Below are 144,179 nucleotides of genomic sequence, written 5' to 3'. Positions count from 1 at the left end.
CACCCTTGCTAATATCTTTTAAAATATCTAACTATCTTCTTCCTTAACTTGTCACCGGAGAGTATCTATTAGTGAATTTTTTAGAAACGGACTGAGATTAGAGCGATTTTTTCCGCTTTAAAGGTAATATTATAGATGCTTAAAAACTTGGTTCCATCGTATATCTAAATATACATTTCACACGTAAAGGGAAATAAATAATTTAACAAATATTGTATAAAATATACCTTTTATGTTTATTTAAACATAATACATGATTTCAGTATGTCTACATTTTCTTCGTAAACATCAGCAGTATTCTGTATTAGACAAAAAAGAGAAGTTTAATATTACATTTAATACTAACATACAGTGGTGAAAGGTCTATAATACGCAAATACAATTACCACCGGCTTACCTTTAGGCACAAAGTACAACAGGAAAAAAACCCTAATAATTATCGGCTTCCCTTCCGAAAATGTAGGTACACTTTGCGCTACCATTAACCTGATATGACGTCATGTGTTGACATTGTTTGATACTAACGAACCTTCAGTGTGAAGTTAACGCTAAAAATATCGGCTTAGGTTTAACACAATTGTATAAACGTGTATATAAGTTGCAGGAACTTGTATGAACGCATTATGCATGTGTCCATTGTATACTCCCATAAGTATTAGTCATTAAAATAAAACTATTTTGTGGATATTTTTTGCGGTTTTTATATTAGAACTAGCTTTTGCTTGCGGCTTCGCCCGCGTGAAGGAGTTTTCCGGGATAAAAGTCCCACTAAATTTTCCCGCGATAGTAAGAAGCCTATAACCTTCCCAGGGTCTCAAACTATCTCCATACCAAATTTAATAAAATCCGTTCAGTAGATTTTGAGAAAATCAATAACGTACAAACAGAAAAAGTGACTTGTTTTATAATATGTATAGAATTTCTCTCGACGTTTTGATAACTTTGCAACCTTCGTGGTCACGGGGCCGGCGAATATTAGTCATTGTTAATTCGATGTTCATTTAAAGATTACACGTAGTAAGCACACGTCGAGTCGCAAGCACTAATCAAATAACGTAAATAAACCGGCAGGTAACGGAACGAAACCGGTATATTCGTTTATTATAATTTACTGGGAAATATTCACAAACTTTCGCCATCGGTACAACTGTAGTAGTACTGGTTTTTATCACGCGAGGATTTTTCGCGTCATGATAGATGGACATTTAAGTAGCCTGTAGCCCTAAGCGGAATGCATGACGAAATGTCCCAATACTTTTTACATGGAATTTCTACCAGTTTCAAATTTTTAAAATGTCTGAAATTCTTTCGCTTTCTAGCTATAAAACGAGAGAAACAAAGGGATAAGCAATATTGATGCGACATAGAGCTTCCGCGTTCAATAACAATGAGTGTCGCGCGATAAAAAATCATCCAAATTTGCACTGATTCACTAAGGAAAATTCATACTAACGTAGGGACGAAGCACATCGGAGCGTCGAAATCTTCACAAGTTGCATAAATGCGCGCGTTTGCACGCTTTTGAATGCAACGATGGATTACGACGACCGATTTCAAACGATCCCAATCTTAATCTTAGATCAAATCCCGAGAATAAACCAATTGAAATAAATCATTTCTAAGTATGCCAAATTTCCGATAATAAACCAATTAAATTAGTTATTTCTAAGCATGCAAAAAAAAACTTTATTCTCATTGGTAATGAATCGAAAAATGCGATGGGGATCGTTAATTGAAAACAAGGGAACCACAAAAACCATGCTATTCTATACATCATTTGTGACGCTCTCGATAAATGTCCTGCGTTATTACCCTTAAATATGTGCAAGTTATAAAGCCTATAATAAAAATAAAATGAATGCAAACTAAATGGAGGGTCCGATTCAGGGAATCGATTCCTTATAGGACCCAAGGCTATACTTTAATGTAATATAAAAAAACCTTCGCAGAATCAATAATTGTCATCTTCTATTTAAAAAATGTTAACTCTCAACAATACACTGGTGCAATGAATCATAAAATTTACACAAAATACTATAATAACGTAGATGAGTACAAATTGTTTTTACATTCACACTCATATGGAATTAAATCTCATCGGATATAATTTTATAAGTAGCTAATACTAGTAGACAATATAGGCTCTGGTCTATTACACAAATCACAATTTATACATAGTTATACCACTTATCAAGTAAAAAAACGTCATTTGACTTCAAATTGCAGAAATAATTAAATTTACATACAATTTTCCTTTTTGCTGTTAGAACAATCTCAAACATTCTCAAAAACTGATTTCCGGTTTATATAATAAATTGAAAAACAAAAATACTTCCCGCAAACAGAATAATTAACCGATACCGATCAAGTCATAACTATGTTTTCCACGCAATATATTTCTTATGGACCTTGACAGTCAATCGGTCAACGACATACAAGCTCTCAAATTTTAGATGATGTTTGCCGATAGATGTGTACGTATCTTATTATGTAGGTGTTATTAATTTACAAGGTCGCGAATACTTGAAAATTCTCAGTTGTTCTACTAATTCGAGTCAAATCAGACACGTCGAGCTAACGTCTTAAATCATTTTATTAATAGTGTTATGTTTAACAGTTTTTAATAGAGATATTGCTCTATTTTTTTGGCAAATTTTAGAGCTAATAATATATTTGTGTTTTATCTAAATGTGCTTACGAAGCTATTTTAAAGGTATTGAAAATTATTGCTTAATTGTAGTAATGGTAGTTACGTAATTTCAATATATTTTGTATGGCTGTATATGTGATCAACAAATGATTGCAAAATTTGTTTAATCTTGTATCCGATGTCGGACGAGCATCCGGTGTCATCAGACTACCTTGGCATCAAGTGAAAGTTCTCTATGAATCATTGTTTTGATTTTAGTACTTATTGACCGTCGTTTTATCGTTTAGTGTCACTGTTGTTTTAAGGTTGCTTCTCTGACTCGGATATTTCATTTAACATGTATTTCTATTTTACTATTGCTCTTCGCAAATATGACATCAAATTAACAGGCCACTGTTAAAGGATGTTTTCGCTTCCCGAATTTTCATGAGCGTACAGTCATTACAGTCATTCGTCGTCGAGTTGAGCCATACATACAGTCAGCATCTATTATTAATATGAAATATCAACACACATTTTTTGCGACAAATTTACGCCGCATACCATTTTTGGCTTCTTCATTTGGAACTTCGTCTCTTGTTCACGACCACGCAGAACTGATTAATGAATTTTTGAACAATATCTTGTAAAATTCGAATGCGTTTTTAAGGAAAATAAGACATGTGTAGTATTGGGAAGTGTATTACACAATACTACAATGGTCGGAAAATATCGATAAACTATTGAATTTAAAATTACTTATGAAGTTTTTAATTAGAACAATGGTTTTACGTAAACAGATTGTCTAAATATGGTTATTAATATAATTTACAATGTTAGTCCAGTGCAGTAACTTCAATAGCCATTATTAACTTGGTAGATAACATGATTATTTTACTAGGCATCAACCCAGGCTTACGAGTTCGGCTACATTCTAATACTACTCTTATGTGGTTTATATCCCCAAATGCTCAGTACATAATGTTTTAAACTAGACCACCTTAATAGCTTTAGGAGAGGACTATGTTCATCAGTGGCCTTCATGCGGCTGGTGATGATAATAGTGAATGCTTAGTAAAGCAGCGTATATCCTTGAGATTTTTTTTATTATTTGTTTAAAGGCTTTGAGTCTCTTAGGATGTTATGCCAGTCTCACTGTAAAAAAATTATAGTATATGCGAATGTCTCTGGATGGATAATATAGCTTCAATTCTTCAGCAGCAACCACAGCATTGTATCCTTCATAAGTTCATACTGTTTTCAAGGAGTAAGGATGTTGTAGGTTTCTGCTTATAAGTATGCTAAAATATATTATCTCAGGATTGCAACAAACTAATGAAATGCAAACGTCAGAAAAGTGTTCTACAGCTGTTTGTTTTTCAGATGAGAAGAAATTGCGATGGACCCCCTGTTCAAGAAGTTGTTACAGCAACACCAGCATGACATCATCAACGATTTAGACGTCCGGTATGTCATTGACGAATTGTTCTCGAAGGAGGTTCTCTCTCAGGAAGATTTTGAAGACATCACTAACTTGGTGAGTGCACTCCTTATTCAACTAAATTATGGTAAAAAACAGGATATCCTCCAAAGAAATGCAATCAAATATTCAGTTTAGCATATTCGAGCGTACAAGGAAGATCCGCAAAATCGAATATATATTATTCCGCCTATAATTTTTTATTCAGGAAAATCTATTGGGTAGAGCTTTATTTCAATTATCTGATTCAGTAATAAATTAAAAAAAATCGTTGTATAAATTTAATGATTAGTGTTAATCATCAACCATAATATATTGAATTTTAATCGATTTTGTGAATAATATGATGAGTATGAGTGGTTTTGTTCACGCAAGTTGTAAATACGTATTGTCTAATTGATTATGATGGTGGTGATTTGGCTGGGAAAATAATTATAACGTAATTTTTGTTATCGGGGGCTCAACACAATGACCTCATTGCACCTGATGGTAAAAGAAACAATGCCCAAAAACATATCGACCGCCAAGAGATAAACATCTCCGAACGGTTATCACAGTTATGCCTGCCTGCTTAATTGTTTCTTCATGCTACGCTTGCAGGATCATAAATGTAGGAAGAAGGTAACATGTATGCTGGCAAACTACTCCACAGCTTGCTTGCTAGCTTTCGAGCCGTGATGGAAGAGTCCACAAAGCTGTGGTTTCGAAAACCAGCACGCATGATTCTTGCAAATGTGTGTGACAGAAATGATAATATTACAGAAGAGTCGTACCGATCAAGTGAGATGTCTGATCGACAAGCTGATCAAGTATGGCAACAACAACTCGTACATAGCGTTCGTGGACAGCCTCGCGGAGGACTACAAGTGGTTGTATCAGAAACTGACTGTGGAAAACAATGAGACGATGCTGAATGAGAGCTTCGAGGACAGCCTCAGCTTAGGCGACGTGCCGCGGCTGCCGGCGCATCATGTCAAACGTGTAGCTGTGGTGAGTGTTCAGATTATATTGACCACAATAGATACGATAAAGCATTTGCGTTTTATCCATACGAGTGGGGCACACAGCCCCAATACATTGTTTTACAATAGGAAATTTAATTTAACTGTATTTTTTTAGGATTCCGTACCTCAAAAGAAACCTTTGTAGGATTACTTTGTTGTCAGACTATCAAGACCTTTGGCATCAAGTTAAAATTTGTATAAAATACTCAGGTCTGGTGTCTGTCTAAGCTGTAAAAATCCCACTTGCAAGTGAACGGGATCAAAACATAATATGACCATTTATGTCGCATATTTTCGTATTTTTTACATTTCACGAGGGAATCATAACTGATAGGGTACTTCCCGTTGACCTAGAATCATAAAAGTTTACAAAAATCAAATGTCTTACAACACATGTAAAGGAAGAAAATTTAAAATAACAAAAAAAAAATCTAATTTATAAGGAAACCTCTGTGCGCGAGCCCGTCTCGCACCTCTCCGGTTTTTCGTTTTAAAGATGGTAGAATCCCACTGTTTAAGTAATATGAATATATATAAACACGCAGAAATCCGCTTGATCTGGTTCATTCATACAGATTGCAGTCCTAAATCTAAACTGAGTAAATTTACCTGGACTCGCATTGTTGAAATATTTTTTCATATTTGCAGATCGGAATCTATGTAACCATGAACCACAACCATAACCCATAAACCATGTACGTAATCATCTCAGCTATGCGAGCTAAGCTAAACTAACTTAGCTCAGGTTTTAGTCTGCAACAAGCGTTATCGTCAGGAAAAACACCGACATAATTAATTTTTGAAATGCTTACTAGAAATAAAATTAAAAAGAGTTAGTCATAGCTACATAAAACCAAACTACTGAACCAATTTTATAAATCTTTCTATGGGACCAATATGGACGTATATTGATTTAAATAAAAAAGAATTATCCAAACCGGGTAATAAAGAACTGAGTACAGAGGATCCAAACGTTTTAAAAAAATTGTCGAATTGAGAACTTCCTCCTTTTTGTAAATGTACTAAACTAATGGCATCGACCCAATTCGATCATTACTTCCACAAGACCTTTCAATAATATGAAGGAGAAATGACGATACAAGCACGCTGAGCCAAAATGAGATCATGTTCGTCCTTAATTACTACCGCGAAGTGTTTATAAACGTTTATTACTGTATACCTAAAAAAATCAACCGTTACACAGTGCATTAAATGTTTGTTTTGTCAATAAGTACAATATTATATTTTAGGACTCTTATATGAATCATTAACTTTCCTTGTTTCGATGTAGTTCGGTAAATAATACTCCATCATTTCTCGCAAATCGATGATATATCTGAACGCTATTCCATTTATCATCAGTGACACTGCAGTGTCCAGGTTTCAGTTTAACTGACAAGAAAGGCATCAAGCACATACATCATGCTTAAAGTGTATAAATGGTATTGCCACAGGAACGTGAGATAACGTCCAAGTTGAAGCAGCTAGCGCGACACAAGATCCTCGCGTTGCACGGCATGTCGGGCTGTGGTAAGACATGCTCAGCCATCAGTGTGTTGCGCGACAACCCCGAGCTGATCACCGATTTCGGCGGCGTCGTCATGTGGCTCAACTTCGGCACTTGCAAGACTGAAGACGATATTATTGCTCAACAAAATAAGTGAGTTCTAGTTCATAGGATCAGGTCCTTTTGATACACTGCATTTTAATTGTACCGGATTATATCATCTGGATCTCATATACTCCAAATATTATTTAATGCTTAATTAAAATAATATCTCGTCCTTCGGTGATCGCCAGCATGTCAGTTTCTCTGTCTCGAGGTAAGAAATTTCTAGTGTGTTTCACGGTAACCAAAGCCCTGTTTCAAAGTAGTAATTCGAATAACATTTTTTTTTCTCTTAGAAGATACAGAATTTTTACTGTCCATTTTTTTATATAAAATAAACATTTGTTTTCCATTACAGATTACTTAGAAAAATTAAATCGACATACGTCCACACATCGATAATGACAGCATCGATATCACTATCGAGTATAAGCTCGAACGTCGATAACATTTCGCTATCGAGCTACGACTGGACCTGGGAGATGCTGAGGGACGAGCTGAAGAAACACTTCTCCGAGCCGGCTTTGAAGGAGTCCTTGTTGGTGCTAGACGAGGTCAATGAAGAGAAGATTGTGGTGGCGTTCGATATCGGATGCAAGCTCATGATTACAACTAGGGATGTCGATGTTGTCTCCAAATATCATCCGCAGATTGTTAATGTGAGTATTTTTTTTTAAAACTACAAGGTGTAGCAGGTAATGGTGGTCACGTGATGATAACTGATCACAACTATAACTTTTTTTATATGGCTACGGTAGTGACTCTACTGAACCTGATGGTAAGTGGAGTGAGATCCAGTGTCGGTTAATGAGAGATGATTATCCATCGCCAATTGGCAAAATTTTAACGGCCTATTTGAACCGGATTGAATAGGCTGATCACGGAATATGACACACTTACGTTTGCTACTATGGCAGAGGTTACATGTTGTGTACAGTGGTCGCTATCCGAACGGATACAAGTATTCTACTACCAGCAATATAAAGATCAATAATACTCAAATAATCGTATTATACGATGTAGTCACTAGGTTTTGCCTCAACAAACTTTTAGGTTCCATTGAGATTATTTCAGCGTCCTTCATTAGATCAGGGCGTTTTTAAATCCCGATGATCAGTAACGTATGATAATAGTAAGTCAACGTAACGCACTTGACACAAAGAATATGAGCACTTTATCTTACCCTAATTTATTTATGCATTTATTTATTTATTTATTCGGTTAGCACTACCATATCACAATATCTTTATACTAAAACATTAACTTCAACTCGATCGGCAGGTACAAAAAAGCTTCGAAGAGCGAGAGGCTCTGGAGCTGTTCGCGTCGTGCCTGGAGGAGTCGGTGTCCAACCTGCCGGCGCAGGCGAGGAAACTCGTCGAGATATGCAAGGGCATGCCCTTCAACATCGCGCTCATCGGGGCACAACTCGCCGAGAACAAGGAGCGGCTCAAAGACGACCCCAGCTACTGGAAGAACTACTTGAACAAACTGGAGAAAAAGGATTACTTCTCGTGAGTACAGCGTCTTTTTATCAACAATTCATTTTTTTAGATGGATGATGTGATGAGCCTTTCTAGATTGTAAGCCATTGTGTCCATAAAAGTAAGCAACATCCAGAACTCTTATCACATAATACCCAATTATTGCGCTGTATATAATTTTCTGAAAACTGTAACACAACTGCATGCTGCATGACGATAAAAATAGACGTTTTTAGTCAAAGATGTTGACATTCACGCTATACTTAAGGTGATTTTTTACTGGAGCTTATTGCATACGGGAAGAACTGACATCATATCCTTCTTTACAGACTGTTCAAAGGAAAAGACAATACGATGAAGAAAACCATAGAGGTTTGCATCAATTCGCTTCAAGCCAACATTTTGCCACTATACAAGAGACTGGCAGTACTTCCAGATAACGTCAAAGTGTTCGCACAAGTTCTGAGCAGGTTGTGGAATAAGGACGTCGCAGAAGTCGAATCGATTATGAAGAGTTTGACGCGAAAATCATTGATAATAGAGACCTACGATCGCGAGCGCAAGAACTATATCTACGAAGTACACGACTTGATCATGAACTATCTGAGGACCAACACTAAGGAGGAAGACTTGAAGAAGCTACATAGCGACTTGCTAACAAGCTACAGTTACGACAACGTAGATAATGTGTCGTGCGACATTCCCGACGATGGCTACATAGCGTTCTACATCGGGTATCACATACAGAAGACTGATAACTTGAACAATAAGTGGGGTTTGTTCAACAAATTGTTCTTGGATTTGAAGTTTTTGGGCAACAAAGTGAGGTTGACCGGCCCTGATGATGTCAAAATGGATTTGCAGAAGTACGAGAATTATATAGTTAAAGATGTGAGTTTTTATTTATTTTAAAAATCTATTTTAATGTTCTTGTTTAGTGGCTCTGAATGTGGGGTGTTATCAAATTCCGGTGTTCGTTCAGCAAAATTTTGTGCGGATAATTCTTACACCAATTAGCCGATTTCTTTTCCTAAAAAGAGTTTTTGTCAGGCAGGCAGTCAGATAGAGAAGACCAACTTCATTCAGGTCTGGTAGTGTTAGGTTTAACATAAAACAGCTGGCTACGTGTGGGTGTTCCATGAGATAAATCATTATCGATTTGTAAGTGAACAGTTTGATAAATGACAACTGTAAGAAGATGGTGATTTGTCCACTCAATAAATACAGATTAATTTTTAATTTTCGTTAGCACTAATGAATGACGAAGCGAAAGCCGCTGGCTTGATTGAACCCAACCCAACCAAACCCATTGCTAGTAATGACGCTTGAATCTATACTATTATATAAAGCTGAAGAGTTTGTTTGTTTGTTTGTTTGAACGCGCTAATCTCAGGAACTACCGGTCCAAACTGAAAAATTCTTTTTGCGTTGGATAGCCCTATGTTCGTGGAGTGCTATAGGCTATATATCATCACGCTATACCCAATAGGAGCGGAGCAGTAATGCCTAATCTCAGGAACTACCGGTCCGAACTGAAAAATTCTTTTTGCGTTGGATAGCCCTTTGTTCGTGGAGTGCTATAGGCTATATATCATCACGCTATACCCAATAGGAGCAGAGCAGTAATGGCTAATCTCAGGAACTACCGGTCCGAACTGAAAAATTCTTTTTGCGTTGGATAGCCCTTTGTTCGTGGAGTGCTATAGGCTATATATCATCACGCTATACCCAATAGGAGCAGAGCAGTAATGGCTAATCTCAGGAACTACCGGTTCGAACTAAAAAATAATTTTGTATTGGATAGCCCTTTGTTCGTGAAGTGCTATAGGCTATATATCATCACGCTATGACCAATAGGAGCAGAGCAGTAATGGCTAATCTCAGAAACTAGGAGTTTGAACTGAATAATTCTTTTTGTGTTGGGTAGCCCTTTGTTCCTGGAATGCTATAGGCTATATATATCATCACGCTATGCCCAATAGGAGCGGAGCAGTAATCGCTAATCTCAGGAACTACCGGTTCGAACTGAAAAAATATTTTTGTGTTGGATAGCCCTTTGTCCCTGGAGTGCTATAGGTTATATATCGTCACGCTATGATCAATAGGAGTGGAGCAGTAATGAAACATGATGCAAAAACGGGGACAATTTATTAGTTTTGAGAGCTTCTGTTGCGTGCGCTGCGTAAACGGTTAAAGTTATGCAACAATAATGTATGACGGGATTGTTCCTCTTAAAAAGTTCTACAAAAATATATCATAAAACAAAACTCCCCCGCTGCATCGGTCTGCCCGAACGTGTTAAACTCAAAAACTACCCAACGTATTAGGATAAAATTTGGTATGGAGACAGTTTGAGACCCTGGGAAGAACATAGGCTCCCGGGAAAATATATAGCGTGACTTTTATAACGGAAAACTTTAGCCCGAAAAACTTTGTAACGCGGGCGGAGCCGCGGGCAAAAGCTAGTCTTAAAATATAAAGGACTGTGTACTACACACATAAGTATTTTACGTTCCGGGGTCAGCTTGTGCATATCCATTTCAAACAAGCCGGTATAATCATCTCTCCTCAGTCGACACTAAGGCGTCGGTATAAAGAAATAACACAGCTTAAAAGACTTTCCCGCCCTCACACCCACCACTATAATTCCTGTAAACCAGAATTAGCAGTGGCAAGCATTTTATGACACCGAGCGGTGAAGCTCGGCGAGTCTCAGGGAAAACTAATTCGTCATTATCCCGCAACGAAATTAATCAAACAGAAAGATAGGCAGGAGTTGGAGTTTTTAATCAGCCACTTCCTTCCATAGCAAAGCGGGTGACAAAATAATGAACTACGGAGGTGTTTGAACCTCAAGGATAGGGACGTTTACAATTAAATAAGCTAGTTATAAGGCACCACGGGTAACATTAAAAGAAAGGGTCCTATCACATGAGCTGTTAGATTTGATTACAATACTTGCGCAGGAGATGGACCGGAGCCTGGCGCACAGCCTGCGCACGTTCCTCAGCACGCACGGCACCGACCTCTACCACTACCCCAGCACCGACATCCTGCAGAGCATCCTGCAGCACGAGGCGGCCGGCCTGCTCTACAACAAGGCGGCCAGCGCGGCGCAGGCCGCCGCCGACAACCACGAGCTCTACTTCGACTTCTTGTAAGCTATTGCTATTCATATCATTCCAGTCCAGGCCAGTCCCACTGCTGGGCACTGGCCTCCTCTACTACTGAGAGGGATTAGGCCTTAGTCCACCACGCTGGCCTAATGCGGGTTGGTACACTTTACACACCATCAAAATTCCTATAAAGAAATTCTTAGATATGCAGGTTTCGTCACGATGATTTCCTTCACCGTTAAAGCAAGCGATAATTCACAAAGAATACACGCATATTTTTTTTTGTCTTAGAAACCTCAGATGTGTTTACTCTGCGGTTTTGAACCAGCAGAAATTCGTCTCGGCAGTCCGTTCCACACCCGACTAGGCTACCGCCGCTATTCCTATTTTATTGTCAATAACTCAATAATAGTATTTGATCGTTATATCTATGGTTTTGACTTATCATAATAGCTCTTTCATGGCCCACGTGATTAGTAAATGAATACCATTTTATTATGAGACTTGAGTTATTTAAAATTTTTCGGTTCGACATAATCTAAATAGCTCGAAATAGTAATTTATGGCCGATATGGGGAAATGGAGATACGTGTTGTAAAATAATTAAATGGCGTTACCATGAATCGTTTCTTTTTTAATTATTAATTCGTTTTTTTTTTATTTATGTCCACGCAGGCACGAACATGACGTAGACGAAGTGAAACATTCGACTATCGATGTTAGAGAAGTGATAACGGCTGTATGTTTTCTTGGCAACTATGTAGTAGTCGGTACCAGCAATGGACTGATCAAGGTTAGATTTTTTTCATCTACTCTATTGCATGTTTTAATGGTTCTGTTGTTGTTACCCCTTTTTGTAGTTTATGATATCATTTGCAATTAATTATTATTTTTTTAATTGTAGATACATTATCATAATTATGATATATTTTTTTAATACATTCACACTAGTCAAGTCTGATCCCCAAAAAACATCGATATTACAACTCGTAACCAACTTCAAGGCAGCCATTTGGTATGTTCCTAAGCGTAACAACATCATATCTGACTGTAGGGCGATAATCAATTTTACGTCACCAGTTCTTCCATTCAACAACCCACAAGCTGCAAAAGGAGCTGACCGGCATGACGTCAGCGGTCACGTGGGTGGGCGTGTCATGCCTCAAACACCCGCCAGTAGTTGCCGCTTTGTCGTTAGAGGGCATCATCAAGCTGTGGTACGTCGATGACTTCGATGACGACGACGATGGCGTCATTGAGGAAGGTAAGTGACCTCACAAGGTACCTACACCAAGATCTGTCAGAACTGAACTCATTCGTGCGTAATCGTGGAAATGATACTCATTGGCGGTGTTAATATGCGGACTTGAGATGATGATGATGATGATGTTGACGAAGGTAAATGTAGTTAAGAATAATGATCAAAAACTAGAGATTTTTATGTCGCATGATGCAATCATAAGTATATTGTTTACATTTTAATTCGATACCATTTTTACCGTTTTCTACTAACTGCAGTAACATTAAAGACATCATTTTTATTCTATACACAAAAATCATTAGTTTTTTCACATTATTATACACTACAATGTAGTGCTTCTGCACCCCCATGAAAATGAAAATAACAAACTTTATCTTCCACAGAACCCGAAGAAGCGTACAATAACAACCATCCGGGTCACGTGACAATCAAACAGACATTCGGCGCGTACGTCCACTGCCGATGGTCCGACAACGAGGACTTCCTTGTGGCGCACAACACAAAGATGATATTCCTATACAAGCCTAACGGTGATCTAATATCGACGATCAACAACTTCGACAGGGACCGCGAGTTGCTCTGCTGTGTTACGTGCAACAACGACAAGTTCGTTGCCGTGGCAACCACAAACGGCAAGAGTAGGATGGTCGAGATTATAGATCTCAAGACGAAGGAGCGAGTGATGACCTTCGAGGAGACCGATAGTGTTTTGGATATGGTTACAGTTCCTGGTGAGTTGCTGGTACAAAGTTGTTTTAATAGTCTACTTGGATTAGGTATTAGTGAGACCAAGTAAATATCGATATTTTGTATCGATTTCGGGATTATCAAAAATTTTGGATCTCTGTAAAACTGTGTTACTATCTCTCCCATGCTAGTCTATTCATGACTGCAACCTAAAAAAACTAGGTAATCATTTGACAGAATGAAAAACTGAAGAACTTCGTACATTTTCCTCACAATCATATAAATAATTGAACTATATATTTTATTCAATATAACGTTTCGTCAACAGGTACTAACAAAATAATAACGCTAAAACACAACGAAATAATGGAGCACGAGTTCAAAGTGACATCGATAAGTTCGAACAAATGCAGACAGTGCAAGTGCGGGAGTGTCATCAAGAGCGACTCGCTCAACGACAACCTCTCGTTCAAGGCGATAGCTGTCAATAAAACCGGCACGTTACTGTTCGTGTCCACTGATGACAGTAGAGTCGTGTGCGTTAATTTGAAGACGCATTCTAGAGTGTTCGATCTTGAGAATCGTAGAGGGTGAGTTATTATTTAATATTTTAAGACGAAAGGCATGTCATGGAACACAGTCGACCGTAATCGTATTTTTTCATATTTATAAATGGTTTGAACAGAAACATGCAATATTCTTACTGAAAGCTAAGAGCATGTTGAAGCTTGGCTGACTTGGGAAGCACTTGTAGTCACATCTTTGAGAATGTGTTGTTATAGTCGTTTTCTTTTTGTCACAAAAATACTTTTTACACATAAAATAAATTCTACAAAGTATAAAAACAATGCGTGAAAAAGTACCCAAAGTTTTTTTTAAAATATTTACCATAGTAAATCGTTTCGATTTATATCCACGTAGATTTTTTTTAACAAGCTTATGGCAAACAGAGTTATTCACTGTCCTATTTATGTGCAGCAAGACCGCATATATATACAACACATACTAATACCTATATATTGATTCCAGTAACGTGATCGCAATGGCGGTGAGCGAAGTGATGATGTGGGACGAATTTGAGCCAGGGTCAGACGTTCTGCTTACAGGCACTGACATCACAGAGAATTCCGCTAAAGTTTGGTACTTAGAAGCCTCTTACATATCGCAGATCGCCAAGAGGAACGGGTGAGTTATACCATAGAGTAAAATTCATATATGGCGCAGGCCTATACCGCAACTGATCCGGTGCAAACTGGTTTTCTACGCCGGCAGATGTTGTATAAACCTGCCGGTGAAAGTAAACGCACACATCGTCGCTCTGTGTGTGCGTGTAATAACAACGGGTCGTTTGTAGAAAGCATTTAATTATCTAAAGCGCATACAACACATCCACATGATGCATGTGTGAAGTGTCTATGAATAAACATACGTCAATCTTCGTGACGCAATGCTCATGCTCATACAACAAATAAAAAAAAACAGGATATATTCTTTGCATCCACGTATCTGTCCCCTCTATTATATCGAATAGTTTGAGTATGCGAGTTATAGTTAACCGACCTACACTAATCATTAATTTACCATACAGAAAAGTCCGTCTAACATCGAAATTCGACGTGAGCTTCCTGAACGCGTCATCGCCTAACACACCGAAGACCGCAACACCCGGCAGTATGGTGGACAGTGTCTCCAACACACCGCGACGGCATCAGTCCTTCGCCAACCACAGGGAGATCACCAAGACGCCCGTGAAGAACACCCTGAGCCTCGACAGGCATTCGCTGAAGCCGCTCAACCTGAAGGGCATATGCAATAATAATGATAAGGCTATACAACCGCTCTTGGCTGTTGTTGATGATAAAAATAATATTCAGGTTCGTATTTTGTACAAGTAGCTTGTGCTCGTGACTTATCGTGTTGCATTCGGTTTGTGAAAATAAAAAAAAATTTCTTTATTCTCTCTCAGCATGGCATAAGCCGTACCAAATTTCATCAAATTCGGTTAAGCATTTATCAATACGTCATTAAGCGACCTACTTCAAAGACTGTCTATAAGCATGACATAAACTAAAGTGGTTTTGTCTTCAGGTAATGCGTGGAAGAAAAGTCCTAACAGAGATTCTAGAAAAATCCGACGAGCACATCACATGCGTGAAGATATCTCCATGCAACCACTACATCATATACGGGCTGCAGTCCGGCAGCGTGAAGAAATACACGCTAAGAACCAAAGAGATGGTCACCATCATGGACGTGTACAGTCCTGTGCAATATTTGAATTACGTAAATCCGAATTTATTGATGGCGGCCGGTAAGAACCGAAGTCTTATGGCGTACCGGCTGACTGAGGCAGGAGATTGGACGCTAGAGATGCTGCAGAGAGGTAATACGCATCTCGGATCGCAGGAGCTGCTTGATGATTTGCAAGGTATGTATACTGGGGCGTTAGACAGACGCCGTAATATAGGATTCAACTTCTATTCAAACATTATAGATTTCTTCGTATATTGAGTGTAATGGTCATCGAGAGCGTCGCCTGACGATGACCCAGGGAGGGGGGGTCAAGTTGATTTAGACAATGAGAAAAATACGAATCGTGTGTAAAGTCGAAGGTACGTGTTCTTCTCCTACTCCCCTTCGCCGCTTTAACAATAAACTTTCTTCCTAATATAACAGATCTGTGATACTAATATTTTAACTCAATTATCAATAATAGTGGCCCTTTAGAATACCTGTGTCATTAGAAATAAGGCTGTGTAATCGTTGAAATAGACAATATTTTTAGAATACCATAAAAACCACACATTTACTTGTAGCGTTCTGGCATACGTAAAAAATACCTAAATGACCCAAAATGATATTTCCTGAATTCTTTCTCAGGTTTAAAACTAAAGAACGGTCAAGTAGACAGTCAGTCAACATCAAGCAGCGATACGGGAAGCGTGGACTCGCGCGAGCGAATGTTCCGCAGCGGAGACATCAAGAGTATGTGCAAAGGGAGCGGACTCGTCGAGTGTTTCTGGGTGCCCAACACTGGGCTAGTCACGGTAGAACATAACGCTACCACCAAACTGTGGACGGCAGACATGAAAGTCGCGAACATATTGCACGCGAGACAGACTGATGTCCATATTAGGTGTGCAGCGTTACAGAATAACGTGTTGGTGCTATGTGATAGTGATAATAAACGGTTTCAGGTGAGTGAGTCTCAAAAATATATAAATAGATAATATGAATTGTACATGATAATATTAACTGCACTCAAAACTATAATAATGGATGATAAATTATTCAACAGTTTCAAAATAGTAACGTTTGTAGTCTTATATACGTATGCTATTGTTCATTACTCATAGCTTACATATTTAGTTTAACTATAAATATATAAAAGTATATGGGTTTATAAATCCACTATATGACTGGCAACTTACCAATGATTTTCTCAGCCGCGGATCTAGGGAGGGGCAAGCCAGGGCCCGTGCCCCGGGCGGCAAATTCAAACTTGGCAGACGAATACACATCTCATCATTAACGCAACTTTGACTACTGAGACATCCAGTATATAACACACATAAATTATTTCCCGAGGGGCGCGAAATGATAATGATGATGTTGACAAAAGTAAAAATATAGGTGATTGGGGGCGGCATTATCCAGATTTTGCCCCGCCTTCAAAAAATTCAAGATCCGGGACTGGATTTTCTAAATAGTCCGAACATAGTGTTAATGTTACCCTGCCTTCTAACATACTCATCAGTGGCGAAAGATCCATATAACCCGATTAGTGCCGGCTTCCTTTTCGTCATTTATGTAAAATCTAATTATCATTAGAAGTATTTACAGATTATATTTATACATATTATTAGTACTATTTTGATGTGTCGGATTCTTCACCCTTCACCACTGCTGAAGATACGTTGCAATCACGTTTCAGACGTTTGAACTAATCAACGGTATAGAGTTGAAGATTATACAAGAGTATAAACTGAACAACGTGATCAGTTCGTGTGCCCTCACCGCGGACGGAAACATACTCGCCATAGGACTCGACTCCGGCAACGTTGTGGTAAGGATCATATTGTTTACCAACTGTACGTTCAAATGTATTAAATTCACTAATTGAATTTCGACCAGTGGTCGTTCAAACCACTAGTATTAATAAAAAGTATGTAAATTAATGTAATGGCCATTGATATATATGTACTACGTACTAGATTTGGCGTTCCGAACATTCACTGTGTTCAACTGAATTGAACTGTCATCCATTCAAACTGATTTTAATATGGTATCGATATTGATGCTTGTGATTGTATACAGAGTGGCGCTCATAATACAAAAAAGTGAGTCTAAGTGTAAACCTGGATTTGAATAAAAAATATTAGTCAAATAAGTAAAATGATTTGTTGTTCAAGTGAATAGATAGGTTATAACAGTGACGTTTTGGTTGCCATTTTAGTTCAAATTTTAGAGTTCATTTAGACGTTCGTGTCTATAGAATATACGTCAATGGTAATGACTTGTTTTAAAAAATGTTAGAATTAATATAAATTTACTACATTAAACTTTTTTTCAGATTTTGTCGCGGTTTTTTATATTATAATATTCTCTTTCCTTTCAAAGGCTTTGCAACCTGCATAGTTCACTCTGTGATCGTAGTTTTATGTCGATGTTTAAATGAGTAAACATAAGAATTGATTATATAATATTTATTTATCACTTTACCTCAAGGTGTGGAACGTGAAAGGCAAACGTCTGATCACAATACTGAAGCATCACAAGTCGAAGGTGCAGTCGTGTTGTTTCTCTCCCGTGCCGGACCGTCTATACCGCAGTCCGTCTATGCAACCACACTCGCCGAACCAGTCGCCAGTCAGCGACCAGGGCGACGACCAGCCCCCGCTCGTGCTGGTCACAATGGCTACCGAGATTGTGTGGTGGAACATAACCTATTTTGTCCGAGTCAGGGCGAATCAGAAGACTGTATGGCGGTAAGTGGTCATCAATTGCTTTGAAAATAAAATAAGAAATGGGTGGGTAGCAAGTTGCGAAAGAATGAGTAGATATATCTCCCAATAGTTGATGTTGGTAAGTTCTGCCGAGTTCAATATAGCATCGTAATCGCTGTCTTTGGATTGACATGGAAATGATATAATATATTTGAACCTAATAATATAATATAATTTTTAATTCTGACAATTTTTACTCCAGTACCAGTTTGGAAAACAGTTTCTACTAAAGATTGGGGGAAAGACTCTAATGTTGGTCTTTTGAAAAAGAAAAATAATGTCAAATCTTAATAAAAAGAGTTTGACATGCGTACACATGTATTGTACGAACAAAGGTTTAAATAAGAAACTTGTTTCCAGGACGGGCGTGAACGCAATGACGCCGATCGGCACCCCGCTAGAGAACAGGAATGAACTGCAACCAACCGCACACAACTCGAATAAATCTACGTCTACCTTCTTTTTCGGTGACGGATTATATGACAAGCACTGTTGGCGGGAAATTTGGAATGGAAAAACGTAAGAACCAATATCAATAGATTTTTTTGTATAAATAAAATTGGTCATTGAAAACATTTCTAAACATGGGCAAAAGTGCTTAAAATTGTTAAAAAATGTTCTAATAATTTAATTTACAAAATTGTATACATTATAAAACATTACAGATGCAAAAAGGGATCGAAGAGGCAAGACATATTAGCGTGTATAAAACTGACCGGAGTGAACGCGAGGAAGTTGTGCCACGACGACTGGTTCACGTGTTTCGTAACAGTCGACAACCCGGGCCACGTACACATTATGAACGTCATGAAGTCACAATGTTCGTAGCACTGCGATAATGCATTTCAAACTACCCACTATTTTTAAACAGTGTTTTTAGTATAGTAACCGGTAAACAACTTGAGCACAGTGCTGCATTGTGGTATTTTTTCTATTACACTAAAAATTCTCAACAATTATTGTATCGTGGAAGTTTTTGAGCACATTACTGAGTGTACTCGAGTTGTACGCCTATATTGAGTTTAAAGTGTGCAAGACACTGATTAGTTAAAGCAATATCCATACAAAATCAGATTATAAACTTCGTCTATGAATTTTCAGCCGAATGAATTACGGTGCTATGAAGGACATGAGATGAAAATACTTCGTTTGGTAACACTATTATGTTCTCGTTACGTCGATGCCAAAATATGCGGATAGGTAACTGAATGTGTGAGATAAATCTCTTCTTACAATTGTACTTACTATTCGTAAAAAATCTTATTAAATAGTATTTAAGTCCCATAAAGCATAATAAATTAATTCCAAAGGAACTGTCCTGATATTGTATGGATGTTAGTAGATATATATTAATAAAATGTACATAAATAAGTATAAATAAATATGCATTGACCACCGATTTTACTTCAGTGCATTTGCGTGTAAGAAAATATTAAATACAGTAAAATTATAATTGTAATAGAATATGAACAAGATATTTTGAAGACATGAACAATATGTTAACATTTCTTTAATGATGAAATGGTAAATGTTTCTTACAATACTCAATTTTATTACCTAAATGCTAGAACGAGTTGGTATGTTTGAGTGACTAACTAGTTGAATGTCACAAGAATGCTTTAATCGTTGTTTAGAATAATTATATAATTTTCTAAAATATAACGAGTTCTTTCAAATTTTATATGCAGACAAAGTCTGTGCACAAATATGGCGCGTGTATGTTTTATTATATAATTTAAAGATCAATATTTGTAAGAGCAAGGTTCAATAAGGAATTGATTGTGTTCATTACAAAGAGAACTCGGAAAATTATCGATTTTGTACTGCCATAGAATTTTCAACCTAACAAACATAATTTATTATTCCAGTCATTCACGGAATGTTCATGCTCCGATGTGATTATGGCGCGTTCATCAATTTGTGAATACGTTTTGCGGAGTTTAATATAATATAAATATTTTAAGAGATCGAATAATATGAAAATTCATACCATTGTAATAAAGGTTTCATATACGTTTATTTAAATGAATATTTTGAATAATAACGTGCCATGCGTTGCTTGTTCGTACGTATGCATGTAATATTGTGATGACATAAAAAGATCTCTTAATATGTGATGGATTTTAATCTTTATAAATGTGTAAATTAGACAAATGACTATGTTCACTCCTTATAGTTGTAACTAGGAATATCTGGGAGGAAAAGACTAAGAATAAAATAATAAGAAGATTTACGGACTTTATTCAGAGGTGGTAGATATGCGGGTGTCATTTTAGTATTTTAACCATTTCTATAATGTGAGCCATCCATAATAATTTATAAGCAATTTGAAAAACATGACACTTGCTAATATATTTTCCGTGGCCTCAGCAATAGAGCAGAAGTTAATACTAGTGTAATTAAATGGTGCTATGTCATTTTAAAAGATTAATATGATTTTGTGAATATTAATTAGTGAACATGAAAGTTTTGCGACCACAAATATTTTTCTAATTTGTTTTGGTACGACTCCCAGTGTTTCGGTACCGGGCTAAGGTTGTTTTGAAATGTTGTGTTTTTTACTATTGAGATTACAATAATCAGTTTTCGAATATATTTTAGAGAAAAAGATCACTAGAAAATATTTTTATCATTATGTTTCTTTCTTACAATTGTATATTCTGTAAGGCAAAACACCCTGCTTTACGTCGGAATAGTGTTTAATGAAGTATTCAATGTTTTATGAAATGAATTCCCAGTATGATGGTGAAAAAGAAACGTGACGATATGTACGTAAATTGATTCTCGGATTTTTTATTTACTATTTGTATGTCATCGAAATAGGTTTTTATAAATATTATACAACGAATCAGTGACAAAATTGTTAAATAGTGTTTGATTATTGACGAACTAATATTTTTTTAAACTTTTACACGAAAGAACGTAATGCTCAATTTTGCATTTTACTTTTGTTTTAAATGTCAATGTTTAATTTAGGTTTTCTCAAATTAGTTCGTTTAAACGTATAATTTAATTTTGAATTGAAAGTTATGTAATCTAAAATATGGAAATTATTCAATTAGGATTGTCAAATTTTAAATCATTTTATATAGCTTATAATTTTATAGTACCTATATAAGTAATTCATTATTTTACGAATATTGTTTACATGTATAAATTACGAAATTTTGATCAATTTGTTTTATTTTATATTTAGGTGTTCAGGCAAGTTATTTGCCGCAAGTCGCATTGCAAACAACATTGACTGGCGGCTGCTCGTCGCCTTTTATATCCGGTCGCCTTAATCATTCTCGCAAGATCTGGCATGGTCGAGAATTCTCTCGCAAATTACGGTCCGTCGACATTCTAGAAACATCGAGATGTTTCGAGAACGTTCCATCACCGAACCATCCACATTCGTGTCTTGGCGCTTTTATCGGCAAGTGCCAATGGGTGAATCAGTACCAAATAAAAAAAAAATGTTAGGCACTTTGAAATAATTACTGCGGTAAAGCAGTTGAGACTTCAAAATATGTGCGGAAATGACAGTATCGAGTAGAAAATAATGTCTTACCCAGTGGCGTAGCATGGGTTCTTCTCGCATAAGGCACCCAGCGAAAACATAAAGAAGGCTATTTCAACACAATATAAATCATAACTCGAAGATCATAACGTTTAATTATGCCTACCGTTATGTCTGCAACCGTGTTTTCCTGCTCCATATAAAATATAGAGTTATAATTATTTTTCAATCCTTTCTCAAATACGGTCCGCAAGGTTAAAAGTGAAAATAAATTATATCACGAAAGTGAATGCATATGAAGAAATTTGGCAACAATGCATAATATAATATTTTGAACATTGAGTATTTTCATGATAAAAAAGACGTAACAAAGAGAATTATAATACATATGGAAAGACGTAAACTTTTTTTTATTTTTTAAATAATTTTAACGTAAAACCCCCAAAAAGCGGCCATACAGCAAACGTAATAATACTACAACTGAATCGGAACACAATGATTTTATTCGCTAGAATTATAGTAATTTAAGATCTATACAAATATTTTACTCTGTGAACAATGAAATTTCCATATTGTTCGAAATAAAAAAGTGAAAACTATTCATGCGACCGTCACAACGTGTAAGGCTCATCTATGCACGACATTAAAAACTTGTTTTGTATTTAATTTAATGGTTACTCCTATATGTAATCAATTTTTCTATATGGTTTAGAGCGTGTTTAGCTAACAGCATAATAATAATAAAACACACGTGACAATTCGATTTCTGCCATGACTAGGCCATGATCTATAATATTTTACACTGCTTGCAACACTGATTTCAAATCATAACGAATTTTTTGAATTCGCTGTTACCGTGGGATTTTATTTCTTTGCGAATAAAATAGAAATCGTGTTTACATGAGTGAATATATATTTAAAAATCTGTGACCGCTATCCAAATAATAAGTTAGGATAGTGAAACATGGCGCAGTTTAATTACTTGAATGAACTAAACAGTTTGGCTACGATCGACGGACCTTTAACGCGAGGTCCTTTGCAACGTTGGGCAAAGAAAACTAACAATGAAAACTTAAATCCCAGTCTAAGTGCTTCTTTCAAGAATCATTCGAATGTTAATTTGAGTTCATGCAATCAGTCGATGCAAAAATTATCAATATCTACGAACCAAAGTTGTAACAATAGTGTGTTATCAAGCAACAAGACACCGACACGAAATGAAAATAAAAAGGGAAAGAAAACACCTTCCAAGAATAAATCTCCAGGTAAGTCTAATATGTACACATTCCATTAAGTTCTAACAATGACGGGATACTAGGTTTTTTCATCCCTCTTAGTAATTATATTAAAGGCCCGAGCCCAACAGCGGAACCATTATTACCAACCATTGATAGTTTAGTACTGTTATCTGAAGTCCTAAATATAATATAAAGTTACTTCACCAGAGAATTCAGTAGGTAATAATTACTTACGTATTATCAGCATCTTTGGTTTAATATCCAGGTTTTTTAACTTACAATGACTTGTTATTCAATTGAAGAAACTCAATACTTAGGTGTCCAGGATTAAAATAGCACCCTATTCAGTAATAACTGGCACGGTATCTGCCACATGATTCTAAAATGTTTAGAAATATACAAATCATTAATTTGCTTTCTCAAAATTCATGATTTTTTTTATTAGTGATGATGACAGAGTATTTAACCGCCCACCTGGTGGTAAATGGTAACTGTCAACCAAGGGCGGCTGCCAGGGGCACAGCCATGCTGCTGCCACCTGTAAATATCTTATTACACCTGGTTTTTATTTATTTCAGGCCGATCAACTACTCCAACTCCAAACAAAGCCTCCAAGACCCCGAACAAGGCAGACAGATTTATTCCATCAAGAAGTAACTCAAATTATGACTTGTGCCATTACATGGTGAGAAAAATCAATCCTTATAACACAATTATCTATGACATGTCATACCATATTATAGATAAGTAGCTTTATTTGTGGCTCTGGTCACATGAAAAAGGTTTTCCACTGGTTAGCAATTTGAATGCCAGAGTGGCTTTCAAACCAAAACTAAGTTTCGCTCTCACAGACTTTCATAAAGGAGTAACTTTTAGAAGGGATTCCATTTCTAGAAAAGATGAACTTCATGAAAGGATAGATTGTCAGAAAATGTCTACTAAAAAACAATTAAGTTTCAAAGGATTTGGCTTCATTTTTACCACTGCCACATGCACGATTTATAGCATTTTATAATAAAACTTTATTTTCAGATGAACCGCGAGGAGGACAAAACTGAAGAGGTAGTGGCTCAAAACGCAGCAGGCGAGGCGATTGGCCGGGCTCTAACTGACACGGAGCCCGGCAGGTTGTTGCAGTACACGTGCAAGGCGCCCGCCGCGCCCGAGGGCTACCAGAACAGACTTAGAGTTGTGTATTCTCAGGTATCAAGGGCTTCTGCTTACTCATACTTCGTATTTTTATAATGGATGAGGTGTATTTCTTAGTAACTTCACATTCAAATTTACTAAAACTCCGATTTTATTGATAAGCTATATGCTACAGCTTTAATATATTTGTTTTATTATCTGCAACTTAATTTCAAACTGCCTCATATTTACAAAAATAACAAATACTAATATTCACATATTTTTCCTTTATTCATTATTTTAACTAACAAAAATCATTTATTAAAATACATTTTCAATAACTTTATATATTTTATTAATCAGCACAAGTGTATACAAAACATTATTTTTAACAGGCTAAAGTACCATCATCAGTAAAGAACACCACAAGGTACATACCCCAAGCACCCGACAGGATTCTTGATGCTCCTGACATAGTTGATGACTATTGTAAGTATCCAAAAAAATATTATTAATCCACAAACAATACAATATACAATTTGGTCACCTAGTTAATCTTTAAAAATACAGGATTTTGAACCATATTATTTTATTTGATACAACAATGCCACAAGGTATTCCTTGTAGAATACCTTGTACTGTAGATATTTCTACAAGCAATTCTATTTTGCAGACCTAAATTTAGTGGACTGGAGCGAGTCAAACATCCTGGCAGTTGCTTTGGGCAATGCAGTGTATTTATGGAACGCCGGTACTGGACAAATAGACCAGCTGTTGACGCTAGAAGGCTCAGAGACAGTGTGCTCAGTATCGTGGGTGCAAGGAGGCGGTTCACATCTCGCCGTGGGCACTTCGAACGCGACGGTTGAGCTATGGGATTGTGGAAGGATTAAACGGCTAAGGGTATGTTTAAAATTATAGTACAAAAAGTTATGAATAAATATGTTCATAAGTATTTTTTTGTATCATGTGTGTTATCCATCTGAAACATCTTGACTCAACATGCAAGTTAATTATTATCAAATATCTGCAAACTGAACATCCAAGCCTAGCAGTTTGTACCGTCACTTATGTATTCATCAAGATTCTTGCCAGTGGCGTTGTGTGGGTCCTTGCCACAAACTTGCAAAAAAATACGGTTTTATTTTTCGCACTTCCACGCTCCCCTTAAAAATGCCGCTCGGGGAGGGCCATCTTCAAACTACGCTGATTCTTGCCATTTATATGTCTCTGGATTTCTAAATCAGTTATATAATTGTCTTTCTCGGTATGCTCTGAATTTATGTGAATATTTAATTTTCTTAAGGTAATGGACGGTCACACGGGGCGCGTTGGCTCGCTGGCGTGGAACATGTACATGGTGACGAGCGGCGGCCGCGACGGCAACATCGTGCACCACGACGTGCGCCAGAGAGACCACGCCGTCGCCACTATTAGTGGACACACGCAAGAGGTACATCTTCTACTCTTTATCGAAAACGCCAAAAGAATTTCAAAATAATATAGTTGCAATCTTATACCTCTGTTCAAACTGCAAATGAAATGTTTCTATTTACAGATATGTGGTCTGAAATGGTCACCTGATGGTAGATATCTTGCGTCGGGCGGCAACGATAATCTACTCAACATCTGGCCAGTAACTCAAGGACAACACTACTCACAGCCACAATACTTGTATTCATTCAAGTAAGTTATTTACTAATTATTTTACCGCTAAAAGTAATGTAGCTTTAGCCATTGTGGCGACAGATCATTAATGTCGCGTAAATTTCATTCCAGTGTGCTTGTTCCTACATTATCGACCTAAACGTAACATCTTCACATAAGCCAATTCAGATAACATAATAGGGGACCGGCCTATGCTTGATTTTGTACATTATTCTATATTTTATGATTAGTAATACGAAAAAGAAGCACTCCTGCGAAAACTGCATAAAAATTTATTAAAAAATGAGCGAGTAATTGATATTTAAAATATTGTAATGTGCAGAAGTGGGTGCGATGTGCGGATATCGCTTCATCTCTTTTTCGCACGCGTCGTAATTCCCGATGACGTCACATGTGGGTATTTCGTCTCTTTTCTGTTTCTTGTTATTTACCCCTTCCGCCAAAATTCAAAGACTTGTAACTTGTTGATTTTTTACTGGATTTTAACAATTCCTTCTGTGTTATAATTTATATTATGTAAATATTTGATACTAGTAAAAAACAAAAATGAGTCCGGTACCCTATTATGCATTTCACTTTAACTGCTGGGTCACGACTATAGGCTTTAAATTAGCGGCAAGCGGCATAGCGGCGCGGCCCCGACACCACGCACGCTGAGTAGCGACGCCGCTATCCGCACTGCTCTGTGTCAAGCATCCTTGCTATTCTCTCTTACATTTGTTTCGCTTGCTTAATACTGCCGCTCGCCATTCTGCGTAAAACCCCGTCGAATGGTAACCCGTGACGTGCTCCGTACTGTCTAATATATATTTTGTTCTTGTCGCTTACTGCGCCGCACTAAGACGCCGCTCATATGGGAAAAGCAGTGGTTCATAGTGGAAAAGCCGTGGCTCGGCCCTGAGTGGCTCAGAGTCTATCAGATTGAGCAAATTCAGGCATTCAATAATACACTCTTTCGCTGTAGCACAGCAAGCAATATCCTTTGACACGAAAGTAAGAATGTAGGGTCAGAATTATGTAGTATGCGTGTTTAGAATCATAGGGATATAATGTATGTTCCAGCCAACACCTGGCGGCGGTGAAGGGCCTGGCGTGGTGTCCGTGGAGCGCGGGCATCCTCGCGTCGGGCGGTGGCACGGCAGATCGCACTATCCGCATCTGGAACGTCAGCACCGGCGCCAACCTCAATACCGTTGATACTAAGTCGCAGGTATCTACAATATACTTTTTATGAAGCTTGTTTATATGAAATCCAGCTGGACAGGTACCGTCGTAAAGTCTATTTCTGGGAATTAAATGACACGTAGTACTAGCAATGCTATGCAATTCGTATTGTCATTGAGTATTTGTTTATTAGTGGTGGTGTGGTTCTCTTCGGTAAATATTATTGATTAGTTTGAATCGCAGTATTTGTGTGTGCAGGTGTGTTCGATCGTGTGGAGCACGCACTACAAGGAGCTGGTGTCGGGGCACGGCTACGCGCAGAACCAGCTGGTGATCTGGAAGTACCCGCTGCTGTCGCGCGTGGCGGAGCTGAGCGGCCACGTGGCGCGCGTGCTGCACCTCGCGCTGTCGCCCGACGGCACCACCGTGCTCTCCGCCGGCGCCGACGAGACGCTCCGGTAACCACACTGCTCATTACCGATTAGAATATTATGCTTCGTCTTGTGCAAATCGGCCAGTAATTTTAAGATAGAGTAAGCCCACCCTAAACTACTTGAATTCTCAAATCGGGTAACCCTTTTTTTATTTTGGTTTCCTGTAGGTTTTCAATGTTTAATCAACGTTGGATAATTATCTCATTGCCAACAAAAAATTAAAGTACTCTAATAAATGAAAATACTATAGACCTGAGGCATGAAATATTTCATAAGTTTTTTAAAAATAACTTGATTTTACAAGTATATATAATTACAAAATAAACGAACACACATCACACCTTAGTCCCCAAAAGGATAGACAGAGATGCCATCAGGGCACACACATTTCGCCATATGTGGTGTGTCACGTGATGCGATAGGGCGCGAACCTCTCGTCACATGGAACACAAATTGCAGACGCCAGGGTGATACGAGCCGAACAATCCGATATCACTTTGCCCGATCTACGATTCGAATCCGGGAACTCGAGCGGTGTAGTACCGCGCACTCATTACAACGACGCCACCGCGCCAATCTACATAATTATTTCTTTTATATTTTGCAGACTATGGAAATGCTTCATGTTGGATCCGACCAAAAAGAAGGAGCCAACTGATTCGAAAGCAGCAAAATCTTTGCTGAACATGAATTCCTTGATTAGATAATGCTATCTATAAGTTTTGAGCGCGTGCGTTTGACTGAAACATTGTGATGTACAATTAACTGTAATTATAGCATTAATTATGTTTTGCAACATATTTATACCAATTATGTTGGTTCTCAACGTGTTTATTAATTTTATTTCACTTCGTATTTTATGTGATGACATTCTGAGCATATTGCATGCAAACGGCTGTTTTACTTTGGTAATATTGAATATTTCGTTCGTTGCGAAATTTTTACCCAGTATTTTATCATTGTATTTCTGACGTATTTTCAGTTTTTGACGTGAAAGGGGAAGTTGAGGTCGTAAAATGTGAATTCGCGAATTCGAGTTCTGTCCTATTGCCTTTACTGTTACTTTCTCTTATTCCTTAAATTTCTTCATTTATATTTCATGAACATTTAATTACCTCGGCTTCTTTGTTTTAAGGAATTTGTATATTTGGAGTGGTTTTCTAACCGTTTCATTTATAAGAATGATTTAACATTTAAGACCTTTTGTATTGTTTACAATGAAAATAAATGATATTACCTAAACACATGGTTTTTCTTATTAGGAACAAAACAAAACTTGAGAATACAGTGGAGGACTATACATAGGGCAAATACCTTGCAGCAGGCATGATATAAATGACATAAAAAAGTAACTGCCTAACGATTGCCTAAAAACTGACAAGAGATCGGTAGTAACCGGTAATAGCTAATAGTGAACACGAAACTAGTTAACTAGCATATTCTTAACTTGGTAACAAGTGAACCCAGAAACACAAGAATACTACATCAATCAGCGAGGCGCTCTGTATTTTATACTCTACTGTGTCTCATATACTTAATATAATACTGGAAACTGTGTCTCGCCACCAAGAACACGGAATCTCGAGTATATATGCACATTTATTTCAAAATAACAATTGCATGATACACGACAAATATTTAATCAAATCTTCCGTAAATTATACATAGTGTTACACATAACACAGATCTCACGTATTAATTCCAAAGTTCCAATAAATAACCAATTCAAAAATTCACGTATAACTTAAAGTTTTTGATTTATTCATAGTACTAGTTATGTGGGTGACTTACTGTACAATTTCCTTATCGTGGTTGCCGAATTAACCCACTACGCCTCTGGATCCTCATATGGAAAAAAAATTACCTGGTATGCATTTTAAGCAAGGAAGATATTCGAACCACACGAATAAAACACAAGAATATAGAGTAAAAATGTTTTATTATCTAACTTTGATAATCGCAACAAAGTGGAATGTAAAAAGAAAAAATATTAAATAATAAAAAGAAAAAAAAGTACAAGTGCTATAAAAATATGAAAAAATAATTATATTACAAAATGACACGTAAATTAAAATGTGATGTTTCGTTTCTCCAAAAATAATTCATAGATGGAAGCATGTGACGTGACTAGAACTAAAAATTTTGAAGAACACAATCAATAAATGCTCGAAAGGAACTAACAGAAGCTGCCGATAAAATTAAAATGTTTCTCTTAAATCTAAATTGAACAACCGACTTGCTTACTGATCTAAATTCATTGTACTTGACATCCATATTGAACTGAACAGATCGTGTCGCATTACTCTTGTTAACTGGTACAAATTTAATTACATCACTTATACACTGTACTGTATAATAGCCACCCTTGGGTTATACTATTTACGAAGTATCGACATTTGGCATCCACAAAAGTGAATGGAATGATTCATTCTGTATTACTGACTGCTTAACTTTGAATAAAATACGAGAAAACTCCGATCTTCAAGCCTCCGTTTTTAGGAATAACATACATTAACTTATTATAACGAGAACACATTTCTAGTCTGAATTTTTCACAATAATTCAATAAAAACTTATTGTTACCGACGCCTTCACATTTTCTAAGCTCTGAGTTATTATCATTTCTTTTAAGTATACTGTGTAAGGGTAACCCTAGCCTAATTAAGTCTAATATCATTGTAAAACTAACTTGATGGCTCATACATTGTGCTCACATTCAAAATGAGGAATTACGATAACAATACGTGATAAAAATAGTGGAGTAACTAACTGAGATTCATCTACAAAAATATTACTTCAATTTAATAATCTTATTACAAACTAGCATTAGTAAGTAAAATATAATTTTAACATAAAAATCTAACACGAAACTAGTAACAGAGTTCAAATTACAGTCAAAACAAATAGCTACCTTGAGGGATTTCGTTTAACGCTACATACTCGTACATCTCAACCGTGCAGACGTAAAAAACTTCATCGCCAACGCACCAAATGTACGGCGATACAAACAAATTCGTGATGCTATAAAAATCATATCACAGAGGCAAGGCTGCGCGTGTGCGGCTCGTTGTCCGTGTCCAACATGGCGGACATGGCCACCGTGTTCGAGATGGGCTCTGCATCGCGCACCAAATGTTCATGACTGGTGGTCAACGCGCCACCGTATTTGAAACTCCTGCGCAGACTGGAGCGGATGCTCTTGGCGGAGTCGCTCTTGCGCACGAAAGACCTTCGGAGGTAATCGCGGGTGAGTGAGAGCGAGGTCCTGGAGGTGGAGGAGATGGGCCGGGGCCGGTCGGTCTCGTCGGTGAGCGTGAGCGTGGGCGTGAACACGCCGCTGTAGTCTGGCGGCTGCGCGGCGGCGTCGCGGTCCACAGTTTCGCTCAGCGTGATGGGGATTTGTGATGTGTCGTCGGTGGCCGACGGCTCGGTACGCGCGGACGTAATCCTGAAACGATTATAATAATGTTTTACATTGAAAATATACAGCTATTCTATAAATAATAATGCATCTTTTTTAATTTAAATGCAGAATGCGTTACTACTAAGATTACTTAAATTTAAAAAATCTCCAAAACTTATTCACAATACTTAATAATTTGACGCATTTCACTGCACCTATATGATATATCTGCTAAGCGTTTACCTACACATAATGTGTCACAAGTTTGAAGAGAAGCAAGGAATTCAATTTAAGAAACAGTAGTCTCACACAGTGAGTATACTAAGGTAACTAGTGGGTACCGTCTAAGTGTCCGGAAGCTCCTGCGCAGCGTGTTGAGCAGACGCGCGCCGGTGGCGGTGGAGTAGGAGGGCGGCGGCGTGTACTTGGGCGGCGGGTCGGGCGGCGGCGCGGGCGCGGGCGCGGGGGGGCGCGGCCGCGGCGGCGCCGACTCGCTCGCCGTGCCCATGCGCGGGCGGTACAGGTGCTGGATGCGCTGCGGGACAACACTACACATTACACACGAGTACTCAGCGCAATCCATCTCTCATTCGTTTGGTAGCAGAAATGGTCAGGCGATAAAATACAAGTCTAAATTTAAGAAGCTGCCTAGAGTCTAGAGTCCTAGACAGTCCTTAAATTAATTAAACAAACCCTAGAATCTAGATAGTAGGTGAAAAGGTCCTTCGCCAATTTCCGAATCCTTTCTAAATATGAAACCTCAGGCAAATTGCATTTATTTTATTGTAATATTACCCTGTGTTATTTGTCAACATTTGAATGCAGAATAATTATAAGCATACACAGAAATCTATTTCTATACCTGTAGAAAAACATAAAAGATGCAAGATGAATACTATACTGCTACTCCCCTTTTTATATCGAGTATTTTACATTTAACAGTGTCTTAAAATATCGTTTTGTCACTTAATAAAATAAAAAAAAGAAAAAAAAAATAAACTAGCAAACAACGGCGCATAATATACATCTGTCAACTCATATTAATTATGATTATTATTTTCCAGGCAGACTAGCAAAAAAATAAATGTTTATAAACAAAACACACCTTTACTTACCCATTTGTAGTTCCTATAAAAGCAACCCAGCGAGATTTCAAATAAAGAATAATATCTATATCTCGTCTAAGTAGTTGCGAAACTACAAAGGTTTAAAATATACAGTATGTTTAATTTTTACATAAAAATTTGCAACTGCGAAAATTCTTACCAAATCTTCAACATACTCGCTAGCTCCTAAGTCCTTCGCAGCGTAAGTAAAACGGCCACTGTTACTAATTTATTTTAAATTATAAAATAAATTGCTAAAAGTAGTATTTACATAACGAGCATACTAGCGAGTACGATAATGCAGTTTCAAAAATCGGAAATTATTCGCCATTGTTGATCGTAATTACTGTGACGGCGCGTATAAATACCTCTAGAATGTCAGGCGGTCCTTTGTTCATGTATCTCCACGTCTGTATGAAAGCTACGATCGGTAAAATTAACAGAGCAGTCTGTTGCATGAGCACTGCCACTTGTCGGCACCATATTGGCCAGTATCTGTAATGGACCAATGTTTACTTAGAAATAAAATATTATCTTTTTATAATATATACAGGGTCATGTTGACTTTGCATTAATAATTGAAACCACATACTCGTCTTTAAATCTGCTAACGGTGTGCCGAAAACAATCCATGGATGACGAATGTTTATCAAACATCCTAGATTTCATTTTTCAGATTTTTTGATCATTCTGTAGTTTAATGCGAATATGGCGTGTGCGGGAGTGTATATCTGACTAAAAGTGTGTGCTTGCCGCTGCAATAAATTATCTTTGTGCAAAAGTAGTAGCATTCGGACGTGTAAAATTTAAATTACTTTTTATTTTGATAACTTACGCTTTTTTATTTTACGTCTATGATTCGATTAACTTATTATAAAATATTATTCTCAAGAAGATAAGAATGGAGGTTTCACTCAGCAACGCAATGTTAAAATGAACCTATATTAATAATTTATAATTTAATCCTATTTCTTTTTGGAAACCAAAAATACATGCGATTTAGTTATAGAAAGCAATTTTGATGTATTTTTTGGGTCAATATGTAAAGGAGAATGCCCATTTTTGTATGAGAGTTGGGCTACGCTTGCGTCTGTACAAAACCTTCACAAAACTATAGGGAATATATCCTAATTTTTATACAAATTGAAAACAATTAGATATTCGATGGGAGTTCGGAGTAATCAGAATTTTTATAGCGCGGTTATTTTGAGGTTAAGTATGGACTGCAATAATGTAAGGTAGAAAGTACCTACGTGCCTGATTAAGTTCAATATTGCAGTAACTACTTGTTATTGCTATAAGCGATTAGTGGACGGTCTTTTCACCTAGCTTTAATTGCCCTCATAAGAAACTGATAGGTACATATCTGATAAGACGAAACTTCAATAAAACTTCTAACATAGTGTGGCGGAATATTAGTTTTTTCACGAAGTATACATATGTTACCTGACTTTTTGTGTATATGTTTTTCTGACTTACGACTTATTCTATTACATGAATTACCTAATCTTTATTTCCACCTACCATTATCTCACTCCAATATGGCGTCAACACATATTGTAGAATAGATTCAGCTTAGTTTTTATGATCGGTCGTATGCCTGACGCCAACCCTATTTGGAGGATTCCGATCCCAGGCAATTCATGTTAAAAATACCGAGATAAAATGTTGCTTGGCCTGGAAATCGAACGCAGGAACTCACTTCACAGCCTGATTAGGCTAATAGTTAATTATCACAGGGAAAGAAAAATAAAACCAGAAATACGAAATCCGATGCATATTTTTATATAGATGTATATTTTTAATAAAGGTACACATTATTGGCGTCCCAAAATAAAAACAAGAATTTGATATAGCTGCAGCTCGTTTATGTATAGGTACTCCTGAAGGGAGTGAATGACTTCTTGCAGCGCTGGTCGGGTCATGTCATGATGTTGTCTGTGAACCTCTCTATTAGCTGATCTCCAGCAGGCAGCATAAACTCATTCCAGTCTTAAAACCTAAAATATAATGTAGAAGATGAGTAAACGTGTTCAGATTATTATTATTGTTAAACTATTTTCTTTAACTTTGGCAAAATATTTCCCACATTATGGGTATGTTAATAATAATCTACATAACTTACAAACTGGACAGCTCGTCCAAGAAATATACTTGTCGTTGCTGTGGCGCCGCAATGGTGCAGTCAATACACCGCCGGGATATGCCGTCTCGATTAACTATCCTGGGTCTAGGCTCTAGACGACATTGTGCTGCTAACTAAAAGCCTTCCGTCTCAAAGTTCGAAACGCACACTATTCACGTTGTTTTTTAACAGACGATTTTCCGACTCAACATTAAAATACATAAGAAAAACACTCCGATGTTGAGTAAGATAAAAATATGAAAATATTTTAATGATTTAACATTCAAACAAATCTGAAGTGTCAAAATGTCATTAATTTCAGTTGCCAGAGTAATAAAAATCTGTACCCATATATTCATTAATTAAAAATAAAGTCCAGACATGTTTTAGCTGACTATTGTTTTTCTGTCAATGCAAGTAAAAGTCATTATGTGTTTGATTTATGGAACAATTAATATTTTCTCTTTTTTTACCAGCTATTTGGAGTTTGGTCATAATTATTAAGTAAAATATATTATTTCATAACAATATATTTGAGATGAATAATATATTTAATACATATATTATAGATTCAAGTACGGGCACATTTATTGTACATAAACTTTACTTTTTTATTCCATTTAAAAAGGGAATTTGTTATGAATTGGTATCAATTCGCCATATTGGCAGTAAATTATCCGGTGTTTCATTTGCAACAATTAAACAACTTTTTTTTTCATATCTTTTAAACCCCCATTCGCTTATGACTGAAATAAATACAAATGAAGTAATAATTAAAATGATAATTTTTCGTGGATATTTGTTTAAGACGCATGACTGACGCAAAGATAGCCTGGTTTTGGGCATTGTCCTTTACTGATGCCTAAAAATACAGTAGTACGCACCCAACAGGTTTCCTCCACGTGTAAAGTTGCCGTTGCTGCCCCACTCGGAAATCCATAACACATATAGCCTGAAACAGATTATATGCAACACAATTAAACAATTTTTCGGATTTTATCGCGATTTTTATATTTTAATTTTCCCCTGACGTTTCGAAGGCTATATGCAGTTTAAATCTTCCTGGTACAAAAAAATATCAGCACAAAAAAAATGACAAAATCAGATGACGTTATTAACGACTTCGCTTTCATAATATTCTTATAGATTTAAAAATTCCATAGTATACTTTTGGAAAAAACATTCTTAGCCTATATATAACCATAAATATGATAGTCTAAGAGCCCGTGAACCCCAGACCTTCGTTATTTTTTAAAAGCTGAAAGTTTGTCAGCGCATGCTCCCAACACAGGTAAGGTAAAATAACGAAGCTCTGGGGTTCACGGGCTCTTGCCCTATGATCTTTCCACATGTCAAATCTGTCGAGCGGTTTTTGCGCTTGGTATCTACCAAGCGGTATACTAGTAACAGTGAGGTAGTGCGAGTACTCACACACAGCAGCACGGGCAGCACGACGGTCCAGGTGAAGCTGAGCAGCGCGGCCAGCGCGGCCGACGTGCGCGCGCGCGGCCGGTACAGCGCCGTCACCACCGCGTCCGCCGCGTACGGCCGCCCGCGCACCACGAACACGCCCGCCGCCAGCGACACCTGCACCGCCGCCTGCCACCACGCGCCCACCCACGCGTAGTCCACCAGGTGCACGATGCGGATGCCGGCCTGCGCGGCGCCCGACACACACATAATACCACATCGTCTTCATAAACAATATAATAAATATTCAAACAACTTTACACAATATGTTTCAATGATACTATACATATTCAAATAAAGAAAAATCTTAATTAGCTTTTAGTGTAGCTATAGTAATATATGTGACATTTTTATATGGTACCTATATTCCGAATCACCCTGTAGATTTTTAATACATATTTTCAGAATTTCTTACAGTGAAAAATACCTTGCCATAAACAATATTGTAAATTAAATTAGAGAAGCATGTATATTTCCCCCTACTTTCCACAATGTTCCTAAGGAAATCCTAAAGGACACAACCATAAAATGATCATGATAATATCTTAAACTTATTATGTGCCAGACCAGCGTCTACTCGTAAAGTCTAATACAAACGCTGTAACACAATATTACACCGATTTCACAACGTAGTAGAATAAGGCCAAAACTGCGTGTTAGTTGTGGTTTCCTATGTGGTAATGTAATATAAGAGCTTGTTTTATTCAGTTATAAATGTATCACCTCTAGCGGTACAGTAAAATACTCACATCAGTACTCAAGAGAAGTCCCATAGCCAATCCAAACACGCAGCTAAGGAAGGTGATAGTGGTCTCCCACACGCGCAGCGCCTTCGCGTTGAACGCCATGATGCCTGTGATGACGCAGTGCCATATCGCCAGCTGTTGCGCGATCCCGAACATTATCAGGATGAAGTAGAATATCACCGCCCATGCTGGAGACAGCTGGAAACAGAAAATAGAAGATAGAACAGTGCGTTATATTAGATATGAAATATATTTTTTTCTAATCATGTAAAATTATTTAATTATTTTTTTTGCTACGTGCACGTGCATATTTGAGCCCACTGCACCTGATGGTAAGTGGAGTGGGATCCAATAGAATGTCGACTGACGAGAGATGATTCCCCTCGACCGTCGACACAATTATACTGGCCCGTTAGAACCAGATATACACAGGCTGATCCCGGAATGCGTCACACTTACATGGACAACTTATAGCGGGTTTTAACACTTTGTGTACGGTGGTCGCTATCCGGGCCTATATAAATGGTGGTGTCTCTTTAGAGAAGCCGTCAGAAGATTTAATATACATTTTTGTATTTTTTATGGGTTTACTTAAATTTACGGTAGCATTAAATGAGCCTTTGATGATACCGAATCACAATTAATGTTTCGGCCAAGTGCTTCACTTTCTAAATTTGATTACTCACTTACTTTCCTCAATCATCATCTATCTTATCAAAGAGACGATTCTTATACGCTCAAACACGCTATATCTCCTGTAAGTTGCTAAGCAATTGGGAATCCCGCAGACTACTTGATACTGCATCAGCTCAAAGTTGTTTTGGAAACATCGCTAAATGTACGAATACATTAAATTTCTAATCAATTGCATTAATTAGAGAAACTAGGTATCATTAGCATCAGGGACGGTTCTGAGCAGCTATCTCGGTGCAACAAGATACCCCAGGACCGTCCCGTGTGCGCCGAAGTAGGCCACTGCGGGATTTGGTTGGTATGCCGGCGTAGGGTATACAGGGGCTAACCGCGACCGAATCCCAAAGGATTCGTTCCAATATTCGCTCGGATGATGCTATACTCTCGAGTGTCGAGATTGGGCCATAAGACCGGTGAAACCAACATAACCGTCCCACTCACCATCCGAAGTCATGGTAGCGATACCACGTTATTGACCGCGAAAAAAAAAGGTATCATTAGCATGCTAATGACCTTCAAATACCTGAACAGATCTTCATAAATTATAACTAAAAACTATTTCAATCACAACAGCTTTCAAACAAATTACGCACCAAAATCTGTTATGGAGGTATGAGCACACATACAGACAGACAGGCAGATACACACCATAAACATCTCACCCCTCATTTTTGCGTCAGGAGTTAATAATAACAAAGACCACTTCAACTATAAGGTGATTGATTATTCAATTACATATTAGCAATTTAAAAACACCAATGAATCGCAACAGCACGCGATTTTTAACAGAATGGTTTGTTTTTTATTGCATAAAATTTCCATTTCTTCCGCAATTGATCACGAGGAGTAATTATTTGACGAGGCAGCCAATTTGTCAAACAGGTTTTAAATAGAATACAAACATTGCGCGTAAAGAAAAAATATTGGTTCAGTGTGAGTCTTCAAAATTGTTAGCACTACTTAACGACTGATTTATTGTGTTCGGTGTATTTTAAACTTTAATACAGACGGACGTTGATATTGACCTAATAGATGAACAGAAAATATTTTTATATAGACAAAAAAAATACTGGTGGTGGAACGTCGGGGCCGTCTGGGTAGGTACCACAGCAATGTCTATTTCTACCACCAAGCAGGATAGGCATGCAATGTTGTGTTCCCTTTTTTATATATTGACAGACTAACTGGACATAATAGGGCTTAAAATTTTATGTTTCACGCCTCAGTCCTGCCGTTCAGTAGCACGTAGTACATTTGTAATTCAAAGTCCGGTATAGTGTTTTTACTGTTAATGGGCGATCATATCGATAGCGATTAGCGAGCAACTTCGTCGTCTAAAAAGACAGAAGAAGATTAAATAATAACAGTGAAGGTAAACTCACGACGTTAGCGGGCAGCACGGCGAGTGTAGCGGGCACGAGCTGCGTGGCGAGCTGCAGCGGCTGCCACCCGCTCTGCGCACGCGCCGCCGCGCCCGCGCCCGCGCCCCCGGCCCCGCGCCACACCGTCACGCCCACCAGGCTGCCGTAGTGCCCCATGTACCGCGCCGGCGTCGCGCCGCTCGGCAACGGCTCCGACAGCGGCCACAGGAATTGGGATAATTTCACTGTTTCTACAAAAAAAATATATATATATTGCTCACAGCTTCGTGCACATGAAACACTCTTCCCAGGTTAAATGTACCACTGTGTACTTCTCTGTATACTAATCGGGGACACAGGCAATGCCAAATTTAATCTAACTCCGTTTAGAAGTCTCTACTTTTACTTGTATATTGTAAATAGCAACCAAATTTCACATACTTTCACCTTTATTTAGTAAAATTGAGCACCAGTCGTATAATATATATACTGTCCCATTACTGAACACTAGCCTCTTTTACTGCCGAGACAGTTCAAGCCAAAGTCCACCATACTGACACACACGTCTCATCAAAAAGTTAAATATGTTCCTTGGGTTTTGAACTTGCGGCTTTGTCAGAAATTCATTCCATTCACAATTCAATCTCAATTTAATATTGTTTTAGATTTCATTTTCATAAACCTCGCCGAGCAACAGGTTAATAGCCTGCTCGTAAAATTGGTTTGTACTCCGCGCCGATATAATTGTTAGTCTTTTAACAAATATTAGTTTTAAGATGAAAATTACGGACTCAAGTCTCACAGTTAGTGACAATTACAACACAAAGGAGCACACAAGAGCACGCACCTATGACTTCTAAAGTAATGTGAATATTCTTTGTGAATTATCTCTTGCTTTAACGAAAACATCGTAAAGGTACCCGAAGCTATGTAAAAGTCTACCAATCCGCACTCGGCCAGCGTAGTTGACTAAGGCCTAATTCCTCTCAGTAATAGAGGAGGCCCGTGCCCAGCAGTAGGACAGTATATAATAAAGGGCTTACATTATACAACACAAGACAAAATAATTTTAATACGTGAGACATAAGTTTAAATTAATATCATCACCAATGATTTTTACAAACATTTTAGCATAGTGTTTCAACGTCACTACAATCGTAAATAACGTTGCTCCATGCGTAGGTCGAGCAATTAATTTGTATGATTGTTGGAAGAAGCCTGATTAGTCCGAGACGAATACCAATAACGTCACCCCGATATATTAGGGACAAAAACTGTCAACACCTACTCACTATAAACCGCTGTCGCAAACCCGCTAAGATATCTTACAAAGCAGATGTTACAAAAGAATTTATCAACATACTCGTCCATTCAAACATTTCCATACAAAAATTACATTTGGGGTCTTCACAAAGAATCTTTGAATTATCATTGGCCGCACGTGCTTATTGCAAGTGTGTTGCAAGATTACGCTCCACATAACACCGGCGAGTGTTGGGCAAACATAATCGCGTTACGTTTTATAACGCTCGGATCTTTTGTTCTCATAGATTGTTGGCTATATATTGACGAATCGTCTTAGTATAGTGGGAGCGCATGATCCGTGAGAGTCGAAGTTCAAATTCCAATTTCCAGATTATAGACTTTCCCACCCGCACACCCACCACTACAACTCCTGTAAGCCAGGATCAGCAGTGGCACGCACCGTATGCATGTTTTATGACACCGAGCGGTGAAGCTCGGCGAGTCTCAGGGAAAACTAATTTCTCATTATTCCGCAACTAAATTAATCAAATAAAAAGACAGGAAGGAGTTGGAAACATTAATTGTCCACATCCCTCAATAACAAAGCGGAAGGCAAAATAATTATAAAATTCCAGATTAGCATAAAATATAATTTTGCTTTGCGATTCGAAAAACCAACGTGCATTTTCTGGAATTGTGATATTCCCAATATGGCAACTGGCTAACCGCTATACAGAAAGGGATGTATTAAGATCAGCACTAGATGCACGGCTGTCTACCCGATCGAGGTACCGCCGTGAACATACGTATCGTCACAATTAGAAAGAACGGTTTAATAGCGTTAAAATTTTACGATACTCGTAAAGTCATATGACCGATTGTTTAGACACGCTCTCGCGGCGCTAATTCGATGTTTTACGATGACGGTGACGGTTGGAAACTTGTGACGTTTCAACTACATTACGCTGATATTTCATGGGTATATTTTTTGCGATAAGAGTGTGTGCACGCGTATGCATGTTTATACTTAAATAAGTCCGAATGACGACAAATCATTTACCTTTGAAACGGGTGAAGGCATCTAAAATTAAATACCTACCTGTGTTGAATACAACTTTAAAACAACAAATTTATACAAAAACTAACGATTACCAATATTAGATAGAAGTCCCCTCCCATTGATAAGAACTCCCTGGATAGATATACTAATATTATAAATGCCAAAGTTCATGAGGCTGGATGTATGAATGTATGTTTGTTCCACTTTCACGAAAAAACTACTGAACGGATTTTGATGGAACTTTACATTAATATTGGTTATACATCAGACTAACACATAGGCTACAATTTATAATGGTTTTGTGTAATTTGGTCATAATATAACGATATATATAAAGCAAGTTGGAAAAAATCTATCTTGGCGTACGCTGCCTAAACCGTTGGAGTTAGACAAAGATGATGAACCGTAGGAATGTTTGTCTTAAATAGTTCTAGATAAAAGTCCACGACTGCATATACCTTTTATGTGGAAACCACTATGACCAAAATAGTGAGCCATAAATATAATTAAATCGAATACTTTTTTAGTAGGACTTTGATCCCGGATCCTTCACGCGAGTGAAACCGCAAGCAAAAGCTAGTAAACTATAAAACATTAATTTTATCTAAAGGACTTACCGAAACTTCCCGGTATATACGCGTAACCATAGTTCTTCAGTATCTGTACGCAAGTATTGGCCAGGAAGGAGGCCAGTAAAAGCACTGCGAAGGTAAACGCTACGATACAAGCACTCTCTTTCTGCAACATGACGTTGGTCTTGCTCTGGGCGTTCTTGTGTGAAGTTAGCTGCATTATACACGCTCCAAGGAGGCCCCATGTCAGGAATGTTTCCTGAGCGGCCGCCGCCCAACTCTGAAAGTGATTAACTGATTAATATAACAATATTGATTGCCTTGCTGGCGTTATTGATTGACTCGCTGGCGTTATTGATTAACTCGCTGGCGTTATTGATTGACTCGCTGGCGTTATTGATTGCCTTGCTGGCGTAAATATTGAGGAGTTGGATTCGTATCCCAGGCGAGCAAGCTGTTCCCTATCAGCCTGAAGTCTGGAATTTGTGTCTGATATAGGGGATAGGCTCTCTTGTCACCCCTCCAGCCACTCCATGAAACAAAATATACTTTTCGCGAAAAGTGGATCCATTAATCGCGCTTCTGTCTACCATTTCGGAGATGTTATACGTGTGTTTATTTAATATCATAAATTATCTTTTTAATATTTTAGTTTAGATGCATCCAAGTTAAAACATGTAGATTTTTAGGCAAATATGTAATATTTTTGTTGAAATCTACATATTTTTTTATATCATTCACACCCGATATACCTTAATAAACAAGTTTTCATTTAATTTCTCCGATGGTCGACATAGAATCATTCTAATTTACACAAATCACATAATTAGACAATAAATACGCAATGTGTTAGTCATTGTCACAAGAAAGTGAGCAAAACTATTTTAATAGCAATATTCGTTCAAGGTAGCCTGTTAGCATTCAAATAAATTACTTTTCGGCGTACATTGTTATTAGAGTCGGAACTATCGGAAGTTGATGGGCAGGAAATATTTTTTTATCAATTTATTGTATCCGCTACGAACGCGGCATCTCATTAATACTTTAAATAACGTTTGTACGTGAAGCGAGTTCACCTTTGATAAGTCGATGGAGACATTAATAATTCTGCACGTATTTCATTAAACTTCGGGTAGTAGCCGATAAATCTATACTAATATTATGAAGAGGTAAAGATAGATTGATAATTATTTATTGAACACCACATAAGTACAACAAAAAGAAAACCTATATATAAATTAACTATAGCTAGTTCAATAAAAGACGGTCTTATCGATAAGAGTGATTTCTTTCAGACAACCATAGGGTGAAATTATTTCTACAGAAAAGTTGGAGTGTTGGTTTATTAATAAAGTTTCTACTTTTGTTTGTTTATAAGGGGTAATGTCTGGAAGTACTGAACCGATTTTGAAAATTCTTTCACTAATAGGAAGTTACATTACTCCTGAGTGTTATGGGCTACTTTATAATTCCAGAAAATATTTGACTTGGAAAACTGTAACGCGGGCGAAGCCGTGGGCAGAAGCTAGTTTAAATAAAATGTTACCTTACATACAGGACTTAAAATTCATTTTAATTAAGTCAATGACGATATCGTTATATTCTACCTAATTAACCTTAATGATGAAAACAGTTTACAGCCACTCAATTAAAACAAAAGTGCAACACTGTTTTTCACATGTTCTTGTTTATAAACTATATAATTAGATTTATGTATAAAGGTGACTGCAGTTTGGTGCAGAGAATACGGGCAGGAAAACAACAATAGTAGAAAATGGTAGGGTAACAAATACCCTTTCGAACTGTCAATTACACGAAAACAATAGCAAAAAATATCTAAAATGCGGAATTATATTTATGATCATTTTTCTGAATCTATAATATTACCAAGTACACCAAAATAACATAACATCAAATAAAACTACTTTTCTGATTATGTCGCTTTTTTTTTATTTTATAATTTTCTCCTGACGTTTCGAAGACTTTGCAGTCTTCATGGTCACGGGTAGGACAGAAGTATTGGTCGTCCGAAAAATCAAAGATATAATATCTATCTAATTTAACATTAAAATAACACGAGAAATACTTCTAATATTCGCGTAAACATAAGAAATCATTATGCAAATAAATTGAACAGTAGATAGATATGCGTATACAGCATATTGTTTGATGTTTCGTATTATAGCCTTTCATCTCGAGCTGTCGCCTCCACACGCGACCTAATTTCTATCATCCGCTCTTTAGATCTATTGACTACAATTGGCAATATGATATCAAAGCCAACTCGATAGGATCTCCTTACAAGCAGGCCAAGGCGCTATAAAAATAATCCTGTGGCTTAACGCGACACGAATCATCTCTTGATATGAATGGTTATAAAGATTAAGTACTTGTGTATGATAATGTAGGATTTTTTATTGTTTGTAGCCAGTAGATATCCTCTTCTGGCACGATTGGACAGTATTTGAATTACTTGTAATTTATTTATTTTTTTTCTAAAAATGTAATTTGTAATTGGTATTTCAAATATTGGTATTATATAATATGATAAGCTTGGCTTCAAAATACCTTTTATATTAGTCATATTAATGGGAGCATTTTGCAGGAAATAATTATTCTTTCTTCAACAAGAGATTGTTTGTTTGACAGTAGATTTAAAAATCTAGTTTTTATGAAAGGAAATTCGTCTTTTATTAAATAGGCTGGACTGGATTAGTTCCCTTCTATTTACATTACCTAACAACTAACTGCATTTGGTATTTCCAATATACACTTTAAAAATATGATTTATTTTGTTTTTTAAATGCATGCAAGATAGTATATTTTTATTTGTATTTTAAATAAATTCCCATCTCTGCCTATAGAGATGTAAAGTTCTTTGAAATAAAATAAATTAGATAATAGTGTCGTCATATCGAAATATATTCAAATTAGCTTGCTTTTATAAATAGGACAATTAATCTTCAATCATACTCACGTTACTATTAATGAAAAACTCGCTCCATTCAGTCTCAGAAAATATATTCGTAACAGTGTCATACGGTATGAGTGTCAGCAATTTGGTACACAGCACGAGCGTTCCGCATATCGGCAGAAATATCAGCATGTATACCGCCTGCAACCAAACACGCAATGAGAGCGTAACACGTTACCATTCCGCGTGAAAACAATGTGACCACACGCACCTTGCCGTACGATCTCAGCCCCTTGCTAAGAGCCACGAACACTATCATCCACACCACGGCCAAGTTGAACGCCACTTGGAACTTTATTGTCCCAAAGTATGCGTTCGTCCCCATGCTCCTCTGCAACACTTCCCCGTGGAAGTACTGCGGTATCGTCTCCTGGATCTTGTGAGTGCTGTTTTTACCGACGCCATCTGCTAACAATGTTTTTCATCAACTTCCTCGTTCGTAACAACTAAAAAGCAATTGACTAAATTGCTCGGCCTTCAATCATATTTCCTGATTGATACCGCGCAAAATTCAAACAAACGGATATCGTTCGTAGTTATTACGTAATGTCTTACCTTCGAAACTGAATTCGTGCGGTAGGGTCCATTTGTACCTGTCATTGGATGTTATAAATGCATCTCTGAAGTACACGAATATCCAGGAGAGGCCTATTATGCTGTACATGCCGATCACGGCTTGCGTGAGGAGCAAGGACACTCCGACGCCTTGGAAGATAGGCGATATTCGCCACATGTCCACGGGGCCTGCTTCCAATACATGGCCCAAACATAGATGCAGAGTGAACAGCGGTATTCCAATCAAAAACGATAATATAAAAAACTGTATTATGAAGCTCGCTGCAACAAAAATAAATTCAAAGTCATCAGGATATTAAAACAAACAAATAAATCATTCTACGTATTTATTTAATGTCTCACCTCCAAAATCGACACTGAATATGGCAAATCTTGAAATATTAAATATCCCCACAGTGCAGCTGAGACACGCTAACATAGCGCTCATACGGTGTGGCCACACTCCAAAAGGAGGTTCCTCAGTCTCATCGTTTCTGAAAACATCATCATTTCCTTATCGGATCCGATATGTTCACACATCAGATTTACATTATGATTCATCAAAATCACATCCTATGACCTCATTTTTGGGAACGAGTGAATTGCAAAATTACGAAATCAAGGTTAGTACATAAAATTTCGTTCATATCAGAAGGTCTTGATGCAATTGAAAACATGACATTTATTTAACGTAACTAACCAAAACAGTTATTTTTTACCTCTCATCAATAGTGCTGGCGGCTACTTGATTAACAGGGGCGATGTTAAGTGATTCGTTAGAGGAGCTCGCCGTGCTCGAACTCCTGGCAGTGCTTCGGGCTGTGTTCTGGCTCGCCCACTCCGCTGGGGTGATATCGCTGTCCCCGGGGGAGGGAAGGGACAGCGTGCGATTCATCAACAATGCTCTACGTCCTACGATCAATGGCCCGGACGTCCCATCCGTACTAAGATTGGCAGCAGTCACTTGTAACTGAATAGGCGCACTCGTTGGACGCATATTCACGTTATGCTCCAAGAATAATATGACTGGTAAAGTGAGTGGCTCACAGGACTGTTGCGCCGTGATCGCTGGGAGAACGATAGGATCCAATCGCCTCATTGAGTTCCGTAAATTATCATGCGTTGTGCTAGCTCTCTCCAACGTCACCATTGCTTGCCGGTCGTTTTCAGATAGATCTGAAAAACTTTTCGACCGTCCAAGAGTCGTGACCTGCGGTCTCTCGGATGTACTCTGTGACATATCTAGATCCTCTAAAGAGGGTGCGGAGGGCTGAATGTTTGTGCACGTTACTACTTGAGTATTGTCATCCATGGAACTATGTGCCTCGGACTGATCCGATTGCTCGTAACCTTCACCAATACATTCCTTAATCTTGCAAATGAGATCTTCCTCATCGCTGTCGAAGCTCTTCGTGCCATCGTCCAAACACGCCAATAAAGACTTATCTAAAACTTCGTCTAAATCGTTCAATATGTCCATAAACTGACAGAGTGCGGTCGCTTGAAATTCTTCGTCGTTTGTGATGTCGCTTGATGCTTGTGATGAAAAGTTTGAGTCTGATTTGTAACATTCTGGAATTGTTTTTTGTAGGTCTTCCCTGAGATCGCCGTCATCGGAAAACTTATCTAAGTCTTCACTATATTGATCGCTGTCGTTGCTTTCGAAAACGCTGCTAGAGGCGTCACTCTCCGCATGGCTTCCTTGTAAGTTTTCAGTTTGTTCGTACCGACCTTCGCCCGAGTTAACAACTTCCATTTTTATCGCATGGCCTAAGTCATAGCCGGCGCGGTTCGATGTTGACCCTGTAACAAGCACCTCACTTATAATAACATTGGATGCATCACAAACATCAATACTGATATATAACAAATTCAAACAGCACATTTTGAGATGACAATTCTCCACAGCTTGTACATGGTGTCTGAGGCTTGTGCAGGCGTCGTTTATGATGTTTATTTACATATGAATTACGGTGCTAATTAGCTTAATAACTGCTCTGAGCACAGGATCAAATACGACTAAATGTTAACACACTTACGCCAAATGACTTTACGACACAGCTTGTAAACGAAATGAATCATAGGGGATTAGCATGTGCAGATAGGTATGGTAAACTAAAAACAAACGGACACCTCCTATTTAACAAGTTTCACGGTATATCTAGGGTTCATTTTGAACAAGAATGTTCTCACCAAAAGTAGGGTACTCATTATGATGACTCAGAGCTACAGTCACCCAATAACAATTAGTGAAAGTTTGTGACTTAGGACAACTAGAAATTACATTACCTTTTGGACAAAATTATATTTATTGCTTGAACTCAAAACACTTATCACAATAACACTATAAAATGTTTTCTCTAATTAGTGGTAACAGTAGCTCTCCAATTAACTGCACAACTATGAATTCACCACAAAACACTATGCAGTGCAATCCCTTATCACATCTGTGATTAACTGTTCAAGATAAGACACTCATAAGTGGAAAATACATAATAATATTCTGTATAAATACTAAGAAATACTTTCGCAACACATGCACCTTAATCAGCTGTTATTACAATTATGAAATCTCACATATTTTAGTTGATAATTGATAACATAACCACCTTGCGTATAAAATAAGTTTCAGTGTACTGAATGTTTTAGGACCTTGATAATTTTAGACCTGAACCCTTTTAAAATAACTACAGTGCCATTTGCACTTGTCTAAACATCACTACATAGTATAAAACAAAGTCGCTTTCTCTGTCCCTATGTGTGCTTAAATCTTTAAAACTACGCAACGGATTTTGATGCGGTTTTTTTACTAGATAGAGTGATTCAAGAGGAAGGTTTATATGTATAATAATAATAATGTATAAAATAGAATTTGAAGTGTTTGTTTTCAACAGTACATAAGTTGACTCGAGATAGGAACAAAGACTGAAACAAACTGCTACACTATAGTTTTCACTGTGTTTATAATGTATTTTGACTGCCTTAGTGGCACAGTAATTGTGAGTGGGGGAACTACTACTACTCTCAGGATCCAGGTTATAATCCTGGGTCAGGCAGTGATATTGTTTTTTTTCTGCTCAGTATCAGCCTGAAGCCTGGAATTTATGTTCGATATGGTGAAGGACTCACCCCCTATTACATCATAGGACACACATTGGCGAATAGTAGATACCCTAGTTATACCCCTACTAACTCCTTCGGCAATAAAGGTGTGATATGATGATTTCTTATATTAACTGATATCTGATTGAAAACAAATAATACATTTTCTGTCATCACCTAATGGGAATAAGATTAAAACAAAACAATGGTATATAAAAAAAGGTGTGACCATCTCATGATAATTAAATTTAGGAATCTGACAAACAACCTCAGACATTAACATGGTAGTCATATCAGAAAGGCGATACAACAATGTTACAGAGGCAATATAAATACCTAACTGCCAAGGGATAATCATCTCTCATCAACATTCTATTGGATCCCACTACTTACCATTAGGTGTAGTGGGCTCAATTTTCCATACCTATAATATAAAAATATATAATAAAATGATATTATAACATTACAGTATATTCATTAATACTGTACCTATATCCCAAAGTGAACAATGTGTTATAGATAATTCTACTTATGTGATATATGCATTGTTTACGATACTGAAGGATTGTATCAAGAAACTACAAGGTTACCACAAATCAATAACAGATGATTTTATATTGAACATACATATACTATATTTGTTTTTTCGACACTTCAAGTATATAATAATTTTAATAGAAAAAAGTTTTCATGAATAAGCCTACAACTATTAAATATTATTAATAGTTATCAAAGTTCTCAGACGCCCTAAGAAAAGTACAATGTATAAATGTTATAGTTATGGATAAATTGAAACTTAAAAACTTAATTGAAGGATTATTTAAAGTTTTCTATGCAGAGTTGTACCAAGTACTAATTAGCACATATTCAAGGGAAGGGCACACACAATTTAGTGTATATATCCTAAAATACTCAAAGAAATGTTATTACTATTATAATAACTAGACAAAATGAACCATCCAGATATAAACAACTAAGATATATTTACCACTCATTAAATAGCTTCAGATCTGTTATTACTTCTTGTTTTATATGTAATAAAATAATATTTTCATCAACACATGGTTCAAATTAGGTCTTAGAAATGTCTAGTTAGTGGACTAGTTATATCTAAATAATAATGTAATTTAAAATGACTAAATTTTCTTATTTATTGACTAAATATTTTCTTAATTTATTGGCGCGGTTAAAGCTATTGGTAACAATATTATAAAATATTCCATTGTTATTATCGTACATATTTCTTATAGAGGCAAAATACAGTACAACTGCATAAAACAAAAGATAAAATAAAACAAGTGCACTAACCTGATTTCCTAACTTTGTGGATACCTTCCCATCGATAGTTGTCTGCCTGCTTGTCACTATGTAGAATATGAAATTTTAGCACTCATTTGTTTTAACATTTCGCACTTGTCATAAAATTATTTATTATTTTGTTTCGAACACTACATAGTCATTAACACGATTTTTAATAAGTATCAAATAAAACTAAAAAATCACAGTTTATTACAGACGAAGCTTTAGAGTGGTACTTGGAAGCTTTTTTATTGTACTACCAAACGAAAGGCAAAGGTAAGCCTATCGTAAGTTGTTACAACAATTTTGGAAAAAGTGAGAATTTCATAAACACAATATTATTTGAGATAAAGGCCTACGTAATAAATATAAAATTAACGTTCATCTTGAATAAAGCATCTTTTGTCCACCTGTGAAATTTTAAAATATTGCATCAACACACTATAATGTTTCACTTACACTGTCGTCGAATGCAGACGAATGTCTCCGAACATAGTAAGATGAGTAAGTATTGGTACTCATCAATATATTGGATGTTTCACTCATAAGTTATAGCCGCATGGAATAATTTGATCAAGTAATTATAATCTATAATTTACTTGGAATTCGCCCGAGCCTTTAAAGTATAATATTGTATTATAGCAATATCGGCGCACAAATATTGTATCTCGTATTTGCCGTGATCCTCTACCAATATAAAAATAACATTGTGTATTGCACATAAAGACATTTTTCGCGAGAAAGTATGATCTAAATTTAATTAAAGTCCGTTCATTGATTTGAGCGTTTTCTTTCATAAATATCTTAATATGTAAACTTCCAAATATCTTTATAGTCCATTGAAAAGTTACATTTGGTGTTGCGTTTTTTAGAGGACGCAATTTTATTTTTTTGAAGTGTAGGGGGTCAGTCTAAAGCTAAAACCAAGTTTGTGGGGTCGCCACCCTTGTCCTACGGCCGCTATCTTGAAAATAGGGGTTGAAATGGTTTTTACGATGTATCTCAAACTATTTATCTGACAACAAAAATGTATAAATATTTTTTGTTGCAAATTAAATTCTCTACAACTTTGGTCTAGTAACTTTTGTCGTAGAACTATAAATAAAAAAGTTGTAAGCGAAAATGTTAAGAAATTCAATGTTAAGCAATGTCCATTGCAACGTCATCAGAACGTGTGTTTATAAGGTTCATAATACTTTTTTTTGTACTCTTATTAATACCCAAATACCCTAGGGACCATTAGGGAACAAAAGAACATCTGCCTGCTATTATTATTATTTTTTCTAACCTCTCTTATTGTAAGAATAGCTGATAATATTGTGTTGAAGTTGTCGTAAGTAAGTTAAAAAGTAGTTTTCACTAAAGTTAAAATCGTGTCTAAAATCATTCGAAATCGTCTTCACAATTAGAAACAGAATAAAATACATCCGCACGTACAGAAATATGTAGTACAACTAAAAGATATAAGTTGAACAACAACTTCAACACAATATTATCAGCTATTCTTACAATAAGAGAGGTTAGAAATAATAATAATAATAGCAGGCAGATGTTCTTTTGTTCCCTAATGGTCCCTTAGGTATTTGGGTATTAATGAGAGTACAAAAAAGTATTATGAACCTTATAAACACACGTTCTGATGACGTTGCAATGGACATTGCTTAACATTGAATTTCTTAACATTTTCGCTTATAACTTTTTATTTATAGTTCTACGACAAAAGTCACTAGACCAAAGTTGTAGAGAATTTAATTTGCAACAAAAATATTTATAAATTTTTGTCAGATAAATAGTTTAAGAGATACATCGTAAAACCATTTCAATCCCTATTTTCAAGATGGCGGCCGTGGGACAAGGGTGGCGACCCCACAAACTTGGTTTTAGCTTTAGACTGACCCCCCCTACACTTCAAAAAAATAAAATTGCGTCCTCTAAAAAACGCAAGGTAAGGCCTAAAAAATGTAACATTTCAATGGACTATTACAACCTTTCGGTTAGGTAAGTATATGATACATACATGCAAAACATATTTTCAGACAGCTTCAAAAACTTCAGACACTTTTCGCAAAGAGTCAAAACTCTAATTGATAAAGGTGACAACAATTACATTATTACTAAGCTTAATGTATACATTTCCCATTTGTTGTAGATAGAAAGGTTAATAAAAAAAAATGCGATAAAAACCTAGACAAATTGTACTTTATATTATGAAGCATCCTCTTATCACCTAACCCAAAATAAAATAAAAATGTTTAATGATCTAGAGCTATAAAAAATACTACTCATAAGTAGATGAGCAGCTTTAACTTCGTATTTAGGTATGCTAACTATATAAGTACCATTCTTAGCAAAATTCTTACCAAAAGTCTAGCAATATATCTGTAATAAGGTATTTGAATTTTCTCAACATAATCAGTTTATTTTCCGGAAATACCTTAAGTGCTGGAAATCGAATCGACTGTGTGCACTATACATAAATGACTCTTTTACATTTTGTAAACGTTTTTCTCTCTAGTAAATATGTATACTGTATAAACGGTACCTACCGGGACTACTGAGTGTGGCGAATAACACAGTTTCTAAATATTTTTTAGCGTATACGTATTATATAGGTAATACAATAGTTATGTAACTTAATAAAACCCTATATTACCGACATGAAATATATTAATGGTATCTTGATAATTATAACAGTTACAATATTTGAAATAAAGGTGTGTCGTTGCTTAGATTTTGGATCACGTGAAACGAAACGAATACGGCCGCCCGCAGGTCAAAGTTTCTTTTCATTGAGCAACAACTTTTGTAAATTTTTGGTTTTGTACTTTACGTCTATAATCATAAAGCATATAACTAAATGGCAATATGAAATATCTGAATAGATAAGTTTTATGTAAATGTTTTTTTATAATTTCTTAGCGATAAGTATTATCACTTGCAGTCAGTTTCATCTTTTGGTTTTGTCAGACAATAATCATAAAAGGTTTTTTTAATAATACATCATGATTTTTCTAAAAGGAAATAGAATAATTAGCATAAGAATGCTGCCAGTAAGTACAGTTCTGTTGGTTTTTCAACCAAACTTATGTTTTTTGTCAGTCGTTCTGCGTTCATCAACCCTCTCGGTAGTCGCTAAGGCCTGATAAATAAATTAAGACATATCGGTTCCTCCAGGTTGTTCATTTATCGAGTATAAATATTTTATAAAGCATTTTTCATTCTATTAGATTTTTAAAACCATGGCTGCGTATTCGACGAAAGTTTCGCTCAACGAAGTAGTGATTGCCTCTGCAGTCAGGACTCCCATGGGATCTTTCAGAGGAAGCCTGGCGAGTTTGTCTGCCACCGAGTTGGGTGCTGTCGCCGTCAAGGCCGCGGTGGAGAGAGCCGGTATTCCTAAGGAGGAAATTAAAGAGGTTAGTAGAGTTTATTTACTTTCACTCATGTGTGCCATTGATTTACAGTTAAACCTTGAAATCATGCATGTGGAAGAACTGTTAGTTGTGTGGCATAATAACCTGTTTTATCGCATTAACTGTGATTTGTCATGATTTTTGACAAGATTGCTTTTATCAATATCTGCCAATGTACCCAGTGATAAGTGAAAAATTTAACTTCTATTTTTAATGACATAATATCATTATAAAGTATCATTATCTAATGGTGATTGCCTATACTCATAATCATTATAATGATTGTATTCTCCAGTTTAACAATCAAGTTGATTTAATTGATGTTTTTTATTGAATGTCGATGATAAAAATAATTGAATCTTCAACATACATAGATGTTATTATATTAGACTTTTTTTTGTTTTAGGTATATATCGGAAATGTGTGCTCAGCTAATCTAGGTCAAGCCCCAGCCAGGCAGTCTGTTATATTTGCAGGTCTTCCTAAAAGCACAATATGCACTACAGTGAACAAAGTCTGTGCCTCTGGCATGAAATCTATTATGTTGGCAGCCCAAGGCCTCCAAACCGGAGCCCAAGATGTTATCTTAGCAGGAGGTATGGAATCTATGTCTAATGTGCCTTACTTCTTAAAGAGAGGAGAAACTCCTTATGGTGGTATACAATTAGTAGATGGAATAGTGTTTGATGGCTTGACTGATGTCTACAATAAATTCCATATGGGCAACTGTGCTGAGAACACAGCAAAGAAATTAGAGATCAGCAGACAGCAGCAAGATGAATATGCTATGGCTAGTTACAAGAGAAGTGCTGCGGCTTATGAAGCCAAGGCTTTTGCCGACGAGATTGTCCCGGTGCCAGTCCCACAGAAGAGAGGTGCCCCACCAGTCATGTTTGAAGCCGATGAAGAATATAAAAGGGTCAATTTTGAGAAGTTTAACAAATTGGCCACTGTTTTCCAAAAGGAGAATGGCACCGTCACTGCCGGTAATGCTTCAACATTGAATGATGGAGCTGCTGCATTGGTGCTGATGACTGCTGAAGCTGCGCAAAGACTGAATGTGACCCCTATTGCAAGAGTGGTTGGATTTGCTGATGGTGAATGTGATCCAATTGACTTCCCCATAGCTCCAGCGATTGCTATTCCCAAATTATTGGAAAAAACTGGTGTTAAAAAAGAGGATGTGGCTCTGTGGGAGATCAATGAGGCCTTCAGTGTTGTAGCTGTTGCCAACCAAAAACTGCTAGATCTGGACCCAGCTAAGATTAATGTGCATGGTGGAGCTGTTAGTTTGGGTCACCCTATCGGTATGTCTGGTGCCCGTATTGTTGTCCACTTGTGCCATGCTCTTAAGAAGGGAGAGAAGGGTGTAGCCTCCATCTGCAATGGTGGAGGTGGTGCTTCATCCATCATGATCGAAAAGTTGTAAGTTCATAAATACCATGACAATTTTATTTCCCTTATAACTTTACCACTGAGCCTTTTATGTTTGCTGTTAAAAACAGAATGTGTTTGAATGTTGAAGCTTTAAAAACGACAAAATATAATATTGTTAAAAAATTTATAATATGTAAATATTAAAAACAAAATGTTTATATTGCAATAATTGGTTAATAAATCAAATATTTTTTTTAACATTGCAATTTTAATTCCACCTATTTTACATTTCCAGAGCTCAAGCTCAAGAAGGAAAACCAGTTTTGACTTTTTACACTAAAGACCCTTGTAGTCTGTGTGATATTGTGATGGAGGAGTTAGAACCTTATAAAAATCTGATTACAATACAGAAAGTTTATATTGATGAAAAAGAAAACTTGAGATGGCTAAGGTTGTACAGACATGAAATCCCTGTATTATTTTTAAATGGCCAGTACTTGTGCAAGCATTCATTAAATAAAAATGCACTTGAAAGGAGGTTAAGGTTGATTGAGGAGGAAAAATTGTTTTCATAAATATTTCAACAAAAAGTTTTATGGATACTGTAATTGTATCACATTTCTATAAATCACAGATAAGCAATGCTTTGGTATATGTAGAGACCTTTATTATGTGTACTGTAGATACATTTGCTTCTAAATGCCTCACAATGTGGCTTATTTCTTTATTTGTTTGTAATATCGTATCGAAAATAAACATTGTTGGGTTAGATTGAATAAATAAAGTGTGATTAAATTACTACAAATTGCTATTTAATCACTATAAACAAATTACGGTTTGTGTGGTTACTAAGTACTTATGTTATTAATTCCATATTGTGGTGATCATACAACAAACAAGTTTACCATTCATAATATTATACTATCTATACTAATATATAAAGCTGAAGAGTTTGTTTTTGTTTGTTTGAACACACTAATTTCAGGAACTACTAAACTGTTTTGATTTGTTTATTATACTAATAGGAAGCTTACTCCTGAGTGCTTAAGGCTTACTTTTATACGGAAAATCTTTCTGCGGCCGGAGCCAAGAGCAAAAGCTAGACGCTAGTGCGTAAAATATAGGTACCTACTTAGGAGTTGGTATTAAAAATATTTAAAACATTTTACTGTTATACTTCTATATTTCGTTCTTTTGTTGACTATAATTTTAGTCAGATCTTTTATAAAATCGAGGTTTGTAAACAGCAAATGTAAGTACATAATATCTGTTGAAATAATGGTTGAAATTAAATCATTAGGTACACATTTATCTAATCAGTTACTATTGAGTTGGTTAAAATAAAGTTGCAGAAATTGGGTACATGAGATAGAATGTCTTCAGTGGCTGTGAAGAGCGTGTAAAAAGTACCTACTTCACGTATCAACAAAATTTAATTAAATATAATAAACTTGTGGCGGCAAAAAACTTCCACTGACGTCTAATTACAAGTACAATGGTTTAGCGGAGAGCGAAACCTAGAATGTAACACGTGCGAACTTCAAATAAGTACTTGACATCAAAACTTATAAATTTCAGGGATAGATTCTCCCTAAGGTGTAAGTACATATGCTTTAGGCCAGCGTTTTGAAACAATGATCTAAATCCTCTGTTATAAAATATGATAACAGAGGATTTACAATACTATTCTTAGATACTTGTTTCTTGCAAAACCCGACGGTATTCGTTTTTATTCTGTTGTGTACGATTTTATAAGTAGTTACGTAGGTCAAAAACCATTTTATGGAGATATTAGCAACATGTATAAGTACCTAATAGATTATGTTTAATATTCCTAGATCATAATATACCTACCAAAAGTAAAGTTCGGTCTAAGGTTGATCGCATTTTTTAGTTTATCATATCTAAGTATTATTTTTCTTTACTTAAGTATATAATATGATATGATTATATATCTACATATATATAGATATATAATCATAATATTGAATCCCGAGGCCGTATCATAGACTGGTCGTCAGATTCACATCAGTTATTCGATGTTATATTTGTGGCATTTGATTAGAATACCTGTAAGTTTTTAATGGAATAAAATATAAATCTAGGTATGCGTGTAAACAAGATAAACTGGTTTTGACTTTGCCAACAATCTACCTGTTTCGATTAAAAATAAAGATAGGTATAATATACCCGTTTAAGCTATGGCAGATGTGTTTAAAATTAATTGTTTTAAATACTTACGTTAGTAGGCAAAAAGTTTTTGCCTTATTCAATTTATACATATCAATAAGCGGGATATAAAATCTAATCTTATTTCATCTTGCTTAAAGAAACATGCTTATATCATTAGGTAACAATGATGATTATCACTCGCATAGATGTTGCGCGGGCGGTATGTGTCGTTTATACCTAATGAGGGGTCGTCGATTCAAGTTCCGCGTCGGAATAATTACTTAATATTTCATTGATAGAGACATAATTCTTTCCACAGTACTGGCTTTAACAGAGAATATTTTGTCCAAGCATTTCGTTTTTTGTCACCTATCTACCCATTCTGATTTTTACTTATCAATATATGGGCAAAATCTTTGAAGATCTCTACTGCGCTTGTCAAATGTGCATCTGGCTGGCCTAGGTGTGGGCCTCAGCAATAGTGGTTCACCGAGGTACTTGGATAATAATACCTACCTAAATGCTGCAGTGTTGCTACCGGAGGACCCAAACAAACTAGTTATTGATTACGAGGGCACCTAATGGTAGATACCTTAATAATTATTTACTTAAGTACTTATACAAAAATTTTGCATAATATATTCTTTCTTGCTTTAAGTATTTTATTTACTTACCTACCTAAATCCGAAACTTTGTGAAGATGTTTGTTAGAAAAACCCAAACCGTGTTCAACCGCTGTATCTTATTTATCTCGTTCTAGATCAATATAGACCTGATGTGCTACAGTTTATGCCGTAAAAATATGCCGCACTTCGTCTACTGCCTCAGGGTTACTAAACATTCACTGGTCTGTCTGAGAAATGTCTTTTACGCGGACTGTTCGGCGCGTAGTGACTATTTGATACAAATAAACATAGATATACCTATATAACCGCAAAAAAGAGCAAAAAGAAATTCATGGTAAACTTATTTTTTTAGATCAAGTATAGATACTTTTACCAGTACAATGTAAGTACTTAATACCTAATTTTAAAAACTACAAGTAGCAGACGCGTGTCCCCTTTTAATGAGTATTGACCAAGTATCACGCCGCGTTCTTAGTACAAGTTCGTCATTAGAATTCATCGCACAATTAGAAGTAGGTAATTTAGTGCTACCGCGCGAATCTATCTTTGGCAAAAATGAAACGCACCAAGACAGTAATCATAATATTCGACCCTACGATAGACAAATAGCTAAACTTCACGGATAAGTAATTATTCTTTTCTATTGTAGTTTATAATACACAGATAACTCTGAGCAGATAACCACCAAAAGTAAGAATTTTAACTGTTTGTAATGAGACCGGCTGTTATGAATGTATAAATTGGGCACTGGTGGTCACTGATTACATTATCTTTTAGTGCGCTTCTAAGCTGCGCGCAATGATAGGTGTTTCAAAAAGTAGACGCGGGATGTATAACTTGCCGTATTTCCTTCTCTGATTTGGTTATCAGATGTATATAACTTAGCTACATTTCAATCAGTATAGATATAGCTAATTTATTCAATAATTTCTAAATATAAGTACCTATAGCAACTCTCCATTTAACAATTTTATAGAAATGGGAAGTGGTGCTGTAAACATCGCAAACTATTAAGTATTCACGAGGTTTTGGTTTTGTACATACTTTTTTACCCGACTTGAATAATTGTGTATGATCTTATCTGTGGTTTGCTGTCATTCTGTCAATGTCGCCTCCATTCATCGAAATTTGGAATGGTCGACTGACATGTAGAATTTGTTGAGAAAGTGCAAATCGGAAGTAAATTTGCAATATTTTCGACAATTATGTGACTATTTAAAATATACATTTATGATCCTGTTTGTGAATGTTACATACCATTCATAGTTTAGTGTATTTTCGATTGGTATTGTAAGCTAATCATAATGGATAATACGGCCATGTTTGGGACACTGGAGGCAGCCGCTCAAATGCTTTTGGTAAGGAATAAATCTCGCATGTAATAGTTTGTTTATTTTAAAGTGCCAAGAACAATAATATGATGAATAAAATATTTTAGATTTTAAAATCCACCATGCTAATAGTTATTTATTGACCTTCTTTTACATAACTCTGAAATAGGGAGTGTGATACGACGAAAAGTAAATAACAATGTTTACATTTTATGTAAAATTAAAAGAAGGTTTTCTTGGTGACACCTTAACAAATGTTCGTTTTGTCTAGCTGTTTGCATGATTAAATACCATTCATTTTAAATTTTCATAATAAGAGTTGTTAAAAGATGAAACTTTTATTGGTTTTGGAACAGTCTTTGTTTCTTGTGTTATTTTAGAACAATAATCTTTGTATCATGACATTTGAAGTATGTTTAATTTTTTGTGGTAGTAATATCATTTAAAGACAATTTCAATGTTGGACACAAGACAAGTTGAAGATTTAAGTATAGTTTATTATCAGCATTTACATGTTGTGAACATGGCACATAGACATTTTATTGGACAAAGTAACCATTTACATTATTTTTCAATAATTTTGCCGAAATTCACATGTTATTTATTTGTGTTAATTTTAAGATATACCTGCAATTAAAATGTAGCGAATTGAACCTCATGTTAATTTAATTGTTAAATCTATAGCACTTAGTATGGAACATGCAGCTGTTTTTGTATATTCACTCAACAGTACATTATAAACAAAACATGTTCTTCCATTTCAATGAAATGCAAGTATAATGGAACAATATTAAATTATAACCTTTTAAAAAATGTATGCTGATTTTTATTCATAAATTATAATGTTAAACACACGCTCTTGCTTGCGGCTTTGCCAGAATGAAGAAGTTTTCTGGGATACATTATTTTTCTAACTTACTTGATATGGATTATAGTATTATGACTAAATTACACAAAATCATTATAAATTGTAGCCTATGTGTTATTCTGATGTAAAACCAATATTACTGTAAAGTTTCATCCAAATCTATTCAGTAATTTTTACATGAAAAAGGAACAAACATACATCCAGAAATCCATCCTCACAAACATTCGCATTTTTAATATTAGTAGGTTTATTTCTATAAACCATTAGAAAATACATGAATCTATATCTTTTCTTAGGCAAGAAGTTACAAAAAGAACTTATTGGTTCTTTATCCTTCTCGTAACAGCATGTAAAGCCGTTGGTCCTGCACCTGATCTCTCTCTATTATTGTCGGATTGCAGTCTCATTAGATTATGAGAGTAAAGCAACAGAGAATGCACCTGAGTATTACGCACACACTTGAGCACTATAATATCTCTTGTGTACTTGGCTAATCTCTGTTGAGATTGGCTGCCGCACTGTGTCCGTAATTTAGTTAGCAAGGAATCATAAAATTCATTTATAAGATATAAACACAATAATATTTCATTTCTTGCGAAATTGAGAAAGACGAGACTGTTTTTATCCCCAATGCAATATATATTATTTATAATTATAAAATTTTCGTTTTCAATATTTTATGGGTAAGGTAATTTTATATGTTAACATATAACTTTATTAACATAGCTATTGTTTAAATAGGCTCCACCTAATCTGGTGACATCAGAGCAGCGGCAGCAAGCCCAGAATGTTTTCCTCGAGTTTAGGAGCACTAAAAACCCTTATCAGTTATGCAGAGAGATATTAGAAAAGTCCTCATCAGATTACGTCCTATTTGAAGCAGCGGGTTTATTGAAATCAGCACTGATTAGAGAATGGACACTTTTATCTGAAAGTGATATCTCTTCATTGAGAGAGTATTTACTCAACTATTTATTGAGGAAAGATACACCACCCTTTCTGCGGGAAAAGTTATTGCAAGTGAGTTATTTACTATGTTTTAATTTAGGTAATTTTTTTGCTATGCCAGTGGAATGAGTTAATTTGGGTTATCAAATATAAGTCCAAATACTTGAATCAATTAATTTTAAATATATTGTTTTATAGCTGTATCAAACTTCTTTTACATTTTTAGACAATTGCTATTATAATAAAGAGAGGAAGTATTGACGATGGGGGACGAGAAAGAAAGGCACTGCTAGGGGAACTCGAGAAGATTATTCTGAGTTCAACAATTAATCAACAGAGGTTGGCATGTTCATTGATATTGGCAATAATGCAAGAATACGCCATCACGGTCAAGTCCGCTGACGTCGGACTCATATGGGAAGTGCATTTTCGGCTAAAAAAATCGTTTGAGGCATTGGATCTGAAGAGAATATTCAGATTTACCGTTGGAGTGTTGGAACAAATCATAAGATCGGGTCATCGGCCTGAAGGGGAGCAGGCGTTGCTAACAAAGCAGCTGTTGACCATCGTCGAAACAGTATTATGTTGGAGTCACGTGTCGCCCCTGTTATCTAAACGTCTGATCGGCGCTTTCGAGGCCATATACGAGAGCGATACGGTGCCCGCTTTACGGCTGAGCATGAATTGGCGCGATACAATAATGCAGCCGGAGCTTATTGCTTTGTTCTTCGAAATTCACATGTACGTGAGATCGAATCCAGAATTAGCCGGGCCGTCGCTCACATGCCTGGTACAGTTGGCGAGCCTGAGCGGCGTCGTTGTGTCTGCCAGTAATCTAAAACAGCAATATTTGGAGAATTATGTGGCGAGTTTTCTGAATATGATGGCGTACATACAGCCCGTTGAGAAGGAAATGCTCGGCATATCTGATATTTACCGGAGGTTGATTCAGTTCTTTTCGCCGCCCATGATAGCCGCAACGCCCCCGGCGTTCTTGCAAAATTTGACAACTTTGACGTGTCATTGTATAAGAGGATCGGTCCTTGAAGAAGTAGTAAGTATGATATCTTGAAACGATGTAATCTATCTTAATCTAAAGCATTCTTGATTAACATAGGTATAAGCATTCCAGGAATATTAAATATTGTTATATCAGTTATTCCAGTAATTCCAGCATCATATGCTAAAAATAAAACAAATGGTACATAAACTTCCTTAAAACATTACTTAATTTTGTTTTATGGAAATGTGACCTTAATGACATTAAATTTTGCAGTCAAATGAGGACACAGTATGGAGAGAATCGCTAAACAAGTTTCTGCACACATGGAGCTCAGTGGTTCACGATTCTGATGGTTTCTCTAACGAAACACTACTCAATCCTTGCATAGAAATTTTCAATACGTACTTGCAATGCAGACTTGCGCCGCCAGACGGTACAAGGTAGCCTTTTTTTATTTACTTTAATAAAATATTAGTATTAAAAAAAAACAGTTTACTAGTTGATGTTCTTTTTGACCTATTTCCAAAAAAAAACATTTTATATATTGTATTATATTGATTGGGATCAAGTGTTATTCATTTTAATGTACTATTTTACATGCTAATGATTGATTTGGGTAGGCCTACGTTCAGCAAAAGATTGCGATAGGCTGACTGAATATGAGTTTCAATTAAAGCTTTTAAAATTATGCAACTTTTAATTTTAACTCCAATATTTTTTACAATAAGGATAAAGAAACAAAAAAATCGAATTTAGTTAAATTGCCCTAATGTGTCGCAGGAGTGCGGAAAACCTAGAAGAGGATATAAAGGGCGAGTTAGAAGAAGACGAGCGTAAACTCCACAGTAACGCATTGCTTACAATCGGCGCGATTGCCAGGAAAGCGCCGGCGCATTGCTCCCACGTACTGTTCACTCTACTACAAGACAGGAGTAAAAGGTACATACAACATATATACATCTAAGTTTAGACTAAAAAGTTTTCACAGCAATATATTGCGAGAGAACTTCCAAATGCGTTTACACTAACGGAATCATTTCTATACTGATTTACTTTGTATCATAAATATCAAGAATTGCCAGGAAACTTTAGGTCATCAATACATAGAACCCATACATATATTTTACAAATGATCAGAAATTACTATGAATTTTTGTTTACAAAGCACAAAGAACTGATACAATTTTTTCATTAATAATTTTGTTTCTATGAGAATAGAACACGCATCTTACTATTTCAGTTGTCTGCAAACTCGCTACTTCACAAAAGGTGTCGAAAGAAAGCTAACAAAATAAATATTTATGCAACTAATAACAGTTTGCGTTAACGGCTTTAGATGAAGTTTCACATATGGATAAACAAAGATTGTGCCATATATTATATTAGGATTTTTATAGAAAATCAAGTAAATAGTCTGTCTAATAGAAAAATAGATTGGTCTTTATTGGATAACTGTAAAAGTTCTCTAATTTTTGTGATTACGGTACATCATTGTCAGGGCTATCCGCCATTTTCAATAATCGATCCTAATCGCTTTTTTCGATCTATCTCAATAATCGACCAATTAGAACAAAGTATTTTTGACATGCTTACAATGAGTTATTTTGATTGGTTCGTTCTCGGAATCGGATTAAGATTGAGATTTGGATTGTTTATTGAAAACGGCTGTTAGATGGTAAAATAATGATTCTAGCAAATGACCCAGTAAAATATATTTCTATTTAGCAATTATATAATGAAACGAGCAAGTCATTTACCACACTAAGCGTCGCAACTCCGCATTCAGTGTAGCAACAACACAAAAGTATAAATAATAAAGTAATAATTAGAAATACACTGATCCACACATAAAAGTTTGGATCATAATACTCAACAATCAGTCAGCTATTTTCACTTTTCAACTCTTATTTTAATTGGTCATATTATTTTATCAAAATTACAAGCAAGATTACTGCTAGAGCATTAACAACTTTTTGATTATATGAGAGAGTTGAGAATGCTTCGGTAACTAGTGATATTATATGTATATTTTCCGTTACAGACTGGAGAGCCAACTGCAATTGATGCACATGGGAAAGTTGCCAGTAAGCGGCGGCGAACAACTAGTCAATCTGTTTGAGGATTTACATTGGATATTAATGATAACCGGTAACAATATTATAAACTGACTATTTATAAAGGAACACCACGACTTTGGGTTACAAGGGAGAACTATGTCTTGCCAAAATTAACAAAAAAATTGTTTGACTAAGAACTAGGAAGGTGACTTTTCGTCAGTCATCGGTGATAATGGTGTATATTGGAAATTGGTAGTGTACAAAGTGAATTCTAACTGTGTATTTCCTTATGTAAATTGGGTTTTGGTTCTAGTGATAATTAATTAAATAATACCGCACCTAGATTATATTTATCATTTATAAGCTTTCAGGTTTTGACAAAGTATATATTTATTTATTATGTTTTCCAGCAGACTTAACACTACAATTACAATAATTTAAATATTATAACTTATAGCTATAATGTAAGCCCAAGTTAGGAAAACTAAAACATGTATATGATTTACATCTTATTAATATGTACCATAATGTATAATTTCAGGTCATTTCTTAGCGGTGGACTGCACAGAGGGAGAGACGGTGATGATACCCCCCGAGATAGTCCAGTTCAGTATTATGGAGAATGCTAATATTGAGGCGTCTCTGCGATATCTAGTGGGCGAGAGCACCAGCACTGAAAATGTAGATCCCGTGCTCAAGTAAGATTCACACTATATTTTATAATTTTACATCCATTTTCAATAAACGATCCCTATCTTCAATCCGATTAATCCTCATTGTAAATAAATTAATCCAATCGCTATTTTCAATATATCACAAAATTGGATCACTCAAAACAAAGTTTTTTTTTATATGCTTAAAGTTATTTTGATTGGTTCTTTCTCGGATTGAAGATCGAGATTGGGATCTTTATTGAAAATGGCTGTAAGAGAATTAAGTAATATATATAACTAATTTATAAGTATGTCAAAAAGAACTGTTCTGTTTGGTCTATTTTTGAAATACATCGAAAATCGCGATTGGGATAATAGGGTACCGGACTCATTTTTGTTCTTTACTATTAATAAATATTTACATAATATAAATTATAACACAGAAGGAATTATTGAAGTCCGATAAAAAATCAACAACTTATAAGTTGTTGAATTTCGGTGGAAGGGGTAATTAACAAGAAACATAAGAGAGACGAAATACCCACATGTGACGTCATCGGGAATTACGACGCGTGCAAAAAAAAGAGATGAAACGATATCCCCACATCGCGCCCACTTCTGCACATTACAATATTTTAAATATGAATTACTCGCTCTTTTTTTAACCAATATTTATGCAGTTTTCGCAGGAGTGCTTTTTTTCGTATTATTAACCATTACATATAGAATAATGTACAAAATCCAGCATAGGCCGGTCCCCTATTTAATGAAAATGGTGGTTAATAAGTTTAAACCTTCTAGAATAATTAGGTAGGCTGCTGTGAAACACGGGTTGGCCCATACTTATAGAATGAGTTGGGATGATCAATAAATATTTTATTTTGGGTTTTTTGGCCCAATGCCTTTTTGGTATATTTATATTACAGTACGACAGCCACTATGAGGTTTGAGATTTGATCCCTGGATCGGTAAAGTGATATTGGGATCAATCTGAAATTGTTCCCAGTATATGACAAAAGACTAGTTTCCATATAGTGGTCATATGGTACAACCTACAATCCATTCTGTAACATACAGAAAAACACTTTATTATTATGTAAATACAGTTGCTGCTAACGGATGTAGGGTTAAATCATTCTATAGTATATATTTTCTATTTTCAATGAGGGATGTAATGTCATTCAGAAAGAATTGTTTGTATCTCATTGTTATGCCTTTGTAATGGATTCATGTATTGTGTTAATTTCTTGTTATGTAAAGTGTAGTTAAAGTATAACAGGAAAACACGGGCATTATATTCTGTTTTAGGTATGAATTTTATCTTCGTATTTTAGGTATTAATGTCTCGGGTATTGTGACCCGATTTTCTTATCAATAAAATATTTTGAGAATTTTCTATTATTAACCTCTATATTACAATATGACCATTTATCGTAATTTTTAATACTTTTTAATGCACTAATATTTTATTTTGCATAAACTTGTTACAACTGGTGATGACGCCAGAACTCGTAATACCTAAGGCGAATGTTTGCCGCGGCAAATCATTATTTGTAATTTCTAAAAGTAAAACAGTCCTGTAATAGCAGCCTTATCCTGATTATTTCAAATTGTCAGACTAGTGGGAGAGATTCTGCGCATCAGCGCATGGGAGTGCGCAGCGCTTGAAGCGGGCCTCGGCTCTGTGTTCAGTCCAGAGCTTTCGGCCACCATATCCTGGCTGCTGAAGATATGGGCCAATTCGTACTTGATGCCGAATTATTTCGTCTATTCTGAGGTGAGTTCTTAATTTAGATGAAATTAATTTGAGTGTATCTATGTATAGTTAAAAGAAGAATGCGGCGATAGCCTAGTTGGGTGTGGAACGGACTGCCAGGACGAATGTCCGCAGGTTCAAATCCCGAGGGCACACACCTCTGACTTTTCTAAAAAAAAATCATGTGTGTATTCTTTGTGAATTTATCGTTCGCTTTAACGGTGGAGGAAAACATCGTGACGAAACCTGCACATCTGAGAAGTTCTCTATAGGAATTTCGAAGGTGTGTGAAGTCTACTAATCCGCACTAGGCCAGCGTGGTGGACTAAGGCCTAATCCCTCTCAGTAGAGGAGGCCCGTGCTCAGCAGTGGGCAAGTATATAATACAGGGCTGATATTATTATAAAAGAAGAATAATGTAAAGTATTGTATTGAAAGGTTTGGTTTGATGTGTTACATAGTAGCAAAGTTTTTTTTTTATATGGTCACAGCAAAATGACCTCACTGCGCCTAATGGTAATCGGATGTGAAATCAGATAAAGATAATTATGCTAGCCTGTTTGAAAGAGTGAGAATGGATCAATATCATGAGGGTGCAAAGTCCTCAGTCAGCAGTGGATGAGTGTAGTGTGTCAGTGCAGATGTCGGTGGTGCTGGAGGCGGCGTTCGGGCGCGCGTCGGGCGGCGGCGGCGCGGGCGTGTCGCGCTGGGTGGTGGGGCGGCTGGCGGCGCGCGCGGCGGCCGTGCTGCGCCACGCGGCCGCGCAGCCGCAGCCCGCCGCGCAGGCGCTGCACCTGCTCACCACGCTCGCGCACTCGCAGCACAAGTACGCACACTACATGCCACCAAATAAATCCATACGCGCATCCACATGTGTGAATTACAAACCAATCATTATCGAATGTCTACCTGACAATGTATACATACATTTGGGACTGACCGTGGATAATCCTGTTAGAACGTACAAGACCCTCAAACCACAAAAATGGGTTTTTGTGGAACTTATGACTCTTCACAATAATAATATTTTTAAACCTTCTGTGATAACTGATTGCGAACGCCGTTCGACATTGTTCTGGAATTCCGGGCCACCCAAATGATTTTGATATTGATAAATCGAGTTTTTGTGATGACTGATATGGCGATAGGCTCCTCCCTTTCACATTATGGGAGGGAACACACTTGGCGGAAATTGGATACCCTGGTTGCAAGTCTATCTGCTGCCCTTCAGGGATATATTGATTACAATAGAAGAAAAGATTATGGTTCTGTCATTTCAGAGCCCGCCCAATTTGGGAACATTAAAACTGTGCCCCATATGCTCTTAGACTGTCTTCCGGACTTACACACACCTTGATTAAATATTATAAATTCTCCTGTTCATCTGTCCATCAACTTAGATGGAGGGAATGAGAATAAATTTGATATTAGCCGATATACATTCCGTATAAAGCATGTAATACAGTTAGTTAACATCATAGGTCACCAAGATCAAATGGAGTAAGTGCATAAGCGTTTGATTTTGGATTTCAAGTAAAAAAAATATAATTTTTACAGACAAAACCCTTTAGCTAGCTGTGAAGAGTTCCTGGCGCTAGTGGCGTGGGAAGCTTCGGGAAGTAATTTACCGGGAGAACTCAGGAAAGAGTTACACAGAGCCTTTGCTATAGCCGCTACTTATGCCGAAGGTAGATTTAAAATTAATATATTTTCTGCATACTATATTTTTAAAACATATTATTATAATTAAATAACATACATTCGGCTCAAAAAATTACTGCAAAAATTCAAAACTGTATCTTGAAATAAAAAAAAATAGAATATAGAAGTATATAAGCGATTAAAGTTTGGTCAACTATTCTTCTTGCCAACTATACATATTGTTTCTCTGACATATCTTAAGTATGGATTGTATCTTTATGTTAGTGTAGTATGAATATTATATTCATATTTCATCTCCCAACGGTCAGCAACATTATGTATAGGGTGATCGCTGTAGTTGTCTATAAAGTTCCTTCCTACCAGTATTTTATTTAGTAAAATGTACATTACGTAAAATTATTCCAAAACGAATACTTATTTTGTGACTCAATGTCGCATCTTTCTATATAGGTGAAGTGAGGAATCGATTACTAGCGAGCACAGGAGCACTACAAGAGAAGCTGATGAACATAATAAACATGGAGTCGGACACCGAGCCCGTGCGCAACATGCTCGCCAACACGCTCGACTGCTTCATAGGCGTCACCGAGGGGGTCCTAGAGGTACACTTATACGCAAAATATAATTAATTCATATGTTTACGGAAATTTAAGACATCAATATAAAAGTAGTTTTCGGATTTTGTCGCGGTATTTTATATTATAATTTTCTTCCGATGTTAGAACCCAAAGGACCGGCTGCCAGACTTGAAGACATTGTAATCTCATTCTGCGTAGATCGGAACATCATCATTTTTTTTAATAAGTGCAAAGAACAGGTAGATATTGTAATGTGTCCGCCCCATGACGAAAGAAAATATAGTATAAAAAACCGCGATAAAATCCGAAAATTATATTTATTTCTATTATAACTAACTTCAATAACTTACAAACTATCTCAATATTATAAAAAATAAAATATTTTACCACAAATACCATACCAATGAGGCTGAAATTGAAAAACAAAATTTAACAAGTTTGTATTGATGCGATTGAGGCGATGAAAATATATTCTATGTGAAATTAAACAGACTATGTTTTTTGTCATGGCAAATGCACAATGACTATATTTGGTTTTTTTAGGTCGGTACAATGGACGAACAATTCTTAATGTTAATTGGTGCCTTAGACAAAATACCTGGGATCATATACAGGTATCACAACTACCCAGGCGTGGTGTTACCAGCGTTAAATTTACTCGCTAAAAGCGCAAAGAGGATGCTGCATTCAGTTCAACCGCAAAATGTTACCAAGTAAGTTGGAAATATTTAGGATTATTCTTTATACCCTCAATCTGTAACTTGCTGTATATTATGTAAAATAAATTAAATATTTCTTACACTATAATATAGAAAAAAAAAAACTTAAAGCCCAATAAATAAAAGGGAATGAGACATTTGCATTGCATAATTAGAAAAAAAAATGTGTTCTTTGTAATGTAATTTTTGTTTTTTTTTTAGATTTTTGGAAGTTTGCAATACCACCTTTGAAGTGTATATGCGTTGGAACTCCGGAAAGATATCCAGTATACCACAAGATGCTGAAGAGGAGGCGTATGAGGTAATGTATAATTATATTTAGTAATTTTGTATGGGCAAATGCATTTTTATAGTATTATTATTTTTATAGTAGTATTACTATATTGTATTATATAGTATAGTTGGCATTTGATTATTAATCATTCGTACTTAGTATTAGTTAGTATCAAAGTATTTCAATATATCAATTTTCTATCAAAAAGGACGCTCTCTAATTCGCTTACACAGTAATATAAGATACTTTACGTATCATAAAACAATTATGATAGTGCTAACTGCAGCTGGGTAATAAATGCCTTTTAATTTTTTTGCAAATTGTGTGATAAAAAATATATAACTGATGCGGTTTAGAGTCACTTATATAGTAATTAAACAAAAATATGGTAGACAGGCTGTATGGTTTATGGTACCTTTGCTCATACATTGTGGTGTTGTGGCGCAGGACATCTGCGCGCTGATGGAGGTGATCTGCAGCATCGCGCGGTCGGGCGCGGAGCGCGGCGTGGGCGACACGTGCGCGCGCGGCCTGCGCGTGCTGCTGCCGCTCGTCACGCACGCGCTGCTGGCGCTGCCCGCGCTCGCGCACCACGCCTACCGCATGCTGCGCGACCTCGACGCCTCCGACCAGGTCCCTACCGACCTGCACTCTCTACTGCCGCAAGGCCTGGACGTCTAGCCATATAATGAAACGTTTTCTAATTTACATTCTATGTACTAAAAGTTTAAAAAAACACGTGCATTGCAAGCGAATTTACGACGAGACGCGCTCGTCCAGCGTTTTAATTGACGTCCCTAGCTATCAATATTATTTACCGCAGATTTCAAATAATGAAACCAAACACTTTAGGATTCATTGCGATAATAAAATAAAAATCAGAATATTTTTTTACATGCTTACAATTAATGACTTATTTTAATTGTTTTGTCATGGGGATCGAATTGATTAAGATCGGAATGGTTTATTGAAATTAACTGTAAATGAAACATGATAATCTTAGTTTTCTGCATATGTATAATTGAAGTCACAATCATCTTTAACACGTCTATTTTATCTTTCTACAGTTGACAAATCTACCAATCGAAGACTTCAACATGGTAGTATCCGCGTTACGGGTGGGCCTCACTGCGGTATCATGTGACGTATCCACTTTGTGCTGCGACACCATCGTCGGTCTGTCCAACAAGGCGCGGACATTAGGCGACGACAACCCGTACGCACTCTCCTTACTGACGCTTGCCGAACTACTATTAATGCTGATTATTAAAATGGAAATACCGCCGGACTCGATACCCGCGGCCGGAGCAGCGATTTACGCGCTGACGTGTGTCAAACCCGCGTTACTGGAGGGACTCGCAAGACAGCTCATCGAGGCGTTTGCGATCAACGATCCCGCGAACGTGCCGCGATTGGAGGAGGCGTTTGGTGTTCTCACTAATGGAGTACTGTTCGACGGTCTTCGGCCACACAAACTGCGTTTCCAGGACAACTTTGACAAGTTCTTGGCGAGCGTCCACGGTTTCCTCATCGTAAAGTAGATCATTCTCACTTGAATGATTGACTTGACACATCGGTGCGTCCGATTTGGTTTTCCTATGAAACGGATTTGAAATCATGGTGATGCATAAGTGATATGACTTTCTTTGTATTACAATGAAAGTATCGAATGTATTGTTCCTAAGTTGAAAGATGAGCCGACTTTATACTTGACGATCGAGTTGAAAGTTTACGTAAAATTAGATCCTATTTATGTATTACATTTTTATGTATATGTTCCCTATAGTTTTTACCTCTCTAGGTGTTATGATGACTTTCGAGCTTATGAATGCAGAGTGCAATTTAAATTTGAATTAGATTATCTAATATATCATATTTTACTGGAAATTTTCTAGTATTGACTTGTTGCTTATAAGTTGACAGTTTAATTTTCTTTTATGTTCTGTATGGCCTATAATGTATAGTATCTGTTTTATACGTCTGACTTTTAATGTATTAATCCAACTCACGTTTTTAAAAGCACTTGGTGTTTTAATCAACCTCAATGACCCAAATGCGATTAGCAAGTTTTCAATATTATAGCCGTTTTGACTCTTTAGTTTCACAACGAAAGCATATACGGAATCTATATTGTGGTTGTGAGAGTATAAATGCGGAATGCATGCTAATACATAACGTATAGATGTATAAATGAAGAGTACATTTTAAGTACTTATTAAAACTGAGTATTGAATTGCTAGTTAGTTAAAATGTGATTTTTACTCTAAGCACGCGTAAACTGTTTTCTGTTTACGTTACTATAAAAGTGTTTAGCACTTTTGATAATATTGTATTGCAGGATTATTCCGTCTTATTGTATAAATCGGCAGATTAAAGAATGGAATTGAAGATGACAGCTAATTAAATACTTTCAACAACACACACTCGCCTATTGTTACGTTTTGCGTAGGAGTCGAGAATTCAACGTCGACGCCTTTTGACGCTCGTAGGTGGTACATTAGCGAGACGCGAGAAGTCATTTTCAATTCTAGTCTTTAAAAGCACGAGTTGTAAGGTATTTAGTGTAAAATATCGTTATTTCGTCAAAACACATTCGTATTTAGATGTCTTGAACATTTCTAATGTAATAAAATTTTGCTTGTAACGCATTGAGAGTAAAAGTTTCTTCATCATTACATTTTGAATCACGGTTGACATATCAGTTTTTTATTACTTGAAATATTGTATTTAGCCATGCACAGGTTAATGTGCGAATTGTGCCACTACTTTTTAACATTTCTCTGAAAATGTTGATAATAATTTTATTACTTCAAGGCTGAAGTAGACTTGGCATTTCCGTTCGTGGAAATAATCTCAAATATGATGCTATTATTTTTGGTTTGACATAACAAATCATATATTTAAGTATATTGTCAATGGAATTGTCTCGTTTTGTACAATCGCGAACAATTAGATGACAAGTTGTTATATCTAAGTCATAATATCATATTTATGTTAATATTTAATACATTTATCAACGGGCTAAGATGCACACTTGAGCTATTTTTTGTAATAAAAATCTATAGTATGCAGATTTCAATTGTATCATTAAGTGTACAGTTTTCGACATCTTAGGGACTTTTTGAGTTTCTTTATTATTATTTTTTACAGAAATGTGTTCTGTTTACTAACGAAGAATTAATTCAGATATTGGGCCAGCGAAAACCTATTGTTATAGCTAAATATTGTATTAAAGAATTATTTTCAAGTAATAAACATCATTTTTGATACAGACTTAGTGCTCTTGGAACGTTGATATTGATTTTGTTGCATGTTATCTTTTGATTATGTTGTCTAAAGTATTATGTTAAGGTATTCCGGGTTTCCTATCTCCACTTTGAAATTGACTTGAAGAATGTATGGAGACTGAATTTATTTGTAAGTTTTGCTAACAGTTATAAGGAAGCCTGGGTAAGTTTGTTTATAAGGAGTTCTTAAATGTTTACTTCATACTTTATAGAGAAGTATTGTCTAAATGTTGAATTGCTAGTTTCCAAGTTTTTAATTGTACACCAATAAATTGAACAAAAATAAACATATAGTCAGAATGAATGTAATTGTAGATTATTTGAAAAGGTATGGAAAATATTATTTTATGAAATAAAAACTCTGCAAGTTTCCAATGTCCAGAAGTGAATGTTCTCTATTTCCAAAGCTATATTTTTAATCAAAGAGGCTTATGACCTTTATAAGCATCTAAGTATAGCTAGGAAACGATTTGTAAATACTCAAAAAATATTTTAATACCTAAATGGTACATTATTCTTTCAATTATTGTCAGTATCTTAAAATAAATTGTACAAATTTTATAAACTGATTCTTGGTTTTATTATAGCCATAAAATAGTCTCTTAATCCTACCCTAAAGGTATTTCCCGGTTGGTCCCGAAACACATACAGGTTATCGTGGCGCGTATTTATACCATGCGTAATATGATACTGTCGCTAGGGTTTTTTGTAAGAAGGCAAGGCATAAAGAGATGCTAAAAGAACTGGAATGATTGACAGGAATAGCAAGTCCTTTACTGGATGTTTATCACTCATACAATCAAATGGAGATGATCCCCTATAAACCGCTATTAGCTCAGTGAATAATTCGATGTTAGACTTACCAGGATCTTAACACCGGGTAACTGTATAATTCATGTTATGTGTACAATAATCGATTATTCACATAATTAGAACGTCAAATATTTCTATTTGGGACACTGATCTATGAATTTGTGCTAAAATTATATTTTCTTTACTAACATAATAGTAGGCAGTATGGTTAAAAGTCTATAGCCTGCCCTCTGTACTGAATAATAATAAAAAAAATATAATCTTTGTGTTTGACAGTACCGAGTTCATGACATGAGTCAGTCAACAAAAATTCGCGTTCCAGTCACAATTTAAAAATTTTATAACTTTAGCATATAGATAAGTTCTACTTGTATTTCCTATATAGTTTAGGATATAAAAGACAGAGTAAATGATAGTTTCCAATAATATGTCTATGCACAATGTTCAATAGGTATCAATGGACTTCAACTTCATCTGACAACAGTGAACAGTCAACAGTGCTAAGGTAAAAGGTTTTGTGTGCAAATATCTTTCAATTCTCTACAAAAATGAGCCGAAGTCCAGCAGCTAATTTATCAATAGCTTCATTAGAACATGATGTGAGTGGCGACGTGGAAACGGTGAAAGAGAAAAAATACTGCAAAGAATTATTGAAGTCGCGAATATTCTTGGGCCGTTATTTAGAAAGGAGATTAATTGACCAGCGCATCGGTTATCGTGATATCGTGCTTGTTAGTGCGGCAGAGGTCGAATTAAAGAGAGACTTATTAGAAGCGCAACACAAGCTGCGACTTGCCTGCCCCAAAATACATTGGATAGGAATAACAGATTCGGATGCGGCCGGCTGCGGGGCTTCCGGTGTTTGTATTTGGACCGAAATTGAAAACCAACCATTTGGACCGTTCTGGTTTCAAATTAAAAGTCTTAAGTTCCGAGAGGATGAAATTATTGTCACTCTGAAGTGTCTCAGGCATATATCAGATGCATTCATAGAACTAGAACCCATATTGACTGGATCAACCAAGAAAATCAAGGACACGGCGAATACTAATCTTGATAATAGCATTGTGTCATTAAATGAAACCTACACTGAAATAGTTGGAAGCCTCAAAGGTGTTTTGTCTGTAACCAATGTGAAAGAATTCATAACATTCTTTTTTGCTTTTGTTATAGCTATATTCACAGGCAGTACCTCCTTTGTTAACTTTTTGGGGAGTTTTATATTGGCTCTGATAAGGGAAATTTCAATATTTGTAAAAAATTCAACACCTATGTTTTTGGGATTGTTGGACTTTTTCAGTAAAATAATTGGAGGGTTTTATATCCTGCTAGCAATGTTCTTCAAACAAAATGCTCCACCAACAAGCAAAAGAGCTATCACATACCATGATAGACAAAGGAGAAGCAACAATTACGATGATAGGTATTTTGACTGAGTTTATATTGATAGCTGGATAAGGTTTCATTATTTAGATCTCATTGAGAGTATTGAAAGATATTTAATTTTATAGGAAACGGCAAGTAATTCTTCAGAATATTGCATTTTACAGACAATTTTAATGTTGAAAACATTCCGTTTTACATTTTCCATATACATATTTTATTCTGAAGTTGAATCTCTGAAGTTTTATTTTTATTTGTTTTTTAAATGAGAAACGATAATGTGTTAAACATGTATTTAATAACATTTACACATAAGCTTTGTGATGGTGATAATAATTTAGCCTTGTGATGTATTCATGCATTTTTACTGACAATATATTGCTTTTATTAGACTTCATTGTATTTTATTTATCTACTGGTACAAATATTATAGGGTTTTTGGAATTCACTGAAAACAAAGAGACTGTTAGTAAAAATATAATTGTAAAAATAAAAGATAATTAGGGACTCTATAAGTCCCTAAACACTATTACAATTCATAATGCCACCTCTATGATAGCAACACCATCTTTTTGAAAAATCAGATATAAAACTATTGAGCAGATTACCAGACTAACAGTAACTTATGTTAATCAAAGACTTGGTCTGCCCGTGTGTCGAATTTCATCCAAAACTGTTCAGCTGTGTCTGAGTTGGTTTTTAACAAATATACTAGACTAGCTTTTGCCCGCAGCTCCGCCCGCGTTATAAAGTTTTTCAGGCTAAAGTTTTCCGTTATAAAAGTAGTAGTTTCCCGGGATCCTATGTTCTTCCCAGGGTCTCAAACTGTCTCCATACCAAATTTCATCTTAATACGTTGGGTAGTTTTTGAGTTTAACACGTTCAGGCAGACAGATGCAGCGGGGACTTTGTTTTATAATATATTTTTAGAACTTTTTAAGAGGAACAATCCCGTCATACATCATTGTTGCATAACTTTAACCGTTTACGCAGCGCACGCAACGGAAGATCTCAAAACTAATAATTTTTCCCCGTTTTTGCAACATGTTTCATTACTGCTCCGCTCCTATTGGTCATAGCGTGATGATATATAACTTTGAGCACTCCACAAACAAAGGACTATTCAACATAAAAATATTTTTTCAGTTTGGACCGGTAGTTCCTGAGATTAGCCATTACTGCTCCGCTCCTATTGAGTATAGCGTGATGATATATAGCCTATAGCAATCCACGAATAAAGGGCTATCCAACGCAAAAAGATTTTTTCAGTTTGGATCGGTAGTTCCTGAGATTAGCCATTACTGCTCCGCTCCTATTGGGTATAGCGTGATGATATATAGCCTATACTACTCCACGAACAAAGGGCTATCCAACGCAAAAGATTTTTTCAGTTTAGACCGGTAGTTCCTGAGATTAGCCATTACTGCTCCACTCCTATTGGGTATAGCGTGATGATATATAGCCTATAGCACTCCACAAACAAAGGGCTATCCAACGCAAAAAGAATTTTTCAGTTTGGACCGGTAGTTCTTGTGATTAGCGCGTTCAAACAAACAAACTCTTCAGCTTTATATAATAGTATAGAAGTATAGATAACAAACATACTATTTTACAAAGCTTTTGCACTAACAATATTTCTGTAAATTAACAGGTATGTTTGGAAAATATTCTCAATAACTAAAAATATGTAAATTACCATATTGTGGTGCTCTATACAGTACTATTTACCTTTAGTAAATTTCTTTGATCTATTAAGTAAGCTGGGTGTCTCCCAATCTGAAACTACAATACAAATTGCTTTAAAAGGGTTTGACATTTATTTTATTAAGTATTTATCAAATGTTTATTACTTTATTAAACACTCATCAACATACGAATTTTATAAAAATCTAGGAGTTGAACAATTATTTATTTAATATTTATCACCAATCAAAAGACATATAGATACCTTTTCTCTTAGATGTTTGCCGCAATTTCGTTGGTGTCAGCACTAATTTAGATTTTTCAAATTTTTTATGTTTATTCTTCTTTGGGTTTGGAACTTGGTTTATTTCATTTTTCATTGATATAGGCTGAAATCGTTAATAACATTACATTGGAATATATTTTTTTTACTTTTTGGTACATACGTACATAGAAGTAAATTAGTTCATTGTTTTATTATATGGGATTAACAAGACCCACTTAGCCCGTAAGGATCAAATGCTAAACATTCCTTCCAAAACCAAATAATGTCAATAAAAAAAAAATCTACCTCCGTAGCGGTATCGGCGATGATCATAGTTTTCGGTAACTCAGGTTGTTCCTCATAGATATTCCTCGCCACAATATTGTTCAGTATATTCGTTATTATTATATTAATTTCACTGTTATCATACTCTAACAGCATATTTTTAAATAAAGAGAGTAGGGCTGGTAAAAACAGGGTTAGCTCTTTCCTCCCCATATCTTTATTACTCAAGGTGTGCAGTAAATCCAAGTGAGTGAAAATTTCCTCCAAAGTCATGTACTGTCGGTACTGAACCAACGCTTTGATAGTTTTATTTCCAAAACCTATGAATAATTTAACGAGATTAAAAAAAAAGCTGTAAAATGTATACGCTATGACGATAATAAGTATCAAGTACTACGGATATTTATAAATTTGAACGTGCAGGGCCGAACTTGACACTTGGAATATTCAAATATTTTTGGCCTTTTGAGATATATTCAAAAGAAATAAGCAATTGCCGCTTTGGCGCAGTATTTGAAAACCGTCAGCCGCAATTAGTTTGACGTGACAATGTCTGTCTAATCCTATAAAAAAGGGTGTATCGGGCATGTATATTGATATCTTGTTGATTTTATTTTAGATATTATATAAAGCAACTTTTATTTATATAAGGGAGATATCGAAACGGTTACAGATTATGGTACCTACCTAGATTTAATTGCTTCGTAACACATTCAAATGATGCATTGATATAAATTTGTATACTATGTTACAGTTTCTGGTTTTCGTGTAAATTCTATTTGGTCAGTTTGGGATGTTACACATTTGTACAGTTTTATTGGGATATAATTAACGGGCCTCGTAGTAAACTTCGCATTACCTTCTTCAACAGGCTTGCAGTAGTATGTCACGTTAAGATGTTGTGTCATCGGTGGATGTAACAGGTTCAATGTGGAGTTTAAGGATTCCACAGTATCAAATTCTAATTTAGTAGATTTCTTTCTCAAAAGTCTCTTTATGTCGTTTGTTATTTTGGAGCTAAACTTTAAGTATCGACGTCCTTCTTCTAGTTGTGCCAATCTGAACAGAAATCCAGACGCTAGTGCCTGTAATCAACACGATATCCTGTTTATTCTTGTAAGGTCTTCGTAATACGAAATTTATATTGAACCGACGACAGTGCCTAGATCCATATAAGTTCAATACCCAATCAACCTAGAAAATTTGAAAATATCTTCATGTGCATAATGTAGCGTGTTATTTAACGCTCATGTTTTAAATAACACGACACGACGTTACTATAAAAATAACTTTTACCACGAAATTATCATCCGCAAGAGAAAATAAAACGTGATTTACGGACAGTCCGAGCGAATCATATTTATTGCGGCAAATGCCGTCTGGATAAGACACGATATAAAAATATATATTATACCTGCGTCACAGAATCGCCGTAGTTTTCGTATTTACATGGCCACGATATGCAAATGGTAACTATTGATTGCTCCTCGAACACATTGCATACATCGGCGTGTGATATTCCTTGTATTATCTCCACTTTTTCACTATGAGATGACTCTGATAATCCCTAAGAACAAAAATACAAATTAATCGGTTTGTTCGTGGACTTAAATTATAAATTAAACTGCGCATTTTCTATTGCGGGAAGAACAGAATGTTCAACTTTTTAAATTATATCTCTGAAATACTATATTTTTTAGCAAGAATTGATTGTACTTACTGTTATTTGTATGAAAGTTTGACAACGAGATTTATCACATGGACTTTAGAACCTTACAATCGTTTATTGGCCTAATTATAGATTTAGATGTTTGTTCTATGTACAGAGGGGTCTTGGTTGTCATGCATCTTTGTAAATGACCGTGTAGAGTTGAGGTTGATAAGTAAGTAAAAGCGTAAAAACATATTTTACGTGTGTGTGATAACACCGTTGCCCGATTACACTGATAATTTATGGGAACCCCCGACGACTAACCTACGTCAATCGATACGATGTTGTACTGTCTTGATTGCCGTTCCCTTAGTAAAAAGAAAGGGTAAGTAAAAGTTGTAATGAAATTAATCTAAAATTGCCAACGTTGCTAACGTACTTCATTCAAAAACATCAAAGCGTTTTTGGTAAATCCGCCACTCATGTATAGGAACTTTTTTAGTATCCGCATATTTTTTATAATTTCTCCAACATTGCTCGTGTAATACTTAGTGTCTTCGTTAAAATGTATTATAAAATCATTATATTCCTGTTGATTCAAACAGTTGCATTTTCTTGTTAATCTCTTGTAAACAGAGCAATCATCTTCATCCTGAAAAAATATGTATCTAATATCTATTATTAAAATTTTCTCTTAAACCATGTTACAATTAATTTATTGTTACCTACTTTACTTCTTTGTTCTTACCATAACATGTATGAAGACCTTGCAGGTCAACTAAACTTACGTAAGCCAATTTTATTGTAATAAATAACTACAGTGTACAATAATTACTCATTAGGACACATAATACCTTTACCTCTATGTATATCGCGTCCAAATCTTTTGTCTGAGTTTCTAACTTCTTTATTGCACTTGCGCCAATCACATCTGTTACAGTCTTAGTCTGCAAGTATTAAAACATAGATATATTATTTCATTTATTAAACTAAAACACAAATAACGTGCTCATTCAAAATGAATACCTTTTGCTTGTCAAATTATAAGTCATGTTTATGTGTCATAAAAAAAAATAACAAAAACCATACATTATCCGGCACTTGGCCGTTTTCAGGCAATGACTTAACGACATCGTAGATGCGAGGCTCATTCGGGAAAGGTGCTTTAGTGTGAGTCTTAGCTTGAATCTCTTCCAGTAGACTTAGCAATTTCTTGGTGCTGTCTTTTAACTTCAGTATAGAATCCTTAAATTATTAAGTTTGTCATAATTTTTTGTATGTACGTATAGATTTATTATTTAGTGACGACTGTTTTAGAGGAATTATCATAGCGCTCTTGAACGTTGAAGGAAATATCATGAAGATACGTAGATATGCATAACTTAAAATTCGGTAGATTTACATTCAAGTATGTGAAATCGTTAAAAAAGTGAATCGTTGCAATTAGTAACTACCAATAAGTCTTTAAATAGGGATAAGTACTAGGTATCCCTTGATGTTGCAAATGCAACGGCTTTGAAGGAAACGAAGGAGAGAATCAACGTAGTAAGGAAAGATGATAATATCAAACTGTGTAGGGCCCGAAACAAAGTTTGGATTGCTATTAAGGATACACTTCATGCAGTGCACTGTCCGCCATTTCCAATAAACGATCCCAATTGGTTATTTCCATCTATCCCAAAAATTCGGAACCAATCAGAACAAAGTTTTTTATATTCTTAGGTACATGAGATCTGAATCTGGCCCTTTGCATAGGTCCTGCCACCTAACGATAAAGTTTGGATAAGCAGTGAGGTTGTTGTAACCGATAATTGGTAAATATAAAATATAGACTAAAATACCTCATATTGTAGTATGTTGAATATTTAAAGTAAATAAAATAGGTAGGTAGTCTTACTAATTTGACATGACAGAATGGTTCTTCAAGGTCCGTACATTCCAAATTTCTAATTTCCACATCGATTCCTTGTGGTGTGAATTCGTTTGATTTTCGCAATATCGAAGCAGGTCTTGATACTTGTGTACCAAATGTTTCACACTCAGGCTTTTTAGTTTGACTTGCAAATGTGAAAGGATTCTTATCGAAATAATCGCCCAGATCAATCTCTTTGTTCACCCCATCGGATATTTTCCCCCGAAATAAACTAAAGCTAATAACGGAAGAATTTTCAGAATCATTATTCTCATCACCACTATCGTTATCCATTGGTTACTGTTAATTGATTGCTATGTATGAATATTATTATTAATTGAAATTTGTGTTACATGGTAAATAAGATTTTGTAGTAAATACAAACGGTGAATGATAATTTTACATAATATTTTATTACTTTTTACAGAAAACAAATTATGTATAACATTTTGTATCTTGCCATTTTTGAATTTTCCTGCCAAATTTACAAAGAATCTGACATTTTATTTTATTTGTCAAATGTGTATCATTGGATAATTTTTTACAATAATAAATATTATTATACTTATTAAATCATTATCAATAAAAATAATCTATCTTCTTGTCTCATAGAGTTTTCAGTCTTTACTATGAAGTCAAAGTAAAAGAATAGTACCTCGAGCTTGCTAGAAATTCTGGATTCAACAAAAAAGAGTTGGCAACACTGGTCTTTGACATATGTCATAAATGTCAAATCAACAAAGTATCTATTTGGAATTTTTAACTATATAGGAACTTTTAAAATTGCTCCAAAACTAAACGTTTTATTAACTGAAACTATAAATATAATGAACCAGTATAAAAGAAAAATTACTGAGGAGAGTCCCTGTGATTCCGATAATGATTGGACCAATTCATCTGATGATTCCAAATATTCCGATTCAGAAAGGTAAATACAGGCGATTTCACTGTAAAGCTTTTTATATATTTATATAGCTATTTATTTGTATCTTGTACTTGCAGTTCCGTTCCAGAATGGGATTCGGACGTTGGTGAAGATGGGGAATTAGTTTATATAAAGCTTAAACCCGTTGAAGTACACGAAGAAAATAAAACACCATTGTTAGAAAATTGCGAAACATTTAGGCCGAGAAGTAACTTTAAAAGGTCTTCAACAAGGAGATCTACTAAGGGTATGTTTCGAACAAGGTGTTTAAACTAAAAGTTAAACAACTTGAAATATATTGTTATGTGAAAACTGGCCCATAAGATCAGTATGTGCATATCTTTTTTGTTTTAGGAAGAATATTTAAAGTGTTAAAGGTAAACAAAACAAAAAACACTGATGATACCTCCAAAAAACATTTAGATCAAGGGACAAGTTCTCACAACACACCAAGTACAAGCAAGAATTATTATGAGGATAACTATAAATTTATTGTTGTTCAGGTATTTATGTAATTGTAATTTAAATTATTATAATTGTAAGGCTGCATAGATAAAAGTAATATTTTTTATTTATTCTCAATATTTCACCATATTTTTTTAAGATATGTAATTCAAGATAATTTTAATTCTTTTCATCTAGACCAGAACATGAATGTTTTTAAGTTCATAATTTCTAGTTTGTAAGTTTGACTAAAACACCTTATATTACACAAATTAAAAAGTATTATCAATGCTTGGATAAAATATGTAATTTTATTATATCATGATTTAGTTTCTTTATAATTAATTTGTTTTAGTTATAACTATGTTTGGTAATTCCAGGTTAGCAAAAACATGATATTTAGCAGTGAAAAGAATTGTCAAATTGAAAAGTTATTTGGCATAAGTCTGGAAACACATTCCGATAACAAAACCTTGGTTGTAGTTGATTTTTTAACTGAAGCCAGGGCTATCTACATGTCAAAAGTTAAGAAAGGATACTTTTTATACAAAATAAATGGAATTGAAGTAAATTCTTATAACATAAACAGTGTTTTACAAAGAATTGTGGAAGATCCTAGCAGTCCCAAACTGACCTTCCAAATGCCTACTGAGGAACAGAATATATTCAGTATAGAAAGTTTGCTTGTTATAAAAGGTGCACCTGACAATACCCTAACTCATGTATTGAATGAATCAATGTGTTCTGTACTATACATTTGTTGTAATGATATAGAATACAACAGTAATGATGATAAAGGTGTGCTGTATTGCTATCCAAGACCCTTCAATCAGAATTTTCTATATAATACCAGAGGCGCATACGTAACAATGAATCATCTAGCCCCAAAGTCCCTTGGAACAAGTGAACCGATTAGTTCTACAATATTATACAATAACATACTTATAAATGTTACATACACATCACATTATAGTGATTTGTTACTTATAGCTTTTCCGAATAATGATATTGATTTGTTTTGTGCCAAGAAACTGATTATAGAAATTGTGAAGTTGTTAGAGTTTTTGTACGGATCTCTCAAGGCATGTTTTACTAAACCGAACAATGTTGATAAGCTTGACGGTCTGTTTAGCCGGATATTTGTTACATTGCTCTATGGTAACAACAGTAAATCAAATAAGAACATACTTGTTGAAGATGTTTTAGCCGCTCATTCAATCACATTACCACTGGATGTTAGGGTGCAAGTTGATGATGCTATAACAGAGCTAGAGGCTGCAGATTACCGTGAATGGGTTCGTACATAATACACATTTGGCCTCTTCTGTACTCTGCTCATTTAATACTTTTCCTCCTTGCATGCTTGCCTTCAAGCCTCTTGGTATGGAAAATGTAGAGGGTAAGTTATTTACTGGAGCCTGATTACTTTGTAGTGTACTAAACATAATTGTATTAAGAATATTATTTTGTGCGGTGGTGGTAGCATATGATGGATGTTTTGTTTTGTAGTAGTATCATTAATTAAATAAATATTCAAGTTAAATATTTAATCCGGGTCACAGTAAACTTTAACTTTAGTAAATATTTTATGTTATATTTTGTTTTAATATTATGCATTTTCGTTTTTTTCAGACTGATGACATAGATAACTTTCAAAGGCTCTATACAGTAATAGGTTCCTGTTTGTATTATTCTGGACATTTGCTAAGTTCACATTTACAAGATGAAGATTTAAAGGAAATCAATGCATTTTTAAAATTAAATGGAGTCCTAAACATGAGCACCGTAAAAGAAATGGAAAAGCTTGTGATGTGGAAAGAAGTATTTATACATGAACATAGAAAACAGAGCAAGAATGATAATCATGAATATAGGTAGTCATTTTTTTATTATTTTATATTTGAAAAAATGTACTTAGGTGTGTATAAATCGGTAAAAGCAGAATCAATATTGGTCTACTAATTTGTCTTCAAAAGACCAATAAATGGTCAGCAAATATATTTTTGATTATTTTTTTAATTCCATAATGATAAAAGTATGTTGTAGAAATTTCGTAATACAATGTCTTTTTTTTTAATACATATTTCCCTGTCTTTGTAGAATTCCCGATGGTCGATGGTTTCTTTTGGTTGTTGGCAAAGGCCACTTTATTCTATCCACATTAATGGAAGCCGGTGGATGTACTGAAGATGTAAGTAAGTTTTTAATATGCTGTTAACAAAATTATTCATCAGTAACAATACAAAATATACACATATTTTTTTTAAAAAAAGAGTGAACTATTAATGCATTTATTAAAATGTATGGTTGAAGTATTATTTTTAATATATTATATTTAAAACCAGACATTTCACAAAATTATATGGTGTAATATAATATTAGTAACTGCTTTCACCATATTTTCTTAGTCAGATTTTGACGATTTTTATGTTTGTTTCCAGGCTATTGGAGTGACACCACCATCGCCATTTTACGTAGAAGAGTGTGAGAGTTGCTTAGAACTGTTATATGAGATCGGTTTAGACAAGTATATGAGTTCGTGGGCGCGTTCCAACACGCACCCGCAGCTGGAAATAGTACCAGAATATCTAACAAAGTATGGGAAGAAAATTAAGGAGATTAATTGTATGTACTGATTGTTGCTCATATAATAGATTTTATCAACTGGTTCTAGAATATCGATAGTTTCATTAACGTCTCTATTTTATAGCCAAAAGTTAAGCTAAAGTTTTGCACCTATTTATAATTGTTGAAAATTATTGTATAATTTTCAGCATTAAAGCCAGAATCATCACAAAAATCGACCCTTAAAATATCAAAATCCCCATTAGAAGTGAAGAAGCGTCACAGTTCTTCAGAACATGTCAATACTGCATCAAATACGAGTGACAACTCTATAAGTACATATGGCAGTCATCATAATCTGTATTCACAGTGGTACAATGGACAGAAATATCGACATTCCAACTTAGATGTCAGTTATTCTGAAGATTCTAATAGTTTAAAGAGTACCAGGTGATCAAAATTATTTCTATTTTCTTAATTTTACGCTTGAAGGTAGAATTTTGTATTATGAAAAACTCGGACGCAGTGTGTCGATATTTTTTGCTTCGTAATGTTTTTTGTAGCTCTGTATTTTAATCGATGTACCAATAACAACTGTATTGAATATCAAAAATACGATAGTTATTTGTACTTTAATAATGTTACAGTGAAAAAAGTGAAGAGCGTGTCCAAGGCAGACGAGCAGATAGAGAATTGAGAAACCGTCGCGAATCTTCCGGATCCGACTCAGACTGGGATGGGCAGGTGTGTGACATTGTATCCAAATTATTTTTGGGAAATACATTGCGTTGGAATAGTTTTCGGGTTATTACTTTAAATAATGATGTCTAAATTATTACAACCCTACAGTCAGAGTGACGTCACCGCCATCACTGTACGGAGGTGCGAATGAGATAGCAATATGCTCCTCAAAGACATTAATACATAGAGTTCTGTCAATATGTTTAAATAATAGAAGCATTTATGATTTACAGGAGGGTAGCAGAGCGAGTAGCAGCATAGACATGTCGGATATAAGGAAATCATTGCTGAATGAGATAAATCACGTTACCATACACAGGTATAGCTTTGAGTGAATAATATTTAATTATCTTAAGAAAGTAGTTCTTACATAATTTATTAAGTAGGCAGCTTCGAGAAACAATATTTATATATAACATAATATGAAATTATCTACGTTAAATAAACGTATTGAAAATCCCGATTTTAAAACAATTGTTTTTTTTTTTCAGAATAACAGCAGGTGAAGAGAATGTGTTATTCCACTTTATACAACTGGAATCAGAGAAAGGCATACTCATTGCACCAGTAAAGAACATTGAGGCTCAAAGTAACAACATCCTCTATAGCTTCATCATTAAAACATTCCGATCAGCATGTAAAAGATACATGAGTTGTTACAGCATAGTATTAGGTAATATTATGATAATTTTATAATTTTACATTATTATGTTTGAATGTCTCTTGTAATAACTATGTCTAAAGAGCTGTTATTTACTTGCAAACATAATTAATTATTTATCTCAAAATTCATAAGAATAGGCATATTTTTAACGTATCTAATATACTCATAAAATTATTTAGGGTCTTCTAGTGGCGTAACATTAGGAGGGCTTGACGAGCAAAATGCCACACACCCTCGGCTTCAAGAGGCTCCAAAGTTTTAAGTGTACTATATAAATAAACTACTTTATTTATGAACAAAATTGCACTTATAATACGTCAAAATAATTTATGAGCATGTTGTTATTACTAAATTATACTTAATAAAATCACTTATATAAACTACAGTAATTTTAAATTAGGAATGTAATTAATAAAGCAACATAAGGTAATCCAAATTAGCAAGTTCAGGATGGCAGATAATGGGACATAAAAAGATAACGCGTTGTAACCATGATAGGTGAGGACTATATTAGCCCTATATTAGCATATATGAGCCCTAGCCTAGCTAACCTAAGCCTTTCATTAGCTACCTAAGTGACGACTACCCGAAATAGATAAAACTGCTTAGTTTTTTGTCGTCAATTGTCCATTACATTATTTTTATTTAGTCATTTGTATACAAAGTCACATTAATTACATAAGCATTTGCACGCACACCACTAATGAAAAAAAGGTCGCCCGAAAAAGCTATAGAGGTACAGACAGACATTTCATGTTAGAAAAGACCCCATTTTATTAACTTCCTATAAAGCTTTAATGTCCTGTTACGTCACTAGGCTATTTGATGATAATTACCAGTGACATGGTAATTTTGTTTTAAAAGATAGAAACAGGCAAGAAAGACGGGAAAATGTTAATTACATAAACTCTAAACATAAAATATTTCAATGTTTTTACAGGTTTAAGAGAAATCATGCACCGGCAAACCCATTGAATAAAATCCTTGTTGCTGTGAAAGAATATGGGATCTTATTTCAAGCACCCATGGAAATTTTAAATCAGTGCGGAATCAACAAGAAGAATCAAGAGACATTTCAGTTTTGGGTTGTCGGGTATGTAGTGGAAGTATATATATTTCGTGTAGTCTTTTTGGCTATAAAAAAACATTTTTTTTATTTAATAGAAACAAATATTTTTGTGTGAAAAAAAAAATTAATATTCAAAATTTTTTTTACCTTCCACATTTTAAAACAGTAGTTTTTTTTTAATTATTGTTTTTTTGTTACAGACGCGTGTTTAGTGAACCAGAACCAAGAGAGTTGTATATATGCTATCATGAATCGATTCCACAAGATCTCACTGAAGTGGCATATCTTCTTTCGTATTTAGAATAAATCAATTTTTCAGCATGAAGTATAAAAGTGTTTTGCAATGAATACATAGTATAAACGATACTGTTTTTATATCCGTCCATATTTTGTGATAATTAAAAGTTATGTTATTATAATTATGATTATTTGTTCTGACCCTGACAATGGAAACTAAAAGATCCTATGTCCCAAAAAGGTGAAATATATGTATAACTGCTCACGTTTGCGTCCTGGGAGAATGTCACTACGTAAGCAACGCAAGTTTAGTTAGATGCCGTTAATTTTACCCTAATAATAATATATGGATATAGATTAGAACTGTCATATATGGACTAATATGCGGACCTGTAAAATATGAGTGTATAAGTTCCAACATTAACTCTTAGAAGAATTAGGTAAAGTGTTTTACAAAATGAGAAAAAAATTGTTTAAACCCAGTACTACACGGACTGTACGGACTGATACTGGACTGGACGGAAAAGTATAGCAAACAGAATAGATATAGTTATATATTTGCTAATTATATGACTACAGAAAAAAAACTATAATTTAAATTGCCGCCAAAATAAACGGATATGGGTAAAAAAAGGAAAGAGTCAGTAGCATTATTTGAAGCTAATATTTTTATATGATTAATAAAAACTGATAGCCGTGAATTTATGTTTCAATTAAACCGTAATATTTTTAAGTATTTTTAATGAAATTTTATGAAGTTACATTGCTGTTAAAATAATAAGTAATGAAACATCAGCAACCATAGAGAAATATTTCCTTCATTCTTACCAACTGAATATCCGTTCAAACATTTATGCGATTTCATTCATAATCCAAGAGCAATAAAGGCTATAGTACCGTGCATAAAAGAAATTGACATTATATTGACAATAGTACAATAAAAATACTACAAGATGTTTCCGTTATCCGCCGCGTCGTGGGATTTGTGATGTGATGTGTTGATCTGGGAGATTTTCTTTTCTTATGGATAACAGGGAACAGTGATTTGATTTGTTTTGTATTCTACGTTTTCGCTTTGTATCGTGTGTAATTTGTATTGAACAATGATAACGAAAATGCAACCGCAAGCGAACGTAGCTGTGCCACAATCTGTCACGACGCAACCCCAGCCTCAGCAAATTGTCGGAGTTCCTGCAAATGCAGTGATTTTAAAAATGTCTGATATACAACAGATTTCAACAGTGGGTATGTGTCCATGAATGTTTTTATTTTATTAAGACATAAATCCACATTTTAGCCTGTAAAATTGTGATTTTTCCAAATTTGGTATTAGGTATATTTCGCTATGTAAACTTGGTACACCCGTGTTATTTAATTCTACAAGATTGTTGCGGTGAAGCGTATATTGAAATGGAATGATTTTAAAGTTGTCATATGTATGGATTGAACGAATTTTACATTTTAAAACATTTTAGGTTATGTTGTAGGAAAAATTTACTTATGGTATTTTCCTATGCCATGCCATTATTACTAATGTTTATGAAAAAAAGGATAAGGTAAACTTATTGTGTAAGGATGTCTTCATTTACTATTCGATTATTTGAGAATTATTTTAGTTTATTCTCAGAGTAAATATTTTGTAAACATTTTTTTATGGATTATTTTAATATAATAAATCATCAGCTATCGACATGGCGCTATTCTGCCTTTAACAATTGTGTTATTATATATTGTATTATTATTATATGTTAATATTGCAAATTGTTGCAATAATAGTAAAAAATGGGATTAAATAAAACAGCTTTATTTTATATAATGACTAGCTTTTGCCCGCGGCTCCGCCCGCGTTATAAAGTTTTCCGTTATAAAAGTAGTAGTTTCCCGGGAGCCTATGTTCTTCCCAGGGTCTCAAACTGTTCCATACCAAATTTCATCTTAATACGTTGGGTAGTTTTTGAGTTTAACACGTTCAGGCAACATTTTTTTTTACAAAAAATAGGGGTTGGTGATAGAAGGGTATAAATTTAGGGTTGAATGTATTTTTTAATGCGACATAATAAAAAAAATAAAAATTTGTATAGAATTATAAAAAAAATGTTAAGGGTGGACAACCCTTAACACTTAGGGGTATGAAAAATAGATGTTAGCCGATTCTCAGACCTACTGAATATGCATGCAAAATTTGGTTAAAATCGGTAAAGCCGTTTCGGAGGAGTACGGAGACAAACATTGTGACACGAGAATTTTATATATTAGATAATGAAAAATTAGAATCATACAAATTCGTATTTGTAAACCTATAAAAACATAATTCTATAGATATAATGGTGTAGTAACATTATAGATTTCTTGTAATTCTAATAAAATTATAAGTTAATTTTGGTACCCCATATTTAAATAAAGAAAAACATTGTTGCAAAAACCTTACTTAATAATGCTTCCTATAAGTTTGTAACATCCAATACAATAGTGATTACACTTAAAACCTTACAAACAGGCCGGCATTATTGCATCAACTGGTAAAGGATAATGATCTTTCATCAGTCTATCTGGACTACTCCACTTACCATCAAGAGCAGAATGGTTGCTATGTATGCTTTAGTCTCATACCAGTCTAGTTTATAGTATTCCTTTCAACAATTTTTGTAAATCATCATATTGGTGCAGGTCTTCTAGAACTGGCCCATCGGGAGTACCAGGCTGGCGATTACGAGAGCGCCGAGTTGCACTGCATGCAGTTGTGGAGGCAGGACGGCACCAACACTGGCGTGCTGCTCCTCCTGTCCTCCATACACTTCCAGTGCAGAAGGCTGGATAAATCAGCACACTTCTCAACTCTTGCTATCAAACAAAACCCTTTGCTGGCCGAGGCTTACAGGTGAGATGAGGATATTCATTCATAATTTTTTGTTTATCGGCTTATGATATAAGATTATAAGATGTGGTCTCGGTGTGGTATGCTTTTTTATCCATTCATCATAATTTAAGAAGTGAGTGGAGGTGTAACTAGTGCAATCACACAGCACTAGTCTTTTATTCATCCCACAATATGATAGGTCAACTATTAAATACAATATTATCTGTATAGTAATTTTTAGTTGCAAAGTTTGCATACATGTGCTGTGAAAAATATATTATATTTCTTGCTTATGGTTCATTAAAAATGCTTAGTGACCAATAACCGTGACATCTAGAAAACAATAATAATAAAAATACTATAACAAAATTCTTTTCAAATTGTTATTTCCACTCGAAAACAAATTAACTAGTATTACCACATCACCTAGTAGTACAAAAACAAGTTTTCTTATTCATTCTGATTCCAATTAGCACAAATGTATATCATAAACAAGTGGCTGACACTTGTTTATGATATATATTTGAAGTATTTAAAACATTAAAATGAAGTATTTAAAACACTTATTTATTATACATTCACACCTGCAATTAGAGGTAAGACAATTAATGAACCTATGCTTTGCTGAGATTAGTGGCGGGCTTAGGAGTGGAGAGGCGGTGGCGGGGAATGGTGAACGGGCCTTCCTTTCGGAGCTTCGTGATTTATAAGGGGCCTCGCTTCATGCCTTCCGAGGATTTTATTATGAAATTGCGGTCGTTTTTTTTGTCCAGTTCAGAGCCTTGCTATATATAGTTAAGACTGCCTGCTGAAGATTATATCTATCATGAGACGGCAATCCTTTAAAATTTTTGCCACACTTGGTGTAAGTCCGATCACAGGAGGTTTATTTTTTTTTATTTTGCTTTAATTCAATTAGAAATACACAATTTATTTTTGCACAACTTGGAACTCGAATGTAGATAAATGAGTCCTGGTTTACAAGCTAGGCGCATTTTGCATTGTTTAGGAGAATGAAGTATGTAAGTCATTGATTTGTAATAAAATGATTATATAACATTTTTTTTTTATCGATTGTAGTTATAATATACGACGCACATCGTTAATTTAAAAAAAATATATTGACGTTTTTGCACTGACCTATAGATGCAGAAACTATGATTGGTTGATTCATTTTTAATGAAACTCTACTTGAACTTTTGTAAATCAATAACGCCGCAGTAATTATATCTTTTTCACATTGTATATGACCGTGTGGGGATGCTTGTATCGTTTGTCGGTCGGCGCCTTCTTTGATCTTTGCATAACATCAGGTGCAGTGAAGCGCCTTTGCCGTAATACGAAAAAATTATGTTTTTATTACCATCCTAATACCTTATGGCGTGTTTATATATGTTCTTAAAAACCTCTACGTATTCCTGATTTTTTTTAATTCAATTTAATATAGTTCTAGTGCAAACTTCCTTTACTAACCTACCTTACGTGATGTTATTCACTTTTGTTTATAAATCGTTTCAATGTCGAATAGCGGATTCATCAGATACCTTTTGATAAGATACAACATGATTTTAATGAAAAATAAATATTTATACATAAAACTCTGCTTACATTTTGAGATTACAATTTTATGGTTTCGTTTGTAGATAAAATTCGGCGCACCATTAGCGATCAACTGATACGTAATTAAAAATGATTATTTAATGATTGCATTTTTTTCACTCAAAAACTAACATTTACATTACTGGTAGAACCTGGCAGGAATCAAACTAATGGGAAAATCGCATTGTCTAATTTAAGAATGCTCTCATTGAGAGCTTGTGAGTCAAAATTAATTTTATTTTGTAACTGTAAGGAATTTCAGGTCCAAACAATTGACTCATAATCCTATCAAATTTAAGTGTAGTATGCTTGATAGTAGAGAATCAGTTTGTTATTGGACAATGACCATCATTCTCGCGGTATGGTTACTCATTCCCACGTGTCCATATCTATTGGAGATCAATCAGTATTTCATATACATGGTGTTAAATTTGTCGATATAAGGAATCCTTAGTTTTTTTTGCTTCTAGAGCCATCGATTAAGGGTGTGCGTTTATCTATCGGTCAGTGTTTGAATTTTATTCAATAGACAGAGGTCTTCTCGAGCGGCTAATTTATAGTTAGGACTTCTGTATCTATACTCCATCTATACTAATATAGAAAGATGAAGGGCTTGCTTATTTGTTTGTACGCGCTAATCTCAGGAACAACAAAACAGATTTTGAATTTTTTTTCACTAATCGGAAGCTACATTACTCCAGAGTGCTATAAGCACTTATCCCGGATTTTTTTTTATCACGCAGGTGGGGCCTCTGGCTAAAGCTTGTAATCTTATATTTGTAGATGACTCTTCAATGTCCCACTGAAATGCGATACATAGCACTCGCATATTAGTACTACACGCATGCATTATCTGAACCTAATCAATAACAAAAATGAAACGTATTGTTTACCAAAATTGACTGAATACAACATCGACTCAAGAGTAAAGTTCTTTTTAGTTCATTCTTCATAGTTCGTCGACTGTAGTAACTGCAAACATGATCTTCCATAAGCATGACGACTTGCTCCACCTTTTTCCACTATTTTTTTATACTGCTCACTGTTCTACATCGTTAACAATTGTTCTAATGTATCCATATTCATCAGTTTAACAAACGTCTGTGCAAAAACAATGATAAACTCAGTCATGGACAAAGCTTTATGGTTTCATATCAATAACTGTTAAACTAAGCGGCGGATTAGATAAGCGCTTGTTTATGAATCATCTTGAATAACTTAATTGATCATATGTTGCTAGTTGCAAGTGTGTATGGAATTTTTTTTTACGAGTGACATTTTTTTATACGCCCACGGTAAAGTGACTTCCACAGCACCTGATGGTAAGTGGAGTGTATTCCAATAGAATGTCGACTGACGAGAGATGATTACCCCTCGACAGTCGACACAATTATGCCGGCCTGTTAGAACCGGATATGCATAGGCTGATTCCGCAACGTGACACACTTACGTCGGTCACTATGGCGGGTTTTAACACCTTGTGGACGGTGATCGCCATCCGGGCGGATATAACATACATCCTATCACCAGTAAAATACAGAAAATACAGACATAATCACCCTTCGCTTATACAAAGATTAGGGTCGGGCGACCTCTTACAGAAAAACTTGTTTCCAAGGCCCGCACCCTCAGTGCAATATTAGGGGAACATAGCGAGCTTCGGTCTATGCAAGTAGGAGTATCTGACGTGGCCTTGTAGCATGTCATTTGAATCATTATGGAATTGATAAAGTTTATATATTAGGTAATATATATTTATATAACGATTATAATAGTTCGGGCATGGAGATAGTGTCGTGGTGTCATTGAATTTCATAATTCAACCTTGAACTCGGCGAGCAAAATAAATCTTTAGTAATTTGTGATAAACATGTTTAAGACCTTGAACATTTTGATATGACAATAGCTGTTTTAGTTACAATTCCTATTTTAAATTTACAATTTAGATCATACCTTTTACACGTTGAGATCTTACACGAGTAATTCCTACTCTAAGCAATTAGTGATTAAGTATATGTAGCATGCATTTTTAAAACTCTTGTTTTAATAATTGCATTTTAGTAGTTATGACTGAATGACAAGCAATAATATTCTACACGATTATATGCAAAATTTTAACAAAAGATGATACAAGGTGTAAAAATACGCAACTGGATTCCATTATACGTGTTGTTATTGTTCTAAGTTCTGTTGACAATGACGAGGCTTGTAATGACGTCATAAAACGTGTTGCCTTTCAGTTATGAGGCAATAGAATAATATCAATTTCTTGCATAATTTGTAATGATCATGGTGTTGGCACGTGTTTTAAGTCTGTGGTTTGCAGTCATCAATCGGTATGTACAGCTCATCTTGGATTATATAATGCCATATTGAAAGGTGGATTTACCGCAGGAATACCGCATATATTGTTGGAATACCTAGGATTATTTGAACTGTGAGTTGTGACTGTGGGTTGCAACTTTTGACCACACTTTCTTTGTATTAGATCTAAAACTGATCACAATCTTTTCATATTTAAGATATTTGTTACTGGTTAATCCAATATTAACATTATAGGTATATAAAGTACACATATTCCATATTGCTTTGACCAAAAGGCGTGACTATTTTGACAAATACACTAAATGTACCGACGGCACAGTAAAATATTAAGCAGTCAGCGTAGAATTTTTGAGTTCATGTCCGGCTTTACTGGACTTTATTTTCGTCAAGCCGGTATGTATTTTTGTAATTAAGACTAAGACGCTGTCCTCGACGAAATATTTTGGCAACAGATGCAGACGGCCAAAAATTAGGTCTCACTAGTATGCAACACAAGTTAATATTTAAAGTTTTGTATAAAGTTTTTAGTTATAAATATTTGTTGGTATGTTTTGGACATAACTATAAAACAGCGACATTAACATTGGTCTGGTTTTTTCTATGAATATTATATAAAACACATTAAACATCACGCCATCAGCAAAATAAATATAAAATCGTGTTGTTAATTGCCTATGATCGACGGTGTTATAATCGTTTTAAAATAATATCGCGCAGTAGGCGTTTGATTGACAGTCACCTTGAAGTGTTTCCTGGTCGATCTTCTATTTTAGTATACACATTACATGAGACATTGTTACAGCGAATATATAATTTGAGATTAATTATGTTGTTACTAATTTGTCATCTATACATGCATAAATTGATACACATGGACTTTTGTCATAATAGGCTTATATAATTGAGAACAATGTGACAATTTTTGCTTAGCAATGTGACAATTGGGTTTATTAGTCAATTGTACCTCAGACATGCAGTTTCGAAAAGGGCATATCTCATAAATTTATAATATCTAGAAATGTATATATAGTAATAAATAACAACAAAACTTCTCTAATTTTTGATTACCAATCGTATCCAAATTGTAACCCAACGATATATGTATTTTTTTACACTACTTTAGAAAAAATAAGATTTTTCCATTTCCTGAACATTGAACATTTTCAAACATTTGCCATTTTCGAAATTGCATATTCAGTTATGTTGAAACTTAAAACAGCCGTAATTATGTTGACTGACCATTTATCTCTTGTCTGTGCAGTACACGTTCCTAAGCCTGTATTAAAAAAAAAATCCATATTCATAATAATTAAATCTATAATTTTTCCCTATAGCAACCTGGGTAACGTGTACAAAGAGCGCGGACAGCTGCAAGAGGCGCTCGAGAACTACCGCCACGCGGTGCGACTGAAGCCGGACTTCATCGATGGCTACATCAACCTGGCCGCGGCGCTCGTCGCGGCCGGCGACATGGAGCAGGCCGTGCAGGCGTACGTCACAGCGTTACAGTACAATCCTGTGAGTATTCGATGCTATTAGACTAGTGTCCAGTAGCAATATATATATACATTTACATACTTTTTTATATATACATAACCTCGCGAATGAGATACTGGAATCCCCCGGCTTACCTACTGCAGGGTCCTGGAGGAAAGTTGGGAAGGGATAGCTGGGAAGGAAGTGTGGGGGGAAGATAAGGAAACTTCTTAGGATGGGAGAAGGCTAAGAACAGTTCGCGAGCCCTTATAGACCTCAATGTGAATTGGCAACCATGAGGTATACATACTTAACTGTATGCCTAGGGTCGCGACAAATGCCCCCCGTGCATGGGCGTGCATTCGGTGTGGAGACCGAGCGCACAAGAATTGCCTCGGTTGGGGCGTAGAAATATATTGCGCAAGAACTTCCAGGTGCGCTTATACTAACGGCTATCCATACTTATATATGCAAAAGTAACATTGTCTGTCTTTCACGGAAAATCCTGTGAACAGATTCTCTTGAAGTTGAGTGTGGAGTTAACTTATTCCATAATGAACATGGAACTGGACATAGACTATTTTTATTCCGAAAAGTACATAGCGGGATTTTTAACAAATGAGAAGTTCTTCACTCGAGCGGAGCTGCGGTAAAAGATAGTGTTTGAATAAATCTATACACATGCGAGTAGCCGCAAGCATCAAAATTTGCAAGTCGGCTTGTTGTTATTGTTCACATGGTACACATCACTTGCGGAAGTCACTTTCTGCAGGTTTCTTGCTACATTGAGGTTCGCTTTGCAACCTGGTGTAAAGGATGTTAAAAGACCGTTGGAAGGTAGTCAGTATTAGCCTTTACCCAGGATGTCGAGCAAGACTTTTGCTGATTCGCTTAGTAGGGTAACTAAAAGCTTGAGGCCTAATAAGTGGCCTACATCACTTCTCAAACACCGGCAATACATCTGGCAGACTCGGAACTGAGTCTTCATGAGTGTTCCTAATAACTAATTATCACGTGATGAACATTAAACTGAACTTCCTCCTAATATAAAATTCGATGTAAATATATTTTTCAATAATGGCCTTCTAGAAATATTATTTACATCATTATGGCCACCCATAATGAGTTGTTATTCAATTGCAGCCAGTAGGTATATAAATGTTATCACCTCTTATCAATTGGTAAAAAATGACGATTGTTTTTTATTTAACGTTGAACGTCTAGCCACAGTTAACTGTACAGTGACATAAAGAAATTAATGAATAATTCATATTGAATAAACAGATTTCGTAACGTTTGAACTAAATAATTCTGGGGCCTCATTCTCTATCCCGCACGTTACTTTAACAGTGCGTAACAAGCACGTAACACAACACATAATTTTTAGGACTATAGAAATTTGGCTTACAGAATACCATTTCACGCACATTTCTCGAAGATAACATGACACGGCCGCGTTACGCGTTTACACTACCATACAGAATAAGGGCCCTGTTTCAATAAGAAACAACGTCTATTGTAATTTGGTACAAGGGAATTACAAGAAAATCATTGAATTTTAACACTTATTGCTCACTTGCGACAGAGATGTTTTTGCTTTGGTAATTAGCTTTACAGTCTATACAGTATACTCATGGAACTATATTAAGTTCAAATAAAATGCAAGTACGTAATCTAAGCTTGCTTTGTATTTTCAGGTTTTAAGTTATAGTGAAAATAAGAATTTGGCACGGTGTCCCCAATGTCATAGATCGGGTAGACTTAGGCCCTGATTAATAATCTTGTTGAACTGTAGCAAACAGATAAGCAATTCGAAAGGTCTATGAACTTTCAATTAGTCACAAAGGAACTCAATAAAAATATCATTAGAATGTACGTACGTCCGCTACGCGCTCTAGTTTCGTCACGGCCGCTCCGCGGTTAGGATATCGAGTAGGAAATCGCAGCGGAAGGTTCCAATAAAGGTTACACACTATAAACGAGTGATATGGTTGAATCCAGTTCGCATTGAAGATGTTAAAAGAAAATTTTTATGTACAGTCAGCCTTGAAGGGAGGAGGGTCTGTGTCCTAGGCTAAAAAAAATATCTTCCGTTTAATCCCAAATTTGATAACGTTGTTTTAAATAAATAGTAGTAGGCTATCTCAACATCCTGTGTGTGCGCGCCATGCAGTTCTGGGGTTGGCACGGTACATCCGGCCCTTTCTTTCTGTACACGTCTATGCAGTCAAATCTATGTATATGCGAATAAAGGTCAAATGTATTTATAGTCTGATCAGAAATAATAAAATTTGATTTGGATGCATCCCTTCGCTTGTTCGTTTTAAAGTTACAAATATCAGGACAAGAAATTGGTTTTATATTTAACTATAGCACGGCGAGGTTTTATATTTTCCCGGTCGGGCTATAATTCATTGTCGTCCTGTCAACGTATATATTTGGCGGTTACCGCGACTCTCTTATATTCAAAACAATATAACAAAGTGTAAATGTGTTTTAGTCGAGACAATTTGAGTTGTCTCACAAAATAGCGCCGCATTTGAATAATGCTTTTTATTATGTATGCATGGTGGTATTCCGTAGCCATTGACATTTGGTCAATAAATAAAACTACTACATCGGGAACAATCTAGAATGTTACACGATAGTAGCCTTGTTGACAACATTTGTTGGTAATATGAATCCTCCGCTGATTATTTAAGGTAGAAATATACAGTATAGCTTTTGCCCGCGGCTCCGCCCGCGTTATAAAGTTTTTCGGGCTAAAGTTTTCCGTTATAAAAGTCACGCTATATATTTTCCCGGGTGCCTATGTTCTTCCCAGGGTCTCAAACTGTCTCCATACCAAATTTTATCCTAATACGTTGGGTAGTTTTTGAGTTTAACACGTTCGGGCAGACCGATGCAGCGGGGGACTTTGTTTTATTATATATTTTTGTAGAACTATTTAAGAGGAACAATCCCGTCATACATTATTGTTGCATAACTTTAACCGTTTACGCAGCGCACGCAACAGAAGCTCTCAAAACTAATAAATTGTCCCCGTTTTTGCATTATGTTTCATTACTGCTCCGCTCCTATTGGTCATAGCGTGACGATATATAACCTATAGCACTCCAGGAACAAAGGGCTATCCAACACAAAAATATTTTTTCAGTTCGAACCGGTAGTTCCTGAGATTAGCCATTACTGCTCTGCTCCTATTGGGTATAGCGTGATGATATATAGCCTATAGCACTTCACGAACAAAGGGCTATCCAATACAAAATGATTTTTTAGTTCGAACCGGTAGTTCCTGAGATTAACCATTACTGCTCTGCTCCTATTGGGTATAGCGTGATGATATATAGCCTATAGCACTCCACGAACAAAAGGCTATCCAACGCAAAAATAATTTTTCAGTTTGGACCGGTAGTTCCTGAGATTAGCCATTACTGCTCCGCTCCTATTGGGTATAGCGTGATGATATATAGCCTATAGCACTTCACGAACAAAGGGCTATCCAATACAAAATGATTTTTTAGTTCGAACCGGTAGTTCCTGAGATTAGCCATTACTGCTCTGCTCCTATTGGGTATAGCGTGATGATATATAGCCTATAGCACTCCACGAACAAAAGGCTATCCAACGCAAAAAGAATTTTTCAGTTTGGACCGGTAGTTCCTGAGATTAGCCATTACTGCTTCGCTCCTATTGGGTATAGCGTGATGATATATAGCCTATAGCACTCCACGAACAAAGGGCTATCCAACGCAAAAAGAATTTTTCAGTTCGGACCGGTAGTTCCTGAGATAAGCATTACTGCTCCGCTCCTATCGGGTATAGCGTGATGATATATAGCCTATAGCACTCCACGAACATAGGGCTATCCAACGCAAAAAGAATTTTTCAGTTTGGACCGGTAGTTCCTGAGATTAGCGCGTTCAAACAAACAAACAAACAAACAAACAAACAAACAAACAAACAAACAAACAAACAAACTCTTCAGCTTTATATAATAGTATAGATTAAATTATGATTTTTGATCCAAATTGGCATTTTGTAGATAGGATTTTTATTGTATTTGGGATTGCAATTACTTTTGTTGGCTTTCTCTTTTATTGTTTTAGCATGTTTTAAAAAATAACTTTAACTAATAGGACTGTAACATATTGTTATGTAAAAACAAGACATATATAAGTGGGACAAGATGCAGTCCTTCCGGTTGCAATAGCCCGTCTCTTATGGTTTGCCAAAGGAAGGTCACGGGTTTCAGTCTACTCGTCACGCTAGCATAATAAATTGGACAGCAATACCTACATATCCTCTTCAGCGGGTGTAATCATAAAGCGATTTACCTTTTAAAACGTGTTATGAGCATATACTAAATATGATGCATTTGAATGTGTTTTTAATAAACTAAGCACATCATCTTTGTTTATCAATAACACCCATAAATCCATAGGGTATTAGACTCGGACAGCTCGTCCTGAAAGCCATAATACATTTCCACAGCAATGTGTATCGTACAGCGGGATATACTTATAACATTAAATTATGCAACAAGAACAGAGCAATGCAAATCTATGTTTGCCTCGGGCTAATCCCTGGTTAACCTGGCTTCGTTACTAACAAACCAGATCGAGGCATTAAGGTTAGAATTCAATAATATATTTAATATTTTAACATCATTTTAATGGGAGCGAATCCCGGGTCGGGAAGAGTGATATTTGAGTTTTTCTGCTCATCAGTCCGGAGTCTGGAATTTGTGCCTGATATGGCGATAGGCCTCTATCTCATCATGGGACGGAACACACTTGGCGAAAAGTGGACACTGGTTGCGCATAGGTATGCCCCTTCGAGGATAAATGCTCGATGTGTGTTTAAATATGCCAGCAGTAGCGTAGGCTCTATATAACCCGATTCGTGTCAGCTTCCGTTTCATAATTTAAAAAAAAAACATGTAAAATCTAATTATCATACGAAAGATTTGCAGACGAAATTTATACACATACGTAGTGTATATTAGTATTTATATGTTGTGTCAGGTTCCGTTTCGGAAAATTTCACCCTACGCCACTGATAGCCAGATATGCTATTAATAAAAAAGTAAATATTGAATCATTTGAATGCAAACTTTGACGAATATAGATCGCGAAATGTTAAAACCACTGCATTTTATCAGTTGCATGCTCGCTCAATTCGCACACGTGCTATTTGTCAGGAATTAGTTTTGTACGCCATACAAGATTAGACTGGTATATTGTCTAGATACAGCTCAGTGAATATTCAAAAGCAGAGACAAGACTGTTGGTTGTTTACTAAATATTTTTAGTTTCGAAAGGAATTTATAATGCGCCGTTGGTTTATTTTGATGAAGCGATCAACAGAAGTGGGCTGGTATTAGCAATTTAAAAGCGGCTAATGGGTTAACGTTGCGGATATTCGCTCTATATTTACTGTTTAATGAATATGATAATTTGTTATCAAGATACTTGGAATAGAGCCTATTCTTGAATCCACGTGGATTAAAACTTGAAACATAACTCCTTTCAACTATAATTATTGATATTGCCTACGAAGGCAAGTTTTATGAATATATTTGTTTTGTTTATATAGTGAGTTGGTTTGTTATTTTGAGTATTTTAAACTACTGAACAGATTTCCTTACGCCGTACTAAGATTTCCCCTGAACCGAAATTGAAGTATAGCTTCACAGTTCAGAGGGACTTCATTGCATTGCTTGCGTTAAATAAGTAAGTGCATGTAAACTTAGTTCTTTCGGCACCATCGCATACATAAATTATGTACAGTCAGCCAAAGCTGAACAAATTCAAAACTTTATAAAGCTTCTCGACCGTTTCTATATCTCTCCGGTTCCAACAGGCCGACATAATTGTGTTCATTGCCGAGGGGTAATCATTTCTCGTCAGTCGTTATTATATTTTTTATTTGTGTAAAATAAAGTAAACCATCTGAAACTTATTTAGTCCATTGAGAAGTTACATTTGGGGTTGCGTTTTTTAGAGCACGCAATTTTATTCTTTTGAAGTGTAGGGGGGGGGGTCAGTGTAAAGCTAAAACCAAGTTTGTGTGGTCGCCACCTTTGTCCCACGGCCGCCATCTTGAAAATAGGGGTGAAATGGTTTTTACGATGTATCATAATTTCTTCACATTTTCGCTTATAACTTTTTTATTTATAGTTCTACGACAAAAAGTTACTGGACCAAAGTTGTAGAGAATTTAATTTGCAACAAAAAATGTCTATAATTTTTTTTTGTCATATAAATAGTTTAAGAGTTATATCGTAAAAACCATTTCAACCCCTATTTCCAAGATAGCGGCCGTGGGACAAGGGTGGCGACCCCACAAACTTGGTTTTAGCTTTACACTGACCCCCCCTACACTTCAAAAAAATAAAATTGCGTCCTCTAAAAAACGCAAGGTAAAGCCGAAAAAATGTAACATTTCAATTGACTAATTGTAGTAAAGGCAAAACGATTGTTGATACGCAAAACAAAAGTTTAAAAGAGTTTTGAAATTTCGCATTTGTGGAGCGACTTTTGTGTCTGACTGTACAATATTTACCCTTATTTCGTTCCTAGTCCTATTGTAGCATAAAGTCTTTCCTTCAAACAACTTTTGGGAATCCAAACGTAACAGTTTGACAACTTTTCTTTATTTGAACATTTGATATTGTACAAAGAATAAGGTTTCTTATTGTTGTATGCAACTATAATGGAGCTTGTTCCATTTGAAGTTTGCATTTGTTTATTTCTACGTCAAGATTATGAAACATAGCATCATACGGCGCGATATAAGGAGACTGTGGAGGAAATCTTAGATATTTAGCTTCAATATAATACTAGCACTAAGAATAAAACAACTAACAATTTATTAGTACTTACTCTACTGAAAATTACTGACTATATTAGCCTCTTTACTAATGCTACAGACATAGACAAATAATAGAAGTTGAAAATTTTTGAGACAGCGTGCCTAAAAATATGTGGCTGCCGCCATTTTAAATAAATCAGATTCTTTTTTGACATGCTTACAAATGAATTATTTATATTGGTTCTACTCGGATTCGGATTGAAGACTTGAAATTAGGATCGTTTATTGAAATTACCTAGTGAATGCAGACTTTGTTCCATCTATGATAGGTTTATTTCACTATGGCATCCAATTGTTTTTATTCCCGTTCTAGTTTCCCGTCTTCTAACGTGTGTTGTATGTGTAGAATCAATGTTTCATGATGTTTAAGCTATGAGTCGCGTGGGCGGTGCCGCATTTCGCCCACGCGTTACGCCGCTTTTGAAAGCAAGTTTAGTCATTGAGCTGTATTATTCTCGGAATAGTGTATTCAGTAGCATAGAAGGGTGAAATTTGCGGAAAGGGAATCGGACACAACATAGTTACTAATATGAATGCAGTCTGCAAATCGTACTAATGATAATGAGATTTTACATAAATTCTACGTAAAGGAAAGCCAGCAGGAATCGGCTTATAAAGACCCTTTGTCACTGATATGTATTTCATCGAATTCCTCTTCCTCCTTGCGTCGATGTCCTCAATGCTGAGGGTTGTGACTCCGTACACGGATCACTTTATTCCTATATTGCGCCAATGGTGCTGGTTTTCTGCAACGTGGATTGCTTCGTACATATTGCTGTCGAGAACGGAGCGGACTTGGTCGGACCAGCGCCTCGGATTTCGCCCTCGAGACCTTTTACCCTGGACTTTGCCGGTAATAACGATCTTCTCAAGATTGTCACCACTCTTCGGGCAATATGGCGGAAATATTCAAGGACTCGTTTCAGGCAGATGGTCGAAAGCCTAGTTGAGATCCTTAGCTCCTATTGACACGTTAGTACGTTTGGCTATCCAGGAGATGCGCAACATTCTTCTCCAGCACGTGGTCACATCAAATTAACCTTTACTAAAATTTCTATTTTCTATAAGGCGTTGCGGTCATTTAACCTGTAACTGTATTATATATATTACCCTGTTCATGTATCCGCGGTATTAACTTCCTCTACGCTTTCTCTTCCCTGTGGTCAGAAAATTAATACTGTTTAGTAAGATGTTTGGTGGGTTTAGACTACCGTCAGTTATATCGCGTAACATCACAAATACTTAGATATCGTCAATATAATGTAATACCGCCTAATTAGCAATTGATATAGTATCACACACATCATGAAGGACATTATAGTCAGCATAATTACTGGGCATTATGAGACCATCTTATACCTCAGGGTGACGAACGCAGTGGAGTGCCACGCTGTTCTTTGTAATTAAAAGTTCTGTATGGTATTGCTACGGTTTATGAGCGGTCATATCGCTTACAACCAGGCGAGCTGAATGCTGGTCTCATCATCCAGACGTAAGAAAAAATACTAAATTTTGATTGATAATCTTAAACTTGTTTATATGCGGTTTATACCTACTTATGCTAGTTACGTGATATTGCCCTATCCCCTACTAAAATAATGTTACTTTACGGAGATGTTTGTTAAAGCGTAAAACATAAAAAACTGACCGAAATTTGATGAAATTTGGCACATAGACATTGGTCTATCACTAAATATCCCCTGCACGGAAATAAAATAGTTTCGGGTAGCCGCGCGTACTCTAGTATTCTATAACAAAATCGATCGTTGTAACGTGCATTGTGTATGGACACTACAGTATAAGTAATTGACAACAGATCGGAGATCAAGGTTGCGTAACGTGCACTGTATCCAAACAATATCTCATTGCGAGATTCGTTCCGCGTCTTCCGTAATTGACCGTGACGGTTTGTGCTAGTCCACATCATTTTTTTTTCCTTTATGGTTATGGTTACGTTTTCAGTTTTGTTTCTAGACTAGTGATTGCAGTCACTGATACTAATATTTTTCTTTTAGGCACTTATGTAATAAAGCCTGTTGAGAAATGGGTTTTTCGTTTACTAATCCTCTGCCACAAAACAAAAGTATATATGTTTTGTGTTTCGGTTCTAATAAAACTATTTATTTAACTACACATAAAAACAACAACAATTTTAAAAAAGCACATAGTTAACGAATTGGTCAATATATTAATGTTCTAGTTTTGAGTATAAATTAGGTTAATATCTGACTTGAGAGGCAGACGTACATAAAGATTGTATCGTGATAAAGGTGCTATTAGAATTATTTATGTTCTCCTGATATCAATTCGCTGTTCAGATAATATTAGACAGTGGCGAGTCTGAATTTCTGAAGAAGTTTTTCCGGCGATACATTCGCGATATGATGAATAGTCCATTGAAATGTTACATTTTTTAGGCCTTACCTTGCGTTTTTTAGAGGACGCAATTTTATTTTTTTGAAGTGTAGGGGGGGTCAGTCTAAAGCTAAAACCAAGTTTGTGGGGTCGCCACCCTTGTCCCACGGCCGCCATCTTGAAAATAGGGGTTGAAATGGTTTTTACGATGTATCTCTTAAACTATTTATCTCACAAAATAAATGTATGAACATTTTTTGTTGCAAATTAAATTCTCTACAACTTTGGTCTAGTAACTTTTGACGTAGAACTATAAATAAAAAAGTTATAAGCGAAAATGTTAAAAATTCAATGTTAAGCAATGTCCATTGCAACGTCATCAGAACGTGTGTTTATAAGGTTCATAATACTTTTTTGTACTCTCATTAATACCCAAATACCCAAGGGACCATTAGGGAACAAAAGAACATCTGCCTGCTATCATTATTATTATTTCTAACCTCTCTTTTGTAAGAATAGCTGATAATATTGTGTTGAAGTTGTCGTTCAACTTATATCTTTTAGTTGTGCTACATATTTCTGTACGTGCGGATGTATTTTATTCTGTTTTTAATTGTGAAGACGATTTCGAATGATTTTAGACACGATTTTAACTTTAGTGAAAACTACTTTTTTTTATTAGCATTTTGACTTTTAAAAGTCTTTTAAAAGTCAAAATGCTAATAAAAAACTTACTTACGACAACTTTAACACAATATTATCAGCTATTCTTACAATAAGAGAGGTTAGAAATAATAATAATAATAGCAGGCAGATGTTCTTTTGTTCCCTAATGGTCCCTTGGGTATTTGGGTATTAATGAGAGTACAAAAAAGTATTATGAACCTTATAAACACACGTTCTGATGACGTTGCAATGGACATTGCTTAACATTGAATTTCTTGACATTTTCGCTTATAACTTTTTTATTTATAGTTCTACGACAAAAATTACTAGGCCAAAGTTGTAGAGAATTTAATTTGCAACAAAAAATGTTTTTATATTTTTTTTTTGAGATAAATAGTTTAAGAGATACATCGTAAAAACCATTTCAACCCCTATTTTCAAGATGGCGGCCGTGGGACAAGGGTGGCGATCCCACAAACTTGGTTTTAGCTTTAGACTGACCCCCCCTACACTTCAAAAAAATAAAATTGCGTCCTCTAAAAAACGCAACCCCAAATGTAACTTTTCAATGGACTAGAATACATTCATGATTCTGAAGATTTTGACTCATTACGTGACGGTTATCATTACTGTCAACTTTATTGAAACATGACATGATGCTCGCTTCATGATTCTGAAGATTTTGAATCATTATACGAGGTTTATCATTACTGTCAAGGTTATTAAAACATGACATGCTGCTCGCAAATGTTGCTTAACTCTGTCAGCTACATTTTGCGCAACATACAGCGCGTCAATTGTTACCTATTACATAGATTTAATCTAATCTATACTAATGTATAAAGTTGAAGAATTTGTTTGAACGCGCAAATTTTAAGAAATACTAAACCGATTTTGTTTTTGTCACTAACAGGAAGGTACTTCACTCCTGAGTGCTATAAGCTTTTTGTTCCGGGAATATTTTTTCACGCGGCCCGCAGGCAATAGTATTTTCTATGCATTCGTAGTGTTCAATAATAGTGTGACCGTTTCACCTCTGTATACAATTTTTACAGTCAAATAAACACAGATGTTTGTATCTAGATAACGATAACACATTTACGACCTTCGCTGAATTATCGTATGCCGAGACTAATTTCCTTGTTCGCGGCAATTATCCATTGTTATGTTTTGTGTATGTCAATGGGATGTGATAATGCTGAAAGTAACCAATTTACAACTTGAGAGCCTTTTCTAGACGAGTAAATAGTCTTCGCCCTTGTATGACCACTATTCTTAAATAGGATATCACGTCACGTGATATACAAGCTTGAATGGTGGCATATATATATTTAAAATAGAGTGTTCCAAATCGCGTTTTTTAGTGTTTTCTAATGACGAGACGAGCTTGCCGTTCACCTACCTGGTGGTAAGCGATACGAACGTCCATAAACAGTAGAAACTCCATCCAACACCTTGAATTACAAAGTATTGTTTGGTATTCCACTGAACACCACTTAAGTCTTAGTATGTCTAGTAGGTACATTCCTACAATGTTCATCAAACCGGAACACAACAGTGACTACACACTGCTGCTAGGCGGCAGAAATAGGCATTGCGGTGATACCTACCAACGCGGACACTCACATATAAGAAACCTACCACCATTGCGTATTCATTTAACCCAAAATCTTAAGCAGCTAAGCTATGTTGTGTGAATTATCAAGTTAGTTCCCTCGGAAATTTTATATTATAGCTATTTATTAATATGCTAATACATTCAAACTGTCCTATGTTTTAGTTACTTTTACATAATCACGTCCAATGTGTCACTGTGTCTTTAGTGTCGCGTAATATTCCATGCTGTATGTTTCCAACGAATGTCGATCTCGGATCGTTCGTGTTGAACAAACAACTCCGATATTTGTACATATTCACTGTACAACGTGTTTTGACGATTCTTTTGTTTGAATTGTGATCGTATTGAAATGGAAAACGTTTGGAGTTTGGATGATGCAATGTTTTCACAAGTGTTTTCTAATTATACATGGCTTTTATTAGCTGATTTAACGTTTAGTCCAAAGGGAGGAAGGGGAAAACTTACGAGTAATGTAGAATAACGACTTCAACCTATTCCTAAATACCTCTCCACCTACTAGGGGTTTTGGTTTCTGACGTCAGAAGATGAGCAGTCCCTAATAATTATTATAATATTGTTGTGTCTTAAGTAAGCCTAGGCCTCCGCACCTCCGCGGGATATACAATCTCATTACTGACGATCTCGGGTGATGCACACCATGTTCAGTCAATAGGTTCCGGATCTTTATGTATAAGGCGTCCAATTCGGTCTGAGTCCATCCGAGTATACCAAAAGATTATAATATAATCTCTCCATGGGCGTCGGGAGCAGGGTGCAACCGGGTGCACGTGGGCTGTCCTGAACAAATCACAATAAAAATAACTGCATGATAATAGAAATCATCGACCACAGGTTTTATTATGGTTTAGCATATACAAATACTCGTGCGATTTTTATTTTAAAAAAAATATGATGTTATGTAGTACCTACTATAGTGTGTAGATGCAGATGCATCTCCCTAAAATTAATCTTGGCGGCGCCCATGGTCCTCTCATTCCAATTTCTATTCCTTGTATTTTTTTTTTGTTATTTGGTGTTATTTATTGAGTCAATTATAATATACATTTGTATCTTTCTTTGTACTAAATTGTCACAATACTTATGGGTGTGTAGGTATACGTAGGTAATAAATGAATATTCATGAGGTTATATATTTTTTTACCTGTTGCTTCACCTAACGATAATAAAAGAGGTACAAATATATGCTTGACATTTTCCTACATATATTAAACGTGCAATATAATGTACCAGTTATTTATTAATGCATATACGGGTACTATTAATGTACCTATTGTGGTTTTATTACAAATGGATATATATAACGTTTGCAAGCTCTGTTCGCCTATTTATACACGAGATATATTAGGGGCCATCCGTAAATTACGTCATACGTTAAGTCGGTGGCGGAGAGGAGGGGTTAACGAAGTGTGAAATTATGTGACAAGAGGAAGGGACATAAGTTTCGTGATGTCACATGGCGAAATCATCAGTATAAAAACATAAAAACATATTCTCTATCTTCATAATATACATATAAGGTATGTGGATAGTGCAAAGCATGTGACGTCACACCAAGGGGGGTCTCACAATTGTGGCAAGGATGGGGGAGGGGTCAAAAATAATGAAATTAGCGTGCCGTAATTTATGCATGGCTTTATCATTGGTGCCGAGTGCCGATAATGATAAAAACATAGGTACATAATATTAAAATTTAATGATGTCATATATTGAAATTGTAGTCATATTACGCAAATTTTCTTGTATAATTTTTACCAATAAAATACACAAAACCGCTACTAGAACAGTCTAGGTAACCTAATCATATAAACTTTAACGCATCAAACAGTCATTTCGGCCCTATTATGTTTCCACAAAGCGAATAACAAGTTCGTCAGTGTCGCATCAAACAATAACATAACCGTCCCTTTGTTGCAGGATCTTTACTGCGTCAGGAGCGACTTGGGCAATTTGCTCAAGGCCCTGGGACGTCTCGATGAGGCAAAGGTAAATACAATTTCCCACTCGGCTGTCTGGTTCGCTCCGAAGCTAACAGGATTCAATGAAACTTTCCTTTGTTCTAACATTTATTAGCGTACACTCCGCTCTGTGAGCGTAGACTGCGATTGCGTAAATATTACGAAGTGTATTGCATTATGCGTAAATAGGACCCTAGTGTTTATGGTTTTAACAATATTCTGCCATTTTGAATCGTATAAAGTTGTGTGAAATTGTACTAAACGATTGTATTGTATGGCGGCGCTTGTTGAAACCATTAACACGGCTGTGAGAACAAGATAGAAATTATATTGATTGTTTGATTTTTCCATGTCGTAATACAATTTTTTTTCAATCTCGTTCCGCCACGTCACTAGTCGCAAGATATTATAATGTGTGTGCCGAGCATATTTTGCGACTACGTTATGCGCAATGCCTCCCTTTTTCCGGACAACATTTCTGCTAATGAATTTTTTTTTCAGGCTGATGAAGATTTATCATTATTGTTTAAAGGGTGCGATGACTTCTCGAATTGCGATACCGAACTAGAAATATTGTCTGGAATGTTTATGTAAAAGGGAGTGTACGCTAATTGTAACCGTAACATAATACACGAACGAACACTTTGCTATATCCTGTTGGCTTCACGCACTCCGTATACATTATTGACCTTGTGCTTGTATTTTGTACTTGGAGGAGGATCAAAGACAGTAGCGTTTATCATGTAGTGAGATGAGTTGTGCGTTATGTTTATTTATTATGATTTAGTCATCGACATGGCGCGTGCCACAAACACTCTGCTCGAAGACAGCGTGAGTTTGCAATGATCCTCTCGTGTCATGAACATATTTATTTGCACAAATAATATTTTTATTATGTCGAGACGATCGGGTGAAATGGTTTGACTCAAAATCAACTAATTTCTATTATATTTTCACAAGGTGTTGTCTGGTAAGACAAGTGTAGGTGTGAGCGCTGCTGTATCTAGCTGGGTTATGGTTGGTACGACACTCGCTGTCCCGCCCGGATGACACCAGCCCGGCCGCAGGTAAAGTGGAAAAGGTTTGCAAGAAATAAACGATACGAACAGGTTATTGTACTATGTCTTTCGTGTACCTTTTGACGTTTATCATTGTCGTGTTCATCCCCCCATCGGTTAGGAAGTGGAAGCGTTAGGTGTTGCACGAGGATTGTTTAAAGTCATCAGCACAGTGACCGCTGGCACCGGATCTTCGTTTGCATTTCCTACTGATGTGTGGCAGTCGGCGTAGCGTCATGTGTAGGGCGCAGTTGGCGTAATGTGTGTTCGTGAATGCGGAGCGGTGGGACGCGACGGCGCACCGCCGCCCGCATTCCAAGCGTTGGTGTAACTATTGCAATGGCGTAATAAACATTTCAGAACTTCATCATGAACTACACGCATTATGTATTTCCATTTATTAAAATGTCCTTTTTCCGTGTGTGTAGGCATGTTACTTGAAGGCCATAGAGACGAGGCCTGACTTTGCAGTGGCATGGAGTAACTTGGGATGCGTTTTCAACGCACAGAGTGAAATCTGGTTAGCAATCCACCACTTTGAGAAGGCTGTCGCCTTGGACCCGAATTTTTTGGACGCGTACATCAATTTGGGAAATGTACTCAAAGAAGCGAGGATATTTGACAGGTGAACGATACTAAACCATACGAAATAATTAATACTATTGTCATCATTTACTAATGAAAGTGGACTAATATTTTTTTTTTTACAACAGAGCTGTCGCGGCTTACCTACGAGCATTAAATCTCTCACCCAACAACGCCGTGGTGCATGGCAACCTGGCATGCGTGTACTACGAGCAGGGGCTAATTGACCTGGCTATCGACACATACAGACGGGCTATAGAACTACAGCCCAACTTCCCAGACGCGTATTGTAACTTAGCTAATGCCCTCAAAGAGAAAGGACAAGTCGCCGACGCCGAGGAATGTTACAATACGGCACTTCGGCTGTGCCCCTCTCACGCAGATTCGCTCAATAATCTCGCTAATATCAAGCGCGAGCAAGGATACATTGAAGAAGCCACGCGCTTGTATCTCAAAGCTTTGGAAGTGTTCCCTGAATTCGCGGCGGCGCATAGTAATTTGGCGTCAGTGTTACAACAACAGGGGAAACTCAATGAAGCCCTCATGCATTACAAGGAGGCTATACGCATTCAGCCGACGTTTGCTGATGCGTACAGCAATATGGGGAATACGTTGAAGGAGATGCAAGATGTGGCGGGCGCTCTGCAGTGTTACACGCGAGCTATACAGATAAACCCTGCCTTTGCCGACGCGCACAGCAATCTCGCCAGCATTCACAAGGATTCGGGCAACATTCCCGAGGCCATCCAGTCGTACAGGACCGCTCTCAAGTTGAAGCCAGACTTCCCTGATGCGTACTGCAACTTGGCGCATTGCTTGCAAATTGTCTGCGATTGGACCGATTACGAAGCGCGCATGAAGAAACTGGTCAGCATCGTGGCCGAACAGCTAGAGAAGAACAGGCTTCCGTCCGTACATCCACATCACTCGATGCTTTACCCACTTACGCACGACTTCAGAAAGGCCATCGCAGCGCGTCATGCGAACTTGTGTTTGGAGAAAGTCCAGGTTCTCCACAAGCCTTCGTACAAATTCCCTCGTGATTTACAAGGACGGCTTCGTATAGGATACGTTAGCAGCGATTTCGGTAACCACCCGACGTCACATCTGATGCAGTCGGTGCCAGGACTCCATGACCGCGCGAAGGTTGAAATATTCTGCTACGCTCTGAGCCCAGATGACGGCACCACCTTCCGTTCCAAGATCGCCAGGGAGGCGGAACATTTCATTGACTTGTCGCTGATACCTTGCAACGGCAAGGCGGCAGATAAAATTTACGGTGATGGTATCCATATTCTTGTTAACATGAATGGTTACACGAAGGGAGCTAGAAACGAGATATTCGCGCTGAGACCGGCCCCCATACAAGTCATGTGGCTCGGATACCCCGGTACCAGTGGAGCGAGTTACATGGACTACTTGGTCACCGACGCCGTGACGTCACCAGTGGAACTGGCCAGTCAGTATAGCGAGAAGCTGGCGTACATGCCACACACATACTTCGTAGGAGACCACAAACAAATGTTCCCGCATTTGCAAGAGCGTCTGATTCTGAGCGATAAAGTGAAGTCGCACAACAGTATAGGCGTGGCGGATAATGTGGCGGTAATTAACGCGACAGACCTGTCTCCGCTGGTGGAGAACACCGACATTAAAGAGATTAAGGAGGTGGTGAGAGCGGCGCGACCAGTCGAGATCTCGCTGAAGGTGGCGGAGTTACCCACGACCACGCCCATCGAGACGATGATTGCGTCCGGGCAGGTTCAGGTGAGATTTTTTTTTAAACATGTGATTAACAGTAGTCACATTACCTAACATTTTAAATTATAATGCTATATGCTTGTTATCTTGTATGAGATCTTATCGGATATTATATAAGTTTTAGTATGTATTTAAAAAGATTTAACCATGTGTGAGGTAGTTTTTGTGTAAATATATTACAAGTATAACAAGTTTTCTAATGTGAAAATAAGTTATTAACCTTTGGTGATTAGTGCATGAGTTATTTTCCATAATATTTAGCAGCGCAAAATACATATTTATGTCGATATTTAATCTGCAATCTCGTTTCCCTTACGCTTTGCATTTTGTTGTAAATTGGTACTTATGACTAACACTTTCGACTACAGACGTCGGTGAACGGAGTGATACTACAAAACGGCCTGGCGACGACGCAGACCAACAACAAAGCGGCGACCGGCGAGGAAGTGCCGCAGTCCATCGTGATCACGACGCGGCAGCAGTACGGGCTGCCCGACGAGGCCGTGGTGTACTGCAACTTCAACCAGCTGTACAAGATCGACCCGCTGACGCTGCACATGTGGGTGTACATCCTGAAGCACGTGCCCAACAGCGTGCTGTGGCTGCTGCGCTTCCCCGCCGTCGGCGAGCCCAACCTGCAGGCCACGGCGCAGCAACTGGGTGTGTATTCCAACTGTTTTTAGGGTTCTGTAACCAAAACCGATATCATTCATTTTTTTTTAGTATTTTTTCAAGTTTTTTTAATTCTTGTAGAAGGTTTGTACGGATGAAAAATTAAGAAAAACTCTCAGAAAATAAAAAAAGTCTGATAACGTTTTATGAAAGTAAAAAAAATAGCTAGCTAAAGTGATTACCAGACAGCAATATTTTTTATTTTTGGATTTTTTTTTATTATTTATGGATAAATATAAAGAATATAATTCTTCTGTACATGTATTTGAATATCGCTGATATCTTCCTAGACCGTTGACCGAATTGTATAATAGTAGAAAAATTGTGTATTTCGGTGGATCCCTAGATGGTTTAGATTCCTAATTGGATTCTGTAGGTGGCGCTGTACTCGTATTTATAGGATTTTATTCCCTTCTTAGACTAGGACAAACTCTGTCGAGGCCGCTAGTTTGTTGTACAAAGAAAAAAATCCATTATATTTTCTCATACCGTACGTTAATGCTCACGTATCAGTGTTACATCAATGTCACAATCAGCAATGAGATTTGTGTAACGAAATTATACCCTACGCGACGTATTCAGCCACATAAATAGAACGCGGAGAATTATGTTGCGCACTCCATCACACGCGCGCCGCGACACATTCCCGCGCCGTTCACAATAGTTATTTCTCGACGTTATGGCTCACTTACTCACACGAGTTATTTTGCGAATTTACGCTAATGTAAACAGATGGAGTAATTTCTAGGTGATGTTTGTGAATTTTTTGTCGATGTTTGTGAACTATTAAATCGATTTAAAATATTATCTATATACTATTATATAAAGCTGAAGAGTTTGTTTGTTTGTTTGTTTGAACGCGCTAATCTCAGGAACTACTGGTCCAAACCGAAAAATTCTTTTTGCGTTGGATAGCCCTTTGTTCGTGGAGTGCTATAGGCTATATATCATCACGCTATACCCAATAGGAGCGGAGCAGTAACGGCTAATCTCAGGAACTACCGGTCCAAACTGAAAAAATCTTTTTGCGTTGGATAGCCCTTTGTTCGTGGAGTGCTATAGGCTATATATCATCACGCTATATTCAATAGGAGCGGAGCAGTAATGGCTAATCTCAGAAACTACCGATTCGAAGTGAAAAAATATTTTTGTGTTGAATACTCCTTTGTTTGTGGAGTGCTCAAAGTCGTATATCATCACGCTATGACCAATAGGAGCGGAGCAGTAATGGCTAATCTCAGGAACTACCGGTTTGAACTGAAAAAATCTTTTTGTGTTGGATAGCCCTTTGTTCCTGGAGTGCTATAGACTATATATCATCACGCTATGACCAATAGGAGCACAGCAGTAATGAAACATGTTGCAAAAACGGAGAAAATTATTAGTTTTGAGAGCTTCCGTTGCCTGCGCTGCGTAAACGGTTAAAGTTTTGCAACAATCATGTATGACGGGATTGTTCCTCTTAAAAAGTTCTAAAAAATATATTATAAAACAAAGTCCCCAGCTGCATCTGTCTGCCTGAACGTGTTAAACTCAAAAACTACCCAACGTATTAAGATGAAATTTGGTATGGAGACAGTTTGAGACCCTGGGAAGAACATAGGCTCCCGGGAAACTACTACTTTTATAACGGAAAACTTTAGCCTGAAAAACCTTATAATGCGGGCGGAGCCGCGGGCAAAAGCTAGTAGTTTAATAAAATTGTAAAAGGCTGATGTTCATTATTGATATTGAAGTAAAATTAATGTGGGGGATTTATTGGAATAACAGAAGTTAAAAACAATAGTTTTTAGATTTTTTGTTTGTCTGTCTGTATGTTTGTACACTCATCATGCAGATTACTGCATTTAATTGAATGCAGTTTTCACCAATGTATTTCTAGAAGATTAACTTAAGCTATAGGATTCATTTTATCCCGGCAAAACGGTGTAGCCGCGTGCAAAAACTAGTATGAAATGAAATAATATATTCGAACCCATAAAATGATAAATATGTTTAGATTCCGTCAATATTAACTTTACCACCAGTTCGAAAATCAGTTTCTAATAAAGAATGGGCAAGAAACTAATTGCTCCTGTCAAATCACTTCAAGGTAAGTAAATACATCCCCCACATTAACTACGTACAGTGCGTAATGCAAAAAGATAAATTACAATAGGAAGTCAATGTCCGCGGGTCAATGGTTTTGAAGGAAAAAAGGATGTAAGACCACTGAGCGTGAGGTTCTAGATCCGTGTATGTGCTACTATTTTTTAATGAGGAGATTAAAAATTACAATATTATTAAAAAATATTTTATATTAACTTACCATCATAAGTTTAGGTTTAACATTATCTATCTTAGTAGATAAAATAATGTTGTCGCATCTATCAAGTTCCTTGACGTGCTTCCGCGACAGATATACTTAACATTTTATGACTTTCCAGGTTATAAAACGTTTTTAAATTAGATAATAAATTAAACATAATATTACAGTATATGTATACAAGATGTTTACGTTATTATTCCATTAGTTTCGAGGTTACTACAATTATTGATATCGAATATTCATTTAATTAAACTCAATACACACATGCCACGCCTTTATCCTCGAAGGGGTAGGCAGAGAACTAGGGGACCCAGTTTTTGCCTAGTAACGAAATATTGTCGATGTATAAGTCAAAGTAAAATATCGATATATTACGAAGAAAGACTTTTTTATACTGTAGAAGCTCGCAATATTTTGGGTTATTTTTTTAACACGCTTTTATTAGCTTGGGTTGTATCTATGTATGTATGTATGTATGTAACGGAATCTTTGAGCTCAATTTTTACCAATTTCCAGAAATCTGATTAATTTGAAACTTTACACACGTATCAAGGACCGATGACAATGCAATAATTTGATAAGAGTTTCCCATTATCCTTATTAGGACCGCCAGGATCAATAAATTCTTTTATAGATCCGCTGTGAAAGAGTAAACGAGATAGAGCTAGCGCGCGATCTGCGCATGCCTGCGGTTTCGGACTTACTCTGTCGGACTTGCTCGGGCACTAGGCACAGCACAACGGAGGCCGAAACGTTTTCAGTATAGTTGCGTTCTCACCTTCTTCATTCCTTATACATGCGTAGGTACTGATGAGCTTAATACTCGCAAATTACTCTATCTAATCTATCTATACTATTATATAAAGCTGAAGAGTTTGTTTGTTTGTTTGAAATGGCTAATCTCAGGAACTACCGGTCCAAACTGAAAAATTCTTTTTGCGTTGGATAGCCCTTTGTTCGTGGAGTGCTATAGGCTATATATCATCACGCTATACCCAATAGGAGCGGAGCAGTAATGGCTAATCTCAGGAACTACCAGTCCAAACTGAAAAATTCTTTTCGCGTTGGATAGCCCTTTGTTCGTGGAGTACTAAAGGCTATATATCATCACGCTATACCCAATAGGAGCGGAGCAGTAATGGCTAATCTCAGGAATTACCGGTCCAAACTGAAAAATTCTTTTTGCGTTGGATAGCCCTTTGTTCGTGGAGTACTATAGGCTATATATCATCACGCTATGGCCAATAGGAGCGGAGCAGTAATGGCTAATCTCAGAACCTACCGGTTTGAACTGAAAAAATATTTTTGTGTTGGATAGCCCTTTGAACCTGGAGTGCTATAGACTATATATCATCACGCTATGACCAATAGGAGCGGAGCAGTAATGTAACATGTTGCAAAAACGGGGAAAAATTATTAGTTTTGAGAGCTTTCGTTGCGTGCGCTGCGTAAACAGTTAAAGTTATGCAAGAATGATGTATGACGGGATTGTTCCTCTTAAAAAGTTCTAAAAAATATATTATAAAACAAAGTCCCCCGCTGCAACTGTCTGCCTGAACGTGTTAAACTCAAAAACTACCCAACGTATTAAGATGAAATTTGGTATGGAGACAGTTTGAGACCCTGGGAAGAACATAGGCTCCCGGGAAACTACTACTTTTATAACGGAAAACTTTAGCAGAAAAACTTTATAACGCGGGCGGAGCCGCGGGCAAAAGCTAGTACTATTATATAAAGCTGAAGAGTTTGTTTGTTTGTTTGTTTGTTTGAACGCGCTAATCTCAGGAACTACCGGTCCAAATTGAAAAATTCTTTTTGCGTTGGATAGCCCTTTGTTCGTGGAGTGCTATAGGCTATATATCATCACGCTATACCCAATAGGAGCGGAGCAGTAATGGCTAACCTCAGAAACTACCGGGCCAAACTGAAAAATTCTTTTTGCGTTGGATAGACCTTTGTTCGTGGAGTGCTATAGGCTATATATCATCACGCTATACCCAATAGGAGCGGAGCAATAATGGCTAATCTCAAGAACTACCGATTCGAACTGAAAAAATCTTTTTTGTGTTGAATAGCCCTTTGTTTGTGGAGTGCTCTAAGTTATATATCATCACGCTATGACCAATAGGAGCGGAGCAGTAATGGCTAATCTCAGGAACTACCAGTTTGAACTGAAAAATTCGTTTTGTGTTGGATAGCCCTTTATTTGTGGAGTGATATAGACTATATATCATCACGCTATGACCAATAGGAGCGGAGCAGTAATGAAACATGTTGCAAAAACGGGGACAATTTATTAGTTTTGAGAGCTTCCGTTGCGTGTGCTGCGTAAAAGTTATGCAACAATGATGTATGACGAGATTGTTCCTCTTAAAAAGTTCTAAAAAATATATTATAAAACAAAGGCCCCCGCTGCATCTGTCTGCCTGAACGTGTTAAACTCAAAAACTACCCAACGTATTAAGATGAAATTTGGTATGGAGACAGTTTGAGATCCTGGGAAGAACATAGGCTCCCGGGAAACTACTACTTTTATAACGGAAATCTTTACCCTGAAAAACTATATAACGTGGGCGGAGCCGCGGGCAAAAGCTAGTATTCATATAATATACTTATAATATGATAACCTCGACTTACAAAAGGGTTCTTAATCACAACAAAATAATCAGAACATAAATTTTAATCTATTTATTTTACGGAACAAAATTTGGTAAGCAGTAAAGCTTTGAAATTACCGTCGGTAAAGAAGTAATTTAATACGATCAAAAAATTTGTAATTAGAAAGTCTTATTGATTAAAATACAAATAACTAATATGGATTAAAAAAATCAAACTAAAAAATGAAAAATAAATAATAGTTTAAAAAAACTAAAAAAACACGCTTTTATTGCTAATCGAACTAAAAAGGAGAAAATAATTTCTAAGTACAAAGAATTTATATTACAGTAGTAGAAGGTTGAAGGATCAATCATAGTTAAGTACCTCAAAATAAAATTATAATAAACTTGAAGTTATTAACAGAATAATTTAACTCAGAGTAAAACAGTGATCGAGAGGCCTCCGCGACGCGACGTCCTCTTAGCACTCGCCCCTGAGGATGACCTACTTAATAGGTCGAAACTGGTCGGCGATTCCGACTACTTTTATACGTGAGTAAAACCGTGTTGTTTTGACTAATTCTCCTTTTAAGTTCGATTAGCAATAAAAGCGTGTTATTTTATTTATGTAACTATTAATTACTGATACGGTACAAAAATTATCTTGGAATTATCAGGGTTGCGTTGGGTTCAGGGACGGTTCCGAGCAGCTAAGTGCAACAAGATATTCCGGGGCCGTCCCGTAAGCGCCGAAGAAGGCCACCCCGGGTTTTTATTGGTACGAAGGTGTGGAATATATAGGGATTAGGGACTCGGTCCAATGCTCGCTCGGATGGCATTGGCCCGTAAGACCGGTGAAACCAACATAACCATTCCACTTACCATCCAAGTGGTGGCAGCGATAACGCGTTTTTTCACCGCGGAAAAAAATTACATCTAACTATTGCTCGATCCTTACTTACTCGGTTGGTATATTATGAATGTTTCTATAAACATATTGTATCCTTCTCCCTCAGGACTCCCGCCGGGTCGCATAATCTTCTCGAACGTGGCGGCAAAGGAGGAGCATGTGCGTCGTGGACAGCTGGCGGACGTGTGCCTCGACACGCCGCTGTGCAACGGACACACCACCAGCATGGACATACTGTGGACCGGCACGCCCGTCGTCACGCTGCCCGGAGAAACGCTCGCCTCCAGGTAATCTTAAAAGATAAAAAGAAAAAGAATAACGTATCACTTTTTATCCCCGAAAGTGAAAGCATTCTGTAGTTAGGGCGCCCACGTTTCTCCAAGTGTGTCCCGTCTCATGGTGTGATAGGGGGCGAGACTATCACCACATTGCGCACAAATTGCAGACTCTGGGCTGATACTGAGTAGAAAAAGTCAACATTACTATGCTCGACTCGGGATTCGAACCTGTGACCACAAAGCGGTGACGTACTGCGCACGTGATAGGTACAACTACACTACCGGCAGTCCACGAGACTAAACCGCACTCACAGCCACCACTGCAACTCCTGTAAGCATTTTATAACACTTAGCGGTGAAACTAGGCGAGTCGGGGAACATTAATCTGTCTATATATCTATTATCTGTGTGTGAAACGAAAAAACCGCTGAACTGATTTGAATGAAGTTTGTCGTACAGATCTTACCTTGGAATATTATCACATAGACTATTTCTTGTCCGGGAAGAGATACAGTAGGAGATGGGACTTTAAATCCCAGGAAAGATCTTTCGGAGTCGTGAGCAACACGTACTATATTATGATACAAATACTAGGATGTTCTTTGTTCCTTTGAAGTCCCTTAGGAAAAATACAAGGAGCAATTTAGGGACGTATTTAATAAACAAATCTCAATTTTAAACAAAATATCAAATAGATATTTAATGTATTGAACTATTTAATAAATCAAGCTTAAGCTGTCGTTTATTAAATAGCGACTATTTTAAGATGCCGACCTTGGTTTGACAGTGTCTTATCTGATATACTTGAGAGCGGAATCGAGTTGCATATATAAATACGGCTCTTAGTTCTAAAATATTCCATAACTTTTATATTTATAGCCGTACATAATGTACAAGCTTGCGCACTATTTAATCCGTGGCCCGGTTTGTTAAACGACACTAACTCCGCTGCAATTAGAGCCGCGATGCCGTAGTCAATCTCCGATGTACGTTATGAATTAATTAGAAACACTCGTACAAGTAAACTGGGTCAGCCGAGTTGGAAGAAATTGAATTTCAGCCGCTGACTAACTTTTCACAAACCAAAGCGTGTTTTAGTTTTGTAATGCAAACTTTATTTTTATTGAATCGAAGAGTTCTTCGTCTGATAGTGAGCGCTACCTCTGCCCGTTATAAATATTAGAAACATCACTTAGAGTTCTGAATAAGTGATGCATGTCAATGTTGAAAGTCACATTGATTCAAATCATGAAATCTGGTAATTACATTGGCAGCAATACTCTCCAAAATGAGAAGTAATAGTTTACAACTGTTTGCCGGCAGAAATAAACTAATCACCCATTGACATCTCTTAATATGGTTGAACGTGATGAAAATGTACTAAACTTCAAACTTTATGAAAGCACTTATAAATTCTTCGTGCTAACAAATTTGATAAAGCGTGTATTATATTTTTTTGTTGTAGTTATATACATACAATAATGTAATGTTTTCTATTGCAGAGTCGCCGCATCTCAACTGAACACTCTTGGATGTCCCGAGTTGATCGCGAGGACGAGGCAGGAGTACCAAGACATAGCTGTAAGACTAGGAACTGATAGGGAATAGTAAGTAGTTTTTGTATTAATGAAATATTACTAGCAAGTTCCCCGTCTGGTTATAAATGCTATTACTGCTTAGAAACAATAGTAACACCGCCTTCAAAGTTATTGTTTAACTACAAACAATTCATGTGAATATTTAAAATATGAATGAGATATGAGAGGTTCAAAAATTAACAATAAAAGAAATCGTTTGTGAAAAAAATTACTATAGGATCTAATGTAGCGTCAATCTTAAAATTGGTGCTCATTTTACCTAGAACCAAACAGATCAAGCTCCAAAGTTGCCTAAACTATATTGGATGGATAATATGTTTATTTAAATTAACTCCCATTTTTTATTTTTAGCTTAAAAGCAATCCGCGCGAAAGTGTGGACGGCGCGCACGGAGAGTCCGCTGTTCGACTGCAAGGCGTACGCCAGCGGACTCGAGATGCTCTACGGCAGGATGTGGGCGCGATACACGCGCGGCGACCGCCCCGACCACATACAGGCGCGCGACAAGTAAACAGCGACGCTGCAACAACTTCAAATACATACAAGTCTCGAAATAATCTACAGTTTCATTTAATAACTGTCAGGTTCCAATTATACAGTTTTGTAAGTTGGAGAATAACTCTCGTGATGTGCGATAGTGACTGTGTTGTCGATCAACGATCGCTGTGTTTAGATTTAGCCGTTCGGAGGTTACGGACTATGTACGTGCAGAGTATGGACTGCGAGTGATATTATTATAAGAAACGTGGTTTACGAATATTTTACAAATGTATTGGAGTATGTAATGTCTGACAATGTTGACGATTTTAACGTTTCTCGATTTGTGCATTATCGTGGTTTGAACCAGGACATGTGAATATTTTGCTGATTTGTGACGAAATTTAACATGATGTATTCTGCATGATGATTGTCATATTATTCTGTCTACATTCATGTCTTGTACCCTATCTTAATTGACGTAATAAAATTATAATTACTGTATATTCCTTGCATGTTCTGATATACATTTTGTGCGTTCGCTCGTGTACAAACTCGAACAATGTGTTTGAGCATATCACGCTAGTTCTCGTAACTATTATGAGCAATAATGTACGTAATGAATACATTTAGATAGAAACGTGGCCTTTATAGTATTATTACAATTTTCTTCTATGCCAACATTGATGTATTAGTTTCATTTTAGTCAAACGGTCTCTATACAAAACTATTTTTGTAGCTTACGCCGGACTATGGTTAATATTTCGCATTGATGCGCATTGTTAATGTAAACTTCGCTAGGACGTTTTCGTCGTTGTCCCAATTTAGAATATAATGTTGTGATAATAGTCGGTAGCTTGGTTTAAAATGCTCCTGCGAGACATCTCGCGTCAACGAAATTGTAACGTTAAGATATATTTTTAATATTTGTGTTTCAATTGAGAAGCAATATTGGTTGAAGTTCATCCACGATTATAACCCTTTTTTGTTGTTGTATGTATTGGTATTGCCAAAGTTACGCGTAGTGTAATCTATGACTAAAGTATCAAGGTTGTGGAATTTCAACCTTGCGCGAACGTAAGAGGGTTTCAACTGAAAATATTATATTACTCCATCAACAAATAAATGAGACGACATTCAAGCGACAACCGTTCAGCTTCCAGTCAGAGCTCCTGCGCTGTCCACTGAAATATATAAGCTCATGTTCGGCCCCTATCGAATGCTCCCAGGATGGCTTCATCTTCCTTTCATCTAGAAGTCGTGGCCGAAAGTTGGGTCAACTATGTGCGACATAGATTATAGAATTAGTGGTTATGGAGGGAGCCGGGCAAGACTGAGTTTTCAAAACATGGACGCCAGAGACACATAGGTAAATATAGTTATTAAGTAGGGCACAATGATTATGTTCAACTGTTTTTATGCCTTTCAATAAGGCCAGCTGTTTCTCGCCTACGCGACGCGCTCTGTTACTTTAGTTATTAATTTTTATGACCGAATATGAATGACTGTTTTAGTGTTAAAGTTTTAGATAATTATTTGTGATAGTATTGAATGGCTATGCTCCTTAGATAGTTTCGTTTACATATCGATACCCAGCGATATTAGAGCCATAAACTCAATTTAGCATCGAATTTATAGTCAGAGATAAACAACTGTTAAATATTGAAATTGTTTCTTGATGTTGTATTTTGTTTTCATGGCTTTTACTACTTAATATTATCAAATTTTTCAGTGAAGGTTTAAATCAGCTTACCGTATATAAATTTTAAATGTATTAATTAAAACGTCGGACAAATTGTTAACATGCATTTTTAGAGTAGCGATGTCACTTACGATAGTATTTATTTATTTATTAACGGTGATTACTTTACAGCCAATTTACATGGTAATGATTTATAGACAAATTAATCGGTAGGTAAAACTGTTTAGTGGACTTTATCGAAAGACGGATATAGTTTGCCTTCATCGACTCATTGTAAATATCTCGTATGTTAAGACGTTAATTGTAAAATTAAATATTGAGAATGGAAATATTGTTTTATTTGGATTTGCATTTGCTTGGTGCTGAACTCTCTTCTTATCCTGACCAATTACTGCTTAACAGAAGTGGCAGTCTTTACCAATGCGAGGCACCAGGCTTGAAACAAAAAAAAAACATCCAGTTTGTAATTTTTTTTATTTTCTTTTATTACTGCGCGAGGCCCGTTAAGGCTATACTATACCAGTCAGCATTTGTTTCAGTTAAGGCGAGACTTGTCCTCAATTAATCGTGTTTACATTGCGGCTTGTTTTGTGTTGTGTGTCTACTATGTGTGTTGTGTGTATACTATTCATGCCTAGGGACTTCGCTCAATTAACTTACGCTTATAGCATGTCGTGTACTTATTATCTATGCTACACGTTATTTAGCCTATAAAAAGTACGTAACGCATCGCATCGTGTTTGAATATAGAAATTTCGCGTTAATTTCACGAAGATAACGTAGCACGGGCGCGTTACGGAATACAGTGTTATATAAAATAAGGTCCATTGCTTATTTTTTAACGTCACTAACTTGTGTATACTCGTTTTTATAAGTAGCTGAATAAATTTAAAACTAAATAGTCTGTATACTTTTGTGTATATTACGAAAAAAAATTACTACAAGCATTTACTTCACACAAAAAAAAAAACAAAACAATATGTATTATTCGATGAAGTAATTATTCGTGTCATTTCTTAATGCACAGGTTTGGTACAGCTGACATTAATTCTACTAAACACTTGTAATTTATTCTGCAACTAGACATTTATTTTTCGTAAACTCCTGTGTTTTTCATTCTAAAAACACTGAATCATTATACCAGTTTTTTTTAAAAGCTGTTACCTTTACTCCCCTCGTAGTTATCATATTCACCCTTAAGGGTGAATTAGTGATAGTCCTATGGACACCCTTATTTGTGCTAACCCCAGTCTGTACCTGCGTAAATATTATTTTACATAACAAGTACATACCCTACACGTAGCTTAATTCGGCTAGGCAATACATACTTGAATGTTTTTAAGCCATTAAAGTTTTGGATACTGAAGCCAAATCGTGTAATATCTTTTTACATATTATAAAATTGTAACAGGCCGATGTCTGTACATTATAGATATTGAAGGAAAACTAATATAGGATGGGGGAAGGGGATTTTGATTGCTGAAGAGAAGGCAAACCACAGTTTTTAGAATTTTTGTCTGATTGTACATCAATCACGCAAAAACTTCTGCATGAAAAATGCAGTTTTGATCGATGTATAGAAGTCTACCTTATGAAATATAGGTTCCATTTGATACCGGGAAAATATAAAGCGGGACTTTTGTCTTTTGTTATAGTTAAACATGTAATTGGTATGTTTCTATGACCATTAAATTGTACATAAAACGATTTTTTTTCCACTATTATACAAAAAATGTTAAATTGTCGATTGATAAACGTTCGCCCACACAAATTATTTTTATTAGTTAAAAAAATCGGTAGAAACCAAATGTTTTACGAGCGAGGTAATTGTACTGATCGTAATAAAATGCAATTGATTTTTACGATAACTAACACGTGGTGGCCGTTTTTGGCCTCAGCCCCAATAATTGTGCGCGAAATTGCCTAACCTAATCGTTTAAATCTATGATTTATGTTCCAGTATAATCTATCTTTGCAATTCAATTATCTTTTCAATGTTTTGGACGTTTTGCGGTTCTCCATCATAAATTACGTGATCCTTTTATCCTATCCTTCTGGCCTGTATATGGAATTAGGTCGGACGTATTAATAACAATTTTTTTTAAAATTTTTCTTTTTATGCCTTAAGAGTCACGTCTCTTGGTGCTATAAAGACAAAAATCCACAGTAATAGTCCCATATTTTTATACAATTTATTAGCCTGCATCTGTTTCTATCGCTGCATTGTTAGTGTTACCAGATGTCCTTTTGTTAATCCTTTAGATGCGTTCCACCAGCTGGTTGCACAGGCCGCATAAAATTCCTTTCCTTCATAGGACGGTAATAGCGTTGTAATTTAAAACGAGGAAAAAAGCTGCCTCGGTAAAACTTTGTAATGTAGTTGTATTGAGCACACGGTGCGATTACGGTAGAGATTCATCGGCCCTCACACCCACCACTACAACTGTAAGCCAGGATCTGCAGTGGCACGCGTTTTATGACACCGAGCGGTGAAGCTCGGCGAGTCTTAGGGAAAACTTATTTATCCCGCCACGAAATTAATCAAATGGAAAGATAGGGAGGAGTTGGAAATGCGACTACGGTAGTAAGGTCTTAAGTTCGCATCCCGTGACGGGCAAAGTATCAGACCGGAGTATATATTGTGTCCGGTATATGGCAACAGGCTCGCGCTCTTTAACATGTGACTTAATATGGCTGGCGATATGTTAGTATGTTATATCTTTGCCTACCCTTTTTCTGACAAGGGAAATATGCGTGGCATATGTATGTAATAAAACTGAAATCTGTTACAACGCAGCACATGCCAAGCAAAGCCAGCCATGTAGCCACGTGTTAAGCCAAGCCAAAGCCAAGCCAAAGCCAAAGCCAAAGCCAAAGCCAAAGCCAAAGCCAAAGCCAAAGCCAAAGCCAAAGCCAAAGCCAAAGCCAAAGCCACAGCCACAGCCAAAGCCACAGCCACAGCCACAGCCACAGCCACAGCCACAGCCACAGCCACAGCCACAGCCAAAGCTAAAGCTAAAGCCATGCCACGGAGGTTGAATGCCGCAACTTCCACTCGAGCCAGCCAGCAGTATCAATATTGCCTATGGTTCGCCGTTGATTGTTCGTGACATGACATCCAATTGTTAAATGACGGGTATAAAAACCCAAGGCATTAATTTCAATGGACATTCAATTGTGTGCACTAGTATAAGGCGAAACGCTGTCCGACTAATAAAATATAATCCCTGAAGTAATTTGTATTTATATTTCTCCCTTCTGTTTTACTCAGAAGTGGGATATGAACAGTAATCGCCCTAAGGAAACTGGCAATGGCGTTCGTCCGCCTGGCTAGAGGGAGCAAGAACAATACAATACCAGCGAAAATGAAGATTATCCGCAACCAAAAGCAAAAGAATTGGTCAAATATTTGTTAGAAAATGAAGTCAAAAAGGCGCTATACGAACTCGATCAAGAGACCTTACCACTCAATCTGACTCATTCATTTCAAAGGCCACCGTGCGGCGTCACTTATTTCTGAATTTGATTCTAATGAGGAAGATTGCACGGTATCTACGTGGTTAAAAAAAATTACCAATTAAGGGGACGTACACGGTTAGAATGACAAAATAAAAGCCTTTTATCCGCAAGACAAACTCCGCGGCCAAACCCTTATGATGGCAAGTAAAGAAACCTAACCAACCGGTACCTCGATGATAAAAGTCCAGTCCATGTGGTCGGAAACAACAAAAAAAATTTTTGCACAACGCCGCGTCTCTACGAACTGCGAGGTATTTCCTACTCGTTACCTGCTACTTTACTCCGGGGAAGTGAGGGCTACATGAAGATTGTCAACACTGGGGATAAGATCAAGTTTGAAGTCAGCGAAATTATGATGCGAGCTGAAAAGTGTGACGAGTCATTAGCCAAGCCAGGTATGTCAAGCCAAGCCATTGTCTAACGTTTAACCACTAGTGTTTTTAATTTGCGTGTCTGAATCAACTCAGTCTAAGCACGATAAGGCTAGTGCGCGTATTGATAAGGGTAGTGCTAAAATTAAATTATTATGAAACGTCGCAAAAGCTATCGTATTCATTGAAATCGTGATCTTGTATTAGGTAAGCGCCTTCAAGTAGTAGTGCCAAAATTAATATAAAGCTATGACTTGTAATCGAGCCCCTATTTTATAACTAAAGTTGTCGGCAAAGACAGATACAAGATCGGAGGCATAAAAGGTTTAGACGGTATAAAATATTTACAGGTCTAGTTTCTGCAAACTCTGCAACCATATTACGCGCAGCTCTTGTATCTGACAGTGCCAACAGCTCTGACGACCTACAAGACACTGAAAATTTGATTGATTTCTAGAAAGCTAATCGTGTTCTTGTGTCCCATTGCGGGAGCAATTGTTACAGGATGGCCGACTGTTACAACGCAGCACATGCCAAGCAAAGCCAGCCATGCAGCCACGTGTTAAGCCAAGCCAAAGCCAAGCCAAAGCCAAAGCCAAAGCCAAAGCCAAAGCCAAAGCCAAAGCCAAAGCCAAAGCCACAGCCACAGCCACAGCCAAAGCCACAGCCACAGCCACAGCCACAGCCACAGCCACAGCCACAGCCACAGCCACAGCCACAGCCAAAGCTAAAGCTAAAGCCATGCCACGGAGGTTGAATGCCGCAACTTCCACTCGAGCCAGCCAGCAGTATCAATATTGCCTATGGTTCGCCGTTGATTGTTCGTGACATGACATCCAATTGTTAAATGACGGGTATAAAAACCCAAGGCATTAATTTCAATGGACATTCAATTGTGTGCACTAGTATAAGGCGAAACGCTGTCCGACTAATAAAATATAATCCCTGAAGTAATTTGTATTTATATTTCTCCCTTCTGTTTTAAATCGAATGAATCGAAGCGCAGTATTACCCTGCTATCTTTATGCTATAGTCACCTACCTATCTTTGGTTGAATATTTTACGGAAGTATTTGATACAAGTAATATCTTCATGAAACTTATTGCCTCGTCGAACCAATTTCGCTCGGCTGGTTAGCGAAACGATTAAACTGACTTAATATCTAGGTGAAACATTTGGCTTTATTTTATTCTTGTCGCAGTCAGACTCATAGTTAGGCTAAACATAATGACATGAAACAGACAAAAAATATTAAGAATTTGCAGTTTATTTGTTTTAGTTATTCCAAAGATAATTTTGTGTTAATGCGCCTATGACATGCTCTAGCAACTATAATGCAAAAAAAAAAAAATATTGCCACGCACCTTAATTCTCTCTCTAACGAAGTAACAACACGACTCTGTAATCCTGGATAGAAGTCCCAATTTATCCTTCCAATCCCTCTTCGTTCCATTTATTTAAATGTTTATATTAGAATAGTTATGATAGTATGCATGAATGATTTTTGATGCTTAACTGATGGGATAAGAAAGGAGATTAGGAAACGATTCAACATTTTCAGTAGAATAACACTAACGTGCGGACTCGCAATTTAGAGTACCGAGGTTGCCGTTACCATTAAACTAACTTCGGCCCATATTCTGTTATGGAAGAGATCCTTATAGATGGATGGCTTAAGGCTAACTCCATTTGCTGCGAAACCAACGGTATTTGGAGCTGTTTTTATACACGATAGCAGTAAAGTTTTATTAGTGTGGAAAGTTTCTTGCTTCCTGTGTAAAAATGCGCCACAATTTACGGTCAATGACGAGATTCTCGCATCGTCTTGTTTTCTTCAGAAAGTTGAAGGTTATCGCTTAGGAAATTAGGTATAATATTACTCAATTTTATAAATGCAAAAATGTATAAAAATTTGTAAGAAATCTATACAGAAACTGTCGAACGGGTTCTTTGATTCTTACGTTATTTTTTGTCTTAAAATATACAAAGTAGGAGTTTTACACCGAGAAGTGTTTTTTCACGCAGGCGGACATGCAAGCAATACCAAATATTGATAACATCTTTTATAAAGACTAAACTCAAAACTGAGACTATGTCTCTAGTTTCATAGTTGCTTGTAATAGGTATACAACTTAGCATCATTACCGCAAACGGAGAGGTGCCTAAGCGGATGTCCCGTGGTGGCGGATGCCTCCAGGTGCCCGCGGGGCCCTTAGGGTCATTAGGGAGGAGTGGGTTGGGCGGTTGCACGGAACGCGAGGTTAGTGAAGGTGTCAAAGGCTCTAGGGGCGCTCTTCGGGCCTACTTATAATCGGCCTTAAAAAAGGAACGCCACAAAAAAAAGACGCTGTAAATTATTTCGCTCGAGCGCCCGAATATCTAAAGCTGACCCTAGCATTTTGTAACAAAACTTGCTTTTTTTCAACAGAATATTGAGTTAATTCATTATGTGGTTGCGGCACAATGGTGAACTTGAAAAATGGATTACATAAGCGAATTTTACGAGCAATGGACCCTCATTGTCCTGGGAGTTGCATGTTATGAGTAAGTTAGTCTAGACTGTGACATCCGTTTACTATCGGGTCGATGTTCTTTCACTTTCGATATTTTATCATACAAGTTTTATGACAAAATATTTAGTTACCTAATAGAGTGCACTTTTGAAATTGTTGAAACGGCAATACACATGAATAATAATGATTAGCATGGTATGTCGAAGAATACATCATAAAACGGGTCTATTATGGTTAATAAGGCCATTTTATTATGAGAAACGCACCAGACAGTCTAGTTTTAAGTAAAAACAGTTATTAAATTCATAAAGACGTAGCACGCCAGTCACATCTAATTACCCGTTTTAAAATTTTACGGCCTTTCTTTTAACACAATGCCGCTTGCGTTCCCGGTGACTGTTAATTATGACAACGATTAGGTACCAACGCCATTTATAACGCGTTTGACGCAAGATGTGACGAGCAACATGTTTATAGACATTATTTGAGCTAGAGAAGTTCCTGGTCTAAGGACTTATATTTCAAACCCTCGATAAAAGTTATCGAATAAATTATAACTTTACCAAATACAAAATAGAAATAATTAAATTTATTAGAGGGATATTCCATATACTTACTTGAAATTATAGTGTTGTTCAGGTTATATTTTATACTATTAATATTGTTTTTCAGGTGATTACAAAGTTAGCTCTATAATGTGGAATGAATATGTAGGTAGGTACCTACTAACACACGAGTTACAACACTAAACAAAACGTGACGCGCGACGTTTTTGCACTCAAATTGCTAAACAGAAGTTGCGCGTCGTTGTTCAACATGTTTTCAATTTGCAAATAATTTTGCCTTATTTTGGGTCCATTGGTTCTTTTAGTACTTATATAACGTTAATCGGCTTACTGTTTTTGCTATCTGTTCCTTTTAGCCTATTTGATTTTTTAAGCTTTTAGTTCATATGCGCATTCGGATCTTTTAATGTTCTCTATAAGTAGTTAATTTGTATAAAGAATTGATCGTCTGGACAGCACATTAGTCTGATGTAAATTAAACCTCATATTATACCTACAAAGGAACGACGTACTTGCATAAAATGAAGTAAAAAATATCTTTTGGCAAATAGAGCTACGCTAAAGCGAAATAAAGTGGATATTCACATAATTTTAACATATTTTTCTGTCATAATCCCATCGCTTCACTTTAAGTACATGCTATAAAATTAATGTAAAGTGCAGGACACGAATGTAAAATATGCAAATCGCTTTTGTTAAATTATTACGAAAGTATTTTATTGTGTCATTTAATGTCATTAATGTAAACAGAGTCACGTAACGGTTTCCGTTTGGTAAAACAGTCAAAACTACGGGGGTTTAGTTATTATGCGGCAACAGAGCGGCGGTGCGGCCCGTTCCCTCCGAGCGGTCGCGCATTCATGGCATTTCATTGTACGCGGCAGTCAGTGCCCTGCCGCCGCGGGGGGATCGCGCGCTTTCGCTGCCATGCCGCGCGCCGCACACTGCTCTATTTACTATACCGTTTATAATCGACGCTATCGAAACGTTTCCGCATAGTACACGCGCTCCGAACAGCTGAACATGAACGCGCGCAACATAAACACGCCGCTTTCATTCACCGGGAGCCTGTGCTGACGAGTGACAAACATGACATGGACACAGTGCCGTTTATAATGATAATTAACGTGATATTGTTTTGTTTGGTGATGGGCGCGGCGCTGACGGAGGCGCCCGCCGATGTGGATGCTTGTTTCCGTGTGTCCGGTGAGAACAGTGCGGTGGAGTGCAATGTACGGACGCTGTCGGCGGACGGCGACGTTGGCGGTTCGATGCACCCGGACGGTGCGGAGCGGCTCGCGATCCGTTGCAGCGCGCTCCTGCTCGAGAGCACGCTCAGGGACCACCACTTCGGCAGGATGCAAGGTTTGGCGGAGATCTCTATACACAACTGCAAAATACTAAGGCTGCCGGGGAACGTGTTCGAGGGCCTGCGCGGACTCAAGACGCTAAGGATACGCACCATGAACAACGAATGGAGCAACAACAAAGAACTGGAGCTCTCACTCGGAGCTTTCAACGGTTTGAGGGAACTGCACACTCTAGATCTGGCTTATAACAATATAAGAAAAATACCTTCAGATCTATTTTGCGCTTTGGAAAACATAATTTCGCTGAATTTAACGAACAACAAAATAAAGTTTGTTGACGAGTTGGGTTTTGGGCACAAGTGCGGCTCCACTCTGCAGACGATAGACTTGAGCAATAACGACATCATGTCACTGCCAGCTGATTCCGAGATATTGCACTTGAGGAGACTGACGCAGCTTTTTCTACAAAATAATAAAATAAGCGAGTTGCCGCATGAAGTTTTTAGCGATTTGCTATCGTTAAAGGTTGTGAATTTATCTGATAATGGTATCAATTACTTGCCAGAAGGATTATTTCACAATACCAGAGAAATCAGAGAAATTTATATGCAAAATAACGAGTTGGAAATTTTGCCCAAGAAAATATTTAATCGGCTGGAACAATTACTCGTTTTAGATCTTTCGGCGAACAAATTGAGAAGCGACCACATAGAAGATGAAACGTTCGGCGGTCTAATAAGATTAATCGTGCTCGACCTGTCGCGTAACGCACTCGCACGGATCACACGCAATATGTTCAAAGACTTGTTCTTTTTACAAATACTCAACTTGAACAATAACTCTTTAGGTTTTATCGAGGACAATGCATTTTCGCCACTGTTCAATTTGCATACTCTAAACTTGGGCGTGAATAAATTGCACGCCGTAGAAGACCACATGTTCAACGGGTTGTTTATATTGAATAAGCTAAACATAAACGGTAATTTGTTGTCGTTTGTAAGTGAAAATGCTTTTAAAAATTGTTCTGATTTGAAAGAATTAGACTTAAGTTCTAATAAGTTAACTAAAATACCTGAAGCAATATTGCAGTTGCCGTTTTTGAAATCGCTCGACTTGGGAGAGAATTTATTGACGGAAATAACCAATAATTCATTTCAAAATCTATCGCAGTTGACCGGGTTACGTTTAATCGACAATCAAATTGGAAACCTTACCGCGGGCATGTTCTGGGGTTTGCCCAGCCTGCAAGTGCTCAATTTGGCGAAAAATAAAATACAGTCGATCGAGACCGAAACCTTTCAAAGGAACACGCAATTGGAAGCCGTTCGTTTGGACGGCAACTTCATTTCTGATATTAATGGTGTGTTTGTGGCTTTAACGAAACTGTTATGGTTAAATTTATCGGAGAATCATTTGGTTTGGTTTGATTACGCTTTCATTCCGGGCAGTTTGGTGTGGCTTGATATCCATGCTAACTTTATTGAAATACTAGCGAATTACTATAAAATACAAAAAGAGTTGCACGTGAAAACATTAGACGCGAGTCATAACCGTTTGATGACATTGTCCGCATTATCAATACCGCCCAGCGTGGAACTTTTGTTTATAAACAATAATCTAATATCAAGTATCGAGACGGACACGTTTTTAGAAAAAAGAAATCTAACTCGTGTCGATATGTATGCCAATGAGATCGAAAGTTTAGATATAAATAGTTTACGCATTTCTAAAGTGCCAGAGGATCGAGTGCTGCCCGAGTTTTATATCAGCGGTAATCCATTTCACTGCGATTGCACAATGAAATGGCTTTTGCTCATAAACTCCATCGTATCCCGACAATATCCGAGAGTGATGGATTTAGAGAACGTTATATGCAAAGAGTCTTACGTGCGCGGCGTTAAGTACCTCCCGGTCAGCTCTTTACATCTAAAAGACTTTTTATGTAAATATGACACTTATTGTCCTGAAGATTGTCACTGTTGCGATTTCAACAACTGTAACTGCAAAACGATATGTCCTATAAATTGTTCTTGTTATCACGACTCGACGAAAAGTACCAGTGTTATCGACTGCTCTGTAAAACAATTAAAACTAGTACCGCAAAGCTTTCCTGTAGACGCGACGCACATTTATTTAGATGGGAATGTCTACAGCGAACTAAATGAAACTGTGTTTATGTCGATGCGAAATGCTTTTGTTATTTATTTGAATTCGAGCAACGTCGTCACAATCAGTAACAACACATTCAGCACCCTCCACGATCTGAGGATATTACATTTAGATAATAACAAACTGAGACAATTACGAGGGCTCGAATTCTCAAAGCTAAGCAACTTGAAAGAACTGTATCTGCAAAGTAATTTAATAGAGTATATATCAAATGAAACTTTTTCTCTTTTGGGAGCGTTGGAAGTTTTACGCTTGGATGGCAACAGACTCGTGAATTACGGTCTGTGGCACTTGGACAATAACAATAAGTTACAAACGCTATTCATCGGCACCAATCATTGGTCTTGTGACTGTAAATATTTGCAAAGTTTTTTGACCTACGTGTCCCAAAACGTGGAAAAGGTCATAGACATAAACAACTTGTGGTGTTATAACGAGAACGTCAAACCAGCTAAGAAGCCGTTAAATTTGAACGTGACCGTTTGCAGCGAAATAAGTGAAACGTCGGTGATAAGCGCTTTCTTCGTATCCCACAACCTGCCGCTCCTCGCGTCCGCTGTCACCGGGTTCATGCTTATTTTATTAATATTAGCGTTAGTGTTTACATTTAGGTATGCTTGTAGGATGTGGTTGTATTCGAATTGTGGAATTAAGTTATCACCTTTAGCGGATGACTTTGAAGACACTGAAAAGCTTTATGACGCTTATGTATGTTATAGCCCTAAGGATGAGGAGTTTGTCGTGGAGACGCTAGCAAGAGAATTAGAGAATGGTTATCCGTCATACCATCTGTGTCTTCATTACCGTGACGTGCCGCAATTCGAGGCGACGTACGCACAGTTTCCTGACTTGGTGGTCGAAGCGACGGAAGCTTCAAGGCGTATCATAGTAGTGTTGACAACCAATTTTATCTTAACTGAATGGTCACAGATAGAGTTTCGACAAGCCCTACAGAAAGCGCTTAGAAAGAATCCAAATAAATTAATAATAGTCGCCGCGGGGCACATCCCACGAGATCCGGAGTTGAAGTCGTATTTCAAAACGGGTTTGGAGATAACGTGGAAAGAGAAACGTTTTTGGGAAAGGTTACGTTATGCGATGCCGTCGTCGAAGCGACGCGGTCACAAGTTAAAAAGACATAATTACGGGAGAAATTCTAATACGTACACGATGGATGCGTCGGTGTTGAACAGTACGTGCCAGACGCTTTGCGGCAAGTCGGCGAATTCCGTGGAGCGCTCGCCGTGCGACCGGCCGCTCTCCGAACATATCTATTCTACAATAGACTCGGATTACTCGTCGGCCGATTTCCAGGGGCGGCACAATCAGCCGCAATCTGTCGTTTTCCAACACACAGTCCAAACGTACCTGGTATAGAGGTCCTCAGTAAACATTACGCGGTAACCCAAACGATCTCTCGATAATTGATTTGTAAGCCTTAGTCTTAGCCTTAGGCGATTGCTAAATTCGTTTTGTTATGAAGCGAAAATCGTCCGATGTTGTATATATCACAAAACTTTATGATCTATTCCTAAAATGTAGCTAATATAACTTTTGTACAATAACGATACCAAATTTTCGCATTTGAAAAAGTTTTGCTTCTTATTTATTACTTTTTTTAAATGAAAGAAAAAATGTTTTAATGAGTATTAATTGGAAAGACTGTAAATTATTGTGTAGTTGTATTTCGATCGGCTGATGTTTGTATAGATATGTGATTAAAAGTTTATGAATGATGAATTTGATTTTAATACTTCCACTTCCTATTCCCCACGGAAACATTATGTCAATGGGGTTATAAAAATGTTGCGAAAGTAGCAACATTAAATATATGTTTTATTCTGTTTCCAATTGAGTTTTTACGAGTGTAGCCGGAGATGGAGCAGCTGTTCGTATAAACAGAATAAAATGAAAGGAAACACGGCTGCTATCTATGTTTTCAATACCCAGCTATATAATAAGCCCCACTCGCTTGCACTCGCTTTGAAATGTTCATTTCCATTAGGAATTTTCCTCAATTTTCATTCTGTGTAGACGACAGTGCAGGAATGTTATGACAATCAAGCTTAAATTAATCATTCTCTGTACCTTTATACCAGCTTTAGCCTTGAGGGAAGCAATCATCGGTTCTCTGCCATTATCGTTAAACATATTTTGACATAGTTACTAGTTACGTTATTGTGTTTGAAAATTATATACCTATTTTATTTCCAACTTAAATTCGTAGAATTATTTACGATCGTGTGCGTGGGTTACCAGTACTCATACATATCTCTTGAATATAAAATTTAGTAGAAAGGACATACATAGGATATATATATACCTTGCACAAAGATAACATAGATTTCGATTATTGGATATCAAATAAATCTTGTTCACAAATCCCATTCCTCTTCCTTAAATATTGCCAATGCATCCCCTATTTTTCTGTCAGTGGATATTTATGGGCGATGGTGTTCAGGTGATTAGGGATCCATGCATGATTATTCTTCTTCTGACTTCTGTTATAAAATAAGTGCGGATTGAATTTAAATGAGTAAGATAAAGAACCCTCGAAGAGCCGACTAATTTTAAAATCTTAATAAAATCTTTTTATGAAAAAAAAACCTTTAATTAAATTGCAACATATCACGACACATTACCAAATGTAATAAAAACACGTTGAATTGAGAACCTCCTTCTTTTTTGATGGGTTAAAAACAACCAACAAAAACTCATAGTATGTTTTTTCACTACAACACAAAAAGACAACAACGGATAGTCGGCCTTGTTAAAAACCGGGCTGTCCTCGATCATACTACCTTATAATAATTTACATTACAGTTGTTATTCTACCTATAAGTTTGAACAGTAAATATATAAGTTGTTCTTGTATAACTGCCCTACTATTATTGTACTCTACAGTACTCTATACGTAGGAATGGCATTACGCAAGTGCCACAAACAACATTCACACACGACTATAATAAATGGGAACTAGTAGACAATACAATCACACCAACAAGAAATTATTACTTTACATAATTACATGATTTCAAAAGATAATAATCTATTACTGTTTCCAAGAAGTCGTGCAAATTGAAATTGTAGTTTTTGCATGATCGCTAGTCATATTAGATCATTTTTTTCTGTTTTTATCTATGCCAACAATGTCTGGCTAATGCACGTACAAAAGTCTTGACGTGGCTGTCTGTAATAGATGTCTTGGTCTCCGTTCGCATAAAAAGTTATTGATTTTTTGCGAATACAGTTGAGATGTAATATTACAGTGAACAAAAAGAACCATTCCATTGTCGATGGCATTTATTCTGCGGATTTCATGAAATTTATAAGAAAAGCAGATTATTGGAGATATTTTTATAGAATGTTTAATATCGTATTACATGGAATGCCTCGGTGGGGTAGTTGTATTAAGAGACGACTGGAGTGCTGAGGTCGCGGGATCGACCTCCGGGCCGGGTAGTCATATTGGGCTTTTCTGCTCCGTACCTCTCGTTGCTATTTGTGTCTGATATGGTGACAGGTTCGTCCTCATCATATCATAGGACGGAAGACACTGCGAAAAAAGGGTTCACTACTTGCGCCACTGCCTACACCTTCGGACATAGAAGCGGAGGGTGACTGTTTAGCACGGTAGACAGAATTAAATTCAATAAATTTAACTTAAGTAATAGGGCAAGCTGCGTAGCCTGGGTGTGTAGAAATTTTATTATTTTGTCGTGATGCAGCGTTGGTTCTATGTTTAGTATTAAGGTTTGGGTGTGGCGCCCTTCTTTTCAAACCTTTATGTTGACAAGAAACATGATATTATCTTTGGTCTTTATTAATACCATCATTTTTAGGCACCACGTGGTTGTAAAAATTTTACCGGAATAAAAATCCCTCTATATATTTTCTCGGGATAAAAGTAATATATTCCTTTCCAAGGTCTCAACGTAACATTATACCAAATTTCATCAAAATCGGTTGAGTGATTTAGGTGTAAAAGCGTAAAATAGACAGAAAGGCAGATAGAGTAATTTGCGCATTTGTAATATAAGTATGAATTAAAACTTATTTGTCTTCGTTTTGTAACAGATCTGAAAAAGATAGTTGCCTCTACTGTTTGCCGATACCTTTTGCTCAATTGTATTAGTGGATAGAGTACTGCGAGAGAGGTTTTTATTGTTACTAATTCGAATTTTATGACGTCTGTCTTTACTTTTATAATCAACAAGTCAATGTTTTTGAGAACTCAATGTTAGACATTGAAATAAAACCACTTACGTATCGTATTGCGGTTATTTATAACATATTGATATTTAAAAATCCGACACAGTACAGTCACTACTAATACAGTAGTAACATTAAAAGTAAAATATTTACCACACCAACTCGAACCAAACGTAAATAAAGTGTTAAAGAAATAAACAACGTTCTAAACTTATTAAATAACTTTTCAATTGGTATTTAATTGACTCGAATTCGTAGTAAAATTACGATCAAGAATTAAACCGCGTCTAGAATATATTAAATGAATTGCATATGAATAACGTGGGTCACGATTTAGCCCAATACGATCCTGAATTGGATATAAATTTTGATTGTACGCTACAGAACGTCTGGTAAAATGGTATATTTTTGACGTGTATGACAAATGTATATTCTGTTCCGAGGTAACACTAGGTCAACTATTTATTGCTTCGGTATACGTGGGCAGAAACGTGGGCGTCAGAAACATCGTAAAAAAGGGATTAAAGCAATTCCATATATTCTGTACTGTTTCCTTTATTGGAAATGTGATTGCGATGAATTTATATGATTGCTCACTGGACCATGATTTCCCTTTGGTAAATTTCAATGTGTACAGTCGTGTTTTCTGTCTAATTAAATTCGGCTTCATATAACTGTATATATGTAGTGGCAGGGCAATTTTCCTATATCTAATGACTAGGTTTTGACCGTTGGTTCCTCCCGCGTTTTTTTTCATTATCATTATCATACTTTTATTTGTATTGAATGTAGGTACAAAACAAAGGGAGTAATATAATTTATAAGTTCTAATACATTTTACCAGATGGCGTGCAATAATTAAACTTTGTAAATTTATAACATAAATTAATTTACAAAATGAATAGTTTCTTATAGTAATATCAATGAAATAACATTTACAAATTAATAATATTTTCCCGTAGCCTAAACCACTCAGGAGGAAGATAGCTTTCTATCAATGAAAGAATTTTCTAAATCGGTTCAGTAGTTCCAGAGATTCGCTCTATGTAGTGCCTTATAAACAATGTTGTAAACTTTTCCTCTTTACAATATTAGTATAGATGTATAAGATAACTTTGTGTAGTAGGAAGTCATTCGTTTTTAGAACCTTTTGTTTGCCACTCGTTAGCTTTTTTTTTATCTGAGACATGCATCTAAGCGGCGACAGATTAAAAGAAATGTTAAGCCTACTTACATTTCTAAATTTAAAAAAATTGTCGCCTCATTAGTTTAGTAGCAGTGTATTGTCCGTTGCTCGGGAGTTTCTGGGCTCGATTCCCAAGTTAGGTAATACTTTGAACAGTTTTTCGATGGTTGTCTATCTTTTGTCTGAGACTTTATCACTTATAATGCGTCAAACAGGCGCCTAGTCGAATACCAAAACAAACACATTTTGCAAATGCGCAAAAAATGAGTTTTGCATCGACTCTATTTTAGAGTCGGGATAAGAGGTAGAAAAAAAAGGTTAAGAATACTTTTAAAATGTTACAGCAAATGATAAATATTGGCAAGTTGGTCTACACTTGAAAGTTAAGTAACTGAATTTTAATGACCGTTCAAATTTGAAAACAAAAATAATTTAATTTTATAGACTTCAAAGTTGTTGAAAGTCTGTTTGAATTTATCAAGTAATTATATACGGTTACAGAAAGTCAAGCCTTGTTTCTATTTCAGACAGTATTTAGTTTGTATTGCCTCACAAATTGAATTCATAAATGCAAAGCCATCAACCGTCACAAACCGAGTGGCTCCGAAAAGGAATGCTATGTGAATCAACAATGGTGTGAATAATTCCATTAAATCACGCGTTTTCGACTGCACTATTCATGACAGCTGTAATCCAAACAACAGGGCTTTGAAGCCGCGATGGAAATGCATGTTTTATAACAAAGATATAATAAACAATATTTTATATACAGGTTCATTTTGGCGTTATTAAATGAAACCACACATAGTCAGGGGGCCCTATTCCGTCTACTAAGTAACTTATTCTAAAGTATAATTATCAAGCAGATAAGTTTATTCAGGTGGCCCTATTTCGTCTACGGAGGCGAATCCGTCCTGTTGTAATTACTGGAGTTTTACAGGACAGCATTGATAGACGTATAACTCAATAGGGGATTTTGTCCCACTTTTACTTATATAGTAATCGAAGCTATCCTTTAATTAGAACGTAATTGCTAAGAGACCCCTAAGGATATGTCCCCGCAGACGAAATAGAAAAAAAAATCTTCTTGAAAATAATACATTGCAATAAGTTACTCGAACCATAGATCTAATATTAAAAAGTGTGAATATCGAACAAAATAAATATCAAAAGTAATTTTATTTTAAAACGCATTAGTGCCACTACTACTACCCTAATCGTATTAATTGCAGCAATAACATCAGACTTTGTCAACATGCACACACAATATTCGCCCTAAACTATAAAATGGTCAAAAACCAGAAAAATAAAACTGGTATTTTTGGTGAAAACATTCTTCATTCATAGATGATTTTTAGCTCAATGTCAGCAGAGATAAAATAAGTATGTGTTTCATTTTTTATCGCAATATCAAAATGACCATGTACGAGAACTATTTGTCTATATTATTTTTATTGTTACATTACGTAAACACTGCTCACGGTCCGCTGATTATCCATTATGATCCATTTAGGACAAATTCTTTTATATTTACATGTTATTGAATTAAAGTGGGGCCGGATGCGGCCGCTTCCCAAATTACAAAGCCATTACGATAGAATATGCAACTCACTGCCGACATGTTGGCTAAACTATCGGTGAATCGTATTATGTAGATTATCCGAATATTTATTGTCTAAATTGAAATAAATTAAAATATATTCTACATAGCGAGGAATTTTGTATGCCTTATCATTGATCGCTGAAACCGATGCCAGAAAATACAATGTACCAAGAGTATTGGGTATACTATTGTTTTAAGAGTAATTCAACCGTTGTATGTTTTAATAGGCTTTATAGTTCGGAATGTAAATTTGATTGTTAAGTAGTTATCTATAATTTTGTTTCGTAATTTTAATTATAAATGTAACCTACACTACAGCCTAGGTGGCCTAGTTGTATTATGGACGGCTCCTGAGGTTTCTTGTTCGATTTCCGGGGCGGGCAAAGGGATATAAGGTTTTTTGCTCAATATCAGCCCGGAGTCTGTAATTTATGCCCGATATGGCGATAGGCTCGCCCTCTATCACATCATGGGACGAAAGACGCTCGGCGCAAAGTTGGTGAACCAGTTGCGCCTAGCCTACCCTTTCTGGAATACATGCCGTGAATGTGTGTACATAACATATATTGTAGTATCGGCTATGATTTACTACACTTTTACATCATTTAGAGAAATATCAGTTGAAGTATGAGGACGAATAAACAAAAGTATAATACATCAAATATATGGAAATTTATCGTCGCAGCGCGCCGTCATGTATTCAAAATGAAAAGGTATTTCTATATTTATAGTATTGAAAGGGAATATTTGTTTTGATAGTGAAATCATCTGTTACTAGACATAAGGTTGTTTTAAAAGTATATTGTGGCATTTACGTGACAACTTTTACGAATAGTGATTTTGTAAATTGTCTCAATTTTGTTTACATATTCATTGTATACTTATGCTTTGTACTGCAATCTTTGCTAGTTTTATTTTTCATGGAATTTAATACGGTTAATACGTAGTCAATGCCGATTAAAAAAAAAACGATAGATTTAATATAATATATTATATTTTTTTATTCATGTTCAATGAATAAAAAAATATATTTTATATTTTTTATGTCTATGAAACAGGCACAGTCTAATGTCGGCATCACCGTTATAGAGAATTATTCATCTATAATTTGGATACACAAACATTATTATTATTTACTAACTGCTACAATATTTGATAGTTTGTATCTCTTATCAACTGAACTCCTTTAATAATATATTACTTACGTACATTTTATCACGTCTTGTACCAATTATACGTCGTTAGAGTAACATTATTAGGGAGTTGTAATGAGTATTCGATAAATTTTAGTCGGTTGTCCCGCTTTGAATTTAAATTAATCGTGGGAAGCATTAGTTAGACATTATGGTTACCTATTCTTAATGTCAACGGGTTTTCATTGATGTAAAATGAAATGTCTTTAATAGTACGTATTTATATGCCACAAAATGGTAATGGTTTATGATATATTTATTTAGCCCTATCTATCTACCACGGGAATCTTGTTAATGTATTTAATTAAGAAAGAGCGGAGTGTCCTAACGCAAGCATATTAGATATTTAAAAAGAAACTTCAAATACGGTTTTACTATGTATAATTATTAGGTGTGAAAAATAACTTTATTATTATTATTATGTTATAGAATTATCTTCCCTTTTAATTTTTTATATTATTGTATATGACAGATTATTTATAGATAACAAGTTTAACGAATAACATTAAACTATATAATTGTATTTCGTACTCAACATGGAGATAAAACAATAAAAAAATAAACAAAGCTACAAAATTCTATATTCAAATTGCATAACTCGAATTTCGATCAAAATAAATCGGCGTATTCATCGGACACGCCGGGGCGTTTACCGCGAGGGTTGCACCTAAGTCAATAACTGTTATAAACTCTATTACGCAACTTGATTTTTGACAGGCCCCCTTATTGCTCGCAGTTTGACACGAGATAAATGTCACATTCGATCTGTCAAAACGTCACTGTCACTTTGACGAGAGGTCGACGCGAAGCGATAATTATCTTATATCTCAATAACCATGTTTTAGTTGCATAATTATATTTAAAGTCCATTCACATCTTTTTTTATTGATTTGGTCTTTCACAACCTCTTTTGAATTGTCATGAATCTACCACCAATTTGGAACATGCTATCGCTGTGAAGAAGAAGGGTCGAAAGAAACTCTCAGCAACGCGATCTGTCAAAATGATATATTTTATAACTATGGACTATAATGACCTAACGACGTTACGCAATGTAACAAGATGCCCACCCGCGTAGTAAACTGAAATATCAAGGGTGACGTGGACGAAAATAGCACCAACCAGCTACCAAGTAACAGAATATTTGCAATTTATCTAGAGCATACATTTGCCTTGTCTTTGAGCGAATATATTCTATAAAGAAAATAATTTTAGGTATCTTGTGGAACATATTTTTGATTGGTATTTTATTTCAAATGTGATTTCTTTTATAGATTTGATTGATTAGGTTTTAAATAATAACAATAATGTCTTTAGAATCAGTGTCCAAAATCTCCCCTTCCTCCCCGTACTAAAACGGGAATTTTATAATTAATATTTTTCAGATATATATAATTATTAAAAATTAAATATTTTTTTCCCATTTATACTATAAGTTATGCCCAAACTCCGTACGTAACTTTTATTCAGCGTCAAATCGTGCCTATAAACGCATTGTCGCTAAGTTAAAATTTTAAGCGTGAGTTACCCCTTGTCAGGGGTCTATTAAATTTATTGCTTGTAAAACGAGGAGCTAATTTAGAGCCACGTTATATTGTGTTAGCTTAACTAGTTTAGCTGGAAGGCGCCATGGGCGTGCAATTTTATAGCATACAAAATGAATTTTATGTATGAAAAAGAAACTTTATTACGACGTACGTAAATGTAAGAATGTTTGGGGAATATTGTCATAAGTTAGTTCTTTTTATTAGCCGTATGTTATGTGTAATAAACAGTTATAGTCTACAGAGGCGAAGGGTTCAAATAATCCGATTCCTGCTGCTCTTTATGTAGAATTTCTGTAGAATCTAATTATTACCAGGAAGAATTCCAGACCGCAGTTATGAATATTAGTATCTATATGTTGTACTCTTTCGAAAAATTTTACCTTTTGCGACTAACAGTCTATATGGTTCGGGTGTTTATGACTGAAGTATGTTACCTACAGGAAAAGATAAAGACGAATATGCCGGTAGATGCGGAGAATCAGTTTGGTTATACCGTATAGGCTAGGATAACGTGAGGCAGAAAAAGCCGTTACTTTTGGTAAACAAAGCCCGAACCGCGGTGGAAGCTTCGTGAATCTCAATGAAGCTTGAAGCTTTAAGCTCTTGTAACGTAGGTGGAGAATTGAATTATCCGAAGAATGGTAGCGTTTATTAACAATAAATATACTATTATGGCCTGAATTAATTTGTTTTTAAAAATAACTAAACATTGTCTTTCTTTATACAGGGTCATCTCTATATTGCGAAATGAAACCAAATACTGTGAAACTAGTAAATGATGACAGTGCAGTATTTTATACAGAGTGATGCAGAAAATGGGTATCAGCAATATTTCGACGAAAAGGTCTATTTAGGAATTTATAATTAATATTTTTTATACTAATTATAAATACAATTAATCTGACATTTAGGTGTTTGCTTTTTTATTCTTTAGTGACAAGTAATCAATGACACGCTCTGTAATTATGTAATATTGTTGTTTATACCCTCATCCTGGAATACCATATATCTGGAATAAAAATCCAAATTGAATTACGCACCCGGTATATGAAAAAGTGAATTTAAGAAATGTGACATCTTTAAAAGATCTTGCCAGTAATATCACCTGTTCCACTTTCTCAGTCTCCGAGCGTGATGTAACAAAAGAAGCTGAATACAAACATATTTTGTTTTCTAAATCAAGACATCGTACAATTGAAATGTGTCACTGTTTACTTCGACTTACAACCGTGTTCACAAACACTACGAGGACGCATCGTACGCCCGAACGTAATGACAGCAATTTCAATAAAACAACACACATCACGCATTTATCCCCGAAGGGGTATGCAGAGGCGTGATATACCAGGGCACCCACTTTTCGCCAAGTGTGTCCTATGATCTGATAAGCGTCGAGCCTATCGCCATATCGGGCACAAATTCCAGACTGGGCTGATACTAAGCAGAAAAACCCAAATATCACATTGCCCGACCCGACAGCAATTTCATATGAAATTAAATTAATGTCTTCTTTGGCTATGCTGTCTCTCCTGCCAGTCCGAGCTTGCTTCTTTGTTTACTTTGTACTCTATCATTTATTTTATGTCCAATATAAAATATCTGTAGTTATATAAGCGACTTCATTTCAGTAATAATTAAATATTCTCGTGTACCTTATCATAAGCGCTACTATGTTCGCTTACGGGATAAATAAAGCATTTTTTTATGCTTATATTTATCGGACAGCCAATGGAAGTTGTATCTCAATATTAACCAATCACAGTGTCCCTATTCCTCGGCACTACGAAGGCTGCCATGCCGAATCATTGAGTAAC

General features: G+C 36.2%; 10 protein-coding genes and 1 long non-coding RNA gene across 18 annotated transcripts in view; 9 read left to right on the top strand and 2 right to left on the bottom strand.

Moving 5' to 3' along the window:
- Positions 1 to 20,480, top strand: part of LOC115441754 — a 28,017-nt gene extending 7,537 nt beyond the window's left edge. The window contains exons 1-20 of one of the 3 annotated variants that reach the window (XM_030166648.2): positions 2,544 to 2,713; positions 4,013 to 4,166; positions 4,872 to 5,099; positions 6,568 to 6,773; positions 7,081 to 7,381; positions 8,004 to 8,236; positions 8,536 to 9,097; positions 11,173 to 11,363; positions 11,998 to 12,115; positions 12,403 to 12,586; positions 12,967 to 13,314; positions 13,599 to 13,860; positions 14,300 to 14,455; positions 14,859 to 15,144; positions 15,359 to 15,698; positions 16,151 to 16,467; positions 17,205 to 17,336; positions 17,999 to 18,258; positions 18,637 to 18,795; positions 18,942 to 20,480. In XM_030166648.2, coding sequence (XP_030022508.2) covers positions 4,029 to 4,166; positions 4,872 to 5,099; positions 6,568 to 6,773; positions 7,081 to 7,381; positions 8,004 to 8,236; positions 8,536 to 9,097; positions 11,173 to 11,363; positions 11,998 to 12,115; positions 12,403 to 12,586; positions 12,967 to 13,314; positions 13,599 to 13,860; positions 14,300 to 14,455; positions 14,859 to 15,144; positions 15,359 to 15,698; positions 16,151 to 16,467; positions 17,205 to 17,336; positions 17,999 to 18,258; positions 18,637 to 18,795; positions 18,942 to 19,104 — 4,584 coding nt within the window. In that variant the 5' untranslated portion in view covers positions 2,544 to 2,713; positions 4,013 to 4,028 and the 3' untranslated portion in view covers positions 19,105 to 20,480. Of the gene's footprint in view, positions 1 to 2,543; positions 2,714 to 4,012; positions 4,167 to 4,709; positions 5,100 to 6,567; positions 6,774 to 7,080; positions 7,382 to 8,003; positions 8,237 to 8,535; positions 9,098 to 11,172; positions 11,364 to 11,997; positions 12,116 to 12,402; positions 12,587 to 12,966; positions 13,315 to 13,598; positions 13,861 to 14,299; positions 14,456 to 14,858; positions 15,145 to 15,358; positions 15,699 to 16,150; positions 16,468 to 17,204; positions 17,337 to 17,998; positions 18,259 to 18,636; positions 18,796 to 18,941 lie in introns of those variants that run through there. The other 2 variants (XM_030166647.2, XM_037440349.1) reach the window with 2 other exon arrangements.
- A 2,096-nt stretch (positions 20,481 to 22,576) lies between these two features.
- Positions 22,577 to 28,654, top strand: LOC115441769 (cell division cycle protein 20 homolog). Its single transcript, XM_030166670.2, has 10 exons — positions 22,577 to 23,043; positions 23,595 to 23,701; positions 24,049 to 24,219; positions 24,540 to 24,633; positions 24,818 to 25,047; positions 25,451 to 25,597; positions 25,703 to 25,830; positions 26,875 to 27,022; positions 27,235 to 27,434; positions 28,018 to 28,654. The coding sequence occupies exons 1-10, from the start codon at positions 22,743 to 22,745 to the stop codon at positions 28,115 to 28,117; spliced, it is 1,626 nt and encodes a 541-aa protein (XP_030022530.1). The 5' UTR covers positions 22,577 to 22,742; the 3' UTR covers positions 28,118 to 28,654.
- Positions 28,655 to 29,330: 676 nt separating this feature from the next.
- On the bottom strand, positions 29,331 to 49,394 carry LOC115441755. 4 transcript variants are annotated; one of them, XM_030166653.2, is made up of 14 exons: positions 49,131 to 49,394; positions 45,440 to 46,523; positions 45,084 to 45,214; positions 44,721 to 45,002; positions 44,377 to 44,573; positions 44,169 to 44,306; positions 41,237 to 41,471; positions 38,336 to 38,565; positions 36,264 to 36,458; positions 35,476 to 35,700; positions 34,929 to 34,996; positions 32,288 to 32,414; positions 31,155 to 31,348; positions 29,331 to 30,858 (listed from the first exon to the last, which is right to left on the bottom strand). In XM_030166653.2, the coding sequence occupies exons 2-14, from the start codon at positions 46,474 to 46,476 to the stop codon at positions 30,441 to 30,443; spliced, it is 3,477 nt and encodes a 1,158-aa protein (XP_030022513.2). In that variant the 5' UTR covers positions 46,477 to 46,523; positions 49,131 to 49,394; the 3' UTR covers positions 29,331 to 30,440. The 4 variants fall into 4 exon arrangements, with proteins under 4 accessions (XP_030022513.2, XP_037296231.1, XP_030022511.2 ...); XM_037440334.1 differs by lacking the exon at positions 49,131 to 49,394 and adding an exon at positions 47,010 to 47,233; XM_030166651.2 differs by lacking the exon at positions 49,131 to 49,394 and adding an exon at positions 46,604 to 46,761.
- A 2,520-nt stretch (positions 49,395 to 51,914) lies between these two features.
- On the top strand, positions 51,915 to 54,076 carry LOC115441760 (acetyl-CoA acetyltransferase B, mitochondrial). The gene is made up of 3 exons (XM_030166660.2): positions 51,915 to 52,171; positions 52,349 to 52,537; positions 52,941 to 54,076. The coding sequence occupies exons 1-3, from the start codon at positions 52,124 to 52,126 to the stop codon at positions 53,961 to 53,963; spliced, it is 1,260 nt and encodes a 419-aa protein (XP_030022520.2). The 5' UTR covers positions 51,915 to 52,123; the 3' UTR covers positions 53,964 to 54,076.
- Positions 54,077 to 57,786: 3,710 nt separating this feature from the next.
- On the top strand, positions 57,787 to 72,414 carry LOC115441752 (exportin-4). Its single transcript, XM_037440305.1, has 15 exons — positions 57,787 to 58,067; positions 59,650 to 59,928; positions 60,083 to 60,910; positions 61,133 to 61,299; positions 61,640 to 61,798; positions 62,901 to 63,007; positions 63,458 to 63,614; positions 65,187 to 65,346; positions 65,967 to 66,151; positions 66,883 to 67,013; positions 67,438 to 67,589; positions 68,109 to 68,278; positions 68,486 to 68,585; positions 69,006 to 69,191; positions 69,626 to 72,414. The coding sequence occupies exons 1-15, from the start codon at positions 58,014 to 58,016 to the stop codon at positions 70,097 to 70,099; spliced, it is 3,309 nt and encodes a 1,102-aa protein (XP_037296202.1). The 5' UTR covers positions 57,787 to 58,013; the 3' UTR covers positions 70,100 to 72,414.
- A 561-nt stretch (positions 72,415 to 72,975) lies between these two features.
- LOC115441753 lies at positions 72,976 to 74,433 on the top strand. The gene has a single exon (XM_037440427.1). The coding sequence runs from the start codon at positions 73,207 to 73,209 to the stop codon at positions 74,092 to 74,094; it is 888 nt and encodes a 295-aa protein (XP_037296324.1). The 5' UTR covers positions 72,976 to 73,206; the 3' UTR covers positions 74,095 to 74,433.
- On the bottom strand, positions 74,321 to 80,219 carry LOC115441757. 2 transcript variants are annotated; one of them, XM_030166655.2, is made up of 10 exons: positions 79,823 to 80,219; positions 79,015 to 79,170; positions 78,786 to 78,872; positions 78,365 to 78,577; positions 77,689 to 77,841; positions 77,134 to 77,359; positions 76,296 to 76,594; positions 75,990 to 76,113; positions 75,770 to 75,823; positions 74,321 to 74,489 (listed from the first exon to the last, which is right to left on the bottom strand). In XM_030166655.2, the coding sequence occupies exons 1-10, from the start codon at positions 80,129 to 80,131 to the stop codon at positions 74,446 to 74,448; spliced, it is 1,665 nt and encodes a 554-aa protein (XP_030022515.1). In that variant the 5' UTR covers positions 80,132 to 80,219; the 3' UTR covers positions 74,321 to 74,445. The 2 variants fall into 2 exon arrangements, with proteins under 2 accessions (XP_030022515.1, XP_030022516.1); XM_030166656.2 differs by having other exon boundaries at positions 78,365 to 78,514.
- Positions 80,217 to 86,658, top strand: LOC115441770 (protein inturned). The gene is given in 14 exon segments (XM_030166671.2): positions 80,217 to 80,765; positions 80,840 to 81,009; positions 81,117 to 81,265; positions 81,587 to 82,501; positions 82,839 to 83,080; positions 83,307 to 83,397; positions 83,648 to 83,831; positions 83,981 to 84,221; positions 84,419 to 84,515; positions 84,746 to 84,831; positions 85,004 to 85,149; positions 85,152 to 85,185; positions 86,117 to 86,269; positions 86,446 to 86,658. Coding segments are annotated over 14 exon segments (2,715 nt in total). The 5' UTR covers positions 80,217 to 80,664; the 3' UTR covers positions 86,552 to 86,658.
- A 697-nt stretch (positions 86,659 to 87,355) lies between these two features.
- LOC115441751 (UDP-N-acetylglucosamine--peptide N-acetylglucosaminyltransferase 110 kDa subunit) lies at positions 87,356 to 122,505 on the top strand. Of its 2 annotated transcripts, XM_030166643.2 has the most exons (10): positions 87,356 to 87,727; positions 89,150 to 89,360; positions 94,598 to 94,781; positions 108,190 to 108,258; positions 109,717 to 109,913; positions 110,002 to 111,640; positions 112,003 to 112,294; positions 118,228 to 118,408; positions 119,902 to 120,006; positions 120,349 to 122,505. In XM_030166643.2, exons 1-10 carry the CDS (start codon positions 87,586 to 87,588, stop codon positions 120,506 to 120,508), a joined length of 3,180 nt encoding a protein of 1,059 aa, XP_030022503.1. In that variant the 5' UTR covers positions 87,356 to 87,585; the 3' UTR covers positions 120,509 to 122,505. The 2 variants fall into 2 exon arrangements, with proteins under 2 accessions (XP_030022503.1, XP_030022504.1); XM_030166644.2 differs by lacking the exons at positions 87,356 to 87,727; positions 89,150 to 89,360; positions 94,598 to 94,781 and adding an exon at positions 109,191 to 109,297.
- Positions 122,506 to 125,155: 2,650 nt separating this feature from the next.
- Positions 125,156 to 127,016, top strand: LOC119189856. Its single transcript, XR_005112635.1, has 2 exons — positions 125,156 to 126,090; positions 126,571 to 127,016. It is a non-coding gene; the product is annotated as an uncharacterized LOC119189856 (long non-coding RNA).
- A 2,860-nt stretch (positions 127,017 to 129,876) lies between these two features.
- On the top strand, positions 129,877 to 134,364 carry LOC115441762 (toll-like receptor 7). Its single transcript, XM_030166662.2, has one exon. The coding sequence runs from the start codon at positions 130,240 to 130,242 to the stop codon at positions 133,999 to 134,001; it is 3,762 nt and encodes a 1,253-aa protein (XP_030022522.1). The 5' UTR covers positions 129,877 to 130,239; the 3' UTR covers positions 134,002 to 134,364.
- Positions 134,365 to 144,179: the final 9,815 nt, after the last annotated feature.

This window comes from Manduca sexta, chromosome 19, assembly GCF_014839805.1.
Source record: "Manduca sexta isolate Smith_Timp_Sample1 chromosome 19, JHU_Msex_v1.0, whole genome shotgun sequence".
Taxonomy (NCBI): Eukaryota; Metazoa; Arthropoda; class Insecta; order Lepidoptera; family Sphingidae; genus Manduca; species Manduca sexta.
This window is presented reverse-complemented; position numbering and strand designations above follow the sequence as displayed.

Bases quoted from the DNA above. Each gene is read 5' to 3' on its own strand.
- LOC115441769 (XM_030166670.2), top strand. From the start codon at position 22,743: ATGGCGCAGTTTAATTACTTGAATGAACTAAACAGTTTGGCTACGATC. The intron at 25,048-25,450 runs GTATGTTTAAAA...AATTTTCTTAAG, and splicing joins GAAGGATTAAACGGCTAAGG to GTAATGGACGGTCACACGGG. The intron at 25,598-25,702 runs GTACATCTTCTA...TTCTATTTACAG, and splicing joins TTAGTGGACACACGCAAGAG to ATATGTGGTCTGAAATGGTC.
- LOC115441755 (XM_030166651.2), bottom strand. From the start codon at position 46,637: ATGTACAAGCTGTGGAGAATTGTCATCTCAAAAT. The intron at 44,574-44,720 runs GTAAGACATTAC...AAACATTGTTAG, and splicing joins GCACGAATTCAGTTTCGAAG to CAGATGGCGTCGGTAAAAAC. The intron at 35,701-36,263 runs GTGAGTATTTTA...GGCGCCGCGCAG, and splicing joins GACTTCTCTTGAGTACTGAT to GCCGGCATCCGCATCGTGCA.
- LOC115441760 (XM_030166660.2), top strand. From the start codon at position 52,124: ATGATTTTTCTAAAAGGAAATAGAATAATTAGCATAAGAATGCTGCCA. The intron at 52,172-52,348 runs GTAAGTACAGTT...TCATTCTATTAG, and splicing joins TTAGCATAAGAATGCTGCCA to ATTTTTAAAACCATGGCTGC. The intron at 52,538-52,940 runs GTTAGTAGAGTT...TTTTTGTTTTAG, and splicing joins CTAAGGAGGAAATTAAAGAG to GTATATATCGGAAATGTGTG.
- LOC115441752 (XM_037440305.1), top strand. From the start codon at position 58,014: ATGGATAATACGGCCATGTTTGGGACACTGGAGGCAGCCGCTCAAATG. The intron at 66,152-66,882 runs GTACGCACACTA...TAATTTTTACAG, and splicing joins CTCGCGCACTCGCAGCACAA to ACAAAACCCTTTAGCTAGCT. The intron at 68,279-68,485 runs GTAAGTTGGAAA...TTTTTTTTTTAG, and splicing joins CAACCGCAAAATGTTACCAA to ATTTTTGGAAGTTTGCAATA.
- LOC115441753 (XM_037440427.1), top strand. From the start codon at position 73,207: ATGAGCCGAAGTCCAGCAGCTAATTTATCAATAGCTTCATTAGAACAT.
- LOC115441757 (XM_030166655.2), bottom strand. From the start codon at position 80,131: ATGGATAACGATAGTGGTGATGAGAATAATGATTCTGAAAATTCTTCC. The intron at 77,842-78,364 runs GTACGTTAGCAA...TTTTGTTCTTAG, and splicing joins CTTTGATGTTTTTGAATGAA to GGATTATCAGAGTCATCTCA. The intron at 74,490-75,769 runs GTAAATAGTACT...CTTTGTTTTCAG, and splicing joins ATCAAAGAAATTTACTAAAG to TGAATTCCAAAAACCCTATA.
- LOC115441751 (XM_030166643.2), top strand. From the start codon at position 87,586: ATGATAACGAAAATGCAACCGCAAGCGAACGTAGCTGTGCCACAATCT. The intron at 109,914-110,001 runs GTGAACGATACT...TTTTTACAACAG, and splicing joins GAAGCGAGGATATTTGACAG to AGCTGTCGCGGCTTACCTAC. The intron at 112,295-118,227 runs GTGTGTATTCCA...CTTCTCCCTCAG, and splicing joins GGCCACGGCGCAGCAACTGG to GACTCCCGCCGGGTCGCATA.
- LOC115441762 (XM_030166662.2), top strand. From the start codon at position 130,240: ATGGACACAGTGCCGTTTATAATGATAATTAACGTGATATTGTTTTGT.